Below are 144,179 nucleotides of genomic sequence, written 5' to 3' on the forward strand. Positions count from 1 at the left end.
CGCCAAAGTGCTGTGTTTTTGCGCACTTCGCCCTAAGGTGACGATAGTATTTATATATATATATATATATATATATATATATATATATATATATATATATATATATATATATATATATATATATATATATATATCTATAGCCGCACAATATACTCCCCGAGGGATGTAAAAAAAGCGGGATGCGGCTAGAAGACTGCACTGAGGGATGATTATTTAGTCGCCGAAGACTAATGCAACTGCGTAGATAGTCCGTTTTCTCGGTTCATGCCAACAAGTTTCATTATTTGCCAACGCAAAGATCTATTAACAGATCTTTGGCCAACTTTATTTACCTGAAAAAGTTAAAAATGACAAGCAGCTTATAGAAGGAGCATAGTAATACATTATTTATATGTATATACATACGTATATATAACCGTTCGCATAAATTAAATTATGTAACCGAACAGTTTTAATGTATATACATATATAAATACATGTATAAAGATTGATATTTACTTTCCTTTTTAATTATTTACAGTTTAATTTAATGCAGACAACTTTGTTCTGTTCTTCTTTTCTTTATAGCAAAAATATCATTCACACGAATCTGAATATAAGAACAAATACGGATGTTCGAAATATAACTACGTTCATGTATATACTATATATCAATCAAATCAATCTACAGGTTTACGTATTTTATTTGTATTTCACTTTATTTAGCTTAGTAATTAAATAACCATAAACATTAATGGACTAACCTTCGTGTGCTGACTATACACTTTGTATGTCCCCCACCACTATAGTTGGGGACATATTGTTTTTGCCCTGTCTGTTGCTTTGTTTGTTTGTGTGTTTGTTTGCGTCAATCTTTAACATTTTTATAACTGTTGCTATATTGAAGATAGCAATTTCATATTTTTCATGCATGTGTATCTCATGGAGCTGCACATTTTGAGTGGTGAAAGGTCAATGTCATCCTTCAAGATCAAAGGTCAAACAGACAAATCCAAGGGAAGTAATACGCTTTAAAGGGAGATAATTATGATATCTGAACCTGCCAAATGATACTTTTTTTAAATAAATCAAAGCGGCGCAGTAGGGGACGTAGTGTTTCTGACAAGCACATATCTTGTTGTTCATGCGATTAAAACGACAAAGTAAACGATGACTACAAAGAAAATTTCTTGATCTGAAATATTAACTTCATATCGCTATATTCTAAAATCTTTTTCTATAAAGAAGGAATATAGTTGATACTTGTTCGTAGTTTTATTTCATCGTTCCTCAAAATTTTGTAACTCTGTTGCTCTGATATCTTCTCTCCTATTGAGTAATTAAATGGTAATTAAATTGAATGCGTTTTAATTCCCTTTTATTATTGTTTAATTTGAGTTACAATTCTATGAGGTTAAATTTTATTTACACGTAAATGTATCATAAATATTGCTGGGCCAAGTGTGAGGTTGAGCGCTCTATAACCGGTTTAAACCCCCAATGCTTTGCATTGAGCGTTCCAAGGCGGTGACCCCAGCTTTATTCTTATATGTGTTTATGTTGTTTTGTATTGTGCTGTTTTGTGCTGTTTTGTACTGTTTGGGCAATCGGTAACTTGTCTTAAATAAAGGACCAACTAATTGTTTATAATAAGAATTAAATACTGCTCCAGCAGCTGGAGTTTCACTTCTTTATATTGAAGATAACTATAGGTCTTTGCATAGTCGAACCATCTTTTTTAAGAAGACGTTTTGTCGGAAGATTTTTATTAATTTAGTATGTGTATGCATTATAATAAACAACGGGTAACTAAAAAATAAATAAAAAAATAAATTTAAAATAAAACATTGTCATTGACATCGAGCGCCTATGCTAGAGGTGACAATAACCAGGAAATCATTGTTATAAATTATTGAAGGTAGTTTGCTGGAAAACTTTACAGATAAATCATTCAATGATTGAACTGTAAGTCATTTGTTAAAACAAAATGTTTTTGTCATTTTAAGTGTTTCAATTTTGAAAAAAATTAACGTAATTTCTTAGGTGTTCGATAACTGGTTCGTCCACTTAAACACACACAAATTAAATCCATCCAGATCAGCAAGGATTTTCTAGTGATGGCAGAAAGTGTAATTATGTGATCGCTCAGTAGCAGAGCGCGCAATCTCAACGCTTAGTTGTTGTTACATTGTGTCCGCTCCCGGATATTTCGCCCCCAAGACGTTTCCGCCCTGGTCGATTCGCACCTAGTCGTTTCGCCCCCCCATATTAGCGGAACACTAGGTGTTGAGTAGTTTAATTGGTGACCATTATATAATCATCAAAGAAAGTACCCTGATGCATGAGTCTTAAATTAACAATGTATTTCATTCCTCATAATGTAATTGTGATAAAACAGGTGTTAGTTATATTAGCTATAGCGCTTACCATTTCTAGAAAACGAAAGGTGAAAACATTTGGAGATCCGTATTAAAAAATAACAGTGCTGCTATATATTGTAATGTAAATAATTACGACTCATTCAGTTTATAAATGTGCTTTGCTGTAATGTATTATTGTGTGCTATGTATACTCGAATAAACTATGTGTTCTGTTCTATTATATTCAAAAAATATTCATGTAGTGCAATTTCATATTTAATACAATACAATGTATGGAAATAAAGCATTTGGTTTCTTGTATGCGTGATATTCTATTAGTATTAAACTATTTATTAAATTCAATTAAAAATGACATTGTAAATGGAAATAATATTAAGAAAGTGATGCCATATTATTCAGTTAAAGTCGTTAGACATTATTAAACATCTTAACTGCGATAAGTTCCATTTATTCACTTGACAGCTTACGCACAAAGTGATGCTTGGGCAACAATCAATTACTGACACCCGCCTTCGATTGTCAATAAATAAACAAATCAGTTTTCTTTTAAAGTGCTCCCTAAATGGATATTTGATTAACAGTCTGAACAGGTGTTATAAACATGCCATTCAATGCGGACAGCTTATCTGTTAGAACATTGCCGCTAATCCGATGTTGTTGCGTAATGTTATTTTAACTATCAGATAAAGATCGTCGTGTATTCGCTTCACAGTAAAAATGATTTTGTAAAATGTTGTTTTTTTAGGGTTATTCTTATTATTTATTTATTTATTAATAATGAAATGATAAATCAACTTGTTCTATTATGTACTTGATTTACTTATAAAACGATATACATTTACTTATTATAAAAAAGTTATTATATAATCCATCACTACCTGCGTGCTTGCGGAAAACTATACGGACCGCCAGTCATGGAGTAATGTACGCTGTCGAACTCACCTACCTGCGTGCATGCGGAAAGCTACTGAAATATCGAATGTGTTCATCGCGTTGTTTTAAATTGTTATTTTATGCCAAATAAATAAACAAATAGACTATACGGACATTTCTTCGTGTTGTCATACGCTGTTATGTTAATGTACTTCATAAACTATATAAATAAAGAATGCTTTCATTGCCGTTTTATGTAACTAAACTACTGAATTATCGTATGTGTTCATCGCGATGTTTTACACTGTTATTCTACGTTATTTTATGCCATATAAATAAACAAATAGACTCTACGGACTTTTCTTTGTGTTGCTTATACGCTGTTGTGTTTATGTACTTCATAAAATATATAAATAAAGAATGCTTTCATTGACGTTTTATGTAACTAAACTACTGAAATATCGTATGTGTTCATCACGTTGTTTTACACTGTTATTCTACGTTATTGTATGCCAAATGAATAAACAGGTCAGAAAAATTATTTCTTTTTAGTTTTTTGTTACTACTCTTGAGTCTAGACTATAAGTTTAATCATTGACGTGATAAATATCCTCTTATTAAAATTATATAATGGTCACCAATTAAACTACTCAACAACTAGTGTACCGCTAGTATGGGGGCGAAACGACCAGGTGCGAAACGACCAGGGCGGAAACGTCTTGGGGGCGAAATGACTAGGGTGCGAAAAAACTTGGGCGCGAAACGTCTGTAAATCGATGTCCGCTACTCAGCCGATACCGATAAAATAATACGTGAAATAAAACTAAAATGGCTGCGCCCATGGTCAACGCTGTTGAGCACACTTAGTTAGAAACATATGTGTGTTTTCACCTTCAACGCTTCATGGTTATTTTCAAAATCGAAAAGGTTATATAAGGCCGTAGTTTTCTTTTCAAAATCAGTAACAAATTGGAATGACACAAAAAATGGAGAAAACCAACAATGAAAATATCGACACTTTTTATCCGATTCTGAATGAAGCCCGGATTGAGGAGCATGCAATTATTAGCAGTGCATCAACGCAGGGATCGGATGTTGTGACAGAGTTAAACACATGTGGACCGCTGTTCAGCTCAAATAAAAATGAGCTGACACAACATAATACTTGTTTACATGACCAAATGAACGATGAAAATAATGCAAACAACGACAATCACCAAATTGAATTTCAAACAGAAAATGGGAATCATAAAGACAAAGTCTGTCAAAATTTGCTAAATATGTGTGCATCGCCTTTAGAGAACAAAATCGAAGAAAAAGACATATTGGTTTATAGTGCAAATATGCCTTTCTCTCACAGCCATACATTACAAAAATGTAACCAAACATTGTCACCAAGTGAACAGTTACATACACATATAATTCCACCAAGCATCTCAACAAAAAATCAAGAAAACATGACTCACCACTCACTGCAATCAATGGAAGAAAGCTGGTTGAAAAAGGATTGCGTAGCACAGACCAGTGAAAGTAATGATCTGTCAATTAAAATCACTTTTGATGATAAGGACAGTACAAATAGTGAACATACTGAAGAGGTGCAAGAGCCTCAAGCAAAAAGACCCAAACTTGATTTCGACTCATCTACCATTTGCGACCCGCCCGATGTGCTTATTATTAAATCCCATGGCAGGTAATATTTCATGGAAATATAGTGAATGCTTGAAGATTGTAATACAATTTTGTAAAAAAAATCATGTACAAACAAAACTTGTCAGACTGAAAAAGTCATGTACATTTTAAACTTAAACTATTGCCAGGATAATATCGTTAAGATACCATCTTAGAACAACAATATAAATATGTTACAGTTAATCTTGTACTAGTTCTTAAAATTATCAACTTTCCAAAGAAAAAGTTTTTTTTAAAGGCAAACCTGTACATGCGTAACAATATTGAAATATGAATTTTAATTGCAAATTGCACGATCTGTCACGATACTTTTATTTTTTCTTTGAATAGTAAATACTTTTCTTTTGACTTTGTTTTACTATATGCTGTACAATGTTTTAGTTCAGCGTTGAGCAAACAGTTTTCATCTGAACCTTGTCAGATAACTGGGGCATGGGAATGTTTTGAGAATGAAAAAATCAACAATTATCTTCGTGGCTGTAAATGGTAATTTTTATTTATAACTACAATATTAGAAGAATTATCAACGGTAATTTAATAAAAGCTTAATCAGCGAAATACATTTTCTCAGGGATTTTTTTTAAATGTGAAGGTTTAGTTTCTATGGAAAGTAGACTTTCATGGTTTTATGATTTAAGTATTCATTTAATTCCTGTTAAATTTGATCAAACAGAAAAGAATTGAGAGAAAAAAAGGCTTGTGACGATTTGTTTTCATGTTTATTGACTGAAGAGACAAGTTTTCTTTGACTGATGTGTGTGAGTTGAGATTTAAATTTAATTGTGAGCTTTTATTTTTGTTACAAAATACAAAAAACCAACAAACATGCCTCTTTATTAACAAATTTGTTACAGAAGAACACTGCAATTGCAGATTTCTTATCTAAAAAATTATATTTGCTGAATATTAATTTTTGACAATCTAAATGTAAACACATTAGCATTAAACAATGTTTTTTTTTCCAGGGCTCCTGATGGAACGTGTCTGATTGTTAATAGTAACGATAATACTCTGCGAGTTTTTAATCTCCCACAGGAACTTTACTATGATGGCGGGGAATATAAAGTTATTCCAGAATTAGTAGGTCTCTTACAAACCTTTTCTTTATTCCAAAAGGTATCTTCAAAGGTTAGTTTTTATGCGCCAGGAAGGGTGGCATAAAGCAGTAGCACTGTCCGTCAGTTTGTTTGTCTTTCCGTCTGGCATTCTGTTTTTCAGAGTTTTTTTAAGCAACCCTTTCAGATATAGAGATTATTTTTGGTTTTTGAGTCTACCTACATGCCTTACAACGAAGTGTTCCTTTTGTTTCCAGCCATTGTTTTATGGCAAAGTTATGGGCCTTGGACTTTGTAATTTTCTGTGTTTTTAAAAAAAATAGTTTTTTTGCAAAATGCTTTCAGATATGTAGATGATTTGGGGTATGTGGGTCTTCTTACATGACTTACAGATGAAGTGTGAGTTTTGTTCGGGTCCATTGATTTTTGGCAAAGTTATGGGTCTTGGACTGATTTTTTCTGTTTTCCTGAGGTTTTCTACGCAACTCTTTCAGATATTGAGCTCATTCTGGTATGACTTGTATACCTTCATGACGTACAGATGAAGTGGAGTTTTGTTAAGGTCCATTGATTTTTGACAAAAATACAGGCCTTGGAATTTTCTTCAATATAACACTTTAAGAATTTTTCCAAAACACTTGCAGATACTGTTCAAAGCCTGTAACTCTATCAAATAGCAATGTCAGACCAATAACTTCATCATGATATTTTAAATTTGGATATACATCATGAAGCTGCTGTGTGGCTTCAAAGCACAGTAGGGGGCATTTTGTTTCACAAAAGCAGCTCTTATTTTAGCAATATAAAAATCTATCCCTGCAATATATTTTAAACTTAAACTTTATTGAACACCAATCTAAAATGATAAAATCCCCCCAAAAAGTGTAAATACCAGTATGGCTTATGTTTTTTTAAATACAATGTATACACTCGGTCAACAAACGGTAGATTAGTGGGTAAGCTCATATGCGAGAGAATTTTCCAATTGAAGTGTATGTTATTACCTTAGTTGGGGGAATTTTAAATGCGTGATGTGTTTTTTTAGATTTTAGGCATGATTGCATGTTTGAAGTTCTACATTTTAAAACATATTTATAATATTGTTTTAATTTTTTACTACTAATTCTGGCTTTAATTAGGCTCTAAATGAAAACTGCTTGGATTATTTTGTTCAAATTTAGTCTCTTTTTCAAAATAACATGTTAAGATTTAATATTTCAAGATATTTAAGGACAAAATATAGCTTTTGAGAATGTGAATGAAGCTAATTTTTGATACCAAATTAGACCTAATACGGTCTTTAGTAAGTGAGGACTCAAAAGTTTTAAACGTAGATATTTTTCATAGCTCTTTCATAAGTACCTCTTAACATGCATATACTAAGCACACCTTGATTGTATCTATGCATGAAATAACTTTTCTGATTTATTCATTTGTTTTGTATTACAGGCGCCAGTGTTTAGTATTAAAGAGTCAGACACAGTGTATGACTTTGCCTGGTTCCCTCTAATGTCGTCAGCAGAACCAGACACAGCTTGGTAAATTATAAATCAAACAACATTAATACAAAAGTGTTAAATTATGCTTTATGATCTATTTATGTTAAAATCTTTTTGAGACCACTTTAAGGTTGATGCATGCATTTACTGATGGGCAGTGCCCTTTGTTTACAACTTAAGTTTTATCACTTCAGTGATATGTGTTGACTATATGGTTTTAAAATATGAAAACCTAACATTTAAATTTTAATCTGTATTAATAAAATACTAGGTTGGGGTGGGGGCAGGGGGAGACACATTTATTATCCCCTACCGGTGAAACCGGAGGGGACTTATGGTAGTCAGTCAGTCAGTCAGTCAGTCAGTCAGTCAGTCAGTCAGTCAGTCAGTCAGTCAGTCAGTCAGTCAGTCAGTCAGTCAGTCAGTCAGTCAGTCAGTCAGTCAGTCAGTCAGTCAGTCAGTCAGTCAGTCAGTCAGTCAGTCAGTCAGTCAGTCAGTCAGTCAGTCAGTCAGTCAGTCAGTCAGTCAGTCAGTCAGTCAGTCAGTCAGTCAGTCAGTCAGTCAGTCAGTCAGTCAGTCAGTCAGTCAGTCAGTCAGTCAGTCAGTCAGTCAGTCAGTCAGTCAGTCAGTCAGTCAGTCAGTCAGTCAGTCAGTCAGTCAGTCAGTCAGTCAGTCAGTCAGTCAGTCAGTCAGTCAGTCAGTCAGTCAGTCAGTCAGTCAGGTCAGTCAGTCAGTCAGTCAGTAGTCAGTCAGGTCAGTCAGTCAGTCGTCAGTCAGTCAGTCAGTCAGTCAGTCAGTCAGTCAGTCAGTCAGTCAGTCAGTCAGGTCAGTCAGTCAGTCAGTCAGTCAGTCAGTCAGTCAGTCAGTCAGTCAGTCAGTCGTCAGTCAGTCAGTCAGTCAGTCAGTCAGTCAGTCAGCAGTCAGTCAGTCAGTCAGTCAGTCAGTCAGTCAGTCAGTCAGTCAGTCAGTCAGTCAGTCAGTCAGTCACACTTTTCTGGATCCTGTGATCACTTTTAAAGTTCTTAATATTTTTTCATGAAACTTGAAACATAGATAGATGGCAATATGGAGATTATGCATATCATTTCATTTTGTGCCTACGTCAAACATTCTGGTTGCCAAGGCAACAAATATAATAAAAAAATATTTTTTTAACTGACAATGGTTGAGTTTCACCGGTAGGGTTGCTTGGCAATCTCTTGTTTTAATTAGCCTTACTAAAGCATGCACAACTTATTACGTTTAAAACAAATGCCTTATACAGAAATAAATCTAGATATCCATATGAAGAAAAACTGCTATTCATACATTATTTAGATGTTGTTTTACAGTGTGGCTGTGACCAGCAAGGACACCCCTATACATCTGTATGATGCATTCACTGGAACGCTGCGTTGTAGCTACAGAGCATACAACCATGTTGTAAGTTGAGCAGCTTGGTCTTTAAATCTCTGTTTTTCTTACAAAATGATTAAAATTTACTTTTGTACCCCTTTAAAAAGGTCTGAATTAAGGGCATACCCGAGCGGATAGCAGGCGGATAGGATGGGTCTTGTACTTGTCCTGAGATTTACTTTGCCCAACACGGATGGATTTTCCAAATTCTTGCTTATAGTGATTATTAAAGTGATGAGATAGTGTGTATCATGAGATAGTGTGTATCATGAGATAGTGTGTATCATGAGATAGTGTGTATCATGAGATAGTGTGTATCATGAGATAGTGTGTATCATGAGATAGTGTGTATCCTGAAATAGTGTGTATCATGAGATAGTGTGTATCATGAGATAGGGTGTATCATGAGATAGTGTGTATCACATAAGAACCATGTCAAGCTTAAAGACTGAATTTGGGATATTTGTACTTGACACTTTGTTCAATTCAAATATTTTCCCATTGTTGAATAATTTTCATAATACTTGCTATGAGTGATTAGCATGATGCGATGAATTGTTGGGTACAAGAACCTTTCATAGGTCCAAGGTTGATTTCCCAATTAGAGGTAAAAAGTTGAATAAAGGATATTTGTTCTTGACACTTTGTCTGAACCGGAAGGACTAGGTCTAGTGTCAATGTCACAATTCAAGGTAAGCACACAAATGTGATTTTTTTAGCAGCATAGATGAATTTAAATATAACTTGCCATAACAAGGTCAAGGTTAAAATTAAAAATGAAAGGTATAATTTAGAAAAAAGGAACTTTGTCCAGCATTGATTGCTTTTCATTTAGCATGGCAGAAATAATTTGAATGATGAGAGGTTCCAAGGTCAAGGTTTTATCGAACACAATGGATGGATTTTTTAGCTCCACTGGCCAGAGGCCAGCTGGGCTTATGTCATGGTCCTGTGTCCGTCGTGCGTGCATGCGTTAACTTTTTCTTTAAACATCTCCTAAACTACATGTCCAATTCTGATAAAACTTCTCACAAATGTTCCTGGGGTGAATCTCTTTCAAATTTGTTCAAATGATGCCCCTGGGGTCAAATTTGACATGCCCCGGGGGTCAATAAATTGAACATATGCTTATATAAAGCCTTTTTTGTGCAAACTTTAAAATCTTCTCGTCCATAACCATTGGGCCTAGTGCTAGCACATTTTGTTTGAGTGACATTTAATAGTTCTCTACTTTGTTTGTTCAAATTATGCCCCTGGGGTCAAATTTGACCCTGCCCCGGGGGTAACAAAAATGAAAATATGGCAATGCTTATATAAAGCCTATTTTGTGCAAACTTTAAAAATCTTCTTGTCCATAACCGTAGGGCCTAGGGCTTATTCGGTAAGTAGTGACATCTAATAGTCCTCTACCAAGTTTGTTCAAATTAAGCCCCTGGGATCAAATTTGACCGTTCCCCAAAATTGAACTTATGCTTATATTAGTCCTATTTTGTGCAAACTTTAAAAACTTTTTGTCCATAACCATTGGGCCTATTTCTACCAAATTTGGTATGTCTTAAAATCTTAAAGTTCTCTACCAAGTTTTTATGCCCCCGGATCGATAGATCGGGGGTATATTGTTTTTGGCCTGTCTGTCATTGTATGTGTGTGTGTGTGTCCCAAAACTTTAACCAAAACTTTAACTTTGGTCATAACTTGTGCAATATTCAAGATAGCAACTTCATATTTGGCATGCATGTGTATCTCATGGAGCTGTACATTTTGAGTGGTGAAAGGTCAAGGTCAAGGTCATCCCTCAAGGTCAAAGGTAAAAAAAACTAATTAAAAAACTTTAACCTTCTTCATAACTTTTGCAATATTTAAGATAGCAACTTGATATTTGGCATGCATATGTATCTCATGGAGCTGCAAATATTGAGTGGTGAAATGTCAAGGTCAAGGTCATCCTTCAAGGTTAAAGGTCAAATTTATTGCTTCAAAGCAGCGCAATAGGGGGCATTGTGTTTCTGACAAACACATCTCTTGTTTCAAATTATGCCCCTGGGGTCAAATTTGACCCTGCCCGGGGAGTCACAAAAATGAACATATGCTTAAATAAGGCCTATTTTATGCAAACTTTAAAAATCTTCTTGTTCATAATTATAGAGCCTAGGGCTACTAAATTTGGTATGTAGTGACATCTAATAGTCCTCTTCTAAATTTGTTCAAATTATTCCCCTGGTCTCAAATTCGACCATGCCCTGGGAGTCACAAAACTGAACATATGCCTCTTTTGTGCAAACTTTAAAAATCTTCCTGTCCATAACCATTGGGCATAGGGCTACAAAATTTGGTATGTAGTGACATCTTTTAGTTCTCTACCAAAGTTGTTCAAATTATGCCCATCGGGCCAAATTTATCCCTTGAATGCTCCCATTAAAAAGTTGTTCAAGAAAATTTGATTCGTCAAAAAACATGGCCATCGGTGAGGCGTTGAACTTTGCATGTTTATGCGTTTTTGCTATTTATTCATTATGGGATTAATAAACTATTTTCTTCTGAAAATAAAAGTTTTATCAAAATACACTTGGAATAACTTTTTAATTATAATAGATAAATGTATACATGTTGAGAGTGAAAGGTAGACCAACATGTTAACTATCCATAAATGTTAACCCTTTACCAAACAACATATTTTGGACTGCCCCAAATTGAAAGACATTGCAGATGAGAAATAATATTGTAAAGTCACAAGCTTGAGTACATTTCAACCCATGCACATTGCACGCTTTTTTTGCAAAAAAAAACAGTGGAGCGATACAGGGCCATCATGGCCCTCTTGTTTCATAAGTTATCAGTATGGTAAGACTGAGTGTTGCGTGCTTGAAAGTGGTCTAACGATAGGTCAAGGTCACTATTTAAGGTCAAAGGTTATATTTAGGAAATTTGTTCTCACAATATTCATTACTTTGTCAAGTATGAATGGATTTTCAAACAGCTTGGCAAAAGTGATCAGCTTGATATGTGGAGTATGAGGCTCAAAAATCAGTATTTTAGGTCTGAGGTCGAGTATGAGGCTTAAAAATCAGTATTTTAGGTCTACGGTTGAATATGAGGCACAAAAATCAGTATTTAAGATCAAAGGTTGAGTATGAGGCTCAAAAATCTGTATTTTAGGTCTAAGGTTGAGTATGAGGCTCAAAAATTAGTATTTTAGGTCTGAGGTCGAGTATGAGGCTCAAAAACCAGTATTTTAGGTGTAAGGTTGAGTATGAGACTCAGAAATCAGAAATTTAGGTCTAAGGTTGAGTATGAGGCTCAAAAACAAGTATTTTAGATCTGAGGTCGAGTATGAGGCTCAAAAATCAGTATTTTAGGTTTAAGGTTGAGAATGAGGCTCAAAGGAAGTATTTTAGGTCTAAGGTTGAGTATTAGGCTCAAAAAGAAGTATTTTATGTCTAAGGTTGAGTATGAGGCTCAAAAACAAGTATTTTAGGGTTGAGGTCATGTATGAGGCTCAAAAATCAGTATTTTAGGTCTAAGGTTGAGTATTAGGCTCAAAAAGAAGTATTTTAGGTCTGAGGTCGAGTATGAGGCTCAAAAATCAGTATTTTAGGTCTAAGGTAGAGTATGAGGCTCATAAAAAAGTATTTTAGGTCTAAGGTTGAGTATGAGGCTCAACAATCAGTATTTTAGGTCTAAGGTTGAGTATGAGGCTCAAAAATCAGTATTTTAGGTCTAAGGTAGAGTATGAGGCTCAAAAATCAGTATTTTAGGTCTAAGGTTGATCAAGGTCCAAACATGGTCTTGGCAAATTAAGGTGTTTTTAAATGTCTGTAAGGAAATCTTTTGATAATTTTGGGTTAAAACTGAAACATTCTTTTGAATAATTATTGACAAGATCTTGTTTAGAATGCATTTTTGTCATTCTGTTGAACGTGTGCGCTACAAGTCTTTTTTTTTTAGCTCACCTGAGCACAACGTGTGATCGCCTTTTGTCCATCGTGCGCAGTGTGTTGTGCGTCCGTCTTCAACATTTGCCTTGTGAACACTCTAGAGGCCACATTTCTTATACGATCTTCATGAAACTTGGTCAGAATATTTGTCCCAATGATACCTCGACTGAGTTCGAAACTGGGTCATGCTAGGTCAAAAAAAGAGAAACCTTTTGAACACTGTAGAAGTCACATTTGATGCCCAATTTTCATGTAACTTTGTTAAAATGTTTGTCTTAATGATATGCTGGTTGAGTTCAAAAATTGTTCCGGTCCGTTAAAAAACATGGATGCCAGTGGGCGGGGCAGTATTCCTTAAATGGCTTTTGAGAAACCTTGTGAACACTCTAGAAGCCACAATTTTTGCACAATCATCATGAAACATTAAAACATTGGTTGTAGTTATATCTCGGATGAGTTCGAAAATGGTCCAGATTGGTGAAAAAACATGGCCACCAGGGGGTGGGGCAGTTTTCTTAGTATGTATATAGTGACATGTGGACACTCTAGAAGTCACATTTTTGGTCCAATCTTCATGAAATTTGGTCAGAAGATTTGTTTCCTGGATACGACGGTTGAGTTTGAAAATGGTTTGGATCGGTAAAAAACATGGCTGCCAGGGGGGGGGGGGTCTTTTTCCTTATATTTAGTATATATAATAAAAAAGTCACATTAGTTGCCTAATCATCATGAAATTGGTCAAAACATTGTTTATGTGGATATCTCGGACGAGTTTGAAAATAGTCGTGAACTTTTGAAAAACATGGCCGCCAGGGGTAGGGGCAGTTTTCTCTATATGTATATAGTGAAAACATGTGAACAGTCTATAAGACACATTTTTTGCCCAATCTTTATGAAATTTGGTCAGAACAATTGTTTTCTTGATACGACGGTTGATTTAAAAAATGGTTTGGATCGGTAAAAAAACATGGCCGCCAGGGGGTGGGGGGCTTTTTCCTTATATTTTTATAGTAAAAAAAAGCTTGTGAACACTGCAGAAGTCACATTTTTTGTCCAATCATCATGAAACTTTGTCAAAACATTGGTTTTATGAATATCTTGTTATGATATCTAGGCCAAGTTCCTTTATGGTTGCGGTTTGTTAAAAAACATGGCTTTAAATTGCGTTATAGTGTAACCTTGTTTACACTCTACTATGAAATTACCGATGTACATGTTGAATGAAATTTATGCATATTATGATATTTATGATCTCCATGCAGTCATAAATATTAATTCTGCAGATAAGATATGCAGTTAAATTAAGATATGCAGTTAAATTGCCAATTTTTTTTAAAATTTATTTTTGTTCCTTTCTGAAGAGGATTATTATGTTTATGATTGGTTGGGGATGAATTGTTACAAACCCTTTATTTAATATTCTCAAAATTTTAAGTAGTAATATTAATTTCACAGAAAAACACTTAGGGGAGAAACAACTGTATTTATCTTGAATTCTGTTTGACCTCCAATCATGAATGCATCGCTTGTCAGGAATGCACTCTTATTTCTCCATTGATCCCATTCATCCACCTGCTTATCAGCAACTAATTAATTCTCTATTAACTGTGCCTGAATTGTTAATTTGATGTAACAGGCTTGCAGCTTAAAAGCCCTTAGTCCCTAGAAATAGGCCCCAGCTGGGAACTCACATTAAAGACCTTCAGACTGATAAGAGTGGAACACAAATTGTTATGGCACACAGTATATGGATGTCAGGTAGGTGGTTTTGGTGTGATTATCAAAGATTTGTGTGTTAAATAGGATTGATAGTTGTTTTAATTGGAAATATCATTGCAAGGTGAGTCTGAAAATAGTTCCCGTTTGTTTAAAAGCAAGGCCCTGAGGTGGTTGGCAGATTTCTTTTTATTGCTATAATGAAACATTGTGAACTCTCTGTAAGTCACATTTTAGTTTAATCTTAATGAAACATGCTGAGAACATATGCTCCTATAATATCTTATTTAGTTTGAAAGCATGGTTTCCAGGGGCGAGCGAATTTCTTCTTGTGAACCTTATGATGATATTTATGTTTCATGAAGTACTTTTATTATTTTGAACTCCACCTTCCCAGAATTGTTTAGTTCCTTTGGGTCTCAGGTGAGCACCTTAGGACCCATGGCCCTCTTGTTTTAATTTGCATGATCTTGTGTTGAGTTCCGCACTGGTCATTATCACAGTGGATCATAATTGATAACAGAGGTAAATGTATGTGACATTCAAGGTGGACTTTTGACAGCACGTTTTGAACATGCTAGTAATCATGCAGATGCTCCATGCAAAGATGCTACTCACTGTCCCCATAAGATGTAGTTTGTTTCAAAACCATACAATTTAGTGTAGCATTCCACTCTTGTTTAGGATGAAGTAGTGGCTGCCCACAGTGTAGAGTTCAGCTGTGACGGCCTAAAGCTCTACAGTGGCTTCAACAAGATGATTCGCGTCTTTGATGTCACTCGGCCCGGAAGAGAATTTACTAATAGACCAACCTTCGGTAACACGCAATGACTTAATATTTTTAAGTAATGACATTTTCGACTTTGTTTTTGAAGTAATACACTTTACAAGCTTGGTGGTTTGAATGCACATACTTTTATGGTTGTATCTTCCTCTGACCTTAATGTACCTTTATATCTATTAAACATATTGACATAAAATTGAAACACTCGCTTTCTTACATATTGTTATATTTATTGTCATGTGAATAAGGAAGTGATATCACATAACATGCTTAATGAGTAATGTCTGCATGAACACTATTGATAATTCATTGTGGAAATAATTTTAAAAGGACCTGTTAACACTCGCTTTTAATTCAAACAATCCAACAATTCAAATTTTGTTGGAGCAAACATTTTTTAATTATCCCTGCTGAAATTCATTTCGGAGGGTATATAGTAATTGGTCCTGTCCGTCTGTGGGTCTGTCCTTCTGTCTGAAACTTTGTCTTGAGCATAACTCCAAATCTATTCAATGGATTTACTTTAAACTAAAAATATAAACATATGGCAACTAGGAGAGTGCAGTGACCAAGAACCCTAACTGAATCTACCTTAGTTTTTAGCTCACCTGAGCGATAGCTCGAGTTAGCTATTGTGATCACTCAGCGTCCGGCGTCCGTCCGTCCGTCCGTCCGTCCGTCCGTCCGTCTGTCTGTCTGTAAACAATTTGTAAACATCTTCTTCTACTAAACCATTGAGCCAATTTCAACTAAATTTCATGTGGAGCATCCCTAGGTCATGGGACAAAAGAATTGTTAAAAAAAATTTGATCGCATAACCAAGATGGCCGCCATGACCATATATGGTAAAAACCTTAAAAAATCTTCTTGTCAGAAACCGCTCATCAGATTTTCCAAAAATTTCACAGGGATGACCTTTGAAGGCTCCCCTGAAAAAGTTGTTCAAAGAAATTTGATTCGTCAAAAAACATGGCCGCAGGAGCTCGTTGAACTTTGCATGTTTATTCGTTTTTGCCTATTTTGTGAAAACTTTAAAAAATCTTCCATATTTTTTGTCCGATCCTTTCCAAATTTGCACAGTGTCTTTATATCAATGAGGACACAAACCCTACAAAAAATGAGCATTATTGGTCCATGAAGTACAGAATTACCTCCCCTTGAATTGAGAAAATGGTGTTTATGCAATAAAGTCCAAATTTTTCATCCAATTCTTTCCAAACTTGTAAGGATTTAGCATGGTTCAAACAAGGGAAACAACTACGGTTTATGCATGTTCTTTTTATTACAGAATTGCCTCCCTTTAATTCATTCAAAATCTCATTTTACAGCAGAGATTCCAAATCTGACCTGTAAATGAGCCCCATATTTACTGCCAGTGCTAGGTTACCTTTTCCCATTTGATCATTCTTAAGTATTGGTCTTGTAATGCTGCTACTGCTTCTGCTACTGCTACTGCTACTATAACTACTACTACTACTACTACTACTACTACTACTACTACTACTACTACTACTACTACTACTACTACTACTACTACTACTTCTTCTAGTACTACTACTAATACTACTACTACTACTTCTACTACTATAACCACTACTACTACTACTACTACTACTACTACTACTACTACTACTACTACTACTACTACTACTACTACTACTACTACTAGTACTACTACTACTTCTGCCACCACCACCACCACCACCACCACCACCACCACCACCACCACCACCACCACCACCATCACCACCACCACCACCACCACAACCACCACCACCACCACCACCACCACCACCACCACCACCACCACCACCACCACCACCACCTTCTACTACTACTACTGCCACTACTACTACTACTTTTACCACTACTACTACTACTACTACTACTACTACTACTACTACTACTACTACTACTACTACTACTACTACTACTACTACTACTACTTCTACTACTACTACTACTACTACTACTACTACTTCTACTACTTCTACTACTACTACTACTACTACTACTACTACTACTACTACTACTACTACAACTACTATTACTACTACTACTACTACTACTACTACTACTACTACTACTACTACTACTACTACTACTACTACTACTACTATTACTACTACTACTACGCCACCACCACCACCACAACCACCACCACCACCACCACCATTCACAGTGACAACAAACGTATTCACACAATGGCTGCTACTACAACTTAAAGCCCATATAGGGGGGCATGCATGTTTTACAAACAGCCCTTGTTTCTATGGGATTTTAACCACAACTGTTCATGTTTATCTCCGACACATATTTTTAGGTCACCTGTCATGAAGTGACACGGTGAGCTTATGTGATCGTGTGATGTCCGGCGTCCGTTGTGCGTGCCTGCGTGTGTACGTGCGTCCATCCGTCAACAATTTGTTTGTGTAGACAGTAGAGGTCACAGTTTGCATCCAATCTTGATGAAATTTGGTCAAAATGTTTATCTTGATGAAATCCGGTTTGGGATTGTATTTGGGTCATCTGGGGTCAAAAACAAGGTCACTAGGTCAAATAATAGAACAACCTTCTGTAGACAATAGAGGTCACAGTTTTCATCCAATCTTTATGAAATTTGGTCAGAATGTTTATCTTGATGAAATCTGGGTTGGGATTTTATTTGGGTCATCTGGGGTCAAAAACTAGGTCACTAGGTCAAATAATAGAAAAACCTTGTGTAGACATTAGAGATCACAGTTTTCATCCAACCTTTATGAAATTTGGTCAGAATTCTTGATGAAATCTGGGTGGGATTGTATTTGGGTCATCTGGGGTAAAAATCTAGGTCAAATAAATAGAAAAACCTTGTGTTGACAATAGAGGTCACAGTTTTCATCCAATATTTAGGAACTGTTGTCAGAATGTTTATCTTGATGAAATCTGGATTGGGATTGTATTTGGGTCATCTAGAGTCAGGAACTAGGTCACTAGGTCAAATCATAGAAAAACATTGTGTAGACAATAGAGGTCATAGTTTTCATCTGATCTTAATGAGTCAGGTGAGCGATTCAGGGCCATCATGGCCTTCTTGTTTAATTATCTCCCTTTATTTAATTTCAAAGTAATTCTTTGTGCGGAGCATAACTCTATATCTACTGAAGGGATTTACTTGAAACTAGAAATATAAACAGATGGCAACTAGGAGAAGTGCAGTGAACATGAACCATAACACTTTCGGCAGTAGTTTTTGAATTATCTTCCTTAATAAATTAATTTATTATTTTGTATTTATTTATAATTTTAAATTATATTAAATTTTATTTCATAGCAAATATTTTAGCTTGTCAATTTTTAATATATCCCTTTATCTAATTTGACAATAATATTTTAATTTGAACACTGAAGTATTCACTGTAAAATGAATACAATGTAGATGAGTTTAAGGAAAAATACAGTGCTCAAGAACAGTAACTGTTTGTATCCTCCTTTTTAATTACCTACTTTTCTTTCATTTCCATAAATTTTGTTCTCTACAGCTTAACTCCAATATTTTATAACTAATTGAACCTTGAAATATAAATAGAGGACACAGGTGCCATTGTTTAGCTCATCTATTTTTTGAAAAAAAAAAGAGCTATTGTCATCACTGTGGCGTCGGCGTTGGCATCGACATCCGGTTAAGTTTTGCGTTTAGGTCCACTTTTCTCAGAAAGTATCAATGCTACTGCATTCAAACTTGGTACACTTACTATCATGAGGGGACTGGGCAGGCAAAGTAAGATAACTCTTGCGTGCATTTTGACAGAATTATGTGCCCTTTTTATACTTAGAAATTTGAAAACTTTGATTAAGTTTTGTGTTTAGGTCCATTTTATTCCTTAAGTATCAAAGCTATTGCTTTCATACTTGCAACACTTGCTAACTATTATAAGAGGACTGTGCAGGCAAAGTAATGTAACTCTGACTGGCATTTTGACAGAATTATGTGCCCTTTTTATACTTAGAAAATTAATTTTTTTGTTAAGTTTTGTGTTTTGGTCCACTTTACCCCTAAACTATCATAGATATTGCTTTCATACTTGGAACACTGCTTACTATCATAAGGGTACAGTAAAAGGACAAGTTGCATAACTCTGGTTGTCATTTTTACGGAATTATGGCCCTTTTTGACTTAGTAACTTTGAATATATGGTTAAATTTTGTGTTTCGATCCACTTTACTTCTACAAGTTCAAGGCTATTGCTTTCAAACTTCAAATACTTTCATGCTATCATGAGGTTACTGTACCTGGCAAGTTGAATTTTACCTTGACCTTTGAATGACCTTGACTCAAGGTAAAATTATTAAATTTTGCTAAAAATGCCATAACTTCTTTATTTATGATTAGATTTGATTGATACTTTGACAAAACTACTCTTACCTGACATACCACAATAGACTCCACCCAAACCATCCCCGTGTCCTCCCCCCCATCCCGAATCCCCCCCCCCCCCCCCGATTCTTCCCCCCCTTCCCCGAATGCCCCCCCCCTAATTTTTTTTTTTTTGAAATCTCCCAAACGACCACCACACCCTCACACTATACTATACCCCAAAACCCACTCACCCCAATTTTTTTCTGAAACTGTTAAAAAACACAAATATTTATATTTATTATTTTATGTTTGAAATACCGTCCAACCATCGCACCCAAGAATACCCCCCGCCCTCTCCCCCCCCCGAATTCCCCCCCCCCTATTTTTTTTTTTTTTTTTTTTTTTTAAGATCATCTCACAAATGACCACCACACCCTCACACTATACCACCCTCCCCACCAAATTAATTTTTTTATTGAAACGGTTAAAAAACACAAATATTTATTTATTTTTATTATTTTATGTTTGAAATACCGTCCAACCATCGCACCCAAGAATTCCCCCCCCCCCCTTCCCCCCCGATTTTTTTCATTTGTTTCCGCATTTTTGGAAGATAATGTAATAAATGTCCACGCCCCCACACTATACACCCCTCTTCACTCCACCCCTCCCTCCTTTGTGATTGAAAATGAGAGTCCATTCACCTTTAAAAAGAAAATAGATGAGCGGTCTGCACCCGCAAGGCGGTGCTCTTGTTAAAAATATTATTCTAATCTTAAACAAATGTTGTCATACAAGCAAACACATTTCGGCGGGGATTTGGCACTGTGACAAGCTCTTGTTGTTATTATACTTTAGCCTTAATGGGTATACTTTAATGAATACCTTATATTTATATAACATATTTTTTAAAAACTTAATAAAATGCCAAATCTGTATGAACTAGTCTGTTTGAGGCCTTTTTAAGGTGACTTGTTTTTTTAGATTATAGTATTGAGACCATAGTATTAGTGTCACTGTTTTAATAATCAGAATCTTCTCCAAAGACACCAAAAAATTGAGTCTGTTGATAAGCCATAGGTTTTCATGCAATTGGGCTTAAATATAAAGGCCTAAACCTATTAGGTTTACACTATACTAAATATATGCATACTATAGGTGATATGATTCTCTGATCCTCAAACAGAACTTATGCTAGCTTATTTCACCTTTTCGGCAAATCATTTTTTTTCCCCTTCCAGTAAAACCAGAGGGGACTTATGGTTTGCGTCTGTCTGTCGGTCAGTCAGTCTGTCACACTTTTCTGGATCCTGCGATAAATTTAAAAGTTCTTCATATTTTTAATGAAACTTGAAACATGGAAAGATGGCAATATGGAGATTATGCGTGTCATTTCATTTTGTTCCTACGTTAAGAATTCTGGTTGCTCTAGCAACAAATAGACTAGAAATATTGTTGAAAATGGTGGAGTTTCAATAGTAGTGGACCATATTGCTTGGCAATAGTCTTGTTTTATCTCACCTGAGCACAACATGCTGAAGGCTTTTGGTATAACCTTATGTATGTTGTTCGATGTTGGGCATGCATAGTACTTTGTCAACATTTGCCGTGTGAACTCTATTGAGGCTGCATTTATTCTCCAATCTTTGTGAAAATTGATCAGAATATATATCCTTTATATATCAGCTGACTTTGAAACTGGTAATATGGGTCCAAAAACTAGGCCAGTAGTTCATATTCAAGAAAAAGCTTTGAGCACTATAAAGACCACATGTGTATCATCATTTTCATGAAATGTGATTCAAACATTTTCCCAATGATATCTGGACCATTATTAAAATTCATATGGGGTTTAAAACTATATGACTGGGTCAAATTTAAGAAAATGCTTGTGAACATTCCAGCAGTCAATTTTGTTTGCACAAACTTAATAAAACATTCTCTGAATTTGTTTGTCCCATTTCTCCTAAAAGTGAGATATGGTTGCTGGTCATTTAAAATCATGGCAGCCATAAGCCTGACAAGTTTTCTTTATGTATAAAATAAATGATTGCAACCATATAGAAGTGAAATTTTGTACCCACTCATTGTTATTCTTGCTAAGTACAAACACACATTTTGTTATTGTGATATTTTGGCCGAATTTGGAAATAATTTTGTTTGTTAAATGATATGGCTTCCTGGTGTGTGGCAGTTTTATTATCCCTCGCCATAGGCGGAGGGATATTGTTGTCGCGTTGTCTGTCCTTCTGTCCGTCTGTCTTTCCATCCATCCGTCGTTCCATCCGTCCGTCCGGAGCCATGTCTTGGAAGTGCTTTGGCGGATTTTATTGAAACTTGATATGAGCATATATATGGATAAGAGGATGATGCACGCAAAATGGCATTGTACACCATCTGTTAATAATGGAGTTATGGCCCTTTGTATCTTGAAAAAATGTTTTTTTGAGTGTCAAAAACAACACTTTTGTGTCCAGAAGCATATTGGTGGGGGATATCAATTCAACGAATTTGCTTGTTTATAAGTGTATTAGCGTATTGCCAAACCTTGTGAGTACAACCTGATTAGAGCAATCGAGTTCTCTTTGTTGTGAGATGAGTGCCTTTGGCCCTCTTGTTTGTCATGTTACCTTGAAGAATTAATTGCATTTTACAAATATCAACGAATTGTCAAACCTAAATTTACTCAAATGACTTTTTGGAAGCAAACACAGGTCATTCCAAAAATATGTTAATGTTAATTATTATTATTACTAATGTTTCTTCATTTTTATGCTCTCTGCATCTACTGATGTGGGATGCTATCTTTATTAGAACAAACATCTATCTGTTCATTAATCTTTTCCAAAGAATTCCAAAGATTTGTATAACACATCAATATTGCTTCCTACAAAGGCTTTGATACTTGTATGTATGTTATTTTTGTACACTCATGGCACATCACCTTACCTCATTATGACTGAGACATTGACCTGCCTGTGGGCTAAGAAAAATTCAAAATTATTGTTTTGCCTAAACTGACAGTTACATCTAGCATAAATATCTATTCCTACAGAGCTCCAATATTTTAATACAATCTTAAATATTTGTTATACAAATAGAAAACACACACAAACTTCCCATTTGTTTCTGTGTAGCAAAGGATGGACAGCGTGGTATCATCTCTTGCATATCTCCCAGCCCAACTGAACCAGGGCTCTACGCTGCCGGATCATATGCCAAATCTAGTGAGTCACTTAAATGATGCTTTATTCAGTGCTTGAGAGAGGGGTGCAGGCCCTTCGTGTGTTAGAAAGACAATCAAAGATTTTGATATGGTTCCTTTTAAGCGATTTTATATAATCTTATACAACAATGCCTTGCAAAAAAAGTTCATTGATGATTTGGTTTAGAACAAACTATATTTATAATAAACTTGATGTTCATGCAACTGACAAATCTTTTTAAGTGATTCATATAAAAATTCATCATCATCATCATCATCATCATCATCATCATCCTTCTCATCATCATCATCAAATCAGTAAGAATCCTTTTTCCATGTTTTCACAGTAATGCTTACAATGATGATGATGAACACAATTATGATTGTTTTTATCCTTTTCCCCACGAGTTTTAATCTTGTCCGCACTTGCCTCATGATCACCATTTTGTTCCTCCTGCAGTTGCCCTCTACCATGAGCCGATGGGGGAGATGGTGTGTATGTTTGAGGGACAACAGGGTGGGGTCACGCAGGTCAAGTTTTCCCCAGATGGAACCAAGCTGTATTCAGGTGGGAGAAAGGTATTACTGCTATAATATTTTTATCTTCAAATTGGACAACATATTGTTCAAATTTGTCTATGGACTTTGAACAGTATTATCAGAAATGTCAAGCGCCCTAAGGACTCTGATTAAGAAATTTAAATACCCCGGCAAGGGACCGTTGAATGGCCTGGCGAAAGCACTGGACATTGTTCAAATTTGTCCATTGACTTTAAACAGTATTGTCATAATGTGCTTGCACATTTTTTAGCCTGGCTGTTTTCAGGGAAAACCCGAGATATTGTCATAGACAGCTCGTCATCTGGCATCTGCGGCCCGGCGTCTGCCGTCCGGCATCTGCTGTCCGCCGTACTAAAACCTTAAAATTTGCTCTAAATTCATAGTGCTTCCACCTACGACTTAAAACTTCATATGTAGATGCACCTTGATGAGTTCTACACGCCACACTCGTTTTTTTGTCACAAGGTCAGAGGTCAAGCTCACTGTGACCTCTAAAAAACATTAAAAAATTGTTCTGACAATTTTTCGTTTATTCAGAACTGCACCCATAGTCGAGTGTTTGCACCCATTATGTGGTGTTCTTGTTTAATTCACATATTATTTCAGGACAATGAAATCTTGTGTTGGGACATGAGACAGCCTGGCCAGATCCTCTTCACTCTCAACAGGCTGGTGACAACCAACCAGAGGATGTACTTTGACCTCACAAGGTATGAGACCCTTTACACAGCCTTTGATCTCACAAGGTATGAGACCCTTTACACAGCCTTTGACCTCACAAGGCATGAGAACCTTTACACAGCCTTTGACCTCACAAGGTATGAGACCCTTTACACAGCCTTTGAACTCACAAGGTATGAGACCCTTTACACAGCCTTTGACTTCACAAGATACGAGCCCTTTACACAGCCTTTGACCTCACAAGGCATCAGACCCTTTACACAGCCTTTGACCTCACAAGGTATCAGACCCTTTACACAGCCTCTGACCTCACAAGGTATCAGACCCTTTACACAACCTCTGACCTCACAAGGTATGAGACCCTTTACACAGCCTTTGACCTCACAAGGTATGAGAATCTTTACACAGCCTTTAACCTCACAAGGCACGAGACCCTTTACACAGCCTTTGACCTCAAAAGGTATGAGACCCTTTACACAGCCTTTGACCTCACACGGTATGAGACCCTTTACACAGCCTTTGAACTCACAGGGTATCAGACCCTTTACACAGCCTTTGACCTCACAAGGTATGAGACCCTTTACACAGCCTTTGACCTCACAAGGTATGAGACCCTTTACTCAGCCTTTGACCTCACAAGGTATGAGACCCTTTACACAGCCTTTGACCTCACAAGGTATGAGACCCTTTACACAGCCTTTGAACTCACAAGGTATGAGACCCTTTACACAGCCTTTGACCTCACAAGGTATGAGACCCTTTACACAGCCTTTGACCTCACAAGGTATCAGACCCTTTACACAGCCTTTGACCTCACAAGGTTTCAGACCGTTTACACAGCCTTTGACCTCACAAGGTATAAGACCCTTTACACAGCCTTTGACCTCACAAGGCATGAGACCCTTTACACAGCCTTTGACCTCACAAGGCACGAGACCCTTTACACAGCCTTTGACCTCACAAGGTATGAGACCCTTTACACAGCCTTTGACCTCGCAAGGTATGATACCCTTTACACAGCCTTTGACCTCACAAGGTATTAGACCCTTTACACAGCCTTTGACCTCACAAGGTATGAGGCCCTTTACACAGCCTTTTTTGATTGCTCAAATACTTTTGTTTATGTTCTAGCATGATTCCCTTTGTGTCTTTGGGCTCTAAAATAAAGATCAGTGGCATGCTATTCTTAAAGTGGGATCAACACATTTTATTCTAGAATTGATATCTGTTTGTTCACCTTGTTAGGGATTGTAAAATAACCTAAGGACATAGTAAAGACATGTTCAGCTCATGTGAGCGAGGTGTGGTGGGTCGGTGTGTGTGAAGGTAGGTCAGTGTTTAATGTTTACATAGCATTCTGCATAATCAAGTGATGTCTTTCAAGAACTCCTACCCTTCTTCTCTGTCAAAGGTCAACATCACAGCTTTATGTCAAAGGTCATTGATGTTAATTTACACTTTGTTATTTTTACATGCTGGGAAAGATATAGATTCAATTTCAGATTATTATTCCCCGTCATGTTCAGAAGATATGTTGCATATATACAACCCCCATGCTCTTTAGTAAAAGATTAAGGTCCTAATTTAAGGTTAAATTTCTTAATGTTTTTTCTGCTCTAAAACTTCAACATGTTTCGAAGGGTATCAATATAACCTCAGATTAGTATTTCCCTTGACTAGATGATGTGTTGCATACAATACCTAAGCTTGAACGTTAATGATCAAGGTTACATTTCAAGGTCAAAGTTAGCTCTGTTTCTTTTATAGGCCTTGTACGATTTGAATATGACTCATGAATATTACTCTCCATGACCAAATATTAAAATAAAATCATTTGCTCTTGGGATAAAATTAAAAGGCATATATTTAGTTCAAAGGTAATATATTTAAGTCTTCACTCTGTAAGTTTTACATGGCTTGAAGGATTGTAATATACGTTTGTGTAACTTTTTTAGGGCATATGATTACGTGATACGCTTAGTCCTTCATACAGGACCGTCCATATATGAGTGGATATTATTGGGAGGGTATAAAACGCAGTTTTTTTTGCGCAGCCTGTAAATTGATAGAGACTTCAAATTTTATACAATATTAACCAAACTTGGCACAGTTCATTAAGATTGCCATTCTTCCAGATTCCACCAGTGCTCCTAAAGGTATTTCTCTTTTCCAGGCTCAATTGGCAAATATGCCTTTTTGCAACACTCAGATTATATTTTGTTTATTGAATCCTTACCAAACTTTCACAATTTTTGTCCGAGATCCGAAGACGCCAAAATTGGTAAAAAGCGTTGTACACGTGCTGGAGTTATTGCCCTTTGTCTGTAAAGAACAGCACCAGACATGGACATTTATTAGGATACATGGATGTTATATTTTCATCAGATCTCTCAAATCTTCCACATTATGTATGTAGCAATAAAAATCAGTTTAGATGTTTCTTAAGCAAAACTCGGCCGAATTTACCAAACAGTTATATTCGTTTTCTTTAGAAACAAAATGCAACACTTGACATTATTGAAGATAAATAATGTTCACATGCGAAGAAAGTTTATAAATAACCTTTTTCAGAAAATAAAGTGAAATTTAACATGTTTTCTGACTACAATCGCCGGACTACAATCGCCAGATTTATATAATATATTAGTGACAAGAACGCGAAATAATTAACAAATTACGGGGCGAGGCTTCATTTATCATCCAACCTTCGCCAGTTTGCATAGCTTGGGTATGACAAGAAGATAATGAGTAAAGTGAATTTAAAACAATGACACACCAGGAACAACACAGTTTAAAACTAAATCAGTAATATATCTTTATGAGTTGTTCGACACCGGTGGTAATCAGTGGTGTGCATTTTCGTACCGAAACCCTAGGGAATATATTTACCCAAATAGTTAGACCATAGGCTTTATTCATGTCTTTGTTGTTGTGTTAAGACACTAAAATAATATTCGGTATTTTTGAGCTTTAGCTTAAGGAGTACTTTCTTATTTTTTAGGATGTTGTTATGCCGTTATTTATCAATTTGTTTAAGTCGCCTTCGCACATGCCATCAAAAGATGCATTTTGTGTGTTTTCAATGTTATTTCTACGAACCTGGTATATTTTAAACAGCAATACAATTCTGTAATGGTTTCATGAGAATTAAACTTGGAATGCACATGTGTCTATATGTTTGCCTTTCATCTGTCTGGCAATAAACACCTCCGTTCACATGTAAGCCTAGAAAAACTAAAATAATTTGAAAATTACGTAAGACATGATCACGGAAGTTGGTATGCATTTCAAGAAATGACGACAGGATTGTGCTAGCTCTTAAATTATGCAGATATCAAATAACAGGTGACTTTTACTAAAAATGCAATTGAAAATGTAACCTTAATTACGCACAAGCACTCAAGACAGAATCGTAAAACTAGGTATACACTTGAGAATTAACGTGTAGTTTTCGGGGAATATGTTATACAGTCTGCGGAACATCTAAAACATATTTGATTGAGACATTTTAAGAAGTAAGACATTAAGACATTCTACTGTGCAACAAGTACATTTTATTATGACGGAAACTGTGGACGGATAAAAACACTATGAAGGGTATAATTCACAAACTTTGTATAGGGGTTTTCACTGATTGGGGCGGGGGTTGCTGTATTGTTTGCCGTTTGACTGTCAAAGCCTTGTAGTATGCAGTGAACTTATAATTCCTACTCCCTCGTGCTTTATCTGCTTCACAATTATGAGATCTCCAAATCGTTTTTAGCTCACTTGAGCGCAACGTGCTCATGGTGAGCTATTGTGATCGCCCTTTTTCCGTCGTGCGTCGTGCGTCGTCAACATTTACCTTGTTAACACTCTAGAGGCCACATTTATTGTCCAATCTTCATGAAACTTACTCAGAACATGTGTCCCAATAATATCTTGGATGAGTTCGAAAATGGTTCCGGTTGATTGAAAAACATGGCCGCCAGGGGGCGTGGCAGTTAGCTATAGTAAAACCTTGTTAACACTCTAGAAGTCACATTTATTGTCCGATCTTCATGAAACTTTGTCAGAACATGTGTCCCAATAATATCTTGGACGAGTTCAAAAATGGTTCCGGTTGGTTGAAAAACATGGCCGCCAGGGGGCGTGGCAGTTTTTCTTATATGGCTATAGTAAAACCTTGTTAACACTCTAGAAGTCACATTTTTAGTCCAATCTTCATGAAACTTTGTCAGAACATGTGTGCCAATAATATCTTAGACGAGTTCGAAAATGGTTCCGGTTGGTTGAAAAACATGGCTGCCAGGGGGCGTGGCAGTTTTCCTTATATGGCTATAGTATAACCTTGTTAACATTCTAGAGGTTACATTTTTAGTCCAATCTTCATGAAACTTGGTCAAAACATGTGTCCCAATAATATCTTGGACGAGTTCGAAAATGGTTCTAGTTGAATGAAAAACATGGCCGCCATGGGGCGGGGCAGTTTTCCTAATATGGCTTTACTGTATGGTAAAACCTTGTTTACACTCTAGAAGTCACATTTGTGGTCCAATGCTCATTAAACTTGGTCAGAATATTTGAACTAATAATATCTGGGCTAAGTTCAAAAATGGTTGAGATCAGTTAAAAAACTTGGCCGCAAGGGGGCGTGGCATTTTTCCTTAAATGGCTATTTACTACAAAACCTTGTTAACACTCTAGAAGTCACATTTATTATCCAATCTTTATGAAACTTGATCTGAATATTTTTTCTAACAATAGCTTGAGTGACTTTGAAAATGGTTATGGTTTGTTGAAAAACATGGCCGCCAGGGGGGGGGGCAGTTGTCCTTATAAGGTATTAGTGAAAACTTGTTGACACTATATTAGCCACATTTATTGGCCAAGTTTCATGAAACTTGGTCAGAACATTTGTCCCAATGAAATTTTGCCAGAGATTGAAGCTGGGTCATATGAGCTCAAAAACTAGGTCACAAGGTCAAATATAAAAAAACATGTTAAAAGTCACTTTTTTGGTCCAAAATAATCTTCATGAATCAGCTTGCATTTTTTTCAGAATAGTCTAGTTCCTTTGGCTTTCAGGTGAGCGCCTCTTGTTTATCTGTCGACAAGCAACCTTAATTCGAAACATTTTAAAATTTGCTTTATCTCTGCATTGAAAATAATAACAGTTTAATGGAAACAATTATGCGTACCTTTAGGACAATAATTAAGTTCACCGTATAATTGAACGGTACGCTGATCATATTGTACAAATAATGATCGTTTAAAACGCATCGCTTGGAAAGCACGTAAAATAACGGGCGTGTCTGTAAACTTTAAGCGTGCTGCGATGTCACTTTCGATATCAGCCACATCCTACGTTATGGCCACATCTTGTCCAATTGGTGCTGATCTAGATATATTAGGAGACCTTTTTCTTGGTTTTAGTTGTACCGGTTTTTTATTGCAATACACGCCCCATAATACATTGTCAGAGCTACGAGTTATTTGAATAGGGCTTTATCTGTGCTATGTAAGACCGTGTGTTTTGTTTTCAATTTTCAATCGGGAACAAGCTTGAAACTTTTACAGTTTTTAAATAATTTTCTCTGTTTAACGGCAGCACAATTACTTATATGTATTCACTGATATTGTCCTATAGACCATCATAATTATAAAATAGACAAAAAAGTACAAACTGTCTCTTATTATATAACCATGTTTGATCAGCAACAGTCGCTACATCGTCTCGGGAAGTCACGACGGGACCGTGATTGTGTGGGATTCCCTGGCCACCCCTGTTACAGACGGCATCCATTCAGAGCCAGTGATTCATCCCGCTATGAAATTCCAGGCACACTACGATACCGTGAATGGTGTAAGGTTGGTGGATTTTTGCAATTGGTGTCTGCTATTGAGCAAAACAACAATAATCGATCCTTAGATGACATGTAATGCCAGAATTTCGAATATGTAGAATTTTTATTTTGCGATATAATGTCACAACAATCTTTTGTTGTTGTAAATAGTTGATTAACACTTGGTATGGAGCTATCGTTTACTGACAAATGTATATTGCAATCGGATTTGTTTTTGAATTGTATACATATAAACACTGACTTCACGAAGCTCCAGTGTTCGGAAGTAGGCCCTTATTCAATTAGTATCGTGCGTTGTTTGCCTTTGAAGAGACAGTTCATGTAAAGGACAACGCTGTTTTATGACAACGACGTGTCTCATGGGCATCTGGATTTATAATTACAGCAAATTACTTTTAACAATAACAGCTAATGCATGTCTTAGTTTGGTGTGCTAACATTTAATGAATGGTTTATGCATAGGAATTAAACTTTTGGAGATAATTGCAAGAAGCGAGAAAGAGATTAAACTCTATTATAGTCTATAAAAAGCAATTATGTTTGTATTGGTTATTTTATTTCATCTCGGTTGCTAATTGTTTATTTTTGTTCACAGCGTGCACAAAACCCTACCCCTAGTGGCGACAACCTCTGGGCAGCGACATTTCAAGTGCGTCTTAGAAGACTCAGATGATGATGAAGGAAGCAGTAGCAACAACACCAGGGCAAATGCTGCAGAACGTGATAATTGCGTCCGGCTCTGGTGGACTTAATAAGCCGGGAAGTGATTAAAAGCAAAGCATGTGGCATTATATACTCATTCCGTTAATACGTTTCGGTCGAATGTACATTGACAGTTTTGAACTCTGTATCATGCGTATCAAAGGCTTGAACTCTTTATCATGCGTATCCTAGGCTCAATGATAAGGTAATATTAATAAATAATGCCGGCCTGTAGCTTGTGGGCATTGTGGTTGTATGTACATAACATTGTAAACATTTGTATATATTTTCTCTCTTTGTGTTTTCGTTTGTAATAGTTTGATCATTATTGGGAACGTTCTTGAACGTTCTTCAACGTGTACTGTTTTGAGTGTAAATAAATGTTTTCACTATTGTTAATAAAATTATGTGGCTTCAGGTATTATTTCGCAAATGGTATCATTAAAGCGCTAAAGCCGATGATCTTTTTCTTTGAACTGCTGCTCAAAATAAGTTGAACGGAAGGACACGGGGTGTGGTTAACAATTCCTTAAGATAAAAGTACCGCGTATGATCGCTCCCCAGTGTCTGATGAAGGATAATTACATTTATCACTTATACGAATGAGTTGGTTTAATTAGAGTTATTTTAATACTTTACGTATTTCTTTCAGAGCCTGCATGAGTAAAATGCATGTGCTAGTAAGGTGATGAATTATTCATATTCGGACAAAACCGTAACCTAAACCTAGTATCCGGAAATGCAAATGACCTGATAATCAGACCAGAAATACTGTTAGATTTATGTTTTCTGAAGACATGCTTAAAAGAATCATAAAGTCCCGGAAGATTATACCAAGGTCACTGTCCTCATTTCACGAATTTAAAATGTTTGCAATCAATATAAAAATCTGACAAAATGTTGACGCCATTTCGATAAGTTGAAACCTAACGATCCGATTATTTTCAGATATGAATAATCGGCCCATGTGCCGATATAATCATATTGGCTTGCCAGATGCGAATTACCTATCGCGACTTTAACTTGTTACTATGTATAGTAACGCCATGCAATCTTTCTGTAGATCTACCGATAGTCTATGGATGGACTTAAGATCCATTTAGACAACTATAAACTAGAATGTGTAATCTAGCGGCCATGGAAATTGTATTAAGTTACCATACTTTATTTTATCTGGAACTTTTTCTTATATTCACGATTTCGATATTGTTAATCACGCGTAACGAGACTGCCGAGATAACGCGAGATTTAGGGTTCGTTTTTTTGCTAGTATTCGCTCTACATGACACACCTTACCTATCCGCTTTATTGACTTTATAAATAGAATAAAAGCGATAAATTGCCGATTTATTACTAATAAAAACAATCCTTATTTTTATTATAACGTTCAACGACCATCTGCTCGATACTAATTCAGTACCATTGTAATTAACGGCGCCGTAATTAACTACTGACAAAAATAACTAGATCATACCTTAATTACTGTTATGTGTGCAGAAACCTGTCAGAAATTAAAACAACCCTAGACTATTATAATTTTTGAGTGCAAGTTAGTTTAAACCCACCCACATATTAAAAAATAAACATGTTTTTATTATATTAGCTCATTTTTCTAAATTTTCAGAAATAAAAACCAATTGGTATTTGCACATTTCAGTGCACATAGGACTACTTTATTGTTAAATATGTTAGATTTGTAAATTGTATAATAATCTATATATTTTTATTAGTTATGTTGCAAGCCTAACTTGTTGTGCTTTTAAAATACATAAAAATCAAATTGTTGACAACTTTAATATTATTTAAGATCATTATTAAGCAAAAGTAAGTCCCCAATTCCAAGCTTACCCCGGCCAGCTGAACCGGTAGAGTGCTGATCTCTGACTCACTCATGGGTTGGTAAGTTTAAAGGGGCCTTTTCACAGATTTTGGCATTTTTTTAACTTATTCATTAAATGCTTTATATTGATAAATGTAAACATTGGATCGTAAAAGCTCCAGTAAAAAATCAAGAAAAAAAAATAAAAAAAGGAAAAGAACATTGCCCGGAGCAGGTTTCGAACCAGTGACACCTGGAGTCCTGCCAGAGTCCTGAAGTAAAAACGCTCTAGCCTACTGAGCTATTCCGCCGAGTACACATTCTAGACGTATTTTATACCTTATATAAGCAATCTTCGTAGTTTCACAAAATTTAACGACAAAAACAGAACTCTCCAAATTATTCAATCGTTTCGCGTTGCAACGCTTTATAATTTTTAGGTTTTAAAATCGTCAAAAGATGCATATAATGGCTATATTAGAGCATGGTTAATGTTCAGTATTACTGTTTCCTCACAAATATCAAAACTAAAACGAAAACTTACGAATCTGAAACAACTTTTTTCAATTTTGTCAATTTACCAAAGCGTGAAAAGATCCCTTTAAGCCTCAACCTGGGTTCATCTCTTAGAAATAATTACACCTTAGGCTACCCTGTCTGTAACCAAAATTGCAGTTGAGGGTCACCGGCATACATGTATCAAATACAATGTATGTGCTTATGTTAACATTTCATGAAGATTCAACCACTGAGCAGGATTACTAAGTTAACCCATTTTATTAATGAAAAAAATTAAATATACTATTAGATGTATCCAAAAAGACAAACCAACTAGTACCTACTAGTACTATCATAAGGAACATCATCCATTAACCATCTATACTTCAAGGTATTTTGGCTCTGCTACATCAACAGGAATTAGCATTCGGTTAATGTTTTCGGTGTTAATCATAGGGATTACAATTTATAATATTTCATCCAGACAACAAAATCTTTACAATGATAGTAAACATTTTACAGTCAGGTTTTACTTCTATAAGGTTAAAAACTAAATAGTGAATCAGTTTTTGAGATGAGCTTGTACCAAACACACACACAAGCTCCTGCACATACACACACTTTAATGAGCAAGTTTCTGGAGTGTCACAGTTATTGCTTGTTGGAATGTCTCAGACTAACCAGCATATACAAGCAGTCTTCACTTTAGCATTTTTTAACAACTAGCGGCAGCCCGAATCTGTATGCATTAAATTTAATAGAACAGATTAATATACCCACTAGCCCGAAAATATGAATCTGGAAATTTTAATAGCCGAAATTTAATACATATCACTAGCCCCGGGCTGTCTGGCTAAGGGTAAGCGTCAAGACTGTAAAAGCAATAATAATTCTTCAAACATTGATGCTTGTCTTGTTTTGAACAAATCTGCAATGACGGGCAGTTAATTGGGATAGCCCAACACACAACCAGTTAAGGATGACTGTGATGCAGGTGAAAGTTTCACCCATATGGATATTTAGCCAATGACTTGGGACACTTATTTTAATTCGAAGTAAATGTTTTCTTAGCAGTGTTAATTGTCATGACAACACATCACATGTTATGTTAAATGATTACATGACAACATTGGATGTGTAGCAAACATCCAGTTTATTATATTTCTGAATGTGTAGGATATTTTTTTAATGTAAGGGTATGAAGTAGACACACATCTAAAGTATCTTTTTTTTTTTTTTTAAAGAACATAGTTATGTTACTGTGGTGATATATAGTATTAATTGCAAGAGTTAATGAAATTCTAGGTGTAGAAGTCTTGAGCTTGAAGCAGAATGAGATACAGTATCCCATTCTGTTGACACTGGGATATTCCTGAAGAAAAGGTTTTTTATAAGTTATAACAATAAACCATTCAATAACATTTAAAGACAGCAAATTTTTAAAATAATTGTTCTTTTTAAAGAAAAGTATTTTACCAAATGTAATCAAACTTCTAATTTGCCCAAACTTAACAAATAAGATATTTTTTCATACCCCACCCGCTTTTGGCATGTTTCGTTTTTACCTACTTTAAAGTCGAAATAAAGCACAAAAATGAACGACAATTAAACCAAAGATACTAAGTTAATAACAAATTACAAAAAAATCATACCATATAAGTTATATCTGCAAATTATTGGGAAATTATAATTGCATCAACACGGAACTGTATGCAGACGCACTGCAGTAGCTGATCGAGTACCCCCCCCCCCCCACCTCACTAAATCCACTCAGAGTTGTCTCCCTTGAAATAATGTCGAAAAGGTCAATTGTTTAAGCACAAAAGTATAAAGTCATTTTTTACCAAGTCAATATAAAAATAGTTTTTACTTGATTGGTTTCAAGTGTTTGCGTTTCAAGTACCATTACATTATCTACTTTTTGACAGACTTAAACATAGTTTTCTAATTATATTTGTTTGGTTATCAAGTTTGTTCATTTACCTAAACAAAGACCCAGCATTTACCAGGCTTGTTCTTTTTTAATTGTAAGAGCTTTGGGTTTTAACGTTACCTTATTATCAATCTTTTTTAAGTAAGTTTGAAAAGGAGAATGTATTTGCATGAACGGTCAATGGGTTTCCTTTTAGTTTTGTTGCTCGTACATTATTTCTTCCCAAAACTATTAAATAAATTACAAGTACGTGTACCTTAAATAATTTGCATCCATACCAGTTAATTACAATGACCGTTCAATAACACAACCCCAGCTGTATTTGCATTGATGTTAAATGTTATACTGCTTTTTTCCTGTCTTGTAAAGGTTATTTGTCACATGTTGATAGAAGACACATTTTTATCTCCTCATAATGTTTTCCGAAAATGTCTTTCCTTTATTCATGCCTCTATTATAAAGTAAGATCGTAACTCTTTATTGATTGATTTATTGATTTATTATATATATATGACAGCATGACGGTTGGAAAATTTCTTACAACTTTTGCGTTTTTGTGAAGATTTAATCATATATGACACGTGTATTGTTTTACCAATAACACCCTTCAATATGTCAGTATTTGCTTGAGAAAGGAGCATATTGTCCGTTGTAATATTCCGTTGACATATTATATAGTTATAAGTAAATCTCAACTAACCTTAATTTGTATTATCTTTTAATATTACAACTGTCTTATTATCGTATGAAATGTAAAAACTTAAAGTATGAACAAATGAAATGCTGACATTTAAACGTATATACCCAATTTAAGCGAGAGTTCAGTTTTTAAGTCAATTCAGATTTGCGACACTTAATAATGCAATCTTCAAGTCTCTGTATTTGAGTATTGCAATGAGCAAACAGCGATGAGTTTCGAACAATAATCACGCAAAAACGCTCATAGAATAAAATCATAATGAATTATCTTAGATACCACATTTTAGACTTCTGTGTTCCATCGCTATGTTTATAAATATGATGTCGTGCTTGAATATAATCCATTATATACACTTGTGTATATTATTATCTGGGAGACAGCACTTACACGGAATTGGGTTCAGAGTAGGACGAGTAACATGGTTGTTCATAATGATCAGTTGCAGTGCAGATCGGTCTAATCCTTGGAAATACAGGAAATATAATCAAGTATAAAAACTGAAACACATATGTTAGTTTTCTCGTTCCAGCTGTAAAAAACAATGTTATATGTTCAGTGAAAAGATTCGATATTTGTATCCCTTAACTTACATATTTGTCGTTACCTAGAATGTATACACTAAAATAAAAGATTTCGTACTCAGTAATATTTCTGTGAGAAATCGTAAGCGTAACAGAAATAATAGAATATATCGACAGCAAGCAAACCTATCATCCCACGTGTACACTTGCTTTCACATCTACAAGTCCATAGATAGAAAAACCTTTCGAACTGTGTACAGAAACGTTCGACATGTCGTTCGTAAAACAATGACATATTCGAATGTGTAGATTGAATCTATTGTTTCTGTAAAATACAACAACGAAACAGTGTGAGCATGACGGTTTTATACTTCGTTGTTGGTTTCTTGGCATTGACTGTTACTATGCAGTTTCTCTAGTTTGTGTGTTTTGTAAAAAACATTGTGCTTTATGGCAATTAATTTATTGCTTGTCAAATTGTTTGGCAATAGGTTCCTACGCATGTTAAAGAGTTTGTGTATATGTTATAAAGAATTGTGCTCCTGTTTATGCTGCTGAAGTTTTCATACTGTTAAATTGTTAATATTGTATTTTTTAAATACAACGGCATATTGTTCTTGGTAACCAGCATGTTACAAGGCAATGGACTTTTTCCTAGGCAGACATTTGTTCAATGTTTAAAGTGACCCACAATTATCACAAACAGTGCTCCGATTGATAGGACGTGGGTCATAACGGGAAATCAGACTCGTTATAAAAACGAGTAGCTCATTTATGTTAACACAGTGGCTTATTATTCATACTGTCATGACGTGAATCATTTTAAAATGTCCATAATTTGTTAATCATGAGTTTTCCATCTTATAGTGTTGAACCTTACAGAAGCATCAGTTAAGTGTCATAAATCCATTGGAAAACGACTGAAATTGCACTGTGTGCACTGTTTACAGTGAGTAACAGTGGGGTTAGGGATTTCGTTCCGGGATTAATCTCTTAAGAATCCCTAAAAATAACCCTCATTCAGCCGATTTTTAGGGATTAATCCGTTTTCACCCCGTTTTCACCGAATTCATCTCTATTAGGGCTTACTTGCGATGAATTAAGCTCTCTAAGGGATGAATTCATCGCTAGAGATGAATAAATCCCTTCTAGAGATGAATTCAGCGCAAGGGATGAATTCAACTCTACAAGGGATTAATTAATCTCTACGCATGCGCAGTCAATGTCAGCGGTGAATAAGGATGAAAAGGCGGAGTTAATCAATGCCGCAAACGAGTGGGCGGGGCGTGGACATCTATTTTTAGATGAGGATTTAATTTTGTCGATTTTATGCATAATACAATTTATTAATGGTCTACCAGTGCACATCATAAACTTCTTTTTTTGACCAACACCCGGGCAGCCGGGGTAAACTTTACCTACGTTGGCTCAAACTTTAATACGGGCAAAAACCCGCGAAGCGGGCGTTGTCCGTTCATATATATGGACATTTAGACATACAATTACATAAGAATACCACATATGGATGTGTCTCAAAAAAAAATTGCCACACGACATATATTTTCGCGATGCTATTTATGACCTTGAACAAATCAAAAACACTTTGACATATGCTAAATCACATGTATATACATACCTCAGGAAAAATCATATTAATGACATCATAATTGTGTAGCGAATCGCGCTAAATATTCTCGCATTATTTGTTTTTTTCTTCGCAACCGTTCCAGAATTAAGTCATTACTCAATTATCTCCCCTGAATACTCTTCTTCAGTGGGTATAAGCCGATGACTGGTTCACTACATATAGTGTCAGTCTTTACCAAACACAATTTACGTGAACATAACCCGTCTTAAATATATTGCCGAATATCAGAAATCCGTCTTATTTTATTCACAAAATTTAAAGATATTCCGATCGTTGTTACCCACCAGAAACATATTTATTCACAAATTTTTAAGATATTCAGATCTAACTTTTTAGTGTTTTAGCTTTAATTTTTAACGTATTAACACCTCGTCTGCTCGCACTTTACCGATATCCCGAAAGGTTACATATCACTATAATAAGTTTAGGCCTAAAACCACAAAATCCGATACCTTTGGATTTTCTTATCACACTTTTACGTAAAAAAATATTCCAGATTCGAAGTCAACAAAAACAAAAAACAAGACATTTATAATTTGTCTGCATTATTGATCAGATTTTAAGATATTTGTTGGTTTTTCGTCTTTAGAAGCTGTTCTGCCAAGGCAAGAGCTGGGCAAAAACAAGCCATTCTATCCAGCAAAACTGACAGTGTTGGTTTACAGAAAATCAACAAAGGAGGGATTCCTGAACAATCAAAGTTTCCAAGCTTTACACACAGTTATTATCTGTGGTGATCTTTCTTGGTTCTGTTGGTTTACTTGGATGAAACATGTGTGAACTTTTATAGAACTTTGAAAAGTCTATATCTGTCTATCTATAAACACAAATCAGCTATGTTATAATAAGATCAGATGTGCAAACAATGTCAAAGGGTTGTTAAATTAACAATTTGAAGGCAATTATGCTGAAAAAATATGAAAGATCCCATGCAAATTTAGTCTGTATATCGACAAGTGTCTGCCAATAAATGTCAAACTAGTAATACAAAACTTACCACAAGTATGTACAAGCAATAAGTACCTGTTGTGATCATTTTTAGTAAGATAGTGTAATTCTAAACAGTAGCAAATAGCTTGTTTAGTAAATGCATAATGCAATTTATATAATTTCCTTTATATTGTGTAATTAATAAATTGGTTGTTACTTGTTTATCCATGATAAATGTTTTATGGCTAGTACAAAACCAGCATTGTTAATTTTGTAAAAGGTAATAAAATTACACCACTTTGTAATTTCATATACGTAAATATGCGTGTACTGTAGGTTGATGAGTGATGACAGTGTTTTAGTATTACTTATTTTGTAACTATTATTTTATGTGCAAATAAATGATGTGAAGTGTTTTGTATCTCCACACAATACCACATACCTTTTGATATATGTACTGTGTTATGTGTTATTTGAATGTTTAAATTAAAAAATATGGATGATATAACATGATGCATTCTAATATTTGTATTCAAATTGTAACTATAGAGCTAAGTGTATGCAGTTTAGGCTGTGATTTAAGAATTGCTACAAAATGGCTAGATTTTTAGTGGCGACAAAATTTAAACTATTCAACAATAGTTTGCGAAAGAAAATTAGAATCCTGCCAGATACCTGTATTTATTAAATATTATAATTGCGAAACAAGTATGTTGTTATACTGTTACATATAATTATACATTGATAATAACTAAGAAGACAATTAGCGGTGTTAACGTTTCCCAACAGTAGAAATCATTTTTCTGATGAAGTCAGTGGTATACAGACGAAAGCTCCAGGTATGGCTTTCAATACGTATTGTGTGTTATTTGACAGTCTAAAACTTATTGGATTAAAATAAATCCTGTCAAATTTGTCAATCAAAATTGATTTGACACATCACATGATTTTGATTATGTTAAATCAGTGTACTGTATGCTAAAGGCAACTGCTTTATCAAGCTGTCAAGTTGATTGAGACATTTGATGAAACAAACTGTTGCCGGGGTAGGACCAGTACTTAGTGTCTATACATGTATGACGTATCATGACGTCGAAAGTCTACAAGACCTACTAGGTAGAACGAGAAATGTACTTTGACGTACAATTTTCACCGACTTGAGTGTTAGCCAATCAGAAGATACCTTACATCTGTTGCTTTTAGAGATATTTGACATTGAACATTATTATTATTATTATTATTATTTATACCATTTATACCAAATTATGCGACTATCGACCGCTTACTCATAGATATTGTGCGTATTTATTGACCTGGCGTGGCGGAAGTAACCTTTGACTTATACAAGTTATGGTTATTACAAAATACGACCAACGGGGAGGTTATTTCCTACACAGTAATGCGCTGAACGGTCGTGATACTCCGCCCCGCATGAATAAATACTCACAATATGCTGAATAATTTAATTATAAAAAGGTAACAATTGAATCTTCTTCAAATTTGTATATAATCTTTTCAATGGCTTAAATACATGTACTTGAAACTTTTATGTGTTTTTTTCCATTCTGATATTTTTATTCATTTTGTCCTTAATTAAAAAAAGATTTTACACATTCATTATGAATAAATCAGAAGGAAAAGCGGCTCAATAGACAAGTGTTTTGATTGGCTGTTCAGAAAATGCGTACGTCGAAGTACAAACATGTATGTCGAAGTACAAAATGTACTTTGACGTACAAACATATGGTGTACTTTGAAGTGTATTTTATATTTGTATGTCGACGTACAATTGTTGTACTTCGACGTACATTTCTCTTTTTACCTAGTAGGTCTTCTTGACTTTCAACCCAAATGATACGCCATAGTATGTCTTAAGGGTTATCTAAAGAATGATCCCACTTAAGGGATCAATACAGAGACCTCCCAGTGACTAAGCCAGTTAGCAGACACCCCATCCATTATACCACAGCCACCGAACAAGCTTATAATTCCTGTTGCTAGAAAACATTTTTTTTTATAAGATGCTACATCTTTAAGCTAGGAACATGTAACTCGTATTAAGATTGATTTTTTAAGATGCATTACTTAATTATTGCAACAATTATAATTTTTTGAACACAATCATGTCCATATATTTATTAAAAATACATGGTTATCAAAAAAACTTAAAAAGCTTTTGCCCGTAAATTAGGTATTATCATATTATTTTTCCCCGAAAAGGCACATACTGTAGTCATGAAAACTCAGACCTGTAAACAAACTTTGAATTACAAACACACACGCATACTACAATTTATAATATGATGCATGCAGCATAGTGTTACATAGCCTAAAACAACGCGCGTCATTTGTAAACTCGACAAATAATTTTTTTGTATTAACACCTCATTGTGTAACACCGGTCACACCGGTGTCGCGTGAGAATTGCAAGACCGTGAGGCAGTTAAGATATACAGGAAGACAACAGGTTTTGCGCATGCGCAGTATGATATAAACATGTTCGTGAGGAATGCAAGACCGTATCCTTGTATTATATCAACGATTCTTACCCTATTTTATGATTATTGCAAATGGTGAATAATTTAGATGCGGAAAGTACACTCAAAACCCCCGAACAAGATCGTCACGATTTGTACTCGTTAGTTTTCTTATTGCGTGAACACAAAAAATAACATTGTTATTATAAAGTAAGCAGATTGATTCGGCCCCAAGCTATTTCGGTTATTTAGTTGGGTATATAATCTGGGTCATTTATTATTAAAGCTTATTATAACTACCTAGTTTTAGTTTCAAATAGTCGTTGTGATGCGTCGTTTTACTTGGTATTCCAAGATGTTCACATGCAGGCGTGTTGTTTATTTTGCAAATGTTCAGACAGAATTTGTTAAAAAATGTCAACATTAACTACTAGGATTGCTTAAAAACATACATATTTAAAAACAAAAAATGAAAATCAATGTGAGACAGACTCCCAGTATAGGCGCAGTGTGTCAATGCCCTAGAGAAGCTTTGCAGTTAAAGTGAAGAAAAAGAAAGATTCAAATATTTTAAGCATAGGCAGACATATGACTATGGGAATAGTATTGTACTGTAACACACTGACAATTTTTATTATGTCATCCAGTGTGGTCAGTTTCTGATATTAGAGCGAGCCAGAAAACTGGGCCTACCCAAACTAAGTTGTTGCTGGCATTTTGTATATTACGTATTTTTTAGTGAAAAAATCATAACTAATTTAAATATAAATGTATTTTAGAACTTTAAAACAAATTATGCAGCAGTAAATGACTAGGTATATGTAAATCTCTACAAAAGATGACAACGTATTGCACAATCATTCTAAAAATGAATTGACTAATTAAAACCTTATATTAGTTTTTTGTGGCAGTTGTTTGTTTTTGTTGTTTTTTAATAATGTTTATACAAGGAATGGTTGAAAGTATGTCAACATTCTTCCATCAGGGATAAAACTTTCTTATAACTGATAATAATAATTATTATTATAAATGATTGTTAGTATGGTTATGATATTATGTATAAGCCATAATCTGTATTGTCAGTATCTTTGATAAAATTGTTATTCTAGTGTTATTATTAATGAGAGTGAATCAATCTCAATGCAGAGTTGTTCCTTGCTCTCACATACTCCTCTGCAACGGGGTCAGCATCTATTAGAACAAGAACCGTGTTTAAACCGAACAAACATATTCAAAGTATATTTAATTGCACATTGAGGATAGAAAACATTTTACAATGAAATACCACCACCCATGATTATAGGGAAACTTTGACCCCTTCATTTATGTCCAATCATTATCTGATCTACATGTAACAGGAAATTCCTCCCCTGAATTATTTATTATGTTGTACTTGTATTGAACAGGTTTGATACTAGCCAATGTATACAATGTATCTTTATTCAGAATTGTTCTCAGACAGAGATATTAAAGCAATTTATTTTCTTATAAGATTCATATTATTATATTGGGGTTTTAGTTAATAATATTGATAGTTTTAGTATATTGATATTTCATTTTTTGTATTCAAACAAAAATGACTTAATTTTTAATAATGGAAAATATATATGAACCATGCAAAATCATACAAAAATGAACTTAAGCTGTAATGTGTTGCAGATTCACAGAGGCGTGTAATGTGATGTTGTTATGTTGTGTAAGATAGATCCTGTAAAAATATTCTTCATGGAATTTGTAAATAATACCACAGATAAAATATTTTTGAAGGTAAATAGTCTGCAAGTTGCTCATTTTCCTCTAACATGCCCTTGTATTTCAAGGAAGAATACTTTCCAGGCCAGAGGAAAGAGGTTTGGGTTCATATCCCAACAGGGGCTTCAGAGGACATGCATTTTGGGACAAATAATTTTATTTGCTTAACTTTATCCTTAAACTCAACCAAAGCATCATGCAAATGCATTGGCAATAATCTTTGATAATGCATAAATGAAAAGACATAAAACTTATGAATTGAAATCATTTTAGCTCCACTATTATATATGAAATATATATAGTGGAGCTATCCTACTCACCCCGGTGTCGGCGTTAGCATAAGCGATAGCGTGCAAATGTTAAAGTTTGCGTACCACCCCAATTATTTCCCATGTCCCTTTACATACTGCTTTAATATTTTGCATACTTCTTGACCAACATGACCCCAACCTATAAACAAGAGCAGAACACTGTATCAAGCATTTTGTAAGAATTATGGTCCCTTTTCACTTATAATATGCATATTATTTATAAATCTATGTAAAAGTTTGCGTACCACCTCAATATTTTTCTATGTCCCTTGACATATTGCTTTAACATTTTGCATACTTCTTTACCAACATGATCTCAATCTATAAACAAGAGTAGACAACTCTATCAAGCATTTTGACAGAATTATGGCCCCTTTATACTTAAATAATTGAACATTTGGTTAAGTTTTGTGTTTTGGTCCATTTTACTCCTAAAGTAGCATAGCTATTGCTTTCAAAATTTGAAAACTCGCTTACTATCATAAGGGGACTGTACAGGGCAAGTTGCATAACTCTGGTTGGCTTTTTAATGGACTTATTGCCCTTTTTTGTCTTAGTAACTTTGAATATTTTGTTAAATTTTGTGTTTAGATCCACTTTACTTCTAAAGTATCAAGGCTATTGCTTTCAAACTTCCAATACTTTCTTACTATCATGATGGAACTGTACCTGGTAATGAGACCTTGACTTTTGAATGACCTTGACTCTCAAGGTCAAATTAATAAATTTGCTTATATTGCCTTAACTTCTTTATCTATGATCAAGGTACCTGTAGCAGACCTGAGCCCCCCCTCCTGGACGCTTGGACCAATTGATGTTGACCTATCACTCTCTAATAAAATAACGAAAACTGACTTGCCACAACTCATCAAGTCAGAAGCTCTCTCCCTTATAGATAATTTGTATGCTGAGCATCTAAAAATCTACACTGACGGCTCCAAATGCCCTAACTCTGGTTTGGTAGCCAACTCTTTTGTAATTCCCTAAAAAAATATTACTAAAACGCACAGGCTCAGCAACAATCTCTCTATTTTTACAGCAGAACGTTTGGCAATTTTTAAATACTCTTTGTGCTGATTATTGCTTAATAAACCTACTAAAACTGCTATTTTATCAGACTCAATGTCATCTCTTGAGTCTATAAAAAAACAGAAAAAGCAGATCTAGGTCTGACATTTAAGCTAACATTTTGGAACTTCATCAACAGTGCCTAGATAAATCTTTAAAGGTCACATACGTATGGTGTCCAGCACATGTCAACATCAGCGGGAATGAGCAGGCCGACAGGGGGAAAAAGGAGGGCCTCTTGAGGGGGGCCGTAGATGCTGGGGAACTCCTGGCACCTACTGAGATCTACTCCCTGACAAAGAAATTTGTAGTGGGTGAGTGGAATCTCCGGACCGACAATTTGTCTTCCCGTCGACATACTTTTACCAGAACCGCGAAAACCCTCAGGCCGCCTGACAGATACTCAGCAAAGTATGTCCTCTGTATAGACCCCGCATGTTCTAGGTGCCAGGAACTGCGCCCCACATGCTGCTGCACTGTCCTAACCACAAGGCGCAGAGCGACCACCTCGAAGCTGCATTGCACTCCCATGGACTAGTTTTAAACCTTTCCAACGTGCTAGACCCCAAGGGAGCAGCTAGGGGCCGGGTCTTCTCTGCCCTCGCCAAATACCTTCTGGATTGTCAGATAACTGACAAAATCTAGGTCATTGGGGGAGGGAGAGCAGCCAACACCCACCCAATTATTCAGTCTTGTGACTGTTTGTCCTTTAAACTGTGTAATTTTTGCACAAAACTGACTTAATCTAGTAATTGTGTTGGATTTGTGTCTCCTTTACACAACTTTTATTTTAGCTTTTATGGGTTTATTGTTCTACCCCGCCCTTTCTAAATCAGGCCAATGGTATTGACCTGGTCTTATTTATTTTAATAAATTTTTTATGAGAGTATGACGTTAGTCCACCATTTACATTTTTCAGTATCTTAATATAATCATATTTTATGGCATTTCTTATTACAAGAAAGGACGAGGCTGTCCAGTAACCTGGGATTGTTGGCTGCATTGCACCCCCTCCCCTCTCTTCCCCTTTGACACCCCACCCTTTCCCCTTCAAACTCGAAGAGCCATGTCGGACTGGAGTGCACGGTGCAGGGCCTAATACCAGTTAAAACCCTTATTTAGCCCTATCCAGGGTAATACCAATCCCTTGGTATTATTGTCGATTTTGATGATATTGCTAATTTTCGATCATAGCAAATTTTGTACCTTGTAGTACATTAAATCTTGTTATAACTGCTAATTTGTGTAGCAAATTTCCTTATTTTTGTGTAAAACTGCTATCTTATATAGCAAATTGCCTTAATTTTTTCTCAATACTGCTATTTCTACACCATAGCAAACTTTTTACTCTGTATTACACTAATTCATGTTAAAATTGCTATTTTATATAGCAAATTTCCTTAATTTTATGTTAAATTGCTATTTTATATAGCAAAGTGCCTCGGTTTTTCTGTTTAATTGCCATTTTACATACCATACAAGGTACTTTAGTACTATTTCCTCCATTGTTTTCACCAATATACAAATAATATTGATTGGATTAGAGCTTTTTGGGTTTGTTTTACTGCATCTAGGCAATATTTGGTCTTTTTACCATTTTACATCATACCTTTTTCCAATTTTCCTTCAGTTGCATACAAACTATTTTTCATTTACCGTGCTATCCCTCTGGTCCTGGGGAAACAACCTTTGTAGACTCCATCCCCACAATTACCTCCCTTAGTTCAACTAAGTGACATCACCCCTGCTGGCTTTTCTCCCCCACTCACACCGGCCTACACTCCCAAAATCTCTTCTTCTTTCAACCCTCCAGGGTGGCAACTTGTAATTTAAATATATAAATGCATACAGTACTGTACATATTGTAAATAATGTACTTTTTGTACAAATTTAGTTGTTTTGTCACATTTTTACCTGTAAAGCACATTGTTTTACCCTTTATTTTTATGTGGCCCTATAAAGGTGACCGTAAGAATAACTAAACACGTAACTTAGACTAACTAAACACGTTGCAAGACTGTCTGACTGTATCTTCGAAATAGTTAATAAATCAAAATCATAAATAAATATGTATAATTAAATACCTGCTGAAATTTGAGTACGTAAACGATTTCATATTAACGCTGTGAACATTACAAGGAATCTTACATGTAGGACTCATGTGTGAGAGGATTAATCAGGGATAAAATAAATGGAGTTCAAAGGATCTAACATTTTGAGGAGGACGTCATGGTATCTTGGACATTTGGCACTTTCATATATTTATTTAGTTGATACTGAAAATGCTGAATGTGCTAATTGCAACATCAAAGACGAGCAGGTGAGATTTTTATAGCTTTTTTTTCTTGACATAATGTTGTATGTTTTCCATTTAATTTATATGGCGCTCTAGTCTTATTTTAGTCCAAATTTTTGACGCTCTTAAATATTAAGCTACTTTTTATATGGGTAATATTTGGAGTTCCAAAGAATTTAGCCCATATAAAAAGTATCTCTAAATTCTTTGCGCGTCTTATAAATGAGACTCAATTTTAGCTCGGCTGTTTTCGGGGAAAACCCTAGGTATTGTCATAGACAGCTCGTCGTCGGACGTCCGCGTCGTGCTTAAACCTTTACATCGGCTCTAAAATCAAAGTGCTTCCACCTATAACATTGAAACCTCACATGTATATGCACCTTGATGATTTCTACACACCACACCCATTTTGGGATCACTCGGTCAAAGGTCAAGGTCACTAACCTCTACAAATTCTTTTAATAAATTTCATTTATTCAAAACTGCACGGCAGCCTAGCTTGGCAACCTTAATGTGGTGCTTTTGTTTATATATAATTTTAAAAATGTATTAATAACCAGAATAGTTGATGCATATATAAATAAAAAGATACAGCCATGAACAGTGTGTTTTAATTTTAAAAAAATATGCTCTGATTGCGTAAATGCAAAACAATAATATATCCATATATTGTTAACTGATTTTTGAAATGTTGAATGTCACACATTACGTACTAGTCCGTTTATGTACCGACACGTCACACTTTATGTACCACTATCTGACACTTTATGTACCATATTTATAATATAAAGAGATAACTAATTTAATATGAATGTGTGTTATTGATGAAATGTATTTTGTGTGATAGTATTTATGAATTAAGACTTATATATTGGCCATAGATTTTATATTTTGTCAGATTGTCTAAGTGTCACTGAGTGTCTTAGTTTAATTTATTAGCCCAAGTACATGTTGTACTTAATAAATTATTTATTAGTCTAACCTGAAATTGAAGTAAATTAAAAAAATTCATTTGTCTCTTATCTTATCCTGACTAAGGATTATAAAGTCTAAAATGTTTGTATTATATTGTATAATTGAAATGTGATACTTTGAAGAGAAGAGAGAATTACCTTAATGTTCAAACTGTAAAAAAATCAAATTATTTCCTTCTTTAGACTTTAATCATGTTTAGAGAATGACCTTAATTCATTAGGACTGCTATGAATGAATGAACAATAACACCTATATTTTATGTAGGTGGTACGTAAAGTTTCAAAGTACCGATAGTACATAAAAGGTCTGATACATGTACATAAGGTGTTACACCCTAAAATGTTCATGGTATCAGTGTATATAATGTAGTGTTTCTTATTATGTATTGCGTAGGTTGTTTTGTTTCAAATTTCAAATTTGCATTTATTTTAAAGCATTTTCAGTCATTGTGTGAATGCCATGTTTTTTGTAATAGGGTGAATTATGTTGTACATGGCATCAAATATTAATTCATGGTCGCTATGGTGTAGAGAATGATGTCCGCAGGGCGTGGGTTCGATCAATACTCTGGGAGTTCTCATTATCGTCTCCATAATCAACAAGTTCTGGTGTACCAAGTAGTAGTAGTAGTAGTAGTGGTGGTGGTGGTGGTAGTAGTAGTAGTAGTAGTAGTAGTAGTAGTAGTAGTAGTAGTAGTAGTAGTAGTAGTAGTAGTAGAAGTAGTAGTAGAAATAGTAGTAGTAGTAGTAGTAGACTAGTAGTAGTAGAAGTAAGATCAGTAGTAGTACGTAGTAGTCATAGTTGTTGTTCTTGTTGTAGTAGTAGATAATTAATTAATTAGTAGTAGTAGTAGTAAGGGTTGTAATGGTTGTGTTTGTATTTGTATTGAATTCTGATAATACAACACAATGATGCTGCTGCTAACGATGATGATGATGAATATGATAATGCTGCTGCTGATTGTGATGATGACTATATGGTGGGACTTTGGTATTATAAAATTTGTGAGGTTCAAACACAAAACCTGTTGGATAAAAAAACTTCTCATTTTATGACAAAAGCTAGATTGTAGAGTAAAAAATAAGTATAAAATTCCCTAAAAGGAAAGCTACCATTAAAGGACCATGACTTGTGGGCTTCATCAAAAGCAATGCATGAAACAGTTATATCTCTTTCAAATGCACTCAATATTGCTGTTCCAATTGATATGCTCAGAAATGCTTCTGGATGGGCATACACCAAGAGTACTTTCCTTCAGTTATTTTTTCTAAAGACACATTAACAACACTGTCGCCCTTAGCAGGAATTCCGGACGCCTCCCCTAAGATGTTCCCTCCCCAGACATTTCCCCCATTTTAGTTTTAGTGCTTACATTACCCCTCCCCCAACCCACAATAAATTTATAATGGTTTGGTTGAAGTATAATCTTGATTTATTATCAAAATGATTATTTTGCGTATGTAATCTTATGTAATTAACTTTTTATATGAAGCAGCTTGTTTGTTGTTTTCTTTGGATTAATCATTCATTATTTTTGTTAAACTGTTTAAGGAGTGCATGTAAATCATTAGTAAGACGTGCATGTTGGTGTACTAGAGGAATACTAGAGGAATACATGGGATATTCTCAAAATCTTACACATGTTGTTTTTAATATAATTAAATAGGATCAATTGATGAATTAATTCAGTTTGAGTCAACTTGGGCTGGGTTGTGGAACTATAGTTATTTGTTGTTTTTAATCCAATTAAAAAGGGTACTCTGTACATGTAACTGTCAAAGAAAATATGCATTCATACGCATATAAGCCAAGTTTTGGATGTCACTGATATTTTCAATTTTACTAGTACCTAATTAAGACTAATTAAAACAGAATTGGACTTTCCTTGCAAAGTATTCATTATTAATAATATAATAAGCTAATGTAATCAAAACATATTGATATTTCAATAAGTTAACTCAATAATATTAATAATATTTAAATTTGCCCCAAAAAAACTAGGGCAGGTAGATAGGAAGGATTTTTTTTGAAAACCAACAGTGTTGTCAGTGTAAAATATTTGTAAAGCTTCTTCAATTTCAGTTTTACATTTTATGACCTGCAACATATTCTATGCTACTTTATTTTACTATGGTAAGTCATTAAAGTGTTATTTATTTTTCAACCATATAATGTGCTAATCTCATATAATGAATTACTACCCCATTTAAAGATGATACCTAATCTAAATTCATTAATACAATAGTTATAATTGTTTTATTGTAACATACTATTCCATCAAATAATGACCATCATAGAACATCAATGCTGTGCTTTTACTAAAATTTTCATTGATCTCAATTATTTAAAGAAAAAAAATCTATCAGGCACTTATAGAAAAATATATAATTAGGGTGTCAAAATTTAACAAACTGAACAAGTCAATTTGAACTTCTCTTGCAATGCAAATGGAGCCACTTGAAGTACCAAATTGTTCCCATACTAGTCGGCAATATAGCTATGACATTGTGTCTATTCATAACATGCATCAGACACACCTTCTGAAACTTTTTAAGCGGTTTTGAAAACGCTATTTCATTGCAAACTTTCGTCAATAAAGGACACATGTTGTTATACAACCGAAAGTGAAAGTACAGTTTAAAAAAAAATGAATAAAGAGCGAAATTGTTGAAAGCTTACGAAAATTTTAATTGATACTAACATAAGACCGTAAGACTGAACAAAATTATACTTAACTTTTAAATCATAACATGAAAGTTTACTTTAAAGCAAATTCTTCATTCATCCGCGGACTTCTTTGTGTCGTAGTCATAAATGCCTCCAAATGGAGGTGCGTGATGCGTCTAAGGATAGAGGTGACAATAGACCAGTTCACGCGTGACGTCACGCGCACCTGCGTGTTTACATCCGGGCTATATTGGTAGTCAAAAGAAAGATACAATCAATGGGGAGAAATAGAGCGTGATCGGTTAAATTTATTATATTATATTTAGATTTTATTTTTCAACATGCCAACAAGTTGTTCTACGTTACTGAAACAAATAAGATTGAACACAATGAATAAATAGATCAATTCCAAATATAAAAAAAATACAAATTAACCATAATGGTATTTGTCTGGGCAGGGACCTATACCCTGGTCCGGGAAAACTAACATGTTGACACATTAAATAAACATTTAATTAAATTAAATGCAATAGTTTTCATTTGATTGTTTGCATCAATCTTAAAATCGTTTAAGCCTTTGTATTCCGGTGTTTAATTGCCCCTTTGTTCTGCCTAATCCGATTATCTCGTTTTGATCTTATATTGTCCAGACCTAACTAACAACATGTGTCATAAATCACACTAGGTGGCAGATGCCAGTCTGGTCATAAACGCAATTGATGATGCCATTATGTCTTCATTCTGGTGGTATTAAGTAACCAGGCATTTGTTGAATAAATTTACCACCGACATACTTAACAGTTGCTTAAATTAGATATGTTACATATTGTACAAATTTGAAGTCTACAGATTATCGGAAATTGAACACGGTAAAGATACAAGCCCGTTTTATTTATAAAAAAAAAGTATTTATGAATTATAAAATGTAAATAAAAAATATTTAACGTATTTAGCGGGCATCGGTTAATTATAAATACGTCATTCCGTATGAAGATGTAATGTTACGGCAATGCACGAAATACATCATAAAAACAAGAAATTACGTTTGACATCAATGGGGGTAAATAAAAATGAAACAATATGTATATATTATATTATAAATATGTATATATATTATGTTGTGTGTGTGTGTGTTTGTGTGTGTGTTAAATGTTAGATAGTTGTCACTCATACTCGATCACACGTAACGAGTTTACAAAATACATGAATACACAGTTCAATTTGCATCATGTGAGGTTGTGTTTTTCAGTTGAATGTTAATATTCCTCAAGTCATTCTCTGAACTACACCCATCCAAATTAAAATTACATGTAAATACCGTCATGAACTTCGCTTTTAATAGGGCTTTGTAGTACGTTTATTTTCAATGAAACACTGACATTCTAGCTATCACTAATTTTTTATTTATTCTAGTTTACGCATGCAATTGATAATTATAATTTTATAATTAGATGTATCATTATTTGTATTGAAGCTTTTCTGCAAATAATTATACGGCTAATGCATAGAGGTCTTTGTTGCGTCGAATTGTCTGTCGTTCCGACTTCAGACAATCTTAATTACTTTTATGCTAATGACGCGTTCTTTTAAAATGCAAATAAATGTGTTAATGCATTCTTTTGGCACTAAACATATTTTTTAAATATTATTTAGGTGTTGTTTTTTAGTTTCTTTTCGATTTATTGACTAAACAAGTCTCGTTATCCATATGCTTTGCGTTAGCTGTAAGCAATGCTTTTGACTACCAGTGCATTGCGCATGCGCGAAAATCAGGAATCAAAACAATAACAATGAACTGGTCTATAACGTAGTGACGTCACCATCTATGTATAGAATGTTAACACCTAGGATCAGAAAATGAAACTGTGTGTGTATTTAACACGATACAAGTAGGATTATACGTGATAAATGCTATGCTGCACACGAACCATCCATTTCGTTATAAACTTCATGTTCGTGATCATTTGTCTTGAATCACATAGTTAAAAAATCTTATTGTTGCGGCATAGTTTATCCTGAAATATGTTTTCGCGATTCATGATTTTCTTGTCGTGGGTAAATCCGTGAAAAGTCGGACGACTTTAAAAGTCGGACATTTGACAGTGAAACACATTATAAACCATCCAGTTACAGACTGGTAAATCCCCAGTAACACGCATTTAGTGACACCTACAGTAGTCACTCACTTTGAGTAATACATTTGTACAGTAAAAAAATCAACATCATTTATGTCAACACAAAACCAACGATGTTGCACACACAGCTTATGACGATAAGCACATGATTGTTTCTACAAAGCGTGCAATTTGAATGCTAAGGGTAGTTCAGTGATTGTCATTGCTCAACGGCGATACGAGTGTACATGCATTCAGATATTGTTTTAATGTTAAAGGAGATAACATTAATAGTTATATGGAGAATATCGGAAAAATATTTGTGTATTTGAAGAAATTTAAAGAGTTCGACACTTAACTGCATATTTTGTATTTCAGTTAAAACTCAGACATGCGAATTTTTTTTTAAATAAGCAAGTCTCAACAGACCTCTTTAATGTTAGTCTTAAATTCACTTATGCACAGGGTTGGCACGAAAAACACGCCATCAATAACAATCATAGACGACAGTGCACTTAAATGATAATAATTGATATTTTCATTAGATGCCTAATCAGAAGAAATTGTATATTCTCAACAAAAACTATTTTAATTATAAAAAATAGCTTCATCAGCTCGAGGGGTTTTATAGCACAATTTAAGAGAGCAAATGACAAAAAAAAATGAAAGAAATCATAGAAGTATTGTAAACAAAATAATAAACCATTTCTTGTTAAACATGAAACTGATCCTTACAATTTTAAAATAAAAACCTCAAATAAAATGGTTAAAAATTTACTACATACAATTGTAGCTTAATTGCACCATCTTTATGCAGGTATTATGTTATACAACAAAGTAATTATACTACACGTTTGTTTTGCATTAAAAAATGATGTTATGGGGATTCAAAAGCTATTCAAAAAGAGCTAATCATTCATACATCAAGAATACATACATGCGTCTTTTTTACTTAAATATTCATCTCAAACTTCATCAACATGTATGCATTCATTTGCATGTTATATTTGCAAACAAAACTACATGAAATGAATAGCAACTTTAAAAAAGTAAACCTAGCCATTACTTTTATGTACAGAACACTCAATGGCCAAGGAACAGATGGACCTAAAAACAGCACAAATACAGAACATTGTAACCATGTAAAACACTTCCTAGTCAACAGCACAAGGGTTCTTACACCAGTACATTTATAGTCCAGATATTAATATCTGTACAAGCAACATATCACATATAATAAATAAAACATGCACACAAAACTTGCTACTTATGCACATGTTAATATCTTAGAATAATAACATTATCCAACTTGACAGCCAATATTAGTATTTACACTTTTTACACAAAACAACAGTACTACAAATCGATTCTAAAAAGAAAGGTGACAGCAAAGTCTCAATCATTATTGACATTTTCAGGCTTTTTAAGTTTTCAGAAAGATAAAAGAAAATCTTTTTGCCCGTAATATCTGTTAAATCACACATCCTGCACAATAAATATAATAAGTAAATACCTGTTATCAATTAAAATAAAGTAAAAATTCAATTTCAATATGTGTTTTTTAAGTTTGGTACTGTGATTTAAAATAATGTCATGGCATGTAAATGCGTATATATGTACACAAAAATGAGACTACAATTCCTAAGCAATGCATCGCTAGAATTTCCTGACACATATTTCGTTGTTTTCATCGAGCTCAAGTCGCACCCCACCTGCAGGTCGTGTTGGCGTGAAACACGAGACTGGTTCTGACACCTTGTTTTCCCCATTTAGACTGTGTCTGAGCTACTGAGTTAAGGAAACTTATCTGACTGTTATTTTAGCATTCATAGAGAAAACATAGTAAAAACACAGAGAATTTACTCATTCAAAACTTTAATGAAATCAAATTAAATGGCAAATACTACCCTTGTCATTCAGTGGTTACTTTTAATTATCACCGGAGAAAGTAATAGATTAACAAAAATAGAAATACATCACTCAACCAAATTGAATAACACTGTATTAAAAATTATGTTTAATGGCAACACTGTTGAACATTACAAAATAAATGCCTATAAAATGGCATCGTTCATTCTTGAGGAAAGCCATAATTATGATAATACATTACACGCAAATCAGAGTGGTGTAATTACTGTTTTTGTCAGCTTTGTGTTTAACCTAACTGTATATTATTTTTATCATATTTATTCTTAGACCAAAGAATGTCATGGGAGTGTTGAAATGTTTACTTATTTATGGAACGCCTTGACTGTCTTATTATACTAATACTTGTGATATTACGTCAATCTGACTGTGCATGAATGCCTGTAACCATTATACATATGCATAATCACAATATATAAATACATTATTCAAATATATACTTATAAAGCATCAATATATAAAGATATAATTTTCTTATATATAGATAAAATGTAAACATATACAGATACGAATGTATTATATACAGATAATATTCCATTATATAAAGGCATTACTTCTTTATATGAAGGCAAAAGATCTTTATATGAATGCCTGAAACCATTATGTATATGCATAATAACAATATGTAAATACATATTTTGAATATATACTTATAAAGCATTAATATATAAAGATATAATTTTCTTATATATAGATATATAATCTTCCATTATATAAAGGCATTACTTCTTTATATGAAGGCAAAAGATCTTTATATGAATGCATGTAACCATTATATATATTCATAATCACAATATATAAATACATAATTTCAATATATACAGGTAAAGCATTAATATTTAAAGATATAATTCTCTTATATATAGATAAATTATCTTCCATTATATAAAGGCATGACTTCTTTATATGAAGGCAAAAGGTAAAGCATTAATATTTAAAGATATAATTCTCTTATATATAGATAAATTATCTTCCATTATATAAAGGCATTACTTCTTTATATGAAGGCAAAAGATCTTTATATGAACATAAGTTAGTATTATGCTACCACGGATTACTCCGTTAACAAACACATTCAACACGAAATTTCATGATAGTTGTTTTGTCATTTACACCCAAGCAATTAAAGTCGTACAGTGACATAAGTGATATGATGTCCGGTGTTATCTTCTCTTGTCTGAAGCGCCGTATCACTCCTTCTTCCACTCCAATTCGCTCAAGTATCAAATCCATATCCATTGTTGTGAAATAATGCAAAAAAAAAATTTCTCCCGTGTGTAATAAAAGCTTCGTATATTTTTAATGTTATCTTTAAATCATTTAGATTATATATATTGCTTACGAAATTAGGTATTAATGTAATTTATTTCGATGTTCATAAGCATCTTAACTTTGTATGGATTTATGTAATAACGTAATTATCTTAATAAAACAACTATTTATGATCATACAAAACATTAAAATCTTTCTGTACTATAAATTTATCTTTACGTGTTGAAATAACATATTTACATAAATTAATTTAAGATTGTTAACGTATTTTTCAAATTTTATCTGCATATAAAGACGATATGGGTTTATATAATTACGATTTATGTTTATATAAAGGTATTTTGCCTTTTTATAAACAAGTTATGCCTATATATAATGAGAAAATATTCGTTATCATTATTAAATAACGATTTATGTTCATATAAAGATATTTTGCCTTCATATAAAGCAGTAATGCCTTTATACAATGGAAGATTATCTGTGTATAATACATTCGTATCTATATATTTTTACATTTTATCTATATATAAGAAATTATGTCTTTATACATTAATGCTTTATCTGTATATATTCAAATTATGTATTTATATATTGTGATTATGCAAATATATAATGGTTACAGGCATTCATACACAGTCAGATTGACGTAATATCACAAGTTTTAGTATTATAAGACAGTGAAGGCGTTCCATACTTATTTATTAAATGTTGATTATTATACAAATTAACAAAATCTTATATTAAAATATATAAAATTGTTCATTGCTACACCTGTGCCTTTTTAAGAAATAACATATTAAAACCAGATCTCCAGCAAACATTAAAAAAAATGTTTGTTCGTTTAGTTGGGTTTTTTACCACTTTAAACAGAATTCCAGACCATTTTAAAGTGACTATTTCCTATTATCACTCGTTCATTATATTTTAAGGTTTAAAAAACATTATTCAGTTACAATTTCCAAACTAATAGAAATACCCAACAGTAGTTGAACTTACACAAAATTATCAAAGAAAATAATTGTGCAACCATATTGGCATTCAGAACAACTCATTCTACATTTTTTAGAACTACTCTGAAAACTACTTTATTATGTTCCATGTTAACATAGTAACATTTAAATGTAGAAACAATAAATCTTTAACTAAATGTTCTGTTTTTCAAAACTATATTTTCTGTTGTTTTGAGTTTCCCAATACTCTGGGAGGATGTTTGAATTTTGGCAATAAGCCAATTGAGGGGTAAAGGCGAAACAGCTCTAAGTGCATTTTTCAAAATTTTACAGGAGAAGGTTAAAACTGTATTAAATAAACACAATAAACTATAAAGGCTTTATATTTTCAAGTTTGATAGAGAATATTCTGTTTTAATCACATTTTTAACAAACATGTTTGAATTTTCAGAAACAAAAAAGTTATTTGAAAAAATGTCACTTAGACCCTTTTCGCATTGAAATTTCACATTTTTTGCACTTTGCGTTAAGAGTGAAACATGTCTAAGTGATTTTTAACCTAACTTAATTAATCAGTTTACAGTATTTATTTTACATAAAAAGTATTTTTTCTATATTGAAAATAATAATATTGCAAAAAATGGCACTTAGAACCTTTTCGCACTAAATAAATACTTTTTTCAACTTTTTTTAAAAGCGAAAAAGTTCTAAGCGATATTATGTGACTTGAAAAAGTATTGAGAATTCTCACTTAATGGCAAATATTTGAAATTGAATACTTTTAACATTTGTATAAAGGTATTTTTAAAATATATTTGAAAATAAAATACTTATAGCCATTTTTGCTCTAAATAGATAGCATATATATATATTGTTTTTATATAATTTAATTATGCTTAATATTCTATATGTCAGTTGATGTTAGTTTATTGTTAATATTCATTTTTGCAGTTGTTTTTTGTCTAAACATAGGAGATGCACAAAAGTATTCTGTTAAATGTCTCAAAAACATTAAAAAAATGTTTTGAATTCACAACAAACAATAAATAATTAAAAAACAATTGTTGTGTGTCCAACAATCAGTAACAAGTTAGAAATGGTGCATTGGGGAAACTTCTGTGATAGTACCATACGTTGTTCATTCCTTTCTGATATTTTCGGCGTTAGCTGTATGCGCCAGCTTTTCACCTTACCTGACCTTTGTAACTGTCCAATAAAATTCAAATAAAATTTCCCGCGGCTAGTTCAGAATGAATACACTTCAGTTATCCCATAGGCTGATATGAGCATACCATCAGAACATTGCAAACATGTCCGCGTCTTTGTAACACTGTTTTACTGCGTGTTCAGCATGAAACAATTTTATCTCTAATGAAAAGGCTTAATAGATAGAACAATTTTACACTCAATCTTGACATCAATACAGTTTGTGCGTCCACCTTTTTTTTCAGAGGCAACAGCGTTTTTACTTAAAGGCTATGTTCTCATTTAGGTACTGACTTTCATATTCCTATCAACATGTTAACATGAACAAGTATAAAAAGCAGTGGAAGCGTGGCCTCACTTTAATGCATTGCATTTCAACCCGCGAGTTATTAGGGTTTATTTACAGGTCATCGCTGCGTCAGAAGACGCTTATGTGCTGACCTAAGTTCGTGGCCAGTTTGTTATATAATATAGACCCTATCCGTGAACTAGGTGAACTGAGATTTTCTTTGGACCACAAAAGATGTTAAATGAAGATATTCAGCGATATAATTATGGTATGTCAATAATAGAGTCTTTATGTGTTTTCAACAATACCATGATAAATATTATTTTTAATTAATTTAACAAGATTTATTCCACCATATTGCCTTATGTATTAAGCATGAGCGCGATGATTCTCGATACTGTTAATAATCGAATCAAAAAGCAATTCCCGACAAACCACTAAAACAGGTTTGTTCGAAGAACGCGCGTATAAATATTTAAAATATGTACGGATACTTCGCGTGTGGCCGGTTGACTCATATGTTTAAATTTCACTTCCATTCTTCATCTGGTTTTCTGTTTTGTATCTATAGGTTTATGACCAGCAATATGTAATTATGTAAAATAAGCCGCGAAAACTCCGCGTAACATCCCGTTTTGCGTGTGATCCAGCCAAGAATTGCACAGAAAAAGACATTCGCTATCCTTGGTCTCATTTTTTGAACTCTTTACCTTTCACAAACTCAAACCACAATTAACGCCGTATATCTTTTTAAAAGATATTTCTTGTTACATATAAGGTGTAGTTTTCAATTAATTTTGCAACATTCTATTATTATTTGTGAAATTAATTCATGCTTTGACAGATATTTGGCGTATTGTGTAGGCCTAAGCCATGTCATTATACAACAAAATTTATACCAAAGTTATTAACAATTTTATATTGAAATGTAATATTTCATTTAACATCAAAACTATTAGTTAAGTGCATTCTTAGTTTTACTTACAGTAAATGCAGTATGTCGCGACATTTTTATAGAAAGTACACAATCAGAAGTCAAGCACACAACAACAACTTGCACCATCAAACTTTTTCAACTGAACACTAGTATTAGCACGGTGTTGTACATGTACGACGGATGAACCGTAAAACACATAGTTACTTGAGAAGGAGCTTTTCAACTGGGATAACTGAACTGTTATCAGGCAATTATTAGGCATGATAATCAGGCATGATAATCAAATTATCATGATTGGTATACATTTACATCATTTAGTTGTTTGATTTGAACTGAACAAAATTGTAACCCTCTGATGAACAACCGCTGGCACACATAGCAAATCACATCACTCCTAAATCGTTACTTATTGTTCATCATCTACTGACACAGAAACAAAGCAAATCACATCACCCATACATGGTTACTTATTGTTGTACATTCACTGGCACAGATAACAAGCAAATCGCATCACCCATAAATGGTTACTTATTGTTGTACATTCACTGACACAGATACCAAGCAAATCGCATCACCCATAAATTGTTACTTATTGTTGTACATTCACTGACACAGATACCAAGCAAATCGCATCACCCATAAATGGTTACTTATTGTTGTACATTCACTGACACAGATACCAAGCAAATCGCATCACCCCTGAATGGCTTCTTATTGTTGTGCATTCACTGGCACAGATACCAGGCGAATCGCATTACCCCTGAATGGTTACTTATTATTGTACATTCACTGGCACAGATACCAAGCAAATCGCATCACCACTGAATGGCTTCTTATTGTTGTACATTCACTGGCACAGATACCAAGCAAATCGAATCACCCCTGAATGGCTTCTTATTGTTGTACGTCCACCGGCACATATACCAAGCAAATGGCATCTGCCCTGAATGGCTTCTTATTGTTGTACATTCACTGTCACAGATACCAAGCAAATCGCATCACCCCTGAATGGCTTCTTATTGTTGTACATTCACCGGCACATATACCAAGCAAATCACATCACTCAAGAATGGCTACTTAATAACCACTGGCATCCACTGGCACATAAAGTAATCAAATCACATCAGTACTTAATTGGAAACTTACTGATAAGCAATCACCGACACAGATACCAAGTTAATCACATCACTCCAGAATGGACATTAACTGATTAACATCCACTGGCACAGATACATGTACTAAGCAAATCACATCACAACAGAACTGAAACTAACTGATTAACAACATTTGACACAAATTCAACCCAAATCACATCACTCCTGAATGGCAACTTTCTGATCTACATCCATAAGCACACTTACAAACCAAATCTCATCAAACCAAAATGGTAGCCAACTGATTCACGGTTTATTTTAAGAGTTTCCTAAAAATTAATGTCTTTCCAGAAAAGTATTTAGTTGACCAACTAATTCACATCTCACCTCAGAAACAAATTCAGTGTTGTTAAATACCATAATATCAACCAAATTGCTGTCAAGTTTTTTAAATTAATAAATCATAACTGTTATGTTTAACTTTCTTTATGAGGTTGTATACAATAAACTAGGTACTAGGTAATTCTGAGAGAAGTATACAAAGATTTCAGGTATAAGCAATTTAACAATTACACAACTTAATATTCAAATTATGATCACTTTATCGTAATAGTTTTATTCTTCTTGTTTTCTAAAACAAGATATTGTACATTAAGACATAAGGCAGAGCTCAGAACAAATTTAGGCTCACATCGCTTTGAAATTCGTTTCAAATTAAACTAGCTTTTCTGCAATTATGCTTAAACAATTATGGATAAATAAAACAGAATGTTAAATAGCGTTTCAATGCTTATTAAATTGTCAAAAAAGTTAATTATTAATGTTACACATGAAAAGAATAATTTAAGAAAATTAGTAAATATCCAAATTCAGTGCGAAAAAGATCTAAGTGAACAATGCTATCAATATTTGTTATTAGTTTTCATCAATTACAAAATATTATCTGTTCTGGAGGTTTCCAAAATACAAATTTATTATTTTTTGTAAATATATTCCTCAAATATTGATAAAAGTTTCATTTATAATTTTTCTTAACGCTTACTACCTGAATGCGAAAGAGCTCTAAGTAGCACTTCACTGCACATAGAACCTTTTCGCACTAAAAAATATATTTAATTTCACTTAGAGCTTTAGGACAAATTTCTATTTTACTTTTTATTTGATTGCCTTGAACTAAGATATTTTAATTCATGATGGGCATGGGTGTTGCGATACAAAATATACAAAAAAGTCATTTTGTGAAAAAATGTCAGTAAGAGCCGTTTCGCTTTCACCCCTCGCTATACAAAATGTAACTTAAACTGCCAAATGCCATGGTATGAAAATATATGAAGGCCCAAATGTGGAGAAATTATACTTGAATGTAATTAAAGGTTTTTCAAAAACTGACAATCACCACTGTTACCAAATATACACAGATCCTGCATCGGAAGCGGTAGCCCTCGTGAAACTGGCGTCCTGTTGAAACTTCTACAGCCATTCCTTCTGTTCGGACAAGCGCTCATCGGTAACAAAGCGTGATTGTCGTTCATAACCCACGAAGCGTGACAGGCGGTCGGTATTGATTGTAGACGTGAGAGGTATCTGCGGGGAAGGGGAGACCATTCCAGGAAAATCTGGAAGACTGGACCGGAAGTGACGCAGCTGATCTCTGAAAAATGAGCTTATTGGTTAAATGCAAAAGTATTTTCAAGATGAGCCTGTGCAGTCCTCACAATCTAATCAGATACAACACTTTCCACTTTTATTGTATTTTTGGTTTAAAGTTAGTTTCTAATTAGGAAAAATCCTGTTTATGTGGAAAATGTTGTCCTTGATTAGCCTGTGCAGACTGCACAGGCTTATCTGGAACAACACGTTTTGCACAGGCATTAAATCCCATTTTCACTAGAGCGGGGCTCATATGTTTTATATCATTATGTTGAGACAACAAGTTTCTTTACGATCCAGCTGGTCCCAGATTATAATATAATTTTTAAATTGTATGTTTATCACCAGTGCAGTCCACACAGGCTAATCAGGGACGACACTTTCTGTCTAAACTTGATTTTTGCTTAGAAGCGTGTGCAGACTGCACAGGCTATTCTGGGACAAAACTTAATGCACATGCATTTAACCCTCCTTATCACTTAGCACGGCCCATATCCTTTTTATTTCCAATGCTGCATGCTATCAGTTTGAGAAACTATGCTTAAAGAATAAATTTCACATACAAAGTCATACAATCTTGTCAAAACTTTATTTTCAATCACATATGTAACTGATCTGTGCTTTGCCTGTGAACGTGGAACAGTTGGCATGAGTTGATATAAAGTGAAACTAGCAAATTTGTTGAATTGATTTCCCCCGCCAATATGCTTCTGGACACAAAATTTTTCTGGACGGATGGACAACGCCCTTTGACCTCGATGTGTGACCTTGACCTTAGCCCCTTGGATTATGGATGTTAAATGTGAAGCACCCCCAGATGATTGAGAACAACTTTGGCAAGTTTCATGGCTCTGGCTCATGTGTTAATGGAGTTAAAACTCTAAGCTTATATTAAAAAGCATTTTTTCAAGATACAAAGGGCCATAACTCTATTAACAGATGGTGTACAATGCCATTTGGCATGCATCATTCTCTTATCCATATATATACTGATACCAAGTTTCAATGAAATCCGCCAAAGCACTTCCCAGATATGGCTCTGGACGGACGGAAAGACGGACGGACAACGCCAAAACAATATCCCTCCGCCTAAGGCGGAGGATAACAAACTCAGACCAGTCAAGTAGTCTAAGAATATGATATGACATGTTTTGTACTCAAATACTTTTTTATGAAACTAATAATACCTTTACAAGAAATTTCATCTGTTTAAGTCTGCATCAATTAATCTTATAAAACATGAAAACACTGGTTAATGTGAATTGAAACTCCGCAATTTTGATAATGAAAATAAGTGAAAAAACAACAACATATATAATCATTCTAGAAATTTTTATAGCATTTCGATATATAAACAGCTCCAGTATTCACACAAAAAGCAGTAATCAACTGTGATGCCAGAAAAATAGGAGACAGAAATTTGAAATTCCACATGAGGAAATTGCCAGATAAACTACTTTATCATTAACATAGTTCTAATTGAAAATTGTTCTGGAAATGCCATAAACATGATTTAAGGGTCTTTGGTAAGATTGTTTTCTGCTTTTCATCATTTTTATATTTATTATAAAACGAGTGATGTATTTTTTAACAAAGTGTTCAAATTCTTTGCCACAGCCTGACAATAATTGCCCTAGGAATGAAACCAATGGTATTTAAAACATCAGTGTCTGCAAAACATTTATAATTAATTATTTCCAAAGGCATGGAATGATTGGTTTTATATTACACGTCATTGTCTGCAAAACATAAATAATTATATTTGTGACAGATGTATCAACCGTATTGTTTCTGAGAATTTTAATCAGCTTAAAACTAGAATAGCTTTAGCATGGGAGGTATGAGCCAAACTCTAGGAAAACAGTTAACAAAGTCTAATCTAGGATGATGAAACTTGGCGCTGCTCAAAGGTGGCTTGCGATCTGAAAAACAGCAAACAAATGAACCGCGATTTGAGATAACTGGGCTTTATGCATCAGCATAAAGTGTCGTCCCAGATTAGTGAGTGCAGTGTCTGCTCTTGTGGAATTTGTTTGTTCACAGGAAGTCTCTTCATTCACGGCCAAAAGTGTCTCTCTTGATAAACCTGTGCATACCGCCTGGGACAACACTTTATTCACATGCATTAAGTCCAGTTTTCCCAGAGTAGGGCACAAAACTCTGCACTAACCCTTTACCACTTCGATACGTATTTTCACGCATTTGTAGTCCCTTAGAAGGTTGTATTTAATTAAAGACCTTTCTTACTAGATTCAAGTTTTTAAGGCTTAATCTCCAAACCTAAGATACTGATGGGCAGCAAACAGCATAAAACCTGAAAAGACTGTGAATTACTCGCAGGCTGTTCTGGTTTTATGCTGTTTGCACATAGCCATTTTCACTTTACTTCTGAGTGGGAAAATGTTAAGGTACCAGCTACAGACATAAGATCACAGTCAATCAATTCAGCTATTCAAAACCTTATGAGAAGAGAAATATACAGCTTCAGTTGGGTGTGTATTTGTAAAAACTGTCAAAAATATAAGTCAAGAACTGTAAATCCAAACATGTTGCTTAATTTGTGGATTTGTTAATTTGTTTTTCAATATTTATTTGTTTACACCTGCACCTGTCACAAAATGTTCACCATATGAAAATAGAAAATAGAACAAAACAATGAACTGTACCATAAGACAGTAACAAAAGGTTTTTAATGCAGAATTGAAGAAATTGTCTACAGTTTGTTACTTTATCATTTTCAGAAAATGGATAATTTGAAATTGCATTGCCATTACTTCAACATATGTATTTAATAGCATAACTCCAAAGTATTTCCTCCACTTTCTCTCTGACGACTGTTCAGCATTAAAAACGAGGCTTGCATTGTCTATCTTATGTTGGGGATTGTAGCTGACATATAGACACGAAACTTTGTTTTCCCTACAAAAGTATAATTCCATAATCAAATAAATTATATTCCTAAGAAATAACAAGACTATTGTCATGCAATATGGTCCCCTACCGGTGAAACTCCACCATTGTCAGAATCAGAGTTGGCACCAAAAACCCGCCCCCGGGAAAACCCGCCTGGAAAACTCGGGTTTTCCCGCCCCGGGCAATTCTCTGAAAGTGGGCAATACTGGGCAATACTATTTTCTCTTCATTAAACATGCAGTTGTAATTGTTTTTTATCATCCTATCTTCTCTGCTAGCCTCTATTGTAAAAAAAAAAGAGTAAGCAAATGCTGTAGAATTGTTGGCAATAATATTGAAATAGAAGTAACACATTGTCACTGTATGATATATAAAATTTTACTGCAGACTTCAAAGTGACTGTTGTTTTATTAATTACAATATCTAGTCACAGTTTCTCAGAAAAAAAAGATATAAATAACATAAAGCAATCTGAAATTGATAAATGGACTTGTATCATGATTTTAACCTAACAATGTGAAAATATAGTCTCTTCATATTATTAACACAAAACATAAATAATCAATGAAAATAATAAATTAATATGCATTATTTATAGACATTCCTTAAACAGACTCTGGCATCATTCTTACAATGACTCGTATATTTGGTGTGTGTTCGTCATAATTTGTTTTGTTTGCATCAGTTACATAATCATTTGTACACATGCAGTCACATTTCCCCAGTCTAGCTCCTGTGGGCTTCTGAGAATCCGGTAACAGACAACAAGCTTCGCTGCTTTCTGAATGCCGAGTCTTTTTCTGAGATTTGTCTGTATAGTTCCAAAATTTGAGAAGAAACGTTCGAGCGAGGCTGAACTGCTTGGCATATAAAGAACTTTTCCTGCGATGTTGCACAAACTGGAATCAACCACTGAAGCCTTCTCTAAACAGGACCACCACACTTTTGGTTGCACTTTAGTTATCACATTGTTATTGCTCAGAGCACAAGGAATTTCAACAGCATTGGACGTGAAATTTAGCAGGCCTGGAAGGGCCTCTGAGCATGACTCCATGATGTACTCATGAACTACTCTGTGATGAGATGGTGCAAGCTTCTGACACTGTATACTGGATGGACAGCATTTGCCAGGAAGTGGGACGGTGTCATGGCTTGGTTGAACCTCTGGGAAACACGCTTGTGATGAGGCCGAAGGTCTTCGTTGGCCAGAAGGTCCAGCCACAACTCACATGAGTCGGCCAGCATACATGAGTCTGACTGTACCATGTTTAAAGCGTCCGCTATGGACGACAGCTGCTTCTTCAGGTGTTTCACTTTATTGTAGAGGCCCACGTTCTGTATGAGGTTGACGATGCGTGGTTCTATGGCGTCATCATGCTGAGCCAGCAGCATCATGTAAGGGCGATTTCGGATGTAGGTGTCTAGAGCTGTTATTTGGCTGTTCCATCTGGTGTCCGCTGGTAACTGTGGCTTCACAGCACCATCGATAGCAATGAGTAGGGCACCTGGACTGTGATGATTTCCAAAATACTTGTTTATATCAACCACTTGGCTCATCACTGACGATGGGGTGACATCTTCGCCCAGAAGGTTTAGCCAATGAGCAGAGCAGCCATACACGGTTAAGTCTGGGTCATCATCATGAAGAGTTTTCCTCATGGTCTCCATCTCTTTCTCATTGTCAGTGACCACAGAGTTAACCTTGCAATAATACTCGTCCTGCACTTCCTTTATTGCATCCTTGGCTAAGGTTGTGCAATAGGAGACCGTCTTCTTATTAGAGCCTGCATCTGTAGCTGATATGAAGAAGGCCTCTCCGTCACAGTAGACACTGGTGGCGATGATGGAGCTGTTATGGATGTCGGACCATCCATCCTGCATCATGGTGACGTCTTTGCCTTGCAGTACTCCTTCACTGTACTGATCAGCTTGCTGTGGACTTTTTCAAGCAGGGGACCACTGATGTCTTTCCTCGAGGGCGGGTAATATCCTGGCCTCAACATTGTGATCACGTCCTTAAACACTGGACTTTCAGCAACATTGAAAAGAACATTGCAGGCAAAGAAGAACCTAGATATTTGTTAATCAAGTGATACATGCACACTGTCACTGGTTTTAACGGTAAACTCATTCAAAGATTGCTGTTTAAGACGTTTTGGTGTTAACACTGCTTGTTCAACATTGCTTGGGCGTTTGAGTGTAGTAGGTGGGTTTGCACTGTCAGCAACACAGACCTCACTTGATGTAGCACTAGCTGTACTTTTGCTCACTTGCACTGCCTTAGAACATTTTTGAAGATGAGTTTTTAGTCTTTTAACTTTGGCACTCACTTCACATGAACATGCTTTACACTTGGTTTTACCCTTATTTCCTTCTGTGATTTTATAAAAAAATCCTCAAATAGAATCTCTAGGTTTCCTGTTTGTGCAGATTACAAAAGCATGACAATAACAGTCATTAAACTTCAAAGTCAGAATTGATAATGAGGGATCATTGAAGAAATGCTTTTTAATATTGAAACACAATTAACAGGAATCTGTCACTTCCTGTAGAAATCAAAGCATGTTTTCCCAGTTTATTGGAGGGCCCTAATTGGCACTAGTCTGTGTATCTTTTATGGCCCCTAATACACAGTTAGAGGGCTTTTGTCTGGCCCTTATGTGGCCCAAATAGGTCCAATGTTTATCTAAGTGGCCCAGTGTTATTGTTAGTTGTACAAACTGTGTGAGTGTCATAAATGATGACAAAAAAATGTGTCAATAATTTAAAACACTAAATTGGGGCATGAGTGTAAATGCAACATGAGATCAGCTAAATTATTTGAATGATAACAAAACGATATATTACATGTATAATCCCTCATGTCTCTACCGATTTCCCTTTTTCTTCACAAATACTATTCTGTTACATATCATATTTTTAGAAAAATAATGTAAGTGAGTTAATACAATGTAAATCAGATAAAATACAGATACCAAGTTATACCCGGTATTGTCCATAAAGACCATTAAATTGAATTTCATTTATGTAAAAATGAGAAAGTATTATTACGATTCCAAACTTTCCACATGATGTAGTTGGTTAAAATGTAACAACTAGTTTCTTATTATTAATAATTAATGGATATGTTTTTATAGAGACTAATAATTATATAAGTTATATAATCGTGTAATATCTTTATTACCCAGTAAAACCCACCCAATCCATACAAAACAAACACAAAATGAATTCCACTTTTTTTCTTGCAGAAAAAAAATCAATTATTAATATGCATCCACATGAAGTAGAAGTTAACAGTGTAAATAATAGAATATAATTGCTAAAATAAATAGTTATTTTCTGTTAAGTACTAAATCTTTTTTATCATTATGCAAGTTGTGCTGTTGTATAATTGTGTGATATCTTTGATACCCAAGTAATGCCCATCCAAATAGACAAAAAAAAAAAGAATTTCCATTATCATGAAAATGAGAAGGAAATATGAATATGTTTTCACATGAATTAGAAGTTGACAATGTAACTAATAGTTAAAAAAATGTTAATAGATATGTTCTTTTAATATGTACAAACTCATTATTATCGTATAAGTTATACAATATTGCAATATCTTTATTACTCATAATTGCCCAATATTGCCCAGTAAAACCCAGTAAAACCCGGATTTTCCCAGTATTACCCGCCCGGGCCGGTCAATACTATAAAACCCTGCTTATGCACAAATTTTATGTTCATATTCAGAACATAAAGTAATTTAAATTAAGGTGTTATTATTATTATTAGTAGTAGCAGGTAGTATCTAATTACAAAGAAATAACAACAACAAAAAAAAAACCAAACGAAGATGTTTATTTCGTATTTGAATTCGCTTTATATCTCGAATTTCCTCCCCGCAAATTTTCTAAGTGGAGCCCCAATTAGTAGTTTTATTGAATGCTCTGAGCTTTTATGAGTACATACGTACAGCTCATAGCATGAGGATCAATAGCTGGGAGTTGGATTATTGCAACTACCCTAATTAGGTCATCCGCTTAGAAATTTTGTATCAAGTAAAGTGGAGATATAAAGCGAATAGTACTATGAAATAAAAGCCAGTAACTTTCTTCCTAATATGGCTGGAAAGTGAGCTGTTTGGCTTTCAGTATAATTATCAAAACAATTGACTAAACATTCAATGAAAATCAGGTAGATACTTATGTCGTTTGATTCATCATTTATGTATTTGGTAGTAGTGGTGTTTTTGTTTTCATCGTTTACATGCACATCGGTATTGTTATTTGCAAACAAAATATTGCATACACAACTAAAACAGTTGTTCTTCACGACATATGATTGTTGTTGTCCAATAATGTGTTAAAAAGTGCCATTCCGTACCATTATGAGGGTCAATAGCTGGGAGTTGGATCATTGCAACTACCCTAATTAGGCCATCCGCTTAGAAATTTTGCATCAAGTAAAGTCGAGATATAGAGCGAATATTACTATGAAATAAAAGCCAGTAACTTTCTTCCTAATATGGCTGGAAAGTGAGCTGTTTGGCTTTCAGTATAATTATCAAAACAATTGACTAAACATTCAATGTAAATCAGGTAGATACTTATGTCGTTTGATTCATCATTTATGTATTTGGTAGTAGTGGTGTTTTTGTTTTCATCGTTTACATGCACATCGGTATTGTTATTTGCAAACAAAATATTGCATACACAACTAAAACAGTTGTTCTTCACGACATATGATTGTTGTTGTCCAATAATGTGTTTAAAAGTGCCATTCCGTACCATTATGAGAGTCAATAGCTGGGAGTTGGATTATTGCAACTACCCTAATTAGGTCATCCGCTTAGAAATTTTGCATCAAGTAAAGTCGAGATATAGAGCGAATATTACTATGAAATAAAAGCCAGTAACTTTCTTCCTAATATGGCTGGAAAGTGAGCGGAATAACAAATAATAATACAAGTAATAAAGGGTACCAAGCGACGTTAAACACCTGCCTCGGCATGGACGTCGCCATCTTGTCTATCACGTGATTACACCGTCTGATATATGCCAATGATCAACGAACAATATATGGCTTTCTTTAAAGTTTTTTTATCTGAACTATATATTTCTCAACTTCAGCAGGGCTCAACATGAATGGTTGTCCTATTACGTTTGGGTGCCGGCAAGTTATTTAAAAACCTAGTCGTCTGGTCCACAGGGGGAAGTTGCGCAACAAAAATGTAAATAATATATATAGTCTATATTTATTATAAAAAAAAAATAATATTTTTTTGCGCAACTTCCCCCTGTGGTCTGGTCAAGCAGTTCCGGGCAAGTAGATTTTCAAAGTACTTGCCTGGCAAGTCAAGTTAGTTATCAGTTGAACATCGAGCACTGAACAGTTTTGCATGACAATTATAATGTTCCTTCTTGATATTATTCATACTTTATATAACTTATAATAATTGTTTGAGAACAAAAAAGTCTATTATGATTTCATGTTTTTCATACTTCATTACAGAAAAGTAAGATTCAAGGTGCTACAATTACAAAATGAAGTCTGCACTGACACACAGGTGGTTAGCGTGTGGCTATGATATTACTTAGTGAAAACATAATTTTGAATGATAAATAATCATATTATAACGAAAATTAAACTTTTATGAAAAAAAAATCACTATCAAATATATATATAACAAGGTATGCAACTCAAAATTACCCCAAAACGGGGTACCTCGCTTTGAACAGCCATATCTTCATCAATTGTGCAGCGATTTTCACGATCTTGGTCTTATTCAACGCAGAAATGAATTTCCTTTCTGGAAATGTATATGTATTGCAGTATTTTTACAAACGCTGGGTCAACATTTAAGAAATAACACGATACACAACTCGCATGACCCAGTTGACAGTGATTCGTTTCATTATGCATCAAAACTAACTGTCTAGCGCCGTTTGAAACCTTTGTTTACATATATTTCAAGTGACCCATATTTTCAAACAAACGGTGTGCGTGCGGAGTTTTGTTACGGGCGATTTCATTGGTCCAAAGCAAAGGTGTGTCTTGGTTCCCTGCTTATACACGATCTCATTAGTAAACGTGGGAACCGAAGTTTCCCGCGGTATGTCAAATTTGTACACTACGCAGTTTGTTTATACTGATTTTAATTACATAATGGATTTAAATGGTGAACAAATCGATGCGTTAAACAAGGTAACAAACGGTCACAATGTTTTAATACTTGGCTCAGCAGGCACTGGTAAAACGCACTTAATTAAACATATAGAAAAATCATTAAACAAGAATAACAAAAATGTAGCAATAACAGCCACCACTGGAATAGCATCTGCTCTCTATGCAAATGCGATGACCATTCACAAATGGTCGGGAATAGGCGACGGTCGCTACAACACGGGTGAAGTCAAGAGCGTAGTAGAACATTATGCTGAATTCGCAATTGTAAGAGACAGACTGAAAACAACAGATGCCCTTATAATTGACGAATGCTCAATGTTGAGCAAGAAGTTCTTCGAGTCATTAGACCAAGTTTCCCAAATTAGAAACCCGGATAAGTTGTTTGGTGGAATTCAACTAGTATTAAGTGGGGATTTTAAACAACTCCCCCCTGTTCCAAATCCCTTGTATGCTGAAGAAGGTGAATTTTGTTTTCAATCAGAATTATTAACAAAAGTGATACCCCACAGGATAATCCTTAGAGAAGAAGTAAGACAAAGCAAACCACATCTTATCAAGGCTATTAAAGAAGCTGCTGATGGTGAAATGTCAATTGATAGTATCAATTTCATTAAAACCCTAGAGAGACCATTGACAGAGGCAAGTGACTGTGTAAAGCTGTTTTCTCGTAATGAAAAGGTTGATCAACACAACCGTGATTGTATACTTGAATACCCTGGAGAACTGTACGAGTTCAAGTCACACGATGACGGGGACAGACATTTTTTAGAAAAAAATGATTGCACCAAAAATACTGTGGCTTAAAATTGGCTCACCAGTCATGCTGTTGAAAAATATATCAGATAAACTTGTAAATGGACTTCAAGGACATGTGCATAGCATCACAGACATGGGACCAGTGATAGATTTTACATTTCTGCAAACCAAATTACAGTTAGAAAAACACAGATTTGCAGGTAATTTATTTTTTGTTTGCTTATATATAAACAATAATATAATACATGACTATTGTGTACATTGCTTATCAATCTAGAATACATGGTTGATTATGTCTTAAACAGTTTAATTTAAAGTTATGAAAGAAGAAAGTTTAGATCAAAGATAAGATACAATATGAATTTTCACCTTGAAAATAGCTTAACAACTAAGTTACTTAATATTTAGTTTTCAGTCCATCGAAAAATGCAGAAGTTGCTGTACGCACTCAGTTTCCAGTTAATCTGAGCTTTTCGATGACCATTCATAAATCTCAAGGATTAACTCTAAATAGGTGAGTAAATTTGTACATTTGCATGCAATCAAATACAATATTTGTTATTATTTAATATTACTGTGTAACTGGTCAAAATTTTACCTAAACATCAGTTACATTGTTACATTTCATTGTTTATTGGTCACAGGCTTAAAGTTTTATTGAATAATATGAGCATACCTATTAACATATGCCACTGGTAAAGTACCATTTAATAACATTTTATAACAAACCCAAAATTAATTCCATCCATTAATACAACAAATATGTGACATGTCTGTCACTGTCAAAGTATCACATACATTTACATATGATATATTCTTAAAAATTTGCTAAAAAAATCCCAATCTTAAGAATAAGCATAAATAATATGTCATAAACAAAAGTTTACTTCTTTCTTTCAGTTAAAATGCATACATTCTAAGATGTTATATCCACTGTATTTTAAATACAAACTATACGTTATAATTGTTTACAAATAAAAAGAATACCAAAATTCCCAATTGTGCATGTACTTTTTCCTGAAGAGATCAGAAAAAGACCCGTCCTTACATAAAAGCTATTGATACACTACAGTGATAACAGACTTGGGTCCTATATTAGAACTTCTAAGAGAAAATTCAGTAAATTCTTAAATTTGTTTAAGTCAAAGCCAGATGCATTAGTTTACTGGTAACTGTGCCTTACATAACATAATACATGTAGATTTGTGACACATGAATCACATGCAAGAGTAAGATACATTGGCAGTTACTGCACAGCTAAAGTCCTGCATAAACAAAAGAAAAAAAAACAATATGTACAAATTAGACAGTGACTCAATTAGTAAATACAATGATTCATTGAAGGTGGTTGATGTGTTAGAAAGTCTGAAGGTAGAAGAACAGTACATTCAGTCCATCACCAAAGAACCAGAGTCACTCATAGACATTGCATGCAAGCAATACGGACAAAGATTACTTACCAACATATCAGATGAAGTGTACCATTTTTTCCTGGAAATTACTCGAAGAACCTTAGAATTGTTGATTGATGAAAATTTAAACAAGTATGGGAGTGAAATGTTTGAAAAGATCAAAGAAAAAAATTTGTCAAATAATACACTTTTCAAATCCTTTGCCAATACTGTAGAACACAGTGTAAAGGACAAGCAGCTAGAACATGGTGTAACAAAGAAAGTTTATAATCTGATAATTGAACTTTTCCTGATGGTTATGGTTTATCAGTTTCGCAAAGACATTCTTGAGAGTTTTAGTATTAAGAAGAAAATGGCCCACAGGAAGCAAGTACGAGTTTCAGAGACAGGAATTCATGACAAAAAAACTTCAAGAAAAGGTAAGGCCCCAGCCGTTAAGAAGGCACAACTCAAAAAAGATGAACAACATGTGGAAGAAATTTCATCAGAGGAAGAATATGTAAGTGTTTCATATGATGAACCTAGTACATCTAGTGGTATATATGCTAAAAAGGGAGCGAGAAAGAAGAACATATGTACACCAGTTTTTGAAGGTGAAATTTCTGAAGAAGGAAGTATTGCTGTTAAGTCCCAAATGGCTACTAAAGTCAAAAAGTCACACAAAAAAGGGAAAACAAGTAGCACAGGTAAAGGCCCAGCACCGAAGAAATTACAACACAAAGCAGGTCAACAAAGTGCACCAGGAATGTGGTCAAAGGAATTCACTTCTGGTGATTTGCCTGATGAGTCAATCACTTCAAGTGGTGTAGTAACAAGAAAAAGTGAAAGAAAGAGAAAGAAAATCCATATACCAGATTTTGAATGTGACTTCTCTGAAAACGAGTATACTGAAATATCCTCTCCAACTGACACGACTGTTATGTCTTCTGGAGAAGATGAGGTTAAGTGTAAGATTTGTAAAAAGACTGACACTTATTTTCAAGGTCAGAATCAGTGGATACAGTGTGGTGGTTGTAAGTATTCGATACATCGACAGTGTTCTGGACTTCAACACCATATGAAGTGGAAGAAAGTGTTAAAAACAGGGAATCTATTTTTATGTTCATCATGTGAACAGCAGTGTGTGTTTGTTAAATTTAGGAAACTTAGGTCAGTAATATTCGAGGTGATTAGGTGTACATTTAAGTTTTTTTGAATTAAAGAAATTTAAACTTCAGATTTTGAAGTTTTAAGCGTGTACACAACAGAAGTATATTTTGTGTAATGTATTTTTTTCTGTTTACTATGTGTTAACATGACCATTTCTTCAGTTTACCAGTTAAACAGTAATAAAATGTAATGTTTTTTAATCACATAAACTGATAAACTGGGTTTGGATATTTGTGTAATACCTCAATTCAAAAACACAGTTTGCTCATTATTTTATTTAAGAGTGATAAATTAATTAAATAGTTCATGTATGCTGCATTTACAAACCATAAGTTAATGTAAAAAGTGTTATATGGAAACAAGTACTCAGTGAATTCATCGAGTACTTGAAATTATATCCAACTTTTTTATTTTATAAAATAATAATAAAAAATATTTGGGTAATACCCTTTTTTGGGCGAATCCTTATCTGTTGCTAAAATGAAACATTGTTGTTTAACAAAAACAATTATTTTTTCAAATGCAACTTCTGATTTCTTACAAAAATATTTGTACAATAAAGTAATGTCAGATGTGCTATTACTCTTGCTATTAAATAGTTTTCCTTCATTATATTAGTTACTATTATTGAAATTATTATTCAAATCATCTTTAACACTACTTATTTTTAGGATCAGTTCATCAAATTCACTATCAAATTCTTCCTGGCTAGTTACATTTTCATTCATCTCCACATTGTCTATGCTCTCTTGTATCAGCTGCATGTCTTGCAATGTATATATCCCTTGTGGGTTTGGCTCTTGTGTGTTTCTGAACTGAGAATTGAAGCAACTTAGTATAACCCCAAAAGTAACACATTACACTTTTAAAGGGGCCTTTTCACATTTTGGTAAATTTACAAAATTAAAACAAGAGATGTGTTTGTGAAACACTATGTCCCCATATATATGACCTTTGACCTTGAAGGATGACATTGACCTTTCACCACTCAAAATGTGCAGCTCTATGAGATACACATGCATGCCAAATATCAAGTTGCTATCTTCAATATTGCAAAAGTATTCATAAAATAAGCGATTTGGGCCACATATATTTGACTTCTGACCTTGAAGGATGACCTGTACCTTTCACCACTCAAAATGTGCAGCTCCATGAGATACACATGCATGCCAAATATCAAGTTGCTATCTTCAATATTGCAAAAGTATTCATAAAAAAAACGATTTGGGCCACATATATTTGACTTCTGACCTTGAAGGATGACCTTGACTTTGACCTTTCACCACTCAAAATGTGAAGCTTCATGACATATACATGCATGCCAAATATGAAGTTGCTATCTTCAATGTATCAAATGTTATTGCAAAATGTTAAATTTGGCGCAAACCAACCAACAGACCAACCAACCAACAGACCAACCAACAGACAGGGCAAAAACAATATGTTCCCCACTACTATAGTGGGGGACATTAAAACGTGAAAATTATAAAGCGTTGCAGCATGAAACGATTGAATAATTTGTAGAGTTCTGTTGTTGTTGTTATATTTTGTGAAACTACGAGGATTGCTTATATAAAGAATTCAATACAACCATCATGGTAAGAGCACGGCTGGCTGAGTGATCTAAGTGTGAAGGCTTTTACTCCAGAACTCCAGGGGTCAGTGGTTTGAGCCCTGTTGAGGTTAACTTTTTTCTTCTTTTTTAAATTGTATTCTTGATTTTTTACTTGATCCCATGTTTACATGTATCAAAATTAAGCTTTTATGACAAAATTCAATACATGCAAACATCTGTGAAAAGGCCCCTTTAAGAGTTGGTTAATAACCAAATTGTAATTTACTTAATTAAGTGCGCAGTGATATACATTGTAAGTCAGTGATTTAGACTAAATTTATGTTACCCTTTTTGTTCATTTTAATATTTTGAAACTGTTTGCTTTGTACTTTATTACACACATTATCAGAATTACTGTCTTATTTGAAATATTCACCTTATGAAATGCTTTAAATTATGGATTGAAATGAATGATATTTATTTTATTAAGCAATTACTCTATAAAATGTTTTGTTAATACTTCATATTCAAACAAGATGCGTTTGTGAAACACAATGTCCCCCTATATGACGTTTGACCTTGAAGGATGACCTTGACCTTGTGAAGGATGACCTTGACTTTTCACCATTCAAAATGTGCAGCTCCATGAGATACACATGCATGCCAAATATAAAGTTGCTATCTTCAATATTGCAAAAGTATTCATAAAATAAGCGATGTGGGCCACATATATTTGACCTCTGACCTTGAAGGATGACCTTGACCTTAACCTTTCACCACTCAAAATGTGCAGCTTTATGAGATACACATGCATGCCAAATATCAAGTTGCTATCTTTAATATTGCAAAAGTATTCATAAAATGAGCGATTTTGACCACATATATTTGACCTCTGAGCTTGAAGGATGACCTTGACCTTGACCTTTCACCACTCAAAACGTGCAGCTCCATGAGATACACATGCATGCCATATATCAAGTTGCTATATTCAATATAGCAAAAGTTATTGCAAAATGTTAAAGGTGGCGCAAACAGACCAACCAACAGACCAACAGACTAACCAACCAACAGACAGGGCAAAAACAATATGTCCCCCACTACTATAGTGGGGGACATAAAAAATTTGATTATTTAGTTCATTTCATCTATTTTGTATCCAATACCAGGGCTTTCATGAACAAAAGTTTGAAGTTTCAAAATTTTTGAAATCCAATAAATGAGGTATTAAGTGCAATCACTGATTATAATTCAAATTAGCAATATGTTCAAAAATATATAAATGAACATAATAATTGATTACATAAAGCTATGGAAAAGTGTTATGAACATATTAATGTCACCTTATACACCAAAATTTTGTAAGAAAAAATCCAAATTCAGAGACAATGAAGTTAAGACTTCCAAATTTCAAAAGTAATTGAAAGCCCTGTTACAATAACACATATACTTTACGCATTATATTTATTTAACACAGGCTGGTCCAACGGTTAGAAGCAGATTAAAATAGCTGCATACAAGTAGATAAGTTATACTCGGCCTACCAGTCGGAATTGGATGAAAATTATGTTCCTGTTACAAAACGAATGCTAATTGAATAGTTTACAAACAAATTTCCATCAACAGAAAAAAAGACACTTCAAACAAACTTGAACAGTAGAGTTACCCAGTACAAAGGCGTCAAATTGCTTGCTTTACAAACATTACAAGAAGAAGCATGCAACATGTCTGACCTAGTGAAGTGTTTACCCCCATGATGTTGCAATTGTGGAATGTACCTCAAGCTATCTTAAATGCTCCATTGATGCCAATATTAGAAGTAATGGGAATAACATTTTCAAAGAGATAACATTTTTGGAAAATGGTTTATGGTCTTTGGAAATATCTGGTAAGGTAATTGAGTAAGGCAACCTTTCTATATCGAACAGGTTCACAAAAAACAGCAAAGGCATTGGTACTGTCCTGAAGATTGTGAGCTTAATCAGATTATGTGAAGGTGTCATTATCAACAATAAAACAATAATGACCCGTTTCCACATCCTTAAAAATCTGGCTTCTGGCACTGAAGCATCATCCAGAATTTTGAGATCTGTTCTATGTAATAGGGTTACTCCCTTAAATTGTAAGACAAAAACATGCATTAAGTGCCAAAGAATGACTAAAACTGCTTCATTACAAAATGTACCAACAATGGAATATCAAACGAAATCTGACATTTACTCAGAAGGTGATGAGATAGTTGACAAATTAAAAAAAATAATACCAGGTGCAACTGGACAAATGGTTCAACTATTTCTAAGTAAGGCGTCAAATGTAGATAAAGACCCAAGAGGCAGGAGGTGGACTGAATAAATGATATCCATTTGCCTCCAATGGTACTGCAGAAGTCCACATTCTTATGAATCTTTTAGGCAAAGTGGTTACCTATTACTTCCATCAAATTCTACACTTATCCATTACAAAAATATTGTAAAACAGAATGTGGGTTTTGACAGAAACATATTTACATGGATGCTTGAAGAGGCCACCAGGCAAGAACTTCCTCCAGAAGGGTTCTATGGTGGTCTGATATTTGACGAAATGTCAATTCAATCTGATGTACAACTTTGTAAAAATGGGGATGTCATTGAGTTAATTGGTCTAGTGGATCTTGGGGAAGAAGGAAATATATCAAACACATTGAGGAAAGGAAAAAAATGAGAAGAGTTTGGGGTCCAATGCTTTACAGCTTGTCTTTCTAGGTGTAACAGGGTTCAGATTTCCTGTTGCACATTTTGTGTCAGGGGGAATTGAGGCACCTGAGCTATATACAAGTATACTGTTTTTACCCTTTCCCACATAGTAGCTAAGTAAAAATGGCTACGAGCAAACAGCATAAACCAGAATGGTCTGCGAGTAACTCGCAGTCTGTTCAAGTTTTATGCTGTTTGCTGCTCATCAGTATCTAAGGGTTTGAAATGAAGCCTTTAAAACTTATCTAGTAAGAAAGGTCTTTAATTAAATTTAACGTTGATAGGAAATACAAATGCATACAAATACTTATATAAGTGGAAAAGAGTTAAAATTTAATGTTATAATTGTAAACCAATACTGACACACTAGTACAAATATAACCTTGGCCTGCATATTTTAAGGAGTTACTAATATGCCGTTCTTAGAGGGCATTCAAGTTGCTATATTCAATATAGCAAAAGTTATTGCAAAATGTTAAAGGTGGCGCAAACAGACCAACCAACAGACCAACAGACTAACCAACCAACAGACAGGGCAAAAACAATATGTCCCCCACTACTATAGTGGGTGACATAAGAAATTTGATTATTTAGTTCATTTCATCTATTTTGTATCCAATACCAGGGCTTTCATGAACAAAAGTTTGAAGTTTCAAAATTTTTGAAATCCAATAAATGAGGTATTAAGTGCAATCACTGATTATAATTCAAATTAGCAATATGTTCAAAAATATATAAATGAACATAATAATTGATTACATAAAGCTATGGAAAAGTGTTATGAACATATTAATGTCACCTTATACACCAAAATTTTGTAAGAAAAAATCCAAATTCAGAGACAATGAAGTTAAGACTTCCAAATTTCAAAAGTAATTGAAAGCCCTGTTACAATAACACATATACTTTACGCATTATATTTATTTAACACAGGCTGGTCCAACGGTTAGAAGCAGATTAAAATAGCTGCATACAAGTAGATAAGTTATACTCGGCCTACCAGTCGGAATTGGATGAAAATTATGTTCCTGTTACAAAACGAATGCTAATTGAATAGTTTACAAACAAATTTCCATCAACAGAAAAAAAGACACTTCAAACAAACTTGAACAGTAGAGTTACCCAGTACAAAGGCGTCAAATTGCTTGCTTTACAAACATTACAAGAAGAAGCATGCAACATGTCTGACCTAGTGAAGTGTTTACCCCCATGATGTTGCAATTGTGGAATGTACCTCAAGCTATCTTAAATGCTCCATTGATGCCAATATTAGAAGTAATGGGAATAACATTTTCAAAGAGATAACATTTTTGGAAAATGGTTTATGGTCTTTGGAAATATCTGGTAAGGTAATTGAGTAAGGCAACCTTTCTATATCGAACAGGTTTACAAAAAACAGCAAAGGCATTGGTACTGTCCTGAAGATTGTGAGCTTAATCAGATTATGTGAAGGTGTCATTATCAACAATAAAACAATAATGACCCGTTTCCACATCCTTAAAAATCTGGCTTCTGGCACTGAAGCATCATCCAGAATTTTGAGATCTGTTCTATGTAATAGGGTTACTCCCTTAAATTGTAAGACAAAAACATGCATTAAGTGCCAAAGAATGACTAAAACTGCTTCATTACAAAATGTACCAACAATGGAATATCAAACGAAATCTGACATTTACTCAGAAGGTGATGAGATAGTTGACAAATTAAAAAAAATAATACCAGGTGCAACTGGACAAATGGTTAAACTATTTCTAAGTAAGGCGTCAAATGTAGATAAAGACCCAAGAGGCAGGAGGTGGACTGAATAAATGATATCCATTTGCCTCCAATGGTACTGCAGAAGTCCACATTCTTATGAATCTTTTAGGCAAAGTGGTTACCTATTACTTCCATCAAATTCTACACTTATCCATTACAAAAATATTGTAAAACAGAATGTGGGTTTTGACAGAAACATATTTACATGGATGCTTGAAGAGGCCACCAGGCAAGAACTTCCTCCAGAAGGGTTCTATGGTGGTCTGATATTTGACGAAATGTCAATTCAATCTGATGTACAACTTTGTAAAAATGGGGATGTCATTGAGTTAATTGGTCTAGTGGATCTTGGGGAAGAAGGAAATATATCAAACACATTGAGGAAAGGAAAAAAATGAGAAGAGTTTGGGGTCCAATGCTTTACAGCTTGTCTTTCTAGGTGTAACAGGGTTCAGATTTCCTGTTGCACATTTTGTGTCAGGGGGAATTGAGGCACCTGAGCTATACCCCTTATTCTGGGAGGCAGTGGATCTGTTAAGAATGTTCGACTCTAACGTCTTGTACACATGCATGGATGGGGCCCAGTGCAACCGCACATTTATGCACATAAATAACCTCAATTCAAATTTTGTTGCTTTAAGCCCTTGTTCATTTTCCAGCATGATTTTCATAATGGACAGTTCTCATGTCATCAAAAAAATAAGAAATAATCTGCTTAAAAGTGGGATATGCAAATCTTCAACACGACTTCTTACTTTGACAACAAGTGACACTATACAGTGGCAAATGTTCATTGATTGTTACCATTGGGACAAAGGAAATGCATTGCAAATCCACAGAAAATTATCCAATGAACATTTTTTTCCGTCCACACAATAAAAAATGCGGAATCATTTAGCGGATGAAGTTCTTAATTCAGATATGCTTAACCTTGTGATTCAGTATCAAACACATTTAGGTTCTAAAGGTGTAGTTTTAAAAGGGGCAATTGAACTTCTAAGGTACACCAGTAAACTTGTCAGTTTTTTAGAGACATGCGTCCTGTAAAGCAAATGAATGATACACGATTGCATGACTTGTTAAGTGTTGCAAATTTCTTCGATGATTGGAAAACTGCCTCATTGAACAATTCTTCATTAAAGTCTGTTGAAAGGAATAAACAAATTATGTCTATTCAATGTCATGAAGACATACAGTCTTGTATACTGAGGATGATAGATCTATGTAAGGTGTATCTCGGCATGAAATCTCTAGTGTATATAACACCAGGATTAATTAACTCGGATGTTGTAGAAAATACATTTAATCAACAGAGATTCACATACCATGGAGCTAATTCTAACCCTAATGCAATGCAGTATAGAAAAGCACTCAATAGCATTGTGCTTGGTCAGGGAATTATTTCTCAAAAGGCAAATGCTGGCAAAAATCGTGCTACAGCTATACCTTACAATTTAGCACTAAGAAAAGGTACTTCTAATATCAGTATGAAAACAACATCCCATGAAAAAAGCAAAGTAAAAGTGATCAGAATGTAAAGATCATGTTCTGTGTAAATTTTGACCAAATTTGTCAGATATTTATTTTCCTAGAATGTTTCAATCCATTAATGTATGGTTATAAATAAGCCTGTTATAATACAATGATTGTCTTAACCCTTTCAGTGCGGGAACCGAATTTTGAAGGCCTTTGCAAACAGTTTGGATCCAGATGAGACGCCACAGAACGTGGCGTCTCATCAGGATCCAAACTGTTTGCTATTCTGATAATATGTTTTGAAAAAAATCGAAGAAAATGCTAGTTTTAGAAATTAAGCAGACGACATTTTAGTAGACGACAAATTTCCCAGCATGCAAAGGGTTAATTGGCAGTTTCACTTTATAGTACATGCCACATTATATAAAAAAAACACTTAACTTCATATTATACTAAGATGTACTACTACCGGTATTCTGATATGTTGGAAGTTTCCTATGTGAACAACTGGAGAAATATTTAAGTTCTTATTTGATACTAGTGTAATGTTAATAAATATGTGCATAATTTTATTTTATTTTTTCATTTGATAAATTTGATAAAACACTCAGATATATTTTCTCTGACAAGTATACTGTTTTTACCCTTTCCCACATAGTAGCTAAGTAAAAATTGCTACGAGCAAACAGCATAAACCAGAATGGTCTGCGAGTAACTCGCAGTCTGTTCAAGTTTTATGCTGTTTGCTGCTCATCAGTATCTAAGGGTTTGAAATGAAGCCTTTAAAACTTATCTAGTAAGAAAGGTCTTTAATTAAATTTAACTTTCATAGGAAATACAAATGCATACAAATACTTATATAAGTGGAAAAGAGTTAAAATTTAATGTTATAATTGTAAACCAATACTGACACACTAGTACAAATATAACCTTGGCCTGCATATTTTAAGGAGTTACTAATATGCCGTTCTTAGAGGGCATTAAAGAATAAGACTTAATTGAAAAAGACCAGAGAACACTGTATTATGTGAATTTGGAATAAGACATCAAACTGTGAATGAACATCATTTTGGTGATTTTCTCAAATAAAACTATTAATTTAATGAAATGAATTTATTTTTGTAATATTTTATCTATACTACAAGCTTAATAAGCAATTTTTCATGACTTTTTCATTAACAAAGATTGTATTTTCATCATTTTTACTGTATTTTAAAACTGTGTCCATGCACCACATGGACAGTTTCATTTCATGAGGATTTAAAAAACAATCCAGTTTTGCAGTAAAATTAATTTAAATGATGCTATTATATATGCAAGTATCTGTTTTAATTATAATTTACCAAACTAAATAAATACAACATATAAAACTGCATAATATGCACTTTTGAAAAAACACAAATTATTCCAAATTGATGTCTTATCCCAACTTCACATAATACTGAGTTAAAGTTAAAAAGGCAGTGTTTACATTCTACACCTGAGCAGTAGTTAAAAAGCTGTTGGTCAATAAATTACTTAATGCAGGTGTATTGCCCTGATACTGTAGCTTTAAAATTATTATTTTTCTTTCTCATAAATATTATCATTCGCAAGTAAGTATGTATTCAAAGAAAACAGATTTGAAGAAATCTACAGAAATTAAAAATACAAGGAAAACACAATGACACCCTGGGGAGGTCTGATGTTGACTTAAGGCCATTAACAACTTTGAAAAAGCTTCATTCCTGCCAAGTTTTGGCAAAAATAACCCGGTGGTTTAGGAAATGATGCTGCTTTAGTAAAAAATGTTGACTTTTTGATATTTAAATCATTTCACCACTTTCTTTGAGCATAATTGGAAATCAACATTTATGAATGTCATAGCACATTTTTGCAATTACATGTATATCATTTTGGTGTAAACTGTGTATTATTATGTCTATTGTCATATTTGATTTGTTACTGTTTGATATTCCATAACTTAAATGTGTGTGTTGCCTTTTCCAATATAATCATGAACCCACATTTAATCTCAAGTTCAACAAAATCTTTGCTAGATTAAAGTACCTGTATTGTGTACATATATTAAAATACTGAAATGTAATTACCCATTTAATCCTGGTCTACAGCAACTCAGGTCTTCATGTTCCAAAATTGAGGGCTGGTTCATGAAGAGTTGTACCACTTCTGGCTGACTAATTACATGACAGGTTGGATCGAAATTAATTACCCTCAGTCCTTCTGAAGATTTAGCACGGCCAAGTGCAACCCCAAGTTGTCCTGGTTTGAATATTTGGCGACAGTCCACTTCCAATCTACAAATATACCATATTTAGATAAACTGTGTTGAAAATAGTTATAATTTTTAAGTTCAGGTATCATAAAAGCTTCTTAGTGAAATATTAAACAAAGTCTTCCTAATATAAACATTTGGGATTAATTTTACTGCGTTAATTCCAATAATTTCAACTCACAATATTGAAAACAAAATACACTGTTACGAATATTATGTATATTATTGTTTATATATTATGTTATGTAAGGCACAGTTACCAGTAAACTAATGCATCTGGCTATGACTTAAACAAATGTTAGAATTTACTTAATTTTCTCTTAGAAGTTCTAATAAAGGACCCAAGTCTGTTATCACTGTAGTGTATCAATAGCTGTTATGTAAGGACGGGTCTTTTTCTGATCTCTTCAGGAAAAAGTACATGCACAATTGGGAATTTTGGTATTCTTTTTATTTGTAAACAAATATATCGTAAAGTTTGTATTAAAATACTGTGGATATAACATCTTAGAATGTATGTATTATTATCTGAAAAAAAGAAGTAAACTTTTGTTTATGACATATTATTTATGCTTATTCTTAAGATCGGGAATTTTTAAGAATTCGGGAACATTGACATAGAAATAGCTAAACAACTAAGTTACTTAATTTTAGTTTTCAGTCCATCGAAAAATGCAGAAGTTGCTGTACGCACTCAGTATCCAGTTAATCTGAGCTTTTCGATGACAATTCATAAATCTCAAGGATTAACTCTAAATAGGTGAGTAAATTTGTACATTTGGATGCAATCAAATACAATATTTGTTATTATTTAATATTACTGTGTAACTGGCCAAAATTTTACCTAAACATCAGTTACATTGTTACATTTCTTTGTTTATTGGTCACAGGCTTAAAGTTTTATTGCATAATATGAGCATACCTATTAACACATGCCACAGGTAAAGTACCATTTAATAACATTTCATTACAAACCCAAAATTAATTCCATCCATTAATACAACAAACATGTGACATGTCTGTCACTGTCAAAGTATCACATACATTTACATATGATATATTGTTAAAAATTTGCTCAAAAATTCCCGATCTTAAGAATAAGCATAAATAATATGTCATAAACAAAAATTTACTTCTTTCTTTCAGTTAAAATGCATACATTCTATGATGTTATATCCACAGTATTTTAATACTTACTATACGTTATATTTGTTTACAAATAAAAAGAATACCAAAATTCCCAATTGTGCATGTACTTTTTCCTGAAGCGATCAGAAAAAGACCCGTCCTTACATAACAGCTATTGATACACTACAGTGATAACAGACTTGGGTCCTATATTAGAACTTCTAAGAGAAAATTCAGTAAATTCTTAAATTTGTTTAAGTCATAGCCAGATGCATTATTAACTGGTAACTGTGCCTTTCATAACATAATATATAAACAATAATATACACAATATTCGTAACAGTTTATTTTGTTTTCAATATTGTGAGTTGAAATTATTGGAATTAACGCAGTAAAAATTAATCCCAAATGTTTATATTAGGAAGACTTTGTTTAATATTTCACTAAGAAGCTTTTATGATACCTGAACTTAACAATTATAACTATTTTCAACACAGTTTATCTAAATATGGTATATTTGTAGATTGGAAGTGGACTGTCACCAAATATTCAAACCAGGACAACTTGGGGTTGCACTTGGTCGTGCTAAATCTTCAGAGGGACTGAGGGTAATCAATTTCGATCCAACCTGTCATGTAATTAGTCAGCCAGAAGTGGTACAACTCTTCATGAACCAGCCCTCAATTTTGGAACATGAAGACCTGAGCTGCTGTAGACCAGGATTAAAGGGGTAATTACATTTCAGTATTTTAATATATGTACACAATACAGGTACTTTAATCTAGCAAAGATTTTGTTGAATTTGAGATTAAATGTAGGGTTCATGATTATATTGGAAAAGGCAACAAACACATTTAAGTTATGGAATATCAAACAGTAACAAATCAAATATGACAATAGACATAATAATACACAGTTTACACCAAAATGATATACATGCAATTGCAAAAATGTACTTTGACATTCATAAATGTTGATTTCCAATTATGCTCAAAGAAAGTGGTGAAATGGTTTAAATATCAAAAAGTAAACATTTTTTTTACTAAAGCAGCATCTCTTCCTTAACCACCGGGTTATTTTTGCCAAAACTTGGCAGGAATGAAGCTTTTTCAAAGTTGTTAATGGCCCTTAAGTCAACATCAGACCTCCCCAGGGTGTCATTGTGTTTTCCTTGTATTTTTAATTTCTGTAGATTTCTTAAAATCTGTTTTCTTTGAATACATAATTACTTGCGAATGATAATATTTATGAGAAAGAAAAATAATAATTTTAAAGCTACAGTATCAGGGTAATACACCTGGATTAAGTAATTTATTGACCAACAGCTTGTAAACTTCTGCTTAGGTGTAGAATGTAAACACTACGTTTTTAACTCTAACTCAGTATTATGTGAAGTTGGGATAAGACATCAATTTGGAATAATTTGTGTTTTTTCAAAAGTGCATATTATGCAGTTTTATATGTTGTATTAATTTAGTTTGGCAAATTATAATTAAACTAGATACTTGCATATATAATAGCATCATTTAAATTAATTTTACTGCAAAACTGGATTTTTTTTTTAAAATCCTCATGAAATGAAACTGTCCATGTGGTGCATGGACACAGTTTAACAATACAGTAAAAATGATGAAAATACAATCTTTTTTAATGAAAAAGTCATGAAAAATTGCTTATTAAGCTTGTAGTATAGATAAAATATTACAAAAATAAATTCATTTCATTAAATTAATAGTTTTATTTGAGAAAATCACCAAAATGATGTCCATTCACAGTTTGATGTCTTATTCCAAATTCACATAATACAGTGTTCTCTGGTCTTTTTCAATTAAGTCTTATTCTTTAATGCCCTCTAAGAACGGCATATTAGTACCTCCTTAAAATATGCAGGCCAAGGTTATATTTGTACTAGTGTGCCAGTATTGGTTTACAATTATAACATTAAATTTTAACTCTTTTCCACGTATATAAGTATTTTTATGCATTTGTATTTCCTATGAAAGTTAAATTTAATTAAAGACCTTTCTTACTAGATAAGTTTTAAAGGGTTTATTTCAAACCCTTAGATACTGATGAGAGGCACACAGCATAAAACTTGAACAGACTGCGAGTTACTCGCAGACTGTTCTGGTTTTATGCTGTTTGCTCATAGCCATTTTCACTTAGCTTCTATGTGGGAAAGGGTAAAAACAGTATACTTGTCAGAGAAAATATATCTGAGTGTTTTATCAAAGGTATCAAATGAAAAAATAAAATAAAATTATGCACATATTTATTAACATTACACTAGTATCAAATAAGAACTTAAATATTTCTCCAGTTGTTCACATTGGGAAACTTCCAACATATCAGAATACCGGTAGTAGTACATCTTAGTATAATATGAAGTTAAGTGCTTTTTTTTATATAATGTTGCATGTACTATAAAGTGAAACTGCCAATTAACCGTTTGCATGCTGGGAAATTTGTCGTCTGCTTAAATGTCGTCTGCTTAATTTCTAAAACTAGCATTTTCTTCGATTTTTTTCAAAACATATTATCAGAATAGCAAACAGTTTGGATCCTGATGAGACGCCACGTTCTGTGGCGTCTCATCTGGATCCAAACTGTTTGCAAAGGCCTTCAAAATTCGGTTCCCGCACTGAAAGGGTTAAGACAATCATTGTATTATAACAGGCTTATTTATAACCATACATTAATGGATTGAAACATTCTTGGAAAATAAATATCTGACAAATCTGGTCAAAATTTACACAGAACATGATCTTTACATTCTGATCACTTTTACTTTGCTTTTTTCATGGGATGTTGTTTGCATACTGATATTAGAAGTACCTTTTCTTAGTGCTAAATTGTAAGGTATAGCTGTAGCACGATTTTTGCCAGCATTTGCCTTTTGAGAAATAATTCCCTGACCAAGCACAATGCTATTGAGTGCTTTTCTATACTGCATTGCATTTGGGTAAGAATTAGCTCCATGGTATGTGGATCTCTGTTGATTAAATGTATTTTCTACAACATCCGAGTTAATTAATCCTGATTTAATATACACTAGAGATTTCATGCCGAGATACACTTTACATAGATCTATCATCCCCAGTATACAAGACTGTATGTCTTCATGACATTGAATAGACATAATTTGTTTATTCCTTTCAACAGACTTTAATGAAGAATTGTTCAATGAGGCAGTTTTCCAATCATCGAAGAAATCTGCAACACTTAACAAGTCATGCAATCGTGTATCATTCATTTGCTTTACAGGACGCATGTCTATAAAAAAAACTGACAAGTTTACTGGTGTACCTTAGAAGTTCAATTGCCCCATTTAAAACTACACCTTTATAACCTAAATGTGTTTGATTTAGATGTCTGAATCATAAGGTTAAGCATATCTGAATTAAGAACGTCATCCGCTAAATGATTCCGCATTTTTGATTGTGTGGACGGAAAACAAATGTTCATTGGATAATTTTCTGTGGATTTGCAATGCATTTCCTTTGTCCCAATGGTAACAATCAATGAACATTTGCCACTGTATAGTGTCACTTGTTGTCAAAGTAAGGAGTCGTGTTGAAGATTTGCATATCCCACTTTTAAGCAGATTATTTCTTATTTTTTTGATGACATGAGAACTGTCCATTATGAAAATCATGCTGGAAAATAAACAAGGGCTTAAAGCAAAAAAAATTGAATTGAGGTTATGTATGTGCATAAATGTGCGGATGCACTGGGCCCCATCCATGCATGTGTACAAGACGTTAGAGCCGAACATTCTTAACAGATCCACTGCCTCCCAGAATAAGGGGTATAGCTCAGGTGCCTGAATTCCCCCTGCACAAAATGTGCAACAGGAAATCTGAACCCTGTTACACCTAGAAAGACAAGCTGTAGGGCATGGGACCCCAAACTCTTCTCATTTTTTCCTTTCCTCAATGTGTTTGACATATTTCCTTTTTCCCCAAGAGCCACTAGACCAATTAACTCAATACCATCCCCATTTTTACAAAGTTGTACATCAGATTGAATTGACATTTTGTCAAATATCAGACCACTATAGAACCCTTCTGGAGGAAGTTTTTGCCTGGTGGCCTCTTCAAGCATCCATGTAAAGATGTTTCTGTCAAAACCCACATTCTGTTTGACAATATTTTTGTAATGGATAAGTGTAGATTTTGATGGAAGTAATAGGTAACCACTTTGCCTAAAAGATTCATAAGAATGTGGACTTCTGCAGTACCATTGGAGGCAAATGGATATCATTTCTTCAATCCACCTCCTGCCTCTTGGGTCTTTATCTACATTTGACGCCTGACTTAAAAATAGTTGAACCATTTGTCCAGTTGCACCTGGTATTTTTTTTTTAATTTGTCAACTATCTCATCACCTTTTGAGTAAATGTCAGATTTCGTTTGATATTCCATTGTTGGTTCATTTTGTAATGAAGCAGTTTTAGTCATTCTTTGGCACTTAATGCATGTTTTTGTCTTACAATTTAAGGGAGTAACCATATTACATAGAACAGATCTCAAAATTCTGGATGATGCTTCAGTGCCAGTAGCCAGATTTTCAAGGATGTGGAAACGGGTCATTATTGTTTTATTGTTGATAATGACACCTTTACATAATCTGATTAAGCTCACAATCTTCAGGACAGTACCAATGCCTTTGCTGTTTTTTGTGAACCTGTTCGATATAGAAAGGTTGCCTTACTTAATTTCCTTACCAGATATTTCCAAAGACCGTAAACCATTTTCCAAAAATGTTATCTCTTTGAAAATGTTATTCCAATTACTTTTAATAATGGCATCAAAGGAGCATTTAAGATAGCTCTAGGTACATTCCACAATTGCAACATCATGGGGTAAACACTTCACTAGGTCAGACATGGTGCATGCTTCTTCTTGTAATGTTTGTAAAGCAAGCAATTTGACGCCTTTGTACTGGGTAACTCTACTGTTCAAGTTTGTTTGAAGTGTCTTTTTTCGGTTGATGGAAATATGTTTGTAAACTGTTCAATTAGCATTCGTTTTGTAACAGGAACATAATTTTCATCCAATTCCGACTGGTAGGCCGAGTATAACTTATCTACTTGTATGCAGCTATTTTCATCTGCTTCTTACCGTTGGACCAGCCTGTGTTAAATAAATATAATGCGTAAATTATATGTGTTATTGTAACAGGGCTTTCAATTACTTTTGAAATTTGGAAGTCTTAACTTCATTGTCTCTGAATTTGGATTTTTTTCTCACAAAATTTTGGTGTATTAGGTAACATTAATATGTTCATAACACTTTTGCATAGCTTTATGTAATCAATTATTATGTTCATTTATATATTTTTGAACATATTTCTAATTAGAATTATAATCAGTGATTGCACTTAATACCTCATTTATTGGATTTCAAAAATTTTGAAACTTCAAACTTTTGTTCATGAAAGCCCTGGTATTGGATACAAAATAGATGAAATGAACTAAATAATCAAATTTTTTATGTCCCCCACTATAGTAGTGGGGGGCATATTGTTTTTGCCCTGTCTGTTGGTTGGTTGGTCTGTTGGTCTGTTGGTTGGTCTGTTTGCGCCAACTTTAACATTTTGCAATAACTTTTGCTATATTGAATATAGCAACTCGATATTTGGCATGCATGTGTATCTCATGGAGCTGCACGTTTTGAGTGGTGAAAGGTCAAGGTCAAGGTCATCCTTCAAGTTCAGAGGTCAAATATATGTGGCAAAAATCGCTCATTTTATGAATACTTTTGCAATATTAAAGATAAAAACTTGATATTTGGCATGAATGTGTATCTCATGGAGCTGCACATTTTGAGTGGTGAAAGGTTAAGGTCAAGGTCATTCTTCAAGGTCAGAGGTCAAATATATGTGGCCCAAATCACTTATTTAATAAATACTTTTGCAATATTGAAGATAGCAACTTGATATTTGGCATGCATGTGCATCTTATGGAGCTGCACATTTTGAGTGGTGAAAGGTCACGGTCAAAGTCATACTTAAAGGTCAGAGGTCAAATATATGTGGCCCACATCGCTTATTTTATGAATACTTTTGCAATATTGAAGATAGCAACTTTATATTTGGCATGCATGTGTATCTCATGGAGCTGCACATTTTGAGTGGTGAAAGGTCAAGGTCATCCTTCACAATGTCAAGGTCATCCTTCAAGGTCAAACGTCATATAGGGGGACATTGTGTTTCACAAACGCATCTTGTTTGAATATGAAGTATTAACAAAACATTTTATAGAGTAATTGCTTAATATAATAAATATCATTCATTTCAATCCATAATTTAAAGCATTTCGTAAGGTGAATATTTCAAATATGACAGTAATTCTGATAATTTGTGTAATAAAGTACAAAGCAAACAGTTTCAAAATATTAAAATGAACAAAAAGGGTAACATAAATTTAGTTTAAATCACTGACTTACAATGTATATCACTGAGCACTTAATTAAGTAAATTACAATTTGGTTATTAACCAACTCTTAAAGGGGCCTTTTCACACATGTTCGCATGTATTGAATTTTGTCATAAAAGCTTAATTTTGATACATGTAAACATAGGATCAAGTAAAAAATCAAGAATACAATTTAAAATAGAAGACAAAAGTAAACCTCAACAGGGCTCGAACCACTGACCCCTGGAGTCCTGGAGTAAAAGCCTACACACTTAGATCACTCAGCCAGCCGTGCTCTTACCATGATGGTTGTATTGAATTCTTTATATAAGCAATCCTCGTAGTTTCACAAAATATAACAACAACAACAGAACTATACAAATTATTCAATCGTTTCATGCTGCAACGCTTTATAATTTTCAGGTTTTAATGTCCCCCATTATAGTAGTGGGGAACATATTGTTTTTGCCCTGTCTGTTGGTTGGTCTGTTGGTTGGTTGGTCTGTTGGTTGGTTGGTCTGTTGGTTGGTTTGCGCTAAATTTAACATTTTGCAATAACTTTTGATACATTGAAGATAGCAACTTCATATTTGGCATGCATGTGTATGTCATGAAGCTTCACATTTTGAGTGGTGAAAGGTCAAAGTCAAGGTCATCCTTCAAGGTCAGAGGTCAAATATATGTGGCCCAAATCGCTTATTTTATGAATACTTTTGCAATATTGAAGATAGCAACTTGATATTTGGCATGCATGTGTATCTAATGAAGCTGCACATTTTGAGTGTTGAAAGGTCAAGGTCATCCTTCAAGGTCAGAGGTCAAATATATGTGGCCAAAATCGCTTATTTTATGAATACTTTTGCAATATTGAAGATAGCAACTTGATATTTGGCATGCATGTGTATCTCATGGAGCTGCACATTTTGAGTGGTGAAAGGTCAAGGTCATCCTTCAAGGTCAAAGGTCATATATATGGGGACATAGTGTTTCATAAACACATCTTTTGTTTTAATTTTGTAAATCTACCAAAATGTGAAAAGGCCCCTTTAAAAGTGTAATGTGTTACTTTTGGGGTTATACTAAGTTGCTTCAATTCTCAGTTCAGAAACACACAAGAGCCAAACCCACCAGGGATATATACATTGCAAGACATGCAGCTGATACAAGAGAGCATAGACAATGTGGAGATGAATGGAAATGTAACTAGCCAGGAAAAATTTGATAGTGAATTTGATGAACTGATCCTAAAAATAAGTAGTGTTAAAGATGATTTGAATCTTCCAGATGATTTAAATCTGGATCAAATTCTAGATCAGATATATTTCAAGAATCCAGTCACTGCAATGCAAGATCATGTAAATAGGATCATAAATGATATTAACAAAATAAAATACATTCAGTTCTGCAAAAAGGAGTATGCATTTTATTCAGCACTGATTGAGTCTTCAAACACTGAACCGATTCGGCCTTTTACAGCTAAACAGCAAACAGAGTTTTACTCTAATGTGCATGCTCATCAAACTAGTGCTGAATTCCGAATCAACTGTTTAACTTTATTCGAGGACTCGCGATTCACAGATGATCATGTCCACATTTGTTTTAATGTATCTAACCAAATACGAAAATATGTGTTGCAGAGCAATGTTGAACGATTGCCAGTTGTTGAGCGACAAATATCAAATAGATCTGTGACAAATGAATCACATGCAAGAGTAAGGTACATTGGCAGTTACTGCATAGCTAAAGTCCTGCACAAGAATAAACAAAAAAAATAACAATATGTACAAATTAGACAGTGACTCAATTAGTAAATACAATGATTCATTGAAGGTGGTTAATGTGTTAGAAAGTCTGAAGGTAGAAGAACAGTACATTCAGTTCATCACCAAAGAACCAGAGTCACTCATAGACATTGCATGCAAGCAATACGGACAAAGATTACTTACCAACATATCAGATGAATTGTACCATTTTTTCCTGGATTGATGAAAATTTAAACAAGTATGGGAGTATAACGTTTGAAAAGATCAAAGAAAAAATTCTGTCAAATAATACACTTTTCAAATCCTTTGCCAATACTGTAGAACACAGTGTAAAGGACAAGCAGCTAGAACATGGTGTAACAAAGAAAGTTTATAATCTGATAATTGAACTTTTCCTGATTGTTATGGTTAATCAGTTTCGCAAAGACATTCTTGAGAGTTTTAATATTAAGAAGAAAATGGCCCACAGGAAGCAAGTACGAGTTTCAGAGACAGGAATTCATGACAAAAAAACTTCAAGAAAAGGTAAGGCCCCAGCCGTTAAGAAGGCACAACTCAAAAAAGATGAACAACATGTGGAAGAAATTTCATCAGAGGAAGAATATGTAAGTGTTTCATATGATGAACCTAGTACATCTAGTGGTATATATGCTAAAAAGGGAGCGAGAAAGAAGAACATATCTACACCCGTTTTTGAAGGTGAAATTTCTGAAGAAGGAAGTATTGCTGTTAAGTCTCAAATGGCTACTAAAGTCAAAAAGTCACACCAAAAAGGAAAAACAGGTAACACAGGTAAAGGCCCAGCACCGAAGAAATTACAACACAAAGCAGGTCAACAAGGTGCACCAGGAATGTGCTCAAAGGAATTCACTTCTGGTGATTTGCCTGATGAGTCAATCACTTCAAGTGGTGTAGTAACAAGAAAAAGTGAAAGAAAGAGAAAGAAAATCCATATACCAGATTTTGAATGTGACTTCTCTGAAAACGAGTATACTGAAACATCCTCTCCAACTGACAAGACTGTTATGTCTTCTGGAGAAGATGAGGTTAAGTGTAAGATTTGTAAAAAGACTGACAATTATTTTCAAGGTCAGAATCAGTGAATACAGTGTGGTGGTTGTAAGTATTCGATACATCGACAGTGTTCTGGACTTCAACACCATATGAAGTGGAAGAAAGTGTTAAAACAGGGAATCTATTTTTATGTTCATCATGTGAATAACAGTGTGTGTTTGTTAAATTTAGGAAACTTAGGTCAGTAATATTCGAGGTGATTAGGTGAACATTTAAGTTATTTTGAATTAAAGAAATTTAAACTTCAGATTTTGAAGTTTTAAGCGTGTACACAACAGAAGTATATTTTGTGTAATGTCTTTTTTTCTGTTTACTATGTGTTAACATGACCATTTCTTCAGTTTACTAGTTAAACAGTAATAACATGTAATGTTTTTTAATCACATAAACTGATAAACTGGGTTTGGATATTTGTGTAATACTTCAATTCAAAAACACATTTTGCTCATTATTTTATTTAAGAGTGATAAATTAATTAAATAGTTCATGCATGCTGCATTTACAAACCATAAGTTAATGTAAAAAGTGTTATATGGAAACAAGTACTCAGTGAATTCATCGAGTACTTGAAATTATATCCATCTTTTTTATGTTATAAAATAATAATAAAACATATTTGGGTAATACCCTTTTTTTGGCGAATCCTTATCTGTTGCTAAAATGAAACATTGTTGTTTAACAAAAACAATTAAAAACTTCATTATTTTTTCAAATGCAACTTCTGATTTCTTACAAAAATATTTGTACAATAAAGTAATGTCAGATGTGCTATTATTCTTGCTATTAAATAGTTTTCCTTCATTATATTAGTTAGTATTATTGTGTTTTGGTAAGTCATATGTCACTTTTAATGTACCATGTTTTTTTGTTTCATATTCTATTAAACATTAACAATATTTCCACAATTTGAAATTATTTAATCTTAACATATACAGATCATACCTGAACCATGTTTACTTCTATACAAGCTGTATTTATAGGAATACATACCAGTCTGAATTTAATTTCCAAACCAAATACTTGTTTAGTTAAAGAAGTTTTAATTGTTCTACTATATAGTTTGTCTATTTGACAAGCAGTATAGCTATTATTTGGCATTATCGGTTAAATGTACATGTATAACCCATCATGTCATTAATTGGTTTTATGATAAACATGTATGGAAAGTTATTTTAATAATCAGGTCAAGTAAAATGGGTTACAATTTACTGCGTTGTTTTGTTGTATGTATGCAAATATTGCTTGTATTTGTTTGGGGGTGAAAAGAGAAGTGATTGTTTCAGTTTATTGAAATCAGTACAATCTGGTAGTACAAAAATTAAAGTCTTTAATTAAAACAAAAATCTTTTTAAGTTTAAAACATATAACAATTTCATTGTATGTATGTTTCACTAAAAATGTCTACAGCCGTTACTTGGTGTCTACCAGGGATGTATTATAGATCTATTATACATCTCTGGTGTCTACTTTGCGTTGTTCAATTTATCTAGATGTATTCAAATGTTAACTGAAACAAACACTAATTAGCACCTCCCCTTTTTATTGTATTCCTAACAAAATCGATGTCGCGGCAATTACCAAGTTACTGCAGCCATAACTCGGCGTGTGCTGTTGTAAGGTGATCCACCAAACTTTTTTTCTGTTAAATAACCACACTGAAAACTTCTAAAAGCAGATGACACAATCGAAGTGAATGTCTTATGATAATTCCACCAATACGGTTCCCACGTTTACTAATGAGATCGTGTAGAAGCTGGTAACCAAGACACACCTTCGCTTTGGACCAATGAAATCACCCGTAACAAAACTCCGCACGCACACCGTTTGTTTTTGAAAATATGGGTCACTTGAAATATATGTAAACACAGGTTTCAAACGGCGCTGGACAGTTAGTTTTGGTGCATAATGAAACGACAAGCACGGTAGTAATGTTTTTTCATACGTTTTATTGAATTATGGTATCGAGGTACATTAACTTGGCAGGGAAGATGCCCTTTACTCCGTGAAAATTTCAGTCTTAAAGACAGCATGATCACTGTCAACTGGGTCATGCGAGTTGTGTATCGTGTTATTTCTTAAATGTTGACCCAGCGTTTGTAAAAATACTGCAATACATATACATTTCCAGAAAGGAAATTCATTTCTGCGTTGAATAAGACCAAGATCGCGAAAATAGGTGCACAATTGATGAAGATATGGCTGTTTTCACCCCCAAACAAATACAAGCAATATTTGCATACATACAACAAAACAACGCTGTAAATTGTAACCCATTTTACTTGACCTGATTATTAACATAACTTTCCATACATGTTTATCATAAAACCAATTAATGACATGATGGGTTATACATGTACATTTAACTGATAATGCCAAATAATAGCTATACTGCTTGTCAAATAGAAAAAATATAAAGTAGAACAATTAAAACTTCTTTAACTAAACAAGTATTTGGTTTTGAAATTAAATTCAGACTGGTATGTATTCCTATAAATACAGCTAGTATAGAAGTAAACATGGTTCAGGTATGATCTTTATATGTTAAGATTAAATAATTTCAAATTGTGGAAATATTGTAAATGTGTAATAGAATATGAAACTAAAAAAACATGGTACATTAAAAGTGACATATGACTTACCAAAACACAATAATAGTAACTAATATAATGAAGGAAAACTATTTAATAGCAAGAGTAATAGCACATCTGACATTACTTTATTGTACAAATATTTTTGTAAGAAATCAGAAGTTGCATTTGAAAAAATAATGAAGTTTTTAATTGTTTTTGTTAAACAACAATGTTTCATTTAAGCAACAGATAAGGATTCGCCCCAAAAAGGGTATTACCCAAATATTTTTTATTATTATTTTATACCATAAAAAAGATGGATATAATTTCAAGTACTCGATGAATTCACTGAGTACTTGTTTCCATATAACACTTTTTACATTAACTTATGGTTTGTAAATGCAGCATGCATGAACTATTTAATTAATTTATCACTCTTAAATAAAATAATGAGCAAAATGTGTCTTTGAATTGAGGTATTACACAAATATCCAAACCCAGTTTATCATTTTATGTGATTAAAAAACATTACATTTTATTACTGTTTAACTGGTAAACTGAAGAAATGGTCATGTTAACACATAGTAAACAGAAAAAAGACATTACACAAAATATACTTCTGTTGTGTACACGCTTAAAACTTCAAAATCTGAAGTTTAAATTTCTTTAATTCAAAATAACTTAAATGTTCACCTAATCACCTCGAATATTACTGACCTAAGTTTCCTAAATTTAACAAACACACACTGTTATTCACATGATGAACATAAAAATAGATTCCCTGTTTATAACACTTTCTTCCACTTCATATGGTGTTGAAGTCCAGAACACTGTCGATGTATCGAATACTTACAACCACCAAACTGTATCCACTGATTCTGACCTTGAAAATAATTGTCAGTCTTTTTACAAATCTTACACTTAACCTCATCTTCTCCAGAAGACATAACAGTCTTGTCAGTTGGAGAGGATGTTTCAGTATACTCGTTTTCAGAGAAGTCACATTCAAAATCTGGTATATGGATTTTCTTTCTCTTTCTTTCAATTTTTCTTGTTACTACACCACTAGAAGTGATTGACTCATCAGGCAAATCACCAGAAGAGAATTCCTTTGAGCACATTACTGGTGCACCTTGTTGACCTGCTTTGTGTTGTAATTTCGTCGGTGCTGGGCCTTTACCTGTGCTACTTGTTTTCCCTTTTTGGTGTGACTTTTTGACTTTAGTAGCCATTTGGGACTTAACAGCAATACTTCCTTCTTCAGAAATTTTACCTTAAAAAACGGGTGTAGATATGTTCTTCTTTCTCGCTCCCTTTTTAGCATAAATACCACTAGATGTACTAGGTTCATCATATGAAACACTTACATATTCTTCCTCTGATGAAATTTCTTCCACATGTTGTTCATCTTTTTTGAGTTGTGCCTTCTTAACGGCTGGGGCCTTACCTTTTCTTGAAGTTTTTTTGCCATGATTTCCTGTCTCTGAAACTCGTACTTGCTTCCTGTGGGCCATTTTCTTCTTAATATTAAAACTCTCAAGAAGGTCTTTGCGAAACTGATTAACCATAACCATCAGGAAAAGTTCAATTATCAGATTATAAACTTTCTTTGTTACACCATGTTCTAGCTGCTTGTCCTTTACACTGTGTTCTACAGTATTGGCAAAGGATTTGAAAAGTGTATTATTTGACAAATTTTTTTCTTTGATCTTTTCAAACATTTCACTCCCATACTTGTTTAAATTTTCATCAATCAACAATTCTAAGGTTCTTCGAGTAAGTTCCAGGAAAAAATGGTACAATTCATCTGATATGTTGGTAAGTAATCTTTGTCCGTATTGCTTGCATGCGATGGCTATGAGTGACTCTGGTTCTTTGGTGATGGACTGAATGTACTGTTCTTCTACCTTCAGACTTTCTAACACATTAACCACCTTCAATGAATCATTGTACTTACTAATTTAGTCACTGTCTAATTTGTACATATTGTTTTTTTCTTTTGTTTATTCTTGTGCAGGACTTTAGCTATGCAGTAACTGCCAATGTATCTTACTCTTGCATGTGATTCATTTGTCACAGATCTATTTGATATGTGTCGCTGAACAACTGGCAATCGTTCAACATTGCTCTGCAACACATATTTTCGTATTTGGTTAGACACATTAAAACAAATGTGGACATGATCATCTGTGAATCGCGAGTCCTCGAATAAAGTTAAACAGTTGATTCGGAATTCAGCACTAGTTTGATGAGCATGCACATTAGAGTAAAACTCTGTTTGCTGTTTAGCTGTAAAAGGCCGAATCGGTTCAGTGTTTGAAGACTTAATCAGTGCTGAATAAAATGCATACTCTTTTTTGCAGACCTGAATGTATTTTATTTTGTTTATATCATTTATGATCCTATTTACATGATCTTGCATTGCAGTGACTGGATTCTTGAAATATATCTGATCTAGAATTTGATCCAGATTTAAATCATCTGGAAGATTCAAATTATCTTTAACACTACTTATTTTTAGGATCAGTTCATCAAATTTACTATCAAATTCTTCCTGGCTAGTTACATTTTCATTCATCTCCACATTGTCTATGCTCTCTTGTATTAGCTGCATGCCTTGCAATGTATATATCCCTGGTGGGTTGGCTCTTGTGTGTTTCTGAAATGAGTATTGATGCAACTTAGTATAACCCCAAAAGTAACACATTACACTTTTAAAGGGGCCTTTTCACATTTTGGTAAATTTACAAAATTAAAATAAGAGATGTGTTTGTGAAACACATGTCCCCATATATATGACCTTTGACCTTGAAGGATGACCTTGACCTTTCACCACTCAAAATGTGCAGCTCCATGAGATACACCTGGATGCCAAATATCAAGTTGCTATTTTCAATATTGCAAAAGTATTCATAAAATAAGCGATTTGGGCCACATATATTTGACCTCTGACCTTGAAGGATGACCTTGACCTTTCAACACTCAAAATGTGCAGCTTCATTAGATACACATGCATGCCAAATATCAAGTTGCTATCTTCAATATTGCAAAAGTATTCATAAAATAAGCGATTTGGGCCACATATATTTGACCTCTGACCTTGAAGGATGACCTTGACTTTGACCTTTCACCACTCAAAATGTGAAGCTTCATGACATACACATGCATCCCAAATATATAGTTGCTATCTTCAATGTATCAAAAGTTATTGCAAAATGTTTAATTTGGCGCAAACCAACCAACAGACCAACCAACCAACAGACCAACCAACAGACAGGGCAAAAACTATATGTTCCCCACTACTATAGTGGGGGACATTAAAACCTGAAAATTATAAAGCGTTGCAGCATGAAACGATTGAATAATTTGTATAGTTCTGTTGTTGTTGTTATATTTTGTGAAACTACGAGGATTGCTTATATAAAGAATTGAAATACTCAGTTTTATATCCAGTAGGGATAAAGATATACATATTTCATAGTAAAAACACTCTTTTATTAATATTTCGCCCAAACGGGCTTTATCAAAGTTTACAAACACGAATTCACTACATAGTTATAACTGTCGTATACACCAAATCAATGACGTTTGACCTTGAAGGATGACCTTGACCTTGTGATGGATGACCTTGACCTTTCACCACTCAAAATGTGCAGCTCCATGAGATACACATGCATGCCAAATATCAAGTTGCTTTCTTCAACATTGCAAAAGTATTCATAAAATAAGCGATGTGGGCCACATATATTTGACCTCTTACCTTGAAGGATGATTTGGTGTATACGACAGTTATAACTATGTAGTGAATTCGTGTTTGTAAACTTTGATAAAGCCCGTTTGGGCGAAATATTAATAAAAGAGTGTTTTTACTATATAAAGAATTGAATACAACCATCATGGTAAGAGCACGGCTGGCCGAGTGATCTAAGTGTGTAGGCTTTTACTCCAGGACTCCAGGGGTCAGTGGTTCGAGCCCTGTTGAGGTTTACTTTTTTCTTCTTTTTTAAATTGTATTCTTGATTTTTTGCCTTGATCCCATGTTTACATGTATCAAAATTAAGCTTTTATGACAAAATTCAATACATGCAAACATGTGTGAAAAGGCCCCTTTAAGAGTTGGTTAATAACCAAATTGTAATTTACTTAATTAAGTGCTCAGTGACATACATTGTAAGTCAGGGATTTAAACTAAATTTATGTTACCCTTTTTGTTCATTTTAATATTTTGAAACTGTTTGCTTTGTACTTTATTACACACATTATCAGAATTACTGTCTTATTCGAAATATTCACCTTATGAAATGCTTTACATTAAGGATTGAAATGAATAATATTTATTATATTAAGCAATTACTCTATAAAATGTTTTGTTAATACTTCATAATCAAACAAGATGCGTTTGTGAAACACAATGTCCCCCTATATGACGTTTGACCTTGAAGGATGACCTTGACCTTGTGATGGATGACCTTGACCTTTCACCACTCAAAATGTGCAGCTCCATGAGATACACATGCATGCCAAATATCAAGTTGCTTTCTTCAACATTGCAAAAGTATTCATAAAATAAGCGATGTGGGCCACATATATTTGACCTCTTACCTTGAAGGATGACCTTGACCTTAACCTTTTACCACTCAAAATGTGCAGCTCCATGAGATGCACATGCATGCCAAATATCAAGTTGCTATCTTCAATATTGCAAAAGTATTTATAAAATAAGTGATTTGGGCCACATATATTTGACCTCTGACCTTGAAGGATGACATTGACCTTAACCTTTCACCACTCAAAATGTGCAGCTCCATGAGATACACATGCATGCCAAATATCAAGTTGCTATATTCAATGTAGCAAAAGTTATTGCAAAATGTTAAAGTTGGCGCAAACAGACCAACCAACAGACCAACAGACCAACCAACCAACAGACAGGGCAAAAACAATATGTCCTCCACTACTATAGTGGGGGACATAAAAAATTTGATTATTTAGTTCATTTCATCTATTTTGTATCCAATACCAGGGCTTTCATGAACAAAAGTTTGAAGTTTCAAAATTTTTGAAATCCAATAAATGAGGTATTAAGTGCAATCAATGATTATAATTCAAATTAGCAATATGTTCAAAAATATATAAATGAACATAATAATTGATTACATAAAGCTATGGAAAAGTGTTATGAACATAAAAATGTCACCTTATACACCAAAACTTTGTGAGAAAAAATCCAAATTCAGAGACAATGAAGTTAAGACTTCCAAATTTCAAAAGTAATTGAAAGCCCTGTAACAATAACACATATAATTTACGCATTATATTTATTAAACACAGGCTGGTCCAACGGTTAGAAGCAGATGAAAATAGCTGCATACAAGTAGATAAGTTATACTTGGCTAAACATTACAAGAAGAAGCATGGACCATGTCTGACCTAGTGAAGTGTTTACCCCATGATGTTGCAATTGTGGAATGTACCTCAAGCTATCTTAAATGCTCCATTGATGCCAATATTAGAAGTAATTGGAATAACATTTTCAAAGAGATAACATTTTTGGAAAATGGTTTATTGTCTTTGGAAATATCTGTTAAGGAAATTGAGTTAGGCAACCTTTCTATATCGAACAGGTTCACAAAAAACAGCAAAGGCATTGGTACTGTCCTGAAGATTGTGAGCTTAATCAGATTATGTAAAGGTGTCATTATCAACAATAAAACAATAATGACCCGTTTCCACATCCTTGAAAATCTGGCTACTGGCACTGAAGCATCATCCAGAATTTTGAGATCTGTTCTATGTAATAGGGTTACTCCCTTAAATTGTAAGACAAAAACATGCATTAAGTGCCAAAGAATGACTAAAACTGCTTCATTACAAAATGTACCAATAATGGAATATCAAACGAAATCTGACATTTACTCAGAAGGTGATGAGATAGTTGACAAATTAAAAAAAAAACCAGGTGCAACTGGACAAATGGTTCAACTATTTTTAAGTCAGGCGTCAAATGTAGATAAAGACCCAAGAGGCAGGAGGTGGACTGAAGAAATGATATCCATTTGCCTCCAATGGTACTGCAGAAGTCCACATTCTTATGAATCTTTTAGGCAAAGTGGTTACCTATTACTTTCATCAAAATTTACACTTATCCATTACAAAAATATTGTCAAACAGAATGTGGGTTTTGACAGAAACATCTTTACATGGATGCTTGAAGAGATCACCAGGCAAAAACTTCCTCCAGAAGGGTTCTATGGTGGTCTGATATTTGACGAAATGTCAATTCAATCTGATGTACAACTTTGTAAAAATGGGGATGTCATTGAGTTAATTGGTCTAGTGGATCTTGGGGAAGAAGGAAATATGTCAAACACTTTGAGGAAAGGAAAAAATGAGAAGAGTTTGGGGTCCCATGCTTTACAGCTTGTCTTTCTATGTGTAACAGGGTTCAGATTTCCTGTTGCACATTTTGTGTCGGGGGAATTCAGGCACCTGAGCTTTACCCCTTATTCTGGGAGGCAGTGGATCTGTTAAGAATGTTCGGCTTTAACGTCTTGTACACATGCATGGATGGGGCCCAGTGCAACCGCACATTTATGCACATAAATAACCTCAATTCGAATTTTGTTGCTTTAAGCCCTTGCTCATTTTCCATCATGATTTTCATAATGGACAGTTCTCATGTCATAAAAAATAAGAAATACTCTGCTTAAAAGTGGGATATGCAAATCTTCAACACGACTCCTTACTTTGACAACAAGTGACACTATACAGTGGCAAATGTTCATTGATTGTTACCATTGGGACAAAGGAAATGCATTGCAAATCCACAGAAAATTATCCAATGAACATTTATTTCCGTCCACAAAATCAAAAATGCGGAATCATTTAGCGGATGAAGTTCTTAAGTCAGATATGCTTAACCTTATGATTCAGTATCAAACACATTTAGGTTCTAAAGGTGTAGTTTTAAATGGGGCAATTGAACTTCTAAGGTACACCAGTAAACGTGTCAGTTTTTTTTAGAGCATGCGTCCTGTAAAGTAAATAATTGATTCACGATTGCATGACTTGTTAAGTGTTGCAAATTTCTTTGATGATTGGAAAACTGCCTCATTGAACAATTCTTCATTAAAGTCTGTTGAAAGGAATAAACAAATTATGTCTATTCAATGTCATGAAGACATACAGTCTTGTATACTGGGGATGATAGATCTATGTAAAGTGTATCTCGGCATGAAATCTCTAGTGTATATTACACCAGGATTAATTAACTCGGATGTTGTAGAAAATACATTTAATCAACAGAGTTCCACATACCATGTAGCTAATTCTAACCCCAATGCAATGCAGTATAGAAAAGCACTCAAAAGCATTGTGCTTGGTCAGGGAATTATTTCCCAAAAGGCAAATGCTGGCAAAAATCGTGCTACAGCTATACCTTACAATTTAGCACTAAGAAAAGGTACTTCTAATATCAGTATGAAAACAACATCCCATGAAAAAAGCAAAGTAAAAGTGATCAGAATGTAAAGATCATGTTCTGTGTAAATTTTGACCAGATTTGTCAGATATTTATTTTCCAAGAATGTTTCAATCCATTAACGTATGGTTATAAATAAGCCTCTTTTAACCCTTTCAGTGCGGGAACCCAATTTTGAAGGCCTTTGCAAACAGTTTGGATCCAGATGAGACGCCACAGAACGTTCTGATAATATTTTTTGAAAAAAAATCGAAGAAAATGCTAGTTTTAGAAAATAAGCAGACGACATTTTCGCAGACGACACATTTCCCAGCATGCAAAGGGTTAATTGGCAGTTTCACTTTATAGTTCATGCCACATTATATAAAAAAGCACTTAGCTTCATATTATACTAAGATGTACTACTACCGGTATTCTGATATGTTGGAAGTTTCCCCATGTGAACAACTGGAGAAATATTTAAGTTCTTATTTGATACTAGTGTAATGTTAATAAATATGTGCATAATTTTATTTTATTTTTTCATTTGATAAATTTGATAAAACACTCAGATATATTTTTTCTGACAAGTATACTGTTTTTACCCTTTCCCACATAGAAGCTAAGTGAAAATGGCTATGAGCAAACAGCATAAAACCAGAACAGTCTGCGAGTAACTCGCTGTTCAAGTTTTATGCTGTTTGCTGCTCATCAGTATCTAAGGGTTTGAAATGAAGCCTTTAAAACTTATCTAGTAAGAAAGGTCTTTAATTAAATTAAACTTTCATAGGAAATACAAATGCATATAAATACTTATATAAGTGGAAAAGAGTTAAAATTTAATGTTATAATTGTAAACCAATACTGGCACACTAGTACAAATATAACCTTGGCCTGCATATTTTAAGAGGGCATTAAAGAATAAGACTTAAATGAAAAAGACCAGAGAACACTGTATTATGTGAATTTGGAATAAGACATCAAACTGTGAATGGACATCATTTTGGTGATTTTCTCAAATAAAACTATTAATTTAATGAAATGAATTTATTTTTGAAATATTTTATCTATACTACAAGCTTAATAAGCAATTTTTCATGACTTTTTCATTAACAAAGATTGTATTTTCATCATTTTTACTGTATTGTTAAACTGTGTCCATGCACCATATGGACAGTTTCATTTCATGAGGATTTAAAAAAAAACAATCCAGTTTTGCAGTAAAATTAATCTAAATGATGCTATTATATATGCAAGTATCTGTTTTAATTAAATAAAGGGCCATTAACAACTTTGAAAAAGCTTCATTCCTGCCAAGTTTTGGCAAAAATAACCCGGTGGTTTAGGAAGAGATGCTGCTTTAGTAAAAAATGTTGACTTTTTGATATTTGAGCAGAATTGGAAATCAACATTTATGAATGTCATAGTACATTTTTGCAATAACATTTATCATTTTGGTGTAAACTGTGTATTATTATGTCTATTGTCATATTTGATTTGTTACTGTTTGATATTCCAAAACTTAAATGTGTTTGTTGAAGGTTGAGAATGAGGCTCAAAAACAAGTATGTTAGGTCTGAGGTCGAGTATGAGGCTCAAAAAGCAGTATGTTTGGTCTAAGGTTGAGAATGAGGCTCAATAACAAGTATTTAAGGTTAAGGTTTGGTATGAGGCTCAAAAACAAGTATTTTAGGTCTCAGGTTGAGTATGAGGCTCAAAAACAAGTATTTTAGGTCTGAGGTCGAGTATGAGGCTCAAAAATCGGTATTTTAGGTCTAAGGTTGAATATGAGGCTCAAAAACAAGTATTTTTGGTCTAAGGTTGAGTATGAGGCTCAAAAATCAGTATTTAGGTCTAAGGTTGAGTATCAGGCTCAAACATCAGTATTTTAGGTCTCAGGCTGAGTATGAGGCTCAAAAATCTGTATTTTAGGTCTAAGGTTGAGTATGAGGCTCAAAAATCAGTATTTAAGGTCTCAGGCTGAGTATGAGGCTCAAACATCAGTATTTTAGGTCTTAGGCTGAGTATGAGGCTCAAAAATCAGTATTTTAGGTCTCAGGTTGAGTATGAGGCTCAAAAATCAGTATTTTAGGTCTAAGGTTGATCAAGGTCCAAACAAAGTCTTGGAAAATTGAGGTGTTTTTAAATGTCTGTAAGGAAATGTTTTGATAATTTTGGGTTAAAACTAAAACATTCTTTTGAATAATTATTGACATGATCTTGTTTAGAATGCATTTTTTGTCATTCTGTTGAACGTGTGCCCTACAAGTCTCTTTTTTTGTAGCTCACCTGAGCACAACGTGCCTTGTGAACACTCTAGAGGCCACATTTCTTATACGATCTTCATGACACTTGGTCAGAATATTTGTCCCAATGATACCTCGACTGAGTTTAAAACTGGGTCATGCTGGGTCAAAAACTAGGTCACTAGGTCAAAAAAAGAAAAACTTTTGAACACTGTAGAAGTCACATTTGATGCCCAATCTTCATGTAACTTTGTTAAAATGTTTGTCTCAATGATATGCTGGTTCAGTTCAAATATTGTTTCGGTCCGTTGAAAAACATGGGCGCCAAGGGGCGGGGCAGTATTCCTTATATGGCTTTTGAGAAACCATGTGCACACTCTAGAAGCCACAATTTTTGCACAATCATCATGAAACATTAAAACATTGGTTGTAGGTATATCTCGGATGAGTTCGGAAATGATCCAGATCGGTGAAAAAACATGGCCGCCAGGGGGCGCGGCAGTTTTCTCAATATGTATATAGTGAAAACAAGTGAACAGTCTATAAGACACATATTTTGCCCAATCTTTATGAAATTTGGTCAGAACAATTGTTTCCTTAATACGACGGTTGATTTAAAAAATGGTTCGGATCGGTAAAAAACATGGCCGCCAGGGAGGGGGTCTTTTTTCTTATATTTGTACAGTAAAAAAAGCGTGTGAACACTGTAGAAGTCACATATTTTGTCCAATCATCATGAAACTTTGTCAAAACATTGTTTTTATGGATATCTTGTTATGATATCTAGCCCAAGTTTCTTTATGGTTGCGGTTTGTTGAAAAACATGGCTTTAAATGGCTTTATAGTGTAACCTTGTTTACAATCTATTATGAAATTACCGATGTACATGTTGAATGAAATTTATGCATATTATGATATCCATGATCTCCATGCAGTCATTTAAATATTAATTTTGCCGATAAGATATAGTAAATTGCCATTTTTTGTTAAATTTATTTTTGTTCCTTTCTGAAGAGGATTATTATGTTAATGATTGGTTGGGAATGAAGTGCAACAAACATATTTTTGCCATATGAAAACCCTTTATTAAATATTCTCAAAATTTTAAGTTGTAATATTGATTTCACAGAAAATCACTTAGGGGAGAAACAACTGTATATAACTTGAATTCTGTTTGACCTCCAATTATGAATGCATGGCTTGTCAGGAATGCACTCTTATTTTTCCACTGATCCCATTTATCCACCTGCTTATCAGCAACTAATTAATTCTCTATTGACTGTGCCTGAATTGTTAATTTGATGTAACAGGCTTGCAGCTTAAAAGCCCTTAGTCTCTAGAAATAGGCCCGTGCTGGGAACTCACATTTAAGACCTTCAGACTGATAAAAGTGGAACACAAATTGTTAAGGCACACAGCTTATGGATGTCAGGTAAATGGTTTTGGTGTGATTATCAAAGATTTGTGTTTAAAATAGGATTGATAGCTGTTTTAATTGGAAATATCATTGCAAGGTGAGTCTGAAAATAGTTCCAGTTTGTTTAAAAGCAAGGCCCTGAGGTGGGTGGCAGATTTCACGTTTTAGTTCAATCTTAATGAAACATACTGAGAACATATGCTCCTATAATATCTTGATTTAGTTTGAACATGGCTCCGGTGCTCTGAAGAGCATGGTTTCCAGGGGCGAGCGATTTTCTTCTTGTGAACATTATGATGATATTTATGTTTCATGAAGTACTTTTATTATTTTGAACTCCACCTTCCCAGAATAGTTTAGTTCCTTTGGGTCTCAGGTGAGCGCCTAATGGCCCATGGCCCTCTTGTTTTAATTTGCATGATCTTGTGTTGAGTTCCGCACTGGTCCTTATCACAGTGGATCATAATTGATAACAGAGGTCAATGTATGTGACATTCAAGGTGGACTTTTGACAGCACGTTTTGAACATGCTAGTAATCATGCAGATGCTCCATGCAAAGATGCTACTCACTGTCCCCATAAGATATAGTATTAGTGTCACTGTTTTAATAATCAGAATCTTCTCCAAAGACACCACAAAATTGAGTCTGTTGATAAGCAATAAGTTTTCATGCAATTGGGCTTAAATATAAAGGCCTTAACCTGTTAGGTTTACACTATACTAAATATATGCATAAAATAGGTGATATGATTCTCTGATCCTCAAACATAATTTATGCTAGCTTATTTCACCTTCTTGGCAAACCATTTTTTGTCCCCTTCCAGTAAAACCGGAGGGGACTTGTGGTTTGCGCTTTGTCTGTCTGTCGGTCAGTCAGTCTGTCACACTTTTCTGGATCCTGCGATAACTTTAAAAGGTCTTCATATTTTTAATGAAACTTGAAACATGGAAAGATGGCAATATGGAGATTATGCGTGTCATTTCATTTTGTTCCTACGTTAAGAATTCTGGTTGCTATAGCAACAAATAGACTAGAAATATTGTTGAAAATGGTGGAGTTTCAATAGTAGGGGACCATATTGCTTGGCAATAGTCTTGTTTTATCTCACCTGAGCACAACATGTTGAAGGCTTTTGGTATAACCTTATGTATGTTGTTCGATGTTGGGCATGCATAGTACTTTGTCAACATTTGCCTTTTGAACTCTCTTGAGGCTGCATTTATTCTCCAATCTTTGTGAAAATTGATTTGAATATATGTCCCTAGTATATCAGCTGACTTTGAAACTGGTTATATGGGTCCAAAAACTAGGCCAGTAGTTCATATTCAAGAAAAAGCTTTTGAACACTATAAAGACCACATGTATATCATCATTTTCATGAAATGTGATTCAAACATTGTCCCAATGATATCTGGACCATTATTTAAAAATTCATATGGGGTTTAAAACTATATGATGGGTCAAATTTAAGAAGATGCTTGTGAACATTCCAGCAATCAATTTTGTTTGCACAAACTTAATAAAACATTCTCTGAATTTGTTCGTCCCATTTCTCCTAAAAGTGAGATATGGTTGCTGGTCATGTTAAAACATGGCAGCCATGAGCTAGACAAGTTTTCTTTATGTATAAAATAAATGATTGCAACCATATAGAAGTGAAATTTTGTACCCACTCATTGTCATACTTGCTAAGTACAAACACACATTTTGTTATTGTGATATTTAGACCGAATTTGGAAATAATTTTGTTTGTTTAATAGTATGGCTTCCTGGTGTGTGGCAGTTTTATTATCCCCCGCCATAGGCTTAGGGATATTGTTTTGGCATTGTCCGTTCTTCCGTGCGTCCGTCTTTCCGTCCGTCCGTCTTTCCGTCCGTCCGTCTTGGATAAGAGGATGATGCGCGCCAAATGGCTTTGTGCACCATATGTTAATAACGGAGTTATGGCCCTTTGTATCTTGAAAAAATGTTTTTTTGAGTGTCAAATAAAACACTTTTGTGTCCAGAAGCATATTGGCGGGGGATATCAATTCAACGAATTTGCTTATTAATAAGTGTATTAGCGTATTGCCAAACCTTGTGAGTACTGCCTGATTAGAGCATTTGAGTTCTCTTTGGTGTGAGATGAGTGCCTTTGCCCCTCTTGTTTGTCATGTTGCCTTGAAGAATTAATTGCATTTTACAAATATCAACGAAAAGTCAAACCTAAATTTACTCAAATGACTTTTTGGAAGCAAACACAGATCATTCCAAAAATATGTTAATGTCAATTATTATTATTACTAATGTTTCATCATTTTCATGCTCTCTGCATCTACTGATGTGGGATGCTATCTTTATTAGAACCAATATCTATCTGTTCATTAATCTTGCCGCACAAAGTGATTTCCAAAGAATTCCAAAGATTTGTATAACACATCAATATTGCTTCCTACAAAGGCTTTGATACTTGTATGTATGTTATTTTTTTTACACTCATGGCACATAACCTTACCTCATTATGACTGAGACATTGACCTGCCTGTGGGCTAAGAAAAATTCAAAATTATTGTTTTGCCTAAACTGACAGTTACATCTAGCATAAATATCTATTCATACAGAGCTCCAATATTTTAATACAATCTTAAATATTTGTTATACAAATAGAAAACACACACAAACTTCCCATTTTCTGTGTAGCAAAGGATGGACAGCGTGGTATCATCTCTTGCATATCTCCCAGCCCAACTGAACCAGGGATCTACGCTGCCGGATCATATGCCAAATCTAGTGAGTCACTTAAATGATGCTTTATTCAGTGCTTGAGAGAGGGGTGCAGGCCCTTTGTGTGTAAGAAAGAGGGAATGTTCAATCAAAGATTTAATATAATTCCTTTTAAGCGATTTTATATAATCTTATACAACAATGCCTTGCAAAAAAGGTCATTGATAATTTGGTTTAGTACAAACTATGTTTATAATAAACTTGATGTTCATGCAACTGACAAATCTTTTTAAGTGATTCATATAAAATTCATCATCATCATCATCATCATCATCATCATCATCATCATCATCATCATCATCATCATCATCATCATCACCACCACCAACACCACCACCACCACCACCATTATCATCATCATCACCATCACCATCACCATCCTCCTCCTCCACCTCCTGGCTCCTCCTCCTCCTCCTCATGATCATGATCATGATGATGATGATCATCATCATAATAAGAATAATAATCATCATAATCATCATCTTCATCATCATCATCATCATCATCAAATCAGTAAGAATCCTTTTTCTCCTCCTTCTCATCATCATCATCAAATCAGTAAGAATCCCTTTTCCATGTTTCCACAGTAATGCTTACAGTGATGATGATGAACACAATTATGATTGCTTTTATCCTTTTCCCCACGAGTTTTAATCCTGTCCGCACTTACCTCATGATCACCATTTTGTTCCTCCTGCAGTTGCCCTCTACCATGAGCCGATGGGGGAGATGGTGTGTATGTTTGAAGGACAACAGGGTGGGGTCACGCAGGTCAAGTTTTCCCCAGACGGAACCAAGCTGTATTCAGGTGGGAGAAAGGTATTACTGCTATAATATTTTTATCTTCAAATTGGACAACATATTGTTAAAATTTGTCTATGGACTTTGAACAGTATTATCAGAAATGTCAAGCGCCCTAAGGACTCTGATTAAGAAATTCAAACGCCCCGGCAATGGACCGTTTAATGGCCTGGCGAAAGCACTGGACATTGTTCAAATTTGTCCATTTACTTAAACAGTATTGTCATAATGTGGTTGCACATTTTTAGCTTGGCTGTTTTCAGGGAAAACCCGAGATATTGTCATAGCCAGCTCGTCATCCGGCATCTGCCGCCCGGCGTCTGCCATCCGGCATCTGCCGTTCGCCGTACTAAAACCTTAAAATTGGCTCTTCAATCATATTGCCTCCACTTGCGACTTTGAAACTTCATATGTAGATGCACCTTGATGAGTTCTACACACCACATTCGTTTTTGTGTCACAAGGTCAGAGGTCAAGCTCACTGTGACCTCTAAAAAAAATCAAAAAAATCTGACAATCTTTCATTTATTCAAAACTGCACCCATAGCCGAGCGTCTGCATCCATTATGTGGTGCTCTTGTTTAATTCACATATTATTTCAGGACAATGAAATCTTGTGTTGGGACATGAGACAGCCCGGCCAGATCCTCTTCACTCTCAACAGGCTGGTGACGACCAACCAAAGAATGTACTTTGACCTCACAAGGAAGGAGACCCTTTACACATCCTTTTTTTGATTGCTCCAATACTTTTGTTTATGCTTTTGCATGATTTTCTTTATGTGTTTGGGCTCTAAAATAAAGATCAGTGGAATGCTAACCTTAAAGTGGGATCAACACATTTTACTCAAGAAGGGATATCTATTTGTTAACCTTGATAGGGATTGTACAATGACCTAAGAACATAGTAAAGATACATGTTTGTTGAGCTCATGTGAGCGAGGTGAGGTGTGGGTGGGAGTATGTGAAGGTAGGTCAGTGTATAATGTTTACATAGTATTCCCCATTATCACATGATGTCTCTCAAGAACTCCTAACATTCTCTGTCAAAAGTAAAGATCACAATTTAATGTCAAAGGTCATATATGTTAATTTTCACCTTGATAATTTAACATGCTGGGAAAGATATTCAGAGGACACCCTCATGCTCTTTTGTCAAAGATTTAAGGTTAAATTTCTTAATGTTTTTTTCTGCTCTAAAACTTCAACATGACTGGAAGGATATTAATATAACATCCAATTATTATTTTCCTTGACTAGATGATGTGTTGCATACAATACCTTGGCTTGTACGTTAATGGTCAAGGTTATATTTCAAGGTCAAAGTCAGCTCTGTTTTTTTATTGGCCTTGTACGATTTGAATATGACTCATGAATATTACTCTCCATGACCAAATAATATGTTGCTTAAAATCCTATGATCTTGGTTAAAAATTTAAAGTCATATCTTTAGTTAAAAGGTAATATATTTCAGTCTTCACTCTGTAAGTTTTACAAGGCTTGAAGGATTTTTATGTACGTTTGTGTTTCTATTCGTCAAGACCAGACAATGTGCAGCCCCCAACTTGCATGCTCTTTGTGAAATTTCAAAGTCACAATTTAATGTCAATGTTCGTGCAATTTTGTTTCTGTAACTATTTAATGTCTAAGATTATGTTCAGATTTCTTCAGTTTATCCCCAATAACAGATAATTTGTCACATGATTATGTGGCACGCTTAGTCCTTCATACAGGACCGTCCATATATCAGTTAATTTTATTGGTTAGGTATAAAACGCAGTTTTGAGCGCAGCATGCAAATTGATAGAGACTTCAATTTTTAACCAATATTAACCAAACTTGGCACAGTTTATTAGTATTGTCATTCGTCTGGATTCCACCAGTGCTTCTAGAGGTATTTCTCTTTTCCATGCTCAATTGGCAAATATGCCTTTTTGCAACACTCAGATTATATTTTTTTTATTGAATCCTTACCAAACTTTCACAATTTTTGTCCGACATCCGAAGACGCTAAAATTGGTAAAAAGCGTTGTACACGCGCTAGAGTTATTGCCCTTTGTTTGTGAAAAACAGCACCAGACATGGACATTATTTAGGATACATGGATGTTATATTTTCATCAGATCTTCTCAAATCTTCCACATTATGTATGTGACAATAAAATTATAATTTAGATGTTACTTAAGCAAAACTCGGCCGAATTTACCCAACAGTTATATTCGTTTTCTTTAGAAACACAATGCAACACTTGACATTATTGAAGATAAATAATGTTCACATGTGGAGAATGTTTATTAGTGACAAGAACGCGAAATATTTGACAAATTACGGGGAGAGGCTTCATTTTTCATTCAAACTTCACCAGTTTGCACAGCTTGGGAATGACAAGAAGATAATGAGTAAAGTGAATTTGAAACAATGACACACCAGGAACAACACAGTCAAAACTTAAACTTTATGAATTGTTCTGCACCGGTGGTAATCAGTGGTGCACATTTTCATACCGTAACCCTGGAGAATATATTGCCCCAAAAATGTAGACCATAGGCTTTATTCATGTCTTTGTTGTTGTTTTAAGACACTAACATGATATTCGGTGTTTTTAAGCTTTAGCTTAAGTAGTAGTTTCTTATTCATTAGGATGTTGTTATGCCGTTATTTATCAATTTTTTAAGTCGCCTACGCACATGCCATCAACAGATGCATTTTGTGCGTTTTCAATGTTATTTCTACGAACCTGGTATATTTCAAACAGCAATACAATTCTGTAATGGTTTCATGAGAATTAAACTTGGAATGCACATGTGTCTATATGTTTGCCTTTGATCTGTCTGGCAATAAACACCTTCGTTCACATGTAAGCCTAGAAAAACTAAAATAATTTGAAAATTACGTAAGACATGATCACGGAAGTTGGTATGCATTTCAAGAAATGATGACAGGATTGTTCTAGCTCTTAAATTATGCAGTCATCAAATAACAGGTGACTTTTACTAAAAATACAATTGGAAATGTTACCTTAATTACGCACAAGCACTCAAGACAGAATCATAAAACTAGGTATTCACTTGAGAATTAACGTGTAGTTTGCGGGGAATATGTAATCATCAGTCTGCGGAACATCTAAAACATGTTTGATTAAGACATTTTAAGAAGTAAGACATTAAGACGTTCTACTGTGCAACACGTACATTTTATTATGACGGAACTGTGGACGGATAAAAACAACATGAAGGTTATAATTTACAAACTTTGTATAGGGGTTTTCACTGATGGGGGCGGGGGTTGCTGTATTGTTTGCCGTTTGACTGTCAAAGCCTTATAGTGTGCAGTGAACTTATAATTCCTACTCCCTCGTGCTTTATCTGCTACATTATTATGAGATCTCCAAATCGTTTTTTATCTGCCGACAAGCAACTTTAATTCGAAACATTTTAAAATTTGCTTTATCTCTGCATTGAAAATAATCAAAGTTTAATGGAAACAATTATGCGTACCTCTAGGACAATAATTAAGTTACCGTATAAATTGGCACTTATGAACGGTACGCTGATCAAATTGTAGAAATAAAGATCGTTCAAATCGCATCACTTGGAAAGCACTTGAAATAACGGGCGTGTCTGTAAACTTTAAGCGTGCTGCGATGTCACTTTCGATATCAGCCACATCCTACGTTATGGCCACGTCTTGTCCAACTGGTGCTGATCTAGATATATTAGGGGCCATTTCTTGGTTTTAGTTGTACCGTTTTTTTATTGCAATACACGCGCCATAATACATTGTCACAGCTACGAGTTATTTGAATAGGACTTTATCTGTGCTATGTAAGACCGTGTGTTTTGTTTTCAATTTTCAATCGGGATCAAGCTTGAAACTTTAACAGTTTTGAAATAATTTTCTCTGTTTAACGGCAGCGCAATTACTAATATGTATTCACTGATATTTTCCTATAAAACACCACAATTATAAAATAGACAACAAAGTACAAACTTTCTCTTATTATATAACCATGTTTGATCAGCAACAGTCGCTACATCGTCTCGGGAAGTCACGACGGGACCGTGATTGTGTGGGATTCCCTGGCCACCCCTGTTACAGACGGCATCCATTCAGAGCCAGTGATTCACCCCGCTATGAAATTCCAGGCACACTACGATACCGTGAATGGTGTGAGGTTGGTGGATTTTTGCAATTGGTGTGTGCTATAGAGCAAAACAACAATAATCCTTAGATGACATGTAATGCCAGAATTTCGAATATGTAGAATGTTTATTTTGCGATATAATGTCACAACAATCTTTTGTTATTGTAAATAATTGACTAACACTTGGTATTGAGCTATCGTTTACTGACAAATGTATATTGCAATCGGATTTGTTTTTGAATTGTATACATAACAGCTAATGTATGTCTTAGTTTGGTGTGCTTACCACATTTACTGAATGGTTTATTTATAGGAATTAAACTATTGGAGATAATTGCAAGGACCGAGAAAGCGAATAAACTCTAGTTTATTAAAAGCAACTATGTTTGTATTGCTTATTTTATTTCATCTCGGTTGCTAATTGTTTATGTTTGATCACAGCGTGCACAAAACCCTACCCCTAGTGGCGACAACATCTGGGCAGCGACATTTCAAGTGCGTCTTAGAAGACTCAGATGATGATGAAGGAAGCAGTAGCAACAACACCAGGGCAAATGCTGCAGAACGTGATAATTGCGTCCGGCTCTGGTGGACTTAATAAGCCGGGCAGTGATTAAAAGCAAAACATGTGGCATTATAAACTCATTCCGTTAATACGTTTCGGTCGAATGTACATTGACAGTTTTGAACTCAATAGTATGCGTATCAAAGGCTCAATGATTAGGTTATATTCATAAATAATGCCGGCCTATCGTGTGTGGGCATTGTGGTTGTATGTCCATTACATTTGTAAACATTTGTATATGTTTTCTCACTTCGTGTTTTCGTTTGTAATTGTTTGATCATTATTGGGAACGTTCTTGAACGTTCTTGTACTGTTTGGAGTTTAAATAAATTATCATGTTTTTGTGATTAATAAAAATCTGTGGCTTCCTGTATTATTTCGCAAATTGTATAATTAAAGCGCAAAAGCCGATGATCTTTATCTTTGAACTGCTACTTCAACGGAAGGACACGGGGTGTGATTAACGATTCATGTAGATAAAAGTACCGCTTATGATCGCTCCCCGACGTCTGATGAAAGATAATTAACTTCATCACTTACACGATGAGTTGGTTTAATTAGAGTTAATTTAATACCTTACGTATTTCTGTCAGAGCCTTCATGAGTAAAATTCATGCGCTAGTAAGGTGATGAAAAGTTCATATTCAGAAAAAAACGTAAGCTAAACATAGTATCCAGAAATGCAAATGACCTGCTGATCAGACCAGAAATACTGTAAGATTTTTATACGCCCGTTGAAAACGGGACATATTATAGTTTCGCCCTTGGCGGGCAGCGGGCGGGCGGCGCCCACAGCAGTGTCCGCTCTCCAATTAAAATACAGGGTTCCCAGCCAACCTGGAAATCAGGGAAAACCTGGAAAAATACTATCGCATTTTCCAGTCAGGGACTTTGGGAAAAGTTCCTGAAATCAGGGAAAAATCAGGGAATTTTGTTTGGTCAGACTTTCACGACTTGTGTCGAGAAGTCGTTATAATTAAAACAGCAAATCGCATCCTCTGCTTGGCTATGGTGGCGTTGTAGTGTACATGTAACCTAGTTATGTCTGCAACTGCTATTTATTGAGGGTGTCTAACACAAGAAATAGGTCGAAATTATGATCCTGGAATTTTTATTTTCGATCAGGGAAAATTCACGGGAAAATCAAGGAATTTTGTTTATAAAAAACGATGGGAACCATGAAATAATTTTCATCCGATATTCACCAAACTTGGTAAGGAATTGTATCTCGACAATATCTTGGTCAAGTTTGAATATGGGTCATGCCGGGTCAAAAACTAGATCACGAGGTCACTTAGTTCATTTCAAGCATTGAGCATGGTGGCCGCTCTCAAATTGAAGTATTTTTCATTCGATCTTCACAAAACTTGGTCAGAAGTTGTATCTAGACAACATCTAGGTCAAGTTCGAATATGGGTCATGCCGGGTCAAAAACTAGGTCACGGGGTAACTTAAGGCATTTCAAGGATTTAGCATGGTGTCCGCTCTCAATTTGAAGTAGTTTTCATCCGATCGTCATCAGATTTGGTCAGAAATTGTGTCTAAATGATATCTAGGTCAAGTTCACATATGGGTCATTCCGGGTCGAAAACTATGTCACGAGTTCACTTAGTGTTTTTCAAGCATTTAGCATGGTGTCCGCTCTCTATTAAAAGTAGTTTTCATTCGAACTTCACCAAATTTGGTCAGAAGTTTTGTCTAAATGATATCTAGGTCAAGAAAAAAATATGGATATAAATGATATCTAGGTCAAGAACAAATATGGGTAATGCCGGGTCAAAAACTAGGTCACAAGGTCACTTATTGCATTTCAAGCATTAAGCACCTCTCTAATTGAAGTAGTTTTCATCCGATCTTCACCAAACTTGGTCAGAAGTTTTATCTAGACAACATCTAGCTCAAGTTCGAATAAAGGTCATGCCGAGTCAAAAACTAGGTCACGGGGTCACTTAGTTCATGTCAAGGATTTAGCATTTTGTCCGCTCAAATGGTTAGTTATGACATAAAATACATCATTTTGCCACTCAAATGGTTAAGTTATGTGTTGCTTAATTTTCAAAAATATATCATTTTGCCACTCAAATGGTAAAGCTATCACGTTGTCCAAAACCTTCAAACGGGCGTATTTTGTGACAGTTTGGCACTCTTGTTGTTTTTACTTTTCTGAAGACATGCTTATACAAAATCATAAAGTCCCGGAAGATTATACCCATTTCAATGACCTCATTTCACGAATTTAAAATGTTTGCATTCATGTAACATGTATTCATTGAATTTGTCGTTCAAGCTTCTTTATTGGACCCTATTGGATCTCTCCACATTTAAGTTGATTTCCCTCATTGTTGCAATGTTACTTATGGTGTTAAGGTCATCTTGTAAGATTTAACAACACTAATCAGTAGTATTATAGTCCACAGGTGGTTAGCGTGTGGCTATGATATTAATTAGTGAAAACATCATCTAGAAATGTATATATCTTGTTATATTTCTACAAATGCTGGGTTAAGAAATAACACGATACACAACTCGCGTAACCTACTTGACACCGATCAGACAGGATTAATGAATGAAATCTTCAGACACACCTTCGCATTGGACCAATGAAATCACTCGTGTGTTTAAAATGTCGGTTAGTTGAAATGTATGTAAACAAAGGTTTCAAACGGCGCTGGACAGTTAGTTTTGATGCATAATGCAACGGCAAGCACATAAGAATGTTTTTTCATACGCTTTATTGAATTATGGTATCGAGGTCCGTGAACTTTGCAGGGCAAATGCCCTTTACTCCGTGAAGATGTCATTCATTTATCCTGTCTGATCGATGTTAAGTAGGTCAAGCGAGTTTTGTATCGTGTTATTTCTTAAAAGTTGACCCAGCATTTGTAAAAATATTGCAAGACATGCACATTTCCAGAAAGGAAATTCATTTCTGCGTTGAATAAGACCGCGATCGTGACAATCGCTGCACAATTGATGAAGTTATGGCTGTTCAAAGCGATGCACCCCGTTTTAGAGTGATATTGAGTTGGATACCTTGTATATATATATATATTTAATAGTGAACTATTTTTTTTTCAGAAAAGTTGATTTTTCGTTATAATATGATTATTTATCATTCAAAATGATAATTTCACTAATTAATATCATAGCCACACGCTAACCACCTGTGTTACAGTCTATACGTTTATTCCTTTAGGTATTACATTCATTTTTATAGATTTATATTCGTAGTATATTACAGTCCCATAAACAACAAAGCTATGTAAAATGGATCTTTTACACCCAATATTGCTGCTTCTTCCTGAATTTGCACGATGATGATCTGAAATATGAACTATATGAGTCTATATTCTTAAATCTTTTTGTAAAAAGAAGGGATGTAGTTGACACTTGTTTGTAATTTCATTTCATCGTTCCTCAAAAAGTCTGTTGCTCTGATCTCCTTCCTACCATTGAGTAAATAAATGGTAATTAAATTTAATGCGTTTTAATCCCTTTTTTATTATTTACTTTAAGTTGCAATGCTATGAGGTACTTTTTTTCCACTTATATGATTCATGAATATTGCTAGGCCAAGTGTGAGGTTGAGCGCTCTAAAACCGGTTTGAACCGCCAGTGCTTTGCATAGACCGTTCCAAGGTGGTGACCCCAGCTTTATTATACTTTGCGTGTATGTTGTTTTGTATTGTGTCGTACTGTTTTTGCCATAGGTCACTTGCTTTAAAAAAGGAACATTTAATTGTGTATAAAAAATACAATACTGCTGCAGCAGCTAGAGTTTCACTTCTTTATATGGACCACTGTTTCCTCTGCGAGCATCATAATGTAGCTTTTCAAAGGGCTTCTTAAAACGTTGACATATACAATGAACAATATCGGCTCAAAACACTACCCTGTGGAACTCCATATGTACTATCTCGGCATTTAGATGAGTGACCATATATTGTTCACTAAGAAAGTCTTAATCCTTGATAAATTAGATCTTTGTATACGATATGTCAATACTTTGATGAATAATCTTTGGTGTCGTACTTTTCCAAACGCATTATCCAGGCAATAAATAGTGTCCCATAAATTATTAATATCAATAAAACACATACATAAAGCTTTTGTAAACGTCGGGTACGAATTACATATTGACACATGCACTCTAATCATTTTCCCAAAGCTTTTATATAATATTGAAGTTAACCGAACAGGTCTATAGTTCCCCGTCTGAGACTTACTTCCATATTCGAATAAACGAGTTACTTTTGCATATTTCTACTAAAATAGCATTTTTACAAGTTTAAAAAATATTGTGGTTTAAAATAAACTTAAATATATGGATGGAACAACACTAAATGGAGGGCATATATTTGTGATTGTATTGTTACAAGCATATCATTAAAGTTGCCATTTAGAAAAGCGTTTATTTTTTATGCCTTCTCTTAAAGCTCAAATAGTGTCCCCAATCTGATTTACATTACAGTTTCAGTTGCAATCGATATTTCATTATCCCAATTGTTCTAATTATCATTCTTTATTTTCGATTCTTTCGTCGAAATGTATCTTAATTTTATTTATCACCGTCGGCTCAGACAAAATGTGGACGCCATTTCGATAAGTTGAAACCGCACGATCCGATTATTTTCAGATATGAATAATCGACCCATGGGCCGATATGATCATATTGGCTTGCCAGATACGAATAACCTATCGCAACTTTAACTTTTTACTATGTATAGTAACGCCATGCAGTATATCTGTAGAATTAACGAGTCTGTCGATGGGCTTAAGATCCATTTAGACAACTATAGTCTCGAGTGTGTGATCTAGTGGCCATCGAAATGGTATAAAGTAGCCATAATTTCTTTTATCTGGAACTTGTTCTTATACTTTTGTCACACACATGTATAAAGTCAATATAAGATGGGTTTTCTTGATTGGTTTTAAGTGTTTGCATTTCAACTACCATTGATTTATCAACTTTTTGACAGACTTTAAAATAGTTATCTGAATATATTTGTTTGGTTATCACGTTTGTTCATTAACCTTAACAAAGACCCAGTAATTACCTGGCTTGTTTTTTCATTGTAAGGGCTTTGGGTTATAACGTTGCCTTATTATAAACCTTTTTAAGTAAGTTCAAAAAGGAGAAGGTATTTGCATGAACGGTAAATGAGTTAGTTTTGTTGCTCGTAAAACTGTTTCTTCCCAAAACTATTAAATAATTTAAAAGTACATTTAACTTGAATAATTAGCTTCCGTACTATTAATTACACTGACCGTTCAATGACAAGACCCCAGCTTTATTTGCTTTAATGTTGCATGTTATACTGCTTCTTTCCTGTCTTGTTAAGGTTATTTGTCACATGTTTATAGAAGACACAATTAGAAGACACATGCCTCTATTCTAAAGTAAGATCGTAACTCTTTATTGATTGATTTATTATAATATATATATATATATATTATAGCATGACTGTTGGGAAATTTCTTACAACTTTTGCGTTTTTGTGCAGATTTATTCATACATGACACGTGTATTGTTTTACCAATAACACCCTTAAATTTGTCGGTATCTGCTTGAGAAAGGAGCACATTTTCCGTTGTAATATTCCGTAGACATATTATATCGTTACCAACAGTGTGTACATGACTGTTTTATACTTCGTTGTTGGTTTCTTGGCATTGACTGTTACACTGCAGTGACTCAAATTTGTGTTTGTGTTTTTTGTAAAAAAAATTGTGCTTTATGTCAATTCATTTATCGCTTGTCAAATTGTTTGGCGATAGGTTCCTACACATATTAAAGAGTTTGTGTATATGTTATAAAAAATTGTGCTCCTGTTTATGCTGCTGAAGTTTCCATATTGTTAAATTGTTAATATTGTATTTTTTAAATACAACGGCATATTGTTGTTGGTAACTATCATTTTACAAGGCAATGGACCTTTTCCTAGGCAGACATTTTTTAAATGTTTAAAGTGACCCAAAATTATCACAAAAAGGGCGCCCATTGATAGGACGTGGGTCATAACGGGGAATCCGGCTCATTATAAAAACGAGTAGCTCATTTATGTTGACACAGTGGCTTATTATTGATACTGTCATGACGTGAATACCGTTTTTAGATGTTCATAATTTGTTAATCATGAGTGTTCCATCTCATAGAGTGGAACCTTACAGAAGCATCTGTTGAGTGTCATAAAGCAATTGGCAAACGACTGAAACTGCACTGTGTGCACTGTTTTCATGGTATAGTATATGTACTGTATAATACATAAGCTTGTCGTAAATTAATGTAGACCTCCGATTTTATGTACATGTTCATCCTACAAAACGCGCTGTATTGAGAAAATATACTTTAAATGATCATTAAATAAACTATTAACGCATACTTTAGTGTATACCGATTGCACTTATCACATAGGCGATTGCCCATTGTAGGACCAAGCGTTACGACATGCTGGCATACAATCCATTTGATAATTATTAAAGCACAGCTGGAAATGATCATCGCCGGTGCAGACATTTGGTACGGTAAATGTGTATAGTCACGTGGGCAGTGTAGTACCTCACCAGACGGCGCTTATGCGTAGGCTGTTCTTCAGCTGCATTTGACATATTATGTATAAAGTCCATATTCGGGGTACGCGGCCAATAAAATCCTTTTTGTAAAACAACATATCATGATAAGAGACTTAATATGTGCGTCAGTTATTGTATGTGTGTTTTTGTCAATTGTACTTCGGTTAAATAACGCAATACTACGCAAAAGGTATTTTGTTTTTGGGAATATAATAAAGTGTGTATGTGTATATATGCACATATAAAACATTCAATTGCATCTTACTGAAACGAAATTTGAAGAATAATTGATTTGTTCGTCAATTGTTTTTACAACAGAGACCTGAACACTTCATAAAGTTTTCCGGAATTGTATTGCTGAGCTATTTCAACAGCGTGTTATTTCCGCAATCAACTAATAGATATATCAACATTTTAAAATGTTAATCAAGGTCGATAGTATTCTTTTTATTTTCATTCCAGTCTCTTCTTTTTTGACAACTCCTTCGAAAACATACTAAGAATTAATAGAATCATTAGTTAATGTTGCTGGTAGGAGCTACGGATATTTGATACAAAATCGTGTTGATACCTTAATTTTCTTACTTTATTTTCACGATCCACTTATTCTGTTTTTTAAAAGGTACCATGACCGGCCATCCAACATTATTATCGTACAATGATGTAAAATAAAGCGGGATTTAGAACAACCTACTGCCATTATACATAGTGCACAATACAAATAAATATGTTTTAACAAATCTTAATTTTCAGTATCTAAAGTTGTATTTATTAGTATTATTTAAGATTTTATTGTTGTGTTATAACAGTGGAATTTTCTTGGGCCGCGTCATCCAAAATGGGTTATATGCCATACGACATACGTATTTGCGCTGTCAGGTCGGAGCATGTCTGATACCCTGTCCGCTTTAAACTCAAGCACAATTTATAGATGTCATGATACGCGGATAGGGTAGACCCTGATCGGAATGGCAGCCAGCTTACCAAATTGAATACTCCTAGGCTTAACTGTTTTGAAAATAATGTGTTTTGTGTGACACACTCATGTTGCATTTGTATTTGATCCTTTTACATACAACTTTATAGGCGCCATTCTTCCTTCAAAAGTTATAGGCACACCAGTTAGGATAATCTGATTGAAAAATGTAATAAATGTGTTTGCACACGATACGACCACATAGGTAAATCAAAGTACTGACAGTACTTATGTGACGATGCTTCGGGAGAGGATGGATATAAAAGCATCAAGTTTATCTACATCACCAAAATTGTGTATGTGGGTACGAAACTTTTGGGTACGAAACAAAAATGGGTACGAACATTGTGGGTACAAAAATTATGCCAAATAAAATTGGTTAAAAACAAAATTTGGGTAGGAAAAAAATTGGGTAGGAAAAAAAAATTGTGTACGAAAAAAAATTTGGGTACGAAAAAAATTGGGTAAGAAAAAAAAAATTGGGGTACGAGGAAGTAGTACCCGTGGGAAACTTGACCCATTCAGCGAAACTGGGAGGCGGGTTACATTCTCGATCAAATATAACAAGAAATATCTTTAAAAAGATATTCGACGTGTATTTTCTGTACCACTTATCTTAAAAAACGTTCTGTTACAGTAAAACGTTTGTGGGTTATAACATTACGTTTCAGCAGATATATTCAAAACTTGACATGATCTTTAATTACACCATGCTCTTTAATTTCACATGTATATCATACCAAACTTTATATTTCGTTGTTTTCTTGCCTAAGTTAATGATGTCATGTGTACAGACGTGATTTCACATAATTTTTCTCTTTTGATTATTGTTTCTTTCTCTAATTCAATAAGCTTGGGCATGTTTGTTCATTAAGTACGGCAATAATTTCATGATGATTCCCGAAAGTAGGTATGAGCACATAGTCGTAAGAGTACTTGAATACGTGAGTTCGCCCATGAACACATGGTAAGGTTGACTAAATCTCCGCGATATGACCTAATATGTGTTTAAAAAAGCAAACAATATCTAACAAAGGAATGAATTATCAAACATAGTATGTGCACTGATGCGGCTCTGTAATTTCTGTTTGAAAAGTTTATTGAATATACAAAATGAGAAAGCACGCATAAGAGCGAGTTTCATAAATAATGTATGGCTATTATGCTGTTTATATACCATACTCGCTACAACGTTTACAAATGGCAGGTTTAAAATAATTCGTTTTCTTTACACTCATGATCGCGTTAAATGTTAATTATACACGTTTTCATTCGCTATTTATTTACAGAATCACTACAAATGTCAAATACAATACAGAAAATGCTTAGTTGTTTCATTGATCTATAAACATATAATGGATTGAATATAACTGATTAAAAATTAACGTTTTCAAACTATTATTAAATCTTTTTCCCAGAATATGCTGTGCTATTTATAGCTTAGCTTCTTTTACCTTTATCAATGATAATCAGGGAGGTATGCCGATTAGAAAAATCGAGCTATCTCAATCGGACTGGCTCGGTCTTTTACATAGGTCGCCATTGTGAAGAATTTTTTCATGGTATGATAACTTAGACAAGCTGCTTCGCAGCATCGTCAATCACCCGACAACGACCAAACCCGGTTAGACACTTTTTCCTGTAGTGTAAGTCTTTTGGTTTTATTGTGATCGCTTCAAATACAAAAATAATGGGGTTTCGAAAACTATAATTTTAACTATCTCGGCAATGTCATATATTACACTAGTAGCTTGACGCTTTATCATGCTCATTTCGTTTGAAAAACCCTTACAGCTATTTATAATCTTCATAAGAAATTTAAACAATATGATTTTAAGCCAATAGTGTTTTGCAGATTTTTTTTAATTCTTGTGGGTTGGTCCGTAACGTGTTGCATGTACGTCTCCGAATTATGAGGTTTAAAAAATAACGAATTCGTAACGAATATTATACAATTGTTTAAACGTTACAATAAACACGTTTAACGCTACTGTGTATTGCGAGTTAGGTTAATGTCCGTTATATGTAAATACATGTACATGTGTACGAAAAGATAAAACTAGTTTAATATTATTATCAGTAAAACACTATAAAACAAAATGTGTATAACCAAATATTTGATGATTAAAAAACTAGATTAAAAAATTAAGTTTCAAATTTTAAACAATTGTTATACGAATACGGATGTTGTTTTTTTATGTATTTGAGAATCTTAATCTAACGTCTACCCATCCTTTCGCTTGTAAATTCAAGTGCACAGTTGCTGACACCTTTAAATAAGAATGGTTGGCAATATGAATAGCGATTCTGTTTTAGAAATGTATACGATGCTTATAACTGACTTCTATTGAATAAGACGTCCAGTTTCGCTAATTTCACAAGAGCTGATTGTGCTGTTTGTAAGATTGATTTGTTCGCATCCTTTGAGAATTAAATGAGGGATATAAACATTATTATGTCAGTATGTTCTTTCTGTATTGTCAAACTAAACAACAGACCGATGTTATTATTAGAGCAATATTACAACACTTCTTCTAATGAGGATGAGGGTATAATACATACAAATTACTTAATAAATGGTTGGGTCTGATAAATAACATTTGAATAGCTTTGCGCGCCCCACATGACTACAAAGTACCGTATCATAAATAATTGACTGCATTGAGTTTCCGTAATATTCTTTCACAAACTCGTAATAACAAATTTAATTTAATGTTGAATCGCTTTAATCTAATGTATATGCATGCATAGTTGGTTTATTAAGGTGTGGATAGCAATTTTTTTTTACATATTGCAATGTCTTAAAAGCTGACTGAAAATGAATTTAATTAAATCGTTAACAACAAATAATTTGGTTCACGTGTGAGAATATTCATCGAGATACATAATCGTATTAACAAAGAATTATGAACGAAATGACAGAAGTTATATAAATAATAATTGTGAAAAACACTGCTGGTATCTACATTCACAGGTACCAGACACATAATCAATAGAAAAGCATGTGTTTGGCAGAATTATTGTCTATAATTGTGGAACTGACTGAAAGATACATGTAGACAATATACCAAATTTAATTGGTAAAACAGATTACAGCAATTTTCAATGGTAAGCATTATTGATTTAGTTTCAAATTATTCATCATAAGAATATTACCTAATAATTTAAGCAATAACAATACATTGTTTTCGTTCTTAAAAGTACAATTTTAGGCAAATTTTACAGACTGATATTTTTGAAAACAGACACATGTCAACTTTTATTTTAAATATTAAATTGCACATGTATTTATGCGAAATACACTTACTATATTCATGTACTTCGTATTATTGTTTTGTTTAACACTAGAAACTGGAAAATTTATGTGTTACACAATTATGTTCCGTTCTTCTGTTATAAGTTTAACAAGTAATTTAAAACTGCTATTAGTTGCAGTACGCAACGTGAGTATTATTGTCACCTCACTTTATTTTAACAGAGATGCAAAGAAACTGTATATATATATATATATATATATAGGCATACATATTCCTATTGGAGACTTCGGCGTGTGCGCCTAGCTACGATGCAGAATTTTATGAAAAAGAAAAAAACGATGCAGAATGAAGCAGACATACTGTGAAATCCCCATCCCCTTATATATATAAACTTTATTTGTAAATAGCCCGTGTTTTGTTCTAGTTTGTTTTGTGAAGCTACAAGATATGCATGACAACATTGCAAAGAAGAATGGTTTTAAAACAACAAGTTGAACATTCATTTAAACATGTACAACTTTTACGAGATTAAATCCTCAACGTATTCTATCTTTTTTCTTTATATCAGTAATTCTTGGACCAGTGGTCGCATACACACATGACATTAAAATAGATATTAATACGTTTGCAATTATATATATTTAAAGGGGGGGGGGGTGGTCAATGCAATTATACAACCTTTTTCACGCATAATGCGATTTCTTCTGCATACTAGACGGGTGAAGGCACGCACATCAAACTATCTTTCAACGATTGACTAAGTTGCTATTACATGGTGATGAAATAGCTCTCGTAAATAATAACACTGAAGTAAATAGCAGCCTGTCTATTAATGAAAACACTTATATCTTATATTTAGTCATGTGTCCATCATTCCTCCTAAGTTTTAGTATTAAAAAATCCATACATGTTTTTACCATTTTAATTTCAAAGCAAAATGCTTCATCCGTTATTTGTTCCGAAAGCATCGTGCTAAAGAAGTAACTTAAGTTTTAGATACGATCGGATCGGAAACATGGAAGAGCGCTACAGACTTATATTTTTTGTTAATTTCATCAAATATTAAAAAAAGAATAGTAGTCTTAATATAACTATCCATAAATGTGTCAGCCATTGCCACGTATAGAAATAAAGCAACAAAAACCTTTTTAAGTAGGATCATTATCATCACTATTTGTTCTATTCCGATTTTCAGTCCGAATTGATTTTAAAGTCAATATCGTTCTCAAAATAAAACCGTAAATGAAATGAAATCACGCATAACGTCTATTTCTTAAGTAACGTTATAAAGGAAGCTTTCAAATAATAAAACAAATGCAATGACGTCATAAATTATTGCACACAAAACTACAGTCGTATTAACTGGGAGTTTTTAACGTTCGGTTAAGCGAATTAAATATAGATGGTCTATTACGTCTTAAATTAAAATATCATGCATACAAATATCTTCAACTCGATCAAACGTTTACTTGTGTAATAAACATATTGTTGAACTAATGGTTGTAATATGGGGACACGAGAGGAATTGTAATATAGCCACACATGTACTCAAAATCGATATATTCCATGTTCATTTCCCGTGATGATATCCGAACATTTACGAGCAAACATGATATTGGCTTTGGGCAGCTTATGATAACTTCGTCGTTCTTTCTATGCTTCTCGAAGCGAATCTCGTGTTTGCTCGCAAATTAAAGGGACACAAACAATAAAAACGAGCAATTTGTATTATGTGATATATTTGTTCCAAGACAACACTTATTCTTTACGAGTTAAGTTTATTAAACAAAACATTCGTTGATTTTGAGTATTTATGTTGATTTAAATCCCATTTGTGTTGTACTCAGTAGAACATAAAAATATAATTGTGGTTGAATCCTACATGGCATATTATGTTTAAGTATATTTCAATTGGTCAATTGGTTGTAAAATATAAAGTTAATCCGCTAGAAATGTAGCTCCTTTAACTTGTTCAAAATAAATATAACTGAAGTCACAAATATTTGAAATCAGAAGGAATGGTCCTGTTTTTGCGACTTTGGTTTCGGTTATTGAAACTTGTACACCACAAATGGCTCAGATCTTCAATATGATGCTACACGATCCCCGGTCATCTGTTTATTAAACGACAAAAATGCAAATGTAATTTAGAAGAAAAGCAGAAACTATCCTCTACGACAAAGAGTCCGACGCAGTGCAATTAAAATCATAACAGGACATGAGATTTACAACCAAATAACAAACACGCATAATTGAAAGAAAACATAAGAACATACACGGGGAAATAAGGAAAGGCAAAAGGAAACTGTTTTGGATATTTTAAAGACAACGTAAATAATAATAATATCTACAGTACCCCGGCTTTATTGGTAAAGGTTTAAAATATGAATCTACACGGAGACAATGCCTTTACAAGTTATTTACTTCCAAGCAACACTGAGGTGAAGACATAATAAGGAAAAACTGAATTAAGTTTCAATTTAAAAAAAATCAATAACATTCTTCATACATTCCTCTGGCTGAACAAGACTCTGATCAAACTTCTACATTGATGCAATACCATATGAATTTTTAGGCAGCACAAATGATTGAAGTATCAATCTTATCTATCACCAGAAGAAATATTACAAATGAACGACATCAAGCAGGTTTAAATATAAAGAAAGCTAACAAAAGCGCAAAAGCTGTTTGATGAACAGCAAGCATAAAGTAACCACACAACTAAATAACGATAAATATAACCGTAAATATAAAATAAACCCACAAGGCGAATTCTATAGACAAATACTTCATGAATTTTCTAACAGAACGTATTAATTACGAAATCAATATGAGCTTTTCCAACTAACAATGCTCCAGCATATATATATATATATATATATATATATATATATATATATATATATATATATATATATATATATATATATATATATATATCTATCTATATATATATATAATAAAGTCGCTTTTAGCCGTTTATATAAAATAAAACGCTTTTATTAAATTTGCCGTAGCTTTCGACCTCTCGGTCTTCTTCAGCGGCGTTTATTTGTGAATAAGCATATCATCTTTAGCGGAAGTGACGTTATATTATCGTACGTTACATTGCGCGCCAATTTTAGTCTTTTGTGTTTAGTCCATATGGTTTGAACGTCCTCAGTTAGCGCTTCCAAAGTTGTTCGATGGTCTTCCGGTACTCGTCGGTTCAATTTAATTTTTCGAGACCCATGATCCGGAAGTCTGCGACGCTGTGGCCGTTTGTGTAGAAGTGCTCGGCTACCGGGTCGTTGTGTCGAGTCCGTATCCGGGACAGATTAAGAAGATGTCGCTGGTACAGGGTATCTCCCGTTTCTCCTACGTATACGAAGGTCTTACACCGTTCGCAGTACCTAAGCCGTACGGAATGGCCTTCTTCGTAGACTCTGTATGCGACGAGTCCATGTGCAGGTAGAGGTGCCGATCTATTGGTTTGGGTGTGAGGCTGAAAAGAATATGTTCGGAAGAGACGGACTACAAAAAACACAGAGATGAGATAAAAGAGCAACTACAGAAGCGAGGATACAATGGCCGATTCGTCGAGACAGAACTGAAGAAAGTTGATAGCAAGAAGCGAGAAAATATGCTGCATACGAAAGTGCCTTCAAAAAGTACTTTCAGGGTACCGCTCGTTATCACTTTCTTCAGATGTGTATACATATATTTTAACTGCCACACACATTTGTTAGATATTAAAATGGAAAATTAATTGTAATAATTAATAATGATTGTTAACCTGTTTGGGAATCACTAAAAAGTATAAAGTAATAGAAGTACATAACAGTTTAAAATATTCTTATTTAGATCGGATAACTGAATATAAACTGACTGACTGGTTATTTTAACAGTATAAAACAGTTGATGTAAGCAACAAACTCAAATCAAATCACATCAAATTTTATTTTAAGTCGGTACATGTGTAACAAAAAAACATAAGCTATGAAAAGCTATTAACCGACATTTACAGTAATAACATGCATATTTTAAACAAAAACATCAGCATTCAATGATGCATAATCAATCCTATAGACTATTAGTTTAATATTTTAGAACTATTTATTTTAGCTCGATTGCATTGAAAACCTAAGGCTTATATAAACGCTCTCGAGTCCGTTTCCTGGGACTAGAACCAGTACTTGGTGTCTTTAGGGGAGATCTAAAGAACGCTTCCACGGTGAGGAAACCGTGACCTCCCGGTTGCTGGGCGGACACCATATCCATTACACCACTGCAATCTGAACACTACACGTTAATGTACTCTTCTTTGGACTCTTATATAGACTATTAAGACATGAGGTATTTAAAAACAAATATATTCATACAGAGACACGATTCTTGCATGTTCCCCAGATGGTGTTGTACATTGCAAACTAAAAAATCTCCACTTTAGATTTCTATGTTTATATCACTACTTCTTTGAGTGCAAACTATTCAACATAACATGAAAGTATGACTCGTGATAAAACTTGTATAAAGAACACTTAGCTGCTTCCCAAAATGCAGAGTCAGATTCAACTTGCACACTATGTATACCCTTATGAGTATATCCAACTAATACACAGTTTTCTATACCAGTTACTCCCATCTTGCCTTGAATCTGACTAAAATATGAATGAGAAGGACTCATTTTAAAAATCTTGTCTTCACTTTCAATGCAAATTTTGGACAACTTAAGTGCATTTTTTTGGATGAAAATGCTTATATTTAAACAAGCATTTTATTTCCAAAAGAAATTGTCCACATAGTTTGCAATGTACAACACCATCTGGGGAAAATGCAAGAATTGGATCAACTTTTGAAATGACCAATCCTGGAACACTAACTTTGAGATTACCAAGGCGATGCTTAAAGCGGTGTGCCTAAATAAACATGTCACGAGCTTTGTCCTCAAAACGACGTCCAAAACTAATAGGATCATGAACGTATGTATTATCAAATTTCATTCCAAATAGTACAGAATTGGCAGTTTTTTCCGGATCCTTAGAATGAATAATTTTATGAAAAATTGAGGCGGTCAACAGACCTTTCCCCATCTTATGCAAATTATCATTCTTGGATTGACCTCTTGTGGACTTCTCAATGTCATCACACTCCAAAGAAGAGTACATTAACGTGTAGTGAACAAATATGGTTGAACAGTTACAAGAACTGTGAGCGCATTCATGATTCTGGACAAACTGTTGAGCTTTCTCTGTAGGAGTTGCACACTTAAGTGGTGGTGGTGGCCTGAAACTACTGGAGCAATCATATATTGCACGTAGTGCACATGCACTAGGTTGAAGTTCTTTGAGTTTGTTGAAGAATACATCAGGGTCAGGAATTTGGAAGTCCATAGGTAGCGGCAAGTAAACGGGAGCTGGAGTTCCTCGGCTGTAAAAATATATTATTTTGCTACAAGATGCTAAAACACTGTGCTAATAGACTTATCCTGGAAAAGCACGAGTTTAGAAAAACCCACTAATCAACGGCGGACTACTTCACAGATCCCAGCGGCAGAAAGTACAGCGTGAGAAACAATGTTGATTGCAAATCATCCAATGTTGTGTACGCGGTCAACTGTCGTCGCTGTCGCAGGTACGTGTATGTGGGAGAGATCGGCGGAACTCTGTACCAGCGACATCTGTTGAATCTGTCGCGTATTCGCACACAGCACAGTGACCCGGTAGCTGAACATTTCTACACAGACGGACACTCCATTGATGATTTTCAAATAATGTGACTTGAAAAACTAAACGGGTCGGACGAGTATCGCAAGACCATTGAGCAATTATGGAAGGCAAAACTAAGAACATACCGACCATATGGCATTAACGTGCAAGAATAAACAGTCATGAAAGGGCGCGAAAACAACGTTGACGCCGGAAATGCACGACGTCATATCCGTTCATACATGAAACATCTTGAAAAAAAAAATGGCCGCTGATGAAGACCGTGAGGTCGAAAGCTTCGGCATAAAACAAATACAGCGTTTATGTTTAAATAATACAATGCTTAAAGAGAATTTGTTATATATATATATATGTTTTTGTTTAAATAATACAAGGCTTAAAGAGAATTTGTTATATATATATATATATATATATATATATATATATATATATATATATATATATATATATATATATACAGACACGAAACACACACACCAACATTTTAAATTGACTTTCTGTAACAAAACCGTTTCCCTTGCTTTCTTTTTTGCAAGTATTTTCCAATTTGAAATAAATATTACCCTTGCTATCTTTTTTGCTAGTATTGAACTTTTAAAACTATAATTTTTAACCCTTGCTTTCTTTTTTGCAAGTACTGTTTTTGCTTTCTTTTTTGCAAATATTCCATTCCTCGTGTACTGTACACGACTTCGTAAGCACCAGGTGCAAACGGACATACACCAACATGGTTTCTATACATACTTAATGGCTATACAAAAACAACATCTATTGAATCATTTCTACACATATAAACACGTGAAAAATCCCAACTATACCATAAGTATAGCAAAACAGTCAAACCATTTTTACTATTGAAAATAATAATTATAGCACAATCCTCAAAAATCTTGTATCGCATCCTTTCAATTCAAAGTCCCCAAACCGCCAAACCCCCCCCCCCAAAAAACGCACCAAACACACCGTTACACATCTCACATCAAAGCCTCTACACATCCGCTTTAGTCACTAAGCACCTCCGAACCAGCGGCCCAGAATTGGCCCTTTTCAATCCATCATCAGAAAACACAACCAGAACAGAATTACAACGACCACACGATCCCACAACCCCATGAGCCCACGAAATGCCACACACAATCGCGTTTCAACCAAGATACATTTTTTCAAGTAGAAGACAGGGCATAAAACTGCATTTGTTTTACAAAATGTCAAAACCTGTTCGCCCTTGCACAATTGAACCATATATATATATATTTACTAATACATAGTGCCAGTTACGCGGTCTCGGTAGTTTTTTAGACTATACTTAAGGGGTCAATATTAAAAACGGGGTCTGTATACAACCCCGCGTTCTAGGCACCTTTAATTACTATGAGGGGGTGTAGGGGAGGTAATGCAATCAAATGTCACAATAAGGTCTTATATCGAAAACCACAATCACGTCTGATATTGAAATTGTGTATACCTCGCATTTAATGTTGCTATATATTTCCTTGTATGAGACGTTAACTAATTGCCCTATTTATATATAATAATATATTAGGTACCCCTATATACCTTAAGAAGTATATTTACGTGTCGTCGCTGCGATCTTCGCAATGTGACCTTTCAGAGGAAAATGTGAAATTTTGAGCCAAATTAAGTCAAATTTATCCCGGCTGTCCGGGTATTCGCAAATGTGATAATTTTGATTTTAATAGACCAATGCACGACGGACAATTAGACTTTCATGTGCGCTGGCAGACAATTTTAGGACAATTCATGTCTGGGTGTCCTAAAAAGAACAAGGTTACTCCGCCAAAGGTGTGCTGACAATTTGGCAAAAGTTTTTCTCCTACTTATCGCGCGATGTTCCGCCTTTATGGCCATTCTTGACGTCACCAGTCGTCGGCCTGAACCTCAGAACGGTATCTCAGTACGTTGAGCGTATTGAATGACGTCTTATTGGGACTATTCCTGAAGGCCACCCCCTCGAAGTCTTGGACTGCATTGCTGCTCCAGGTCCACCCAGTCAGAAGGCCACCCCCTCGAAGTCTTGGACTGCATTGCTGCTCCAGGTCCACCCAGTCAGAAGGCCACCCCCTCGAAGTCTTGGACTGCATTGCTGCTCCAGGTCCATCCCCTCGAAATCTTGGACTGCATTGCTGCTCCAGGTCCACCCAGTCAGAAGGCCACCCCCTCGAAGTCTTGGACTGCATTGCTGCTCCAGGTCCATCCCCTCGAAGTCTTGGACTGCATTGCTGCTCCAGGTCCACCCAGTCAGAAGGCCACCACCTCGAAATCTTGGACTGCATTGCTGCTCCAGGTCCACCCCCTCGAAGTCTTGGACTGCATTGCTGCTCCAGGTCCACCCAGTCCGTCCACTACGCTGGTAAATCCGCAGTCCCGCTACTTCCGTTCAACGATTTTAGTGGCAACCCCATAAACAAATATATCTTTTTCCCCTCCGGACAAAAATGCGTTCCGCTTGGGAACTCTTGGCCCCAAGTGCTGAAGTTAAGTTCATAGTGATTGTGACTGAGTACAATATAAGTAATTATTCAAATATAATTTGACAAATTGGTTTATACTGTGAATAAGTGTTCGGCAACTGTCAATTGTCATAAACAGACGACCTTATACCAGAAGAGTATGACTCTGTTATTGATGCAACTGGAGTTTCATTCCGTTCAATTTTAAAATAACGATTACATAATGATATCATTTTATAATGCATAATTGTTTGGATCAATGAAATATGGTTGGCATAATTACGCTAAAGATATTAACATTGATTGGTATCAATACTAGCATTGGAACATGACAAGTAATGTTAAGCTTCGAAAAGGGTGTTGTTTTTTACCTGAAATAAAGATGTTGTTTTCCTTGATTGCAATTAAGATGTATTTATAAGTATTCTTTCGTCTTAAGAAAGCCAATTGACAAATGGATATAACAATTGATTATTTTATCTAAATAACTCAAATTAAGTAACCAAAGACTGAAGATATTTTATAAAATAATACATTTTAAAGGATATTGTTACTTATATAGTGACATATCATCTGCAAATTCAATGAAAAGGTTTGTTTCAAACTTTTCTTTTTCAATTGAGAAATATCAGTTATATTAAACATGTGATTGATGGTTCAAAAGTAAAACATACCAATGAAATATATCGATAAAAGATAAATGGCTCAATTGTTTAAATTACCTCCGTATTTTGAAGTAAAGGTCGTGAATTAAACACAAGCTGTCCAGTAGATGCAATTTTAAATGTATACAAACTGTACATGAGAATAAAATAAGAAGAACATTTACTGATTAATGCAGCTTAAAGTCACGTACATTGAAATGAAATCAAAACGTATAGATTTTAAAGTTTGCAAAATTGTCATTAAATCTATAGCCTTGTTAGCAAATAATTCATTTTTTTTTTAAATTTTAAAATCGAAAGTAGGATTTCTATTCTTATACGTCCATTTCGACAACCGCGAGTATTTTTAAGTTTTAAAGCGCAAAAAAGACGGAATTCTACCTTGTAACCACCAGATAAATTCTAATTGAGATAGATAAAATTAAATCTATAGCCTAGTAAGAAAGTAATTTATTATGTTTAAAACGGTACCGCTTTTAGAACCGAAAGTAGGATTTCTAGACGTATACTTTAATTTCGACAAATGCGATTATTTTTAAGTTTTAAAGCGCAATAGAGACGGATTTCTATCTTTTAACCACCAGATATATTCTAATTGGCATAGATAACATATGTTTCTTATTTATACTTAAATTTACTATACCATTTATTTCATTTCAAGGTGTGTAGCTTTAACGACTTTATACCTGCTCATGTCTGTATAGTTGTTCAGCAAATTCGTGAACTAAAATCGATAATTTACTGAAAATAATCCATATTTTGTATAACTCTATAATCTTTAATACAGTGGATAGATGTACGTTTAGTCACATAGATCTATTAAATTATCCATGGTTGATAAGCAAACATATTTTATCTAAAAGAAAGGGAATGTCTTTGATGGTTCCATACATGTATTTATCGTCATGCGGATATTTGACAATAGGATACAGTACGCCACATTATTAAGGTGTGCGATCCTATAAGATATATTTTAACAAGAGATGTGTTTGTCAGAAACACAATGCCCCCTATTGCGCCGCTTTGAAGCCATATATTTGACCTTTAACCTTGAAGGATGACCTTGACCTTTCACCACTCAAAATGTGCAGCTCCATGAGATACACATGCATGCCAAATATCAAGTTGTTATCTTCAATAATGCAAAAGTTATTGCAAAACTTTAACCAAGGTTAAAGTTTTGGGACACACACAATGACAGACAGACAGACAGACAGACAGACAGACAGACAGACAGACAGACAGACAGACAGACAGACAGACAGACAGACAGACAGACAGACAGACAGACAGACAGACAGACAGACAGACAGACAGACAGACAGACAGACAGACAGACAGACAGACAGACAGACAGACAGACAGACAGACAGACAGACAGACAGACAGACAGACAGACAGACAGACAGACAGACAGACAGACAGACAGACAGACAGACAGACAGACAGACAGACAGACGGACGGACAGACGGACGGACGGACGGACGGACGGACGGACGGACGGACGGACGGACGGACGGACGGACGGACGGACGGACGGACGGACAGACAGACAGACAGACAGACAGACAGACCAAAAACAATATGCCCCAGATCTTTCAATCCGGGTTCATACAAATCATTTTGATATTTGGAATATAAGTTTTCAGATAATGACACTTGTAATGATTTTCTTTTGTTTTGCCTGTGTGCATTGAAGGCATTGATGTTCATTAAACGATCACTACTATGATTTAAGATTGGATACTTCAGCGGGAAACTTGCGCAGTGAGTGAACAAACAGTAAACTTTGATACCGCGAACGTATATTTTTACCCATCACATGAGATACCGTTCTGTTTCTGTTTCTTAAATGCATTTCGCTTACACTGTTCTTTAAGAAAATGCACGGTAATGGGGGTTAATATGTTCAAAATGTTGATTTTACCTTTTAACGACAGTCAAGATTGTTAATTAAATAGGGTATTGGAGTCAGTTTACTATTATCAGCGTTTTGCGTTTAACTCAGAAAGGCACACATAATACATGTACTATCGATTTCACACCGGAACTGAACAGGTTGACATGACAAATTGTGATGTTTTTTTCAGAAGCATTATGTTACGGCATCGTGCTAAAATATTTATAAAGTACAGACAAAATTAGAAAGCATCGTTAAATATCGATGTTGCAAACGTCATAGTCAATTGTCAACAAGCTGTTAGTATCATTTGAACGAAATGTAAACATTGAACATATTGTGTACAGTTCAAATAACCTTACATATACTATACGAATAAATAATTACAAAAATAACTTGATACACTAACGGGTCTTGTTTCTGTTAAGTTTGCACATCTATATTTTTTGTTCATTTATGAGGAGAACTATTTTTCTGTGAAATATAGATGTGCCAATCTGAAATGCGAAAACAGCCCTTGTTAATGTGAGTCAATACCACAATAACTTATTTATATACTCCCTAAAAATTATACACAATGTGCATAATACAATTATTTCGAGCTGAAAGCTTATCGAACTTCATTAAACTTAATCAAATATCAAGTTTCAAAATAAGGCAAAATATGTTTATATGCAACTTATTTGAGCAATTCATTATACTCAGAAGTCTGCACATGTGATTGTCAGTATCGCAATAATATATAACCCATTCATTTTCAAATTTAAATAATTATTTAAGTGTTATCAGGTGTTATCCTGAACTCGAATCTTTGTTTACAACGAGCACCAACTTAACGGGGCCTTTCCACAGATTTTGGCATGTATTGATGTTTTACTTAAAATGCTTTATATTGATAAATGTTTATTGGATCTTAAAAGCCCCAGTAGAAAAAAACTACAATACAATGAAATATAAAATAAAAAAGTAACCTTCAACTGGGCTTAAACCACTGCCCCTGGAGTCCTGGAGTAAAAGTTAACCGTTTAGACAACTCGGCCATCCGTGCTCATACAATTAGTGATGTATTTTATAATTTATATAAGCAATCCTCATAGTATCACAAAATGTAAAGACAACAACAGAACTCTCCAAATTATTAAATCGTTTCGCGTTGAACCTCTATACTTTTCAGGTTTTTAAATCGTCAAAAGATGATTATAATTGATATTTTAGAGCATTGAAATGTTCAGTATTGCTATTTCATCACAAATATCTAACTAAAACGAAAATGTGCGAATCTGAAACAACTTTTTTTAATTTTGTAAATTTACCAAAACGTGAAAAGGCCCCTTTAAAATACAATCGTTTCCAAATAGTGTGCATCGTATTGTGAAATATTTGAAAATTGAAATGATGAACGTACGACTTATATTAAGTTCTATCAGATTTAATTATGTCGTATTCTCGAGCGTCTGAACAAGAACTGATGACAGGAAATTCTATTTCACATATGGAGGTCGCAATGGAAACTATGAGCGAGCCGCTCCTGGTGACGTATGACGTTTGCGACGATGACGCATGTTAAAACATAACGACGTAAAATTGTGTTGTTATGTGAAGAAATATCTAATTGTGCTAACGCATTTGAAAACAAAACGACTGACTTTGGCTAATGTGACTGCTGCATTATTGGCGATGACATAGTTGACGACGTAATGATTTGCATGGACATATGTGACGAGGGAATGATTGGCGGTGACGTATGTGACGACGGAACAACTTGCCCTGACGTATGTGGCGATGTAACAATTGACCCTAACGGAGGTGTCGACGGAACTACTGGCGGTGTGCTATGGGACAACACGGTAGACGAGGTGCGAAGAAACGCATCAACACAATTAATTTCTAGAGATAATGTGTCTACAATTGAAAATTGATCCTTTTATAAAGCCTATTATATAACAAATAAATTCATAAAAGACAAAAAAACTACTAAAATTACAAATTCAAGTTTAAGTACGTTTTTGCATATTTTGTGTATGAACAAATAATTTGTATAAATAATTTGTTTCATTTTTAACGACGATACAATATTCTTTTAACATTACCATTAATGTGACTTGTCAATCATTTGTTGTATATAAGTTAAGTCCATTTTTGGCCTGGGGCGAAGCCCTAAGGCCATAGTAATGATACAAATTTCTGAGACAGTCAGAATTGGCTGGCTGCCAAAACAACCACGAATGAATGAATTCCTAAAAGTCCGATTTACCACTTGGCGGTCATTCATGCGCAATCAAAGAAGAGGGACCTATACAAACAAATAGGTCCCTGCAAAGAAGTTCTCAATAACCCGCATTGTAAATACAGAACATCACTATATAACATGACAGTGTCATAAAAAAAAAATATGATTGAAGCAAAATTGAAAAGCATTGGGTACGACATAGTTTTTATTATGGTTTGCATATTCATGAGAGAATAAGTACCTCGGTCTAGGCCGAAAATATACGAGTGTCTACGGAGACAGTAAGAAGATTTTTTTCTGATACATTTTTTAAGGTATTAGCACTCTAAAATCTTCGTGCAATATCGCATTCTTTCGTACATATCCGTCACTCCGAACGTTATCCGGGTGTGTGCGGAAAACTACGAATATTCTATAAATACGCTATGAAATACTAAATGTAGGACCCGCTAAATACAATGACAACAAATATGGCCGACATTGTACCTGACAGATTGGGTCGTTTAAAGAAAAAGCAATTAGCTATATTGAAAGAGAAAGATTAATAAAAGTGTTATTTTTGTTCATATAAATGTGACTGGAGTTAATGATAAACGTCAACTAATGCATGGCAGTGTTGATATTTATGAAGAAAACGATTCCTGGAAATACGAATGTCAAACGCTTGAAAATTTTGACCACTGTGAAGAATACCGTTAAGAACCCGTGTTGTTTACAAAATTCAGTAAAAGGAGATAAAGTGGATTTATGCTTGTGTGATGAATCTAGCCATGTGAACGGGTTATCGTACGGCAAAACCCATCACGTAAAGAAGAGTCTTCAACTTTTAAAGAAAGGAATGCCTTGTTTTTCTATCAACACAAAGCTCGGAACAGGAAGGTACATGGATTATGCAATATTGTTTTTCAAGTATAACAGTTTCATTATTCATAATTGACATGACGCCTTATCAGTGATCGCTCCGCCCACTTAATCACGTGGCTCAGCGGGAAGAAAAACTAGACAAGCTAACACCAAAATGGCTTCTTTGCCTATAGACTGCATATAGATTTACGCGATATTCCGGATGATTTTATGGACTTGTTTAACACCATATTACACTTGTAAAGGGGTTGATGCCATTTAGTTATTCTGCAAATGCAAAAAATATACGATTAAAGAGAACATCAGCTATTTATAACAGCTAAATCGGTACATTAAACACGCTCTCTAACGCTTGCGCGCTTACCGAAATCGAACCCGTTATTACGTGTAATGGTGGTATTTGCAATAAATTAACACTTCACCGGTATTTACCCGTATTATTAACACAATTATTACCGAAACATTCCCCCCCTACCCGTATATTTGACACGAAATAGCGCTTTATAACTGGGAATTCGGTGAAGTTTTTCGCGCTTTCTGACGCCGGGTGGGTACCTCAATCCCACATGTTATTGCGTATAAAAGTGATATTAATCATATAAAACATTGCCTATGGGACATTTATCAATCACTATAATTTTAAGCGCAAAAACAACACAGTAAGTTTGGACATTGTCTGATATAAAATTAGCGTTGTACGAAATGGAATACGGTCAGGTTATTATAAATTAATAAGGCTACCAATATCAGACGCTCGCGCAGGTACCGACTTCCCCGAAGTTACCGCATTTATTGGTTAACTAATATCAGTAATAATAACTCTTTTACAATAGCATTTATCGATACGTCTTTATTAAAATAATAACAAAATGGTTTTCACTTGTTTCTGACACACACAGAAACGCGACTTTTAACGGGGATTTCGTAAAGTTACACGAATTGGGTACCACAATTCTCAATTATTTTACATGCGCACGTGACATAATACATACTTAATAATGCTTAGTTATTGCTTATATGACATTTCAAGTTTGTGAAATAAATTAATGTTCTATAAAGGGGATCTCGGTAATTCTTGAAGCTTCCACTCGCTCTTGTCAAGACCGCATTGCCGCGTTGGAAATGGTATAAATTTAATTCACCTAACTTATCTTTCTGGATACCAAATGTCAGAGTTGCATTAACCCTTTTTACACCGTTTTTTGCCATATTTCATTTTCGTTTTTTAATCCGAACAAAATAAACGAAACTCGTTTAAAAAATGAGATCTAGGCATTCGAGCTCTTAGTGTGGATTAAAAGCGTTTATTGGTGACACCACATGAGTGCAAATTTGTAGATACCATTAATAAGATAATATATCACATGTCACCTTCAAATAACATGTATGATGTCAATTAAGTGCATTACTATCAGAGTAATAAAACACAGCATGAATTAGGCTTCATGCTGGGTTTTATTTCTCTTTAAGTAATGCAGATGAACCTCGCTTCTGACCTAGTAACTGATAAAACTATTTAAAAAAAGTGAAATAGTATGTGATAATCAGATCGATAACATAAACTATTTAAATCTGCTAGTATATCCGATAAAAATATATTATAATTGTCTTTGACAGTGTTGACGTTCAGTTGTTCGTGGTGACGACCGCATGTATTTATACATCTCTTACACTTCTAAAGATCTCTTTTCGGCTTTGGAAACGATATAAATAAAATGTCACCAACTTATCTTTCAGGATATCGATTGTCCGAGTTACATAATCCCCATTGACACCGTTTAACCATTTTTAATCGTTTTTTTTAAAGAGGAAAACAAAAGAAACTCGTTGGAATAAAAGTGAACCTAAACATGTAGCTTGTCTAGAAAATGGCGGACAGGTCGTTGCTAACGAGTGCGCCCGATTAATCGATCGCTGATTGGTGGATCAATTCTAGTGGGCGGAGCGATCATAGATAAGGCGTCATGTCAATTGGGGTAAAGTAGATTTTGTAGGAAAAGTGCACCCTGTCAGAGATTTTTACCACATAATCAGGCTCATATCTGGTTTCATTTTGAAAAAGAAAATATGCCATGTAAGGAAAAAGTTGTGTTGTAAATGCATGGAAATCAAGGACAGCATATTTGAATTTTATGACCAAGTAATGAAGTTTTCCTCAAACAAACAACAAAAAAGTATATTATGTCCCAAATACTAAAATTACTATTCTGAAAATGATATGCCAATGACTGCTACTTGTGTGATCACCTAAATTATGTATTATGGTTATTCAAATTAAAATGCAGCATATTTATTATCTTTTCAGCAATGATCAACAACATTGGTCGTCCAGGAACGGTTAATTACTTTTTGTCAACACTGTATGTTCCAATGATCAATTGAACTTAAAGAAAATGGAAATACATGCGGGAAGGACGTACATTCATCAAGTTTCAACTATCTCCTTTATAGCAGACAGGCTAATTAGATGGAAACGAAGTAGGTATTTCACTGATTTATGTGATTGTTAATGTAGAACCAATATTTTAAGTAATAAATAAAAATGTAACGTTAATAGTCAGTTTCATATCCAGTAGGGATAATACATGTATTTGGTATTAACATTTGGATGAAGAATGTATATATGTGGTGTTTACACTTACTTATTAGTCCAGTTTAAAAGGGTGTATCATATAAAATACTAGTAATGACATGCTATGTCGTGAATGTTTGAATAAATAAAAACGATGACGCATACCATAATGGATTATGTTACACTTCTCATGAAACACTAATGTCAGTTCTTACTCCTATACAAGCGCTTGTGTATTTGACATCTGTATATGATTGTTTTGTTAAATAAAATGAAGAAACTGTTGTCAATTTATAGAAAAAACTTTGAGAAGGCTTATTGAAGCCAAATTAATAAGAAAAGACCATTTTTTTTTATTTTAATAAATAAAAATGGTTAAAATTATTCATACACAATTTTTCAATTATGCATAATTTTGTTCGACTGAAACTTATTGAAGTTCTTATGAACCTGCCTGAATATAACTACATGTACAAGTCAAATATCAACTTCAAAGGAACAATGGTGTTATATTTTCAGTGATACATTACAAGTATGCTGACTACCTGTGCAGGAGCAAAATGAAACCAGACAGATTATGGACTCAAATTCAACCCGTAAAATAAGCTAGGAACATGCAGTCACTGAGTGTTCTTGTTTACAGTCATGTGTTCAATGCTGCAACAACATAAATATTATAGCTGGCTCTGAACTCAACCTTATGCATCTGAAAATGATCTTTGAACGCGATGGTCTCAAGA

The 144,179-nt window shown here is 34.2% G+C and overlaps 1 protein-coding gene and 1 long non-coding RNA gene across 9 annotated transcripts; one reads left to right on the forward strand and one right to left on the reverse strand.

Annotated features, from left to right (window-relative positions):
* The first annotated feature begins 3,996 nt into the window (after window positions 1–3,996).
* Window positions 3,997–116,593, forward strand: LOC127861442 (telomerase Cajal body protein 1-like). 8 transcript variants are annotated; one of them, XM_052399935.1, is made up of 12 exons: window positions 4,004–4,926; window positions 5,307–5,411; window positions 5,891–6,005; window positions 7,430–7,518; window positions 8,811–8,901; window positions 15,210–15,342; window positions 22,786–22,875; window positions 23,314–23,384; window positions 111,485–111,532; window positions 112,117–112,218; window positions 115,533–115,687; window positions 116,099–116,593. In XM_052399935.1, the coding sequence occupies exons 1-12, from the start codon at window positions 4,208–4,210 to the stop codon at window positions 116,253–116,255; spliced, it is 1,875 nt and encodes a 624-aa protein (XP_052255895.1). In that variant the 5' UTR covers window positions 4,004–4,207; the 3' UTR covers window positions 116,256–116,593. The 8 variants fall into 8 exon arrangements, with proteins under 8 accessions (XP_052255898.1, XP_052255896.1, XP_052255895.1 ...); XM_052399938.1 differs by lacking the exons at window positions 22,786–22,875; window positions 23,314–23,384 and adding an exon at window positions 110,630–110,719 and having other exon boundaries at window positions 3,997–4,926; window positions 111,414–111,532; XM_052399936.1 differs by lacking the exon at window positions 23,314–23,384 and having other exon boundaries at window positions 4,001–4,926; window positions 111,414–111,532.
* Window positions 61,167–69,793, reverse strand: LOC127861460 (uncharacterized). Its single transcript, XR_008040229.1, has 2 exons — window positions 69,559–69,793; window positions 61,167–61,677 (listed from the first exon to the last, which is right to left on the reverse strand). It is a non-coding gene; the product is annotated as an uncharacterized LOC127861460 (long non-coding RNA).
* Window positions 116,594–144,179: the final 27,586 nt, after the last annotated feature.

Source organism: Dreissena polymorpha, chromosome 16 (assembly GCF_020536995.1).
Source record: "Dreissena polymorpha isolate Duluth1 chromosome 16, UMN_Dpol_1.0, whole genome shotgun sequence".
Classification (NCBI taxonomy): Eukaryota; Metazoa; Mollusca; class Bivalvia; order Myida; family Dreissenidae; genus Dreissena; species Dreissena polymorpha.

Coding starts and splice junctions, on each gene's coding strand:
- LOC127861442 (XM_052399938.1), top strand. CDS start 4,208: ATGACACAAAAAATGGAGAAAACCAACAATGAAAATATCGACACTTTT. Junction 7,519..8,810: donor GCAGAACCAGACACAGCTTG/GTAAATTATAAA, acceptor GTTGTTTTACAG/TGTGGCTGTGACCAGCAAGG. Junction 112,219..115,532: donor GAATGTACTTTGACCTCACA/AGGAAGGAGACC, acceptor CCATGTTTGATC/AGCAACAGTCGCTACATCGT.